This window comes from Schistocerca gregaria, chromosome 7 (assembly GCF_023897955.1).
Source record: "Schistocerca gregaria isolate iqSchGreg1 chromosome 7, iqSchGreg1.2, whole genome shotgun sequence".
Classification (NCBI taxonomy): domain Eukaryota; kingdom Metazoa; phylum Arthropoda; class Insecta; order Orthoptera; family Acrididae; genus Schistocerca; species Schistocerca gregaria.
Window position 1 is genome coordinate 378,128,904 of NC_064926.1, and position 115,734 is coordinate 378,244,637.

The 115,734-nt window shown below is 42.1% G+C and overlaps 1 protein-coding gene across 1 annotated transcript; it reads left to right on the forward strand.

Moving 5' to 3' along the window:
* Positions 1 to 2,663: 2,663 nt before the first annotated feature.
* LOC126282400 (putative inorganic phosphate cotransporter) lies at positions 2,664 to 88,471 on the forward strand. Its single transcript, XM_049982058.1, has 8 exons — positions 2,664 to 2,819; positions 11,048 to 11,251; positions 11,361 to 11,448; positions 22,005 to 22,249; positions 39,691 to 39,846; positions 39,935 to 40,064; positions 51,822 to 52,063; positions 88,316 to 88,471. Exons 1-8 carry the CDS (start codon positions 2,664 to 2,666, stop codon positions 88,469 to 88,471), a joined length of 1,377 nt encoding a protein of 458 aa, XP_049838015.1.
* Positions 88,472 to 115,734: the final 27,263 nt, after the last annotated feature.

A 115,734-nucleotide genomic window follows, 5' to 3' on the forward strand; every position in this document is an offset into this window, starting at 1 on the left:
AACTTCTTCGGCATTTTGAACGAGAAGGTGATGGCTTCCTTGCAAAAATCGCTACTGGGGACGAAACCTGGGGTTACTTCCACCAACCGAAAACGAAGAGAGCGAGCAAGGAATGGCGCCATTCCTCATCACCCAAACCAAGGAAGTTTCTAACAGAACCACCAGCAGGGAAGGTTATGCTGACTCTCTTTTGGGACGAAAAAGGCGTCATTTTGCAGCATTACATGCGTAGAGGGACCACTGTCACCAGTGCATCATACACAGATCTCTAAAAAGTCATCTGCGGCCTGCAATCAAATCAAAGCGACGTGGATTGCTGTCAGCAGGTGTCCTTTTGCATCATGACAATGCAAGGCCCGACACTGCTTGTACAACAATTGCAACAATCACAGAGCAGCATTTCGAGTGTCTTCCTCGTCCACCACACTCACCAGACCTTGCCCCAAGTGATTTCCATAAGTTTGGACCACTCAAAGACGCAGTGGGAGAAAAGAAGTTCCGTTCTGATGAAGAGGTACGCCACGCGGTGCATGAGTGGTTGCGCGGACTACCAAAAGAATTTTTTTCTAAAGGAATTTATGCACTTTGTAAGCGCTGGATGACTTGCATTGAGAGTGGGGAGTTTATGTTGAAAAGTGATACAACTCTGTACCACTTCTGCACAAAAAATAATATTTAAAAAAATATTTAAGGTTTTCATTTGACTCACCCTCGTACCCTCCTAATGAAGTATAAAATTATTCGAGCTGAATATTCTTCGTAAAAGGACAGAGGGAGCCAAAGAGCAACCGGGACAGCGCTTGTTGTTCAAAAAATCGTTCCATTTTCAGCTCGTCGTGGAACTTGGGTCCACTGAAAATTTCCTGTTGAGTAACTTGCGTCTACGCTACTAAGGGTTACTCCTCGTTCCGCTACTTAACCCGTGACTGAGTTCAAGCGTCTAATGAGAAGAGATGTGCGTTCACCTACGTCTTTTCTGGCGCCACTCTATCGCAACGCCCCGAAAGGAGGCATACTTAGACCTATAAGAGGCATGTCTGAAGGCTGCGCCGCGATTTGGTATCGCTTGACAGCCAGGTACATGGAGGATGCTTTTATTTTTCAAGTCGTCCCCATGTCTTGGCTGCGACAGGGGTGGCTATGTCATCCATTCACTGAACGCTCTTGCAGGCGAAGAACATCAGATCCCATCACCCACCGTGTCGAACCCATTTTTCATTACAAATACTTGCAAGCTGTACCGTAAATCCAGGGGTAGTGTGAAGCCAAAAGCAAGCAGTAAGGTACTAGATAAAAATTTATTCTTTTATAGCCAGTATTAAGAAGCGCCCATACTCTACCTACACCAAGAAATACAGCTGTATTACTGTCGTAAGATGAAAAGAGGTGCGGCTCACGTACTGATACTCTTAAATTTTTTCTGACTTGTCCAATTCCTTGCTTTTAGGGAGGCGCAAATTGATCAGAGCCGGAAGAAAAGATTGATCCCAATGGAGGTATCGTTTCAAAATGTTGTTGGATTTCGCCCATTGATACTCAACACTGTTAGTATTGGAGATGGTATTTCCATACTGACCACTCAGGTGACCTAAGATCTGTTTCCTGTCGTTCTTGCTAAGCAGGAAGATATTCCTACCTTTCTTTGTATTCCTGTTTACAGCTGTATTCAGCGATACTGTAACAGGCTTAGGATCATTGATTCTCTGTCCTAAGCGACTCGAAAAGTTCGGGTCTATTTGTCATCAGCAGATCTAAGATGTTACGTTCACGAGCTGCTTCTCTGATTAACTGCTCAAAGTAATTTTCGGAAAAGGTATTTAGAACAATTTCACATGATTTCTTGTCCTTCCTACACGCTCTAATCATTTGAGTCTCCCAGTCTATAGCTGGTAAGTTGAAATCTCCACCTGATACGGTTACATATCGAGGAAATTTACGCGACGTATTCTTCAAGCCTCACATCACAAGCTCCGCCGCTGCTACTCCTGAGGCAGATCATCTCTGTTTGTCGACAACAAACTCCCATATTTAGAAAAACATATCAACCAAAAATGAAACAAGTACTAGACCAGATCTATACTTCTTCAATATAGTTCAACATGACACAAATAGAGAATACTACAGATGCCACCGGCGTGCGATATTTCTCTCTTAGAGCCTCTAGAGAGGGGCCAGGCACACAATTTGGGATGGAGTGCACAACAAACATTCTTCAAGCTTGGAGCAGCGCCAACAAAGCCTTTTAACGTCTAGTTCGTCCTTGCTTCACCGACGTATCCCGATGGTGATTCTCACTAATCGCTCCACGGAACAGCACAAAAGTCGCAATTGCCGAAACAATCGATGTCTACAAATGGAATTCGAAAATTTTTTCCTATCTATTTCTTACAGATATAATTAATAATTTCATTTTTACCAAGATTTAATCTTATAAACATTTTGTTATTGTAATGAAAATCAATTCAAGCGATGAAAAACAGTTTGAAAATTTTAGTTACTACATCTTAAAATTTTTAAAAAGAACTGCAATGTTGCAACACTCTTTCGGAATAAAAGACATAAATGCTGATTGCATCATAAATATTGCAGACAACTTTTCCCTTAGACACACACCCATGTTACTTTTTTCAGCTCTGTTTCCACTTCGGTATGCCATAGCAGCGATGGGTATACTGGCAATCTTTGCCCAGTATGTATTAAAGGTGACTCTGTCGGTGGCTCTTGGTGGAATGGTCAAGCATGTAGCCCAGGAAAGCCCGGCGGCCGATGAAACTTGTCCTCTGCTGGGCACGGCAAACACTAATTTGACAAACACTGAGGTATGTGCAACTGCATAATTAATAAAATACCTTCCTGGTTTAAAAATGTGCAAGACAGATTTTATTGAGTTTTATGAATGATTACTTCTGTTCTTCGTTGTTGCATTTATTTTTTGTTTATGTGATATAAGGTGATATATTCGGTTTTTCTTGTTTTATGACTGAGGACAACTGTGTAAGTTGAAATGACATGTTTAATGTTTCAATATTAGCATAGAAATACACGCTTTTACACAGTTTACCATGTGAAAATGTTAAAACAGTTGTCAGGATAATGCATTTCATCGACATCGAAAGTGAAATAATCCTAAATGCAACAATATTAAATAACAACTCTGAGAAATGTAAATTATCCTAAACATGACAATATTAAAGTTTAACTCGATGTTTCTTCACAAAATTATTCTTACGAATTCGTTATGATGTTGCTCAGAACTACAATAAATCATCCGATTCGCGTTCATCGTTTGGTATTATTTTTAGGATGACAATCAAGTCTACGATGGATGGTTAGTTATGTGAAAAATTGAGCAAAAGATTACCCAAGGTCGCTCGAGTTGACACAAGCTGGTGAAACAAGAAGTTTACGCCTCTGCACGCGGTATTTACCTTAAGCTGCGATGAGCTGTCATCTGCTATGCCGCTCTCTCCTCTGAAATTCCTATCAAACTAAGTTCAGCATAAACTCTCCCTATGTTTCTTGTTATGCGAGAAAACCTGTACTCATCCCTAGTCTTAGAATATGGCTATATACACGCGCATGGCTGGAGCAACGTGCATGTTATAATGCCCTCTCAGTTCTTGCAAGAACAATTAACTAATTTGCTGGTTCGTTTCTCCACAGTTGGAGCTAAACGATGCCACAGCTAATTTCTAGCTGGATGTCAGCCACTGTGAACACATTGTTCACACAAATTACTCCTCTGCGTCGTACAGAACGTTATGCGCTCCATTCTGCACTAGACGCCAGTTCAAAGCAGAGTCCTCTGAAAATTTCCGTCTTGTATTTCTAATAGCTGAACAGTATCCCCACCTGGGTTCTTTCGTTCTACACGCCATGACTTTTTTCGGCCAATAGGAGCGTTCCTCTTATTTCGTGGAAACTTTCTCTACTGATCACAAGGGCTCTACCATTTAACTACGTCGAATCTTCGGCTCTTTACCCCTTCCGAGTGTGTTTCTGCCAAATGGATGCATTGTGTCCGCGCCAGATGTCAAATCACGTACATTGCCTCTCATGTGTGTACCACTTGTAGGATATGTGATCGAAAATGCGTCACTGTTGTTGTTAGTTGTTGTTGTTGTGGTCTTCAAAAAAATGGTTGAAATGGCTCTGAGCACTATGGGACTTAACATCTGAGGTCATCAGTCCCCTAGAACTTAGAACTACTTAAACCTAACTAACCTAAGAACGTCACATACACCCATGCCCGAGGCAGGATTCGAACCTGCGACCGTAGCAGTCGCGCGGTTCCGGACTGGAGCGCCCAGAACCGCTCGGCCACAGAAGCTGGCTGTGGTCTTCAGTCCTGAGACTGGTTTCATGCAGCTCTCCATGCTACTCTATCCTGTGCAAGCTTCTTCATCTCCCAGTACTTAGTGCAACTTACATCCATCTGAATCTACTTAGTGTATTCATCTCTTGGTCTCCCTCTATGAGTTTCACCCTCCACGCTGCCCTCCAATGCTAAATTGGTGATCCCTTGGTGCCTCAGAACATGTCCTACAAACCGGTCCCTTCTTCTTGTCAAGTTGTGCCACAAACTCTTCTTATCCCCAATTCTATTCAATACCTCCTCATTAGTTATGTGATCTACCCATCTAATCTTCAGCATTCTTCTGTAGTACCACATTTCGAAAGCTTCTATTCTCTTCTTGTCCAAACTAGTTATCGTCCATGTTTCACTTCCATACTTGGCTACACTTCATACAAATACTTTCAGAAACGACTTCCTGACACTTAAATCTATACTCGAGTTAACAAATTTCTCTTCTTCAGAAACGCTTTCCTTGCCATTGCCAGTCTACATTTTATATCCTCTCTACTTCGACCATCATCAGTTATTTTGCTCCCCAAATAGAAAAACTCATCTAATACTTTGTCTCATTTCCTAATTTAATTCCCTCAGTACCACCCGACTTAACTCGACTACATTACATTATTCTCGTTTTGCTTTTGTTGATGTTCATCTTTTATCTTCCTTTCAAGACACTGTCCATTCCGTTCAACTGCTCTTCCAAGTCCTTTGCTGTCTCTGACAGAATTACATTGTCATCGGCGAACCTCAAAGTTTTTATTTCTTCTCCATGGACTTCAATACCTACTCCGAATTTTTCTTTTGTTTTATTTACTGCTTCCTCAATATACAGCTTGAATAACATCGGGGAGAGGCTATAACCCTGTCTCACTCCCTTTCTAACCACTGCTTCCCTTTCATGCCATCTGGTTTCTGTACAAATTGTGAATAGCCTTTCGATCCCTGTATTTTACCCCTGCTATCTTCAGAATTTGAAAGAGAGTATTCCAGTCAACATTGTCCAAAACTTTCTCTAAGTCTACAAATTGTAGAAACGTAGGTTTGCCTTTCCTTATTCTTCTAAGATAAGTCGTAGAGACAGTATTGCCTCACGTGGTCCAATATTTCTACGGAATCATAACTGATCTTCCTCGAGGTTGTTTTCTACCAGTTTTTCCATTCAAAGAATTCGCGTTATTATTTTGCAGCTGTGACTTATTAAACTGATAGTTCGGTAATTTTCACGTTTGTCAACACTTGATTTCTTTGGAACTGGAATTATTATATTCTTCTTGAAGTCTGAGGGTATTTCACCTGTCTCATACATCTTGCTCATCAAATGAATTTGTCAGGAATGGCTCTCTCAAGGCTGTCAGTAGTTCTAATGGAATGTTGTCTACTCCCGGGGCCTTTTTTCGACTCAGGTCTTTCAGTGCTCTGTCAGACTCCTCACGCAGTATCGCGACTCCCATTTCATCTTCCTCTACTTCCTCTTCCATTTCCATAATATTGTCCTCCAGAACATCTCCCTTGTATACACCCTCTATATACTCCTTCCACTTTCTACTTTTCCTTCTTTGCTAAGAACTGCGTTTCCATCTGAGCTCTTGATATTCATGCAAGTGGTTCTCTTTTCTCCAAAGGTCTCTTTAATTTTCCGGTAGGCAGTATCTATCTTACCCCTAGTGAGATAAGCCTATACATCCTTAAATTTGTCCTCTAGCCATCCCTGCTTAGCCATTTTGCACTTCCTGTCGATCTCATTTTTTAGACGTTTGTATTCCTTTCTGCCTGCTTCATTTACTACATTTTTATATTTTCTCCTTTCATCAATTAAATTCAATATTTCTTCTGTTACCCATGGATTTCTACTAGCTATCGTCTTTTTACCTACTTGATCCTCTTCCTCTCTCACAGCTACCCATTTTTCTTCTACTGTATTTCTTTCCCCCATTCATTACAATTGTTCCCTTATGTTCTCCCCGAAACTCTGTATAACCTCTGATTTATTCAGTTTATCCAGGTCCCATCTCTTTAAATTCCCAGATTTTTGCAGTTTCTTCAGTTTTAACCTACAGTTCATACCCAATAGATTGTGGTCAGAATCCACATCTACCCCTGGAAATGTCTTACAATTTAAAACCTAGTTCCTAAATCTCTGTCTTACCATTACATAATCTGATACCTTCTAGTATCTCCAGGATTCTTCCATGTATACAACCTTCTTTTATGATTCTTGAACCAAGTGTTAGCTATGATTAAGTTATGCTCTGTGCAAAATTCTACCAGACGGCTTTCTCTTTCATTTCTTACCACCAATCCATATTCACCTACTGTGTTTCTTTCTCTCTCTTTTCCTACTCTCGAATTCCAGTCACCCATGACTGTTAAATTTTCGCCTCCCTTCACTACCTGAAAAATTTCTTGTGTCTCATCATACATTTCATCAATTTCTTCATCATCTGCAGAACTAGCTGGCATACAAACTTGTACTACTGTAGTAGGCGTGGGCTTCGTGTCTATCTTGGCCACAATAATGCGTTGACTATGCTGTTTGTAATAGCTTACCCCCTCTCCTATTTTTTATTCATTATTAAACCTACTCCTGCATTACCCGTACTTGATTTTATATTTATAACCCGGTATTCACCTGACCAAAAGTCTTGTTCCTCCTGCCACCGAACTTCAGTAATTCCCGCTATATATAACTTTAACCTATCCCTTTCCGTTTTTAGATTTCCTAACCTACCTGCCCGATTAAGGAATCTGACATTTCACGCTCCGATCCGTAGAACGCCAGTTTTCTTTCTCCAGATAACGACGTCCTCTTGAGTAGTCCCCGCCTGGAGATCCGAATGGGGGACTATTTTACCTCCGGAATATTTTACCCAAGAGGACGCCATCATCATTTAATCATACAGTAAAGCTGCATGCCCTCGGGAAAAATTACGGCTGTAGTTTCTCCTTGCTTTCAGCCGTTTGCAGTACCAGGACAGCATGGACGTTTTGGTTAGTGTTACAAGGCCAGATCAGTCGATCATCCAGACTGTTGCCCCTGCAACTACTGAAAAGGCTGCCGCCCCTCTTCAGGAACCACACGTTTGTCTGACCTCTCAACAGATACCCCTCCGTTGTGGTTGCACCTACGGTACGACCATTTGTATCGCCGAGGCACACAAGCCTCCCCACCAACGGCAAGGTCCATCGTTCATCGGGAGTGGGGGGGGGGGGGGGGGGGGAGGGGTGTCTTGTTAGTATCCATTTGGAATTCTGAAACGCAGTTTTTTAAAAGTTTTCTTTCTTGTCCTCCCTCAGATGGCCCGTTAGCTCGCTCTCCTCTTCTGAGTCACGTGTTCAGTCGTTTACCTGGTTTGGGAAGCCCCGTTGTATCTTTCATGGTGCGACCTTCCCTCTGATCTCACCCATCTGAATTCCAAACTAAAACGCCTCTCACTGCTTGTTGCACATTCTGCTCATAGACATGCATTATATAGGAATGGTGTGTTAATTACCATGGACTGAGTGTCATCCCTTTTTGCATTACATACTGATAGGAAAATTTACTCATAACCGCCGAATTAAGTTAGGTGTCATATTCACCTTCCCATTGCGATATATAATACTCCAATGTAAGGTGTGAATCTGACCTTCATATTCTGCCACCTTACAATGATTAATACGTGATTAATCAGCCGCAGATTCCTGATACGCTAATGTAGCCTTTTTCTGTTTAAATTCAATGTGCTAACTGTATGTTTCAAAGAAATATAGTTTTAAACACTGTCGTTTTTTACATCTTGAAATGGAAGACGAAATGAATGTAAGACTGAGCTGAAGGTATTCACTGCAGGAATTCTGTACCACCTGTTCCACAGCTTTAGTCTCGTTTACCACTTCACTTGTAGATGGATGGATGTGGTGGAGGATTGAGGTAATGATAGTCGTTTTAGTGATTATTTTAAACTGTATAATATATCTGTACAACACAATGTTTCTAGAAACGAAGAGAATGGTGATCTATACATAGCTTAGGACTAACACTAAAGGTAAATGAACACAAGTAAAAAATTTAAAAAAATTGTAATTAATTTCTATGAGGGGAGGGGTGTAAATATATGTAGGATCTTTAATGGCATAAAGCAGTTCACAGAGTTGAAGTAAGACAAATGATCTACCTCTGAAAAGTTGCCTTAGTTAAGTTAAACAAATTGGTAAAAGATATTTAACTTTAAATTCAATCTGTAGAATGTGTGTAGACAATACCAAAGAACTTTCATCACAAGAAAACCAGTAGTTTTAAAATGCAATTGCAGATGGAATCTAGGTGCATCATCGACCGAGGAGATAAAAAATAACAATTGTAGCCCAAATAAACCAAAACTAATGTCACATACCAAATTACTGCAAATGAATCGAGATCTTGTAATGTAGACTTATGTTACACGATAAAAGAATCATATCCAAAGGCCATAAATACAGCTAAATATCTAGCAATTACAATTAGGAACAACATGAATTGGAAGGAACACGTAGAAAATGTTGTGAGGAAAGCGGACCAAAAACTGTGATTTATTGGCAGTACATTTAGAAGATGTTACAGATCTTCTAAAGAGGCAGTCTCCACTAAACTTGTCCGTCCTCTTTTGAAGCACTGCTGCGCGTTATGGGATCCTTGCCTGACGGGATTAATGGAGTACATCGAGAAAGTTCAAAGAAGAGCAGCACGTTTTGTATTATAAAGAAATAGGTGAGAGAGTCTTAGGTAAATAATACAGGATTTGGGGTGGTCAATACTAAAACCAAAGCGTTTTTTCGTTGCGGCGGGATTTTCTCTCGAAAGTTCAATCATCAGCATTCTCCTCTGAATGTGAAAGTAGTTTGTTGACGTCGACCTACAAACAGAGAAACGATCATAATAACAAAATAAGGGAAATAAAAGCTCGCACGGAAGGATATAGGTGTTCGTTTGTTTTCCAGAGTTTTTTCGAGAGTAAAATAATAGAGAATTATTCTATTAACCCTCTCAGACACTTAAGTGTGATTTGCACAGTGTCCGTGCAGATGTAGATATCATTTAATGACATCGGAATCTCAAGAGAACACAATTATTATGCTTAGAAAAATGGAGTATCAAATGAGAAAAGGAAAAATTAAAAGGAAACAGATGGACAACTTCAGAGAGTGTAATATAATATTCTTAAAGCATTGAGGAGGGGAATTTTCTCTTGGAAAATAGGGGAAACATTGTGCATCTTATTAGTGGGAGCTGCGAAAAGAGATAATTAATCCTAACAAAACCGATTTCAGTGTGATACACGATTTCGCGCGATGATGTTAATGAAAAGATCAGTGCTGTTTTAATTTTTGATGATAATGCCGCTGGGCGTTTCCATAGTGTCGTGTTGTCCATGTTGTTGGTAACAGTTAACTAGTCACATATTGCTCTGGGTCGATGAAAATGTCAGAAAACATCGCGTCACTCTTGAGATGTAGGGGACCGAGTTGGATAAGGTAGGAGTGTATAGACTGAGGACTGGAGCTTAAGAAATGCATTTTGCGAGAGTTTTGGTTTGTGATTTAGTACTTGGTGCCGACAGAACGGAGGCAAGATTCAGCTATGGATAGGGGAAAGGAAACGCAGTTACCGGTTGGGGTTACAAGATCTGACAAATAATATATGCGGAACGTACTTTTTGGGTGGGTACAAAGCGTTGAGCGCTGAAGCACTGAAATGTCTTGCTACAAATGGAAAAACGACTAAGTGGTGATGAGCAACAAGGAGAGAGGAAGTCCTTTAGACTATTTTCTGAGAGGAAAAGAAGTTATACTGATATTCAAAGAAACAGTGAAATGACATCGATCAAGCTATGGGGTAGCTGGTGAACGAGATTATACAATTGTTCATAGGTGGAATATTTGGAATGTGAACCACATTAAGTGCTAGCAGGAATTTTCAATAAGGAGGAGGAGCTGTTCAGTGTATGTGTTGGTGTAGGATGGATTTACGGACACCGGTAAATACAGACCAGATGATACACAATCAGGAGATATGGAATAAAAGAAACTATGATATAGACAATTTTCACAGCCCAGAGTGGATGGTAAGGATTACAGTAGTGTAATATGTTTATTTTAATCACATTAATTTCACATTTTAGCACATACGCAAGTACTGACTGGTCTGATAGAATGTTACGGGGGAAAGGGTTGGCGATGGGTAGCAAAAAGCCAAAATTGAACTTCCCAACACCTTAGTATTTTTGTATCAATGCTGATGAGAAAGATGTTCAGCACTCGGAATATCATCATTATCCTCGTGTGAACATCCTGATTTAGATTTCCCGTGATTTACTTACATCAAACGAAGTAAATACTGACAGGGTTCCTTCAAGATTATCACGGTCCATTCCTTATGATCTTAGTTGACACCACTTTTGTAAGGAATTCTATCGCCACAGACAGAATGTTGACTTATAAACTATAAGTTTTCTTCTCTTATTGTTTCATCTGCGTTTCTGCTTCATTTTAACTCATTATCAAGCTTCGACCATGAAACTAACAGATAGTGGTGGTAAGTTTTAAAGTTCACAATACCACAGCCGACTTTTGTATGGAACCATATGTCATCATAAAAAAATACATTGGAACTGTGGCTCGTATCTTTCCCCTGCCGCAGTTGACGGATTGTGTGTCATGTTTTGTGTGTTTCAGGAAGGAGAATTTGACTGGGATGATGAGATGCAAGGTTACATATTGTCCTCCTACTACTACGGGTATGCAGGAGTGAACATAATCGCAGGTTACCTGGCTGCCCGGTACAGCGCTCGCTGGGTTTTCAGCATAGGACTGCTCGCTGCCGGTGTATTCACGGTCGTGGGTCCAGTCTGTGCCGATGCTGGCGCCGTGGTCTTCATGGTAACACGCTTACTCGTAGGGATATTTTCAGTAAGTACTGTCCGGATGCGACTCCTGTTCAACATTTCGTCATATCTAAAATGCTAAGCCCATTACAATTTCTTTTCAGGGTGTTATCGTACCAGCAATGCACGTACTGTTTGGAATATGGTTCCCTGAAAACGAGCGACAGAGACTGGCAGGACCAATTTTCTCAGGTAAAGTCCGCTAGCAATTCAGTGAGAAAAATATTCATAATTTTTCATTGCAGCTGGAGATCGAAATTTTACTTTAAATTTTGATTTTCTAAACGCACTGAAAACATTCTTCAAAGAAGGCTTTCTTCCACGAGATAACTTAATACAACATAGTGGTTTTGTCCATAGGTAATTGCTCCACTTCGTCTCATAATTGTCACATGAGTTAGAATGAGCCCCAAACGAATTTAGTTTGAGCTAATAAATTTGATATGAAAGAGGTACTGTCGTTGTACATGGCTTTAGCCCAAAAAACGGTCCCATATGACATAAATCACTCAGTGAATTGCCAAAGTGATGATGGAAGAAATCACACGTCAACATCACAAAATATTTAAAACTAGCACCCATACACCCACATCGAAGCAAGTGTAACAGAAGTTGAATCGAATCCTCAGTAAGTAAATCGAATTAGTATAGTAGTTAAATTTCACCGACTACTAAAGTTAATTTAATTATTTTGGAAGAGGTCGATTGAAAAATAGTCGTCACTACATACGACAGATTATTGTTGTACTGCAAAGATTGCAATCTAGTACTGTAATAGATAATGTATTTGTGCAGCAAGAGGATGTAAAACTAAACACGTTTTCCCTGTGATAAATGGATTATCAGACCATGATGCACAACTGGTTAACTTACAAAACTTAGCAGGGTATACGGTTCAGAAACCATTAAGTAAAAGTTTAGGGCTGGTCAACCTGGTATCTATAGAGCACTTCAAAGAAAGTTTAAGAAATGTTAATTGGGAAGAGGTATATAATGAGTGAAATGCCAATGATAAATGCAAAATACTTCTTAATAAACTTATACCCCTTTTTGAACACTGTTACCCCAAAAATTACTAAATGTAACACCAAACAGTTTTCAAAGAAACCTTGGATTACTACAGGTATTAAAATATCTTCAGAAAGGAAAAGAACATTGTTTGAGGCAGCAAAATTTACTCAAGACCCAAAAGTAATTTTGCACTATGAAAAATATTGTAATATGCTGAGAAACTTTGTCAGAAAATCAAAAAAACATGTTTATTAGAGATGAAATTAACTCGAGCAATAAAATCAAATCAGTACGAAATGTTGTTAGAAGAGAGACTGGAAAAGCAACCACTGGGGTAGGTAATATTACTAGTAAAGAGAATGAGACCATCTTATCCGACAGTACACAAGCAGATAATGTATTTAAGAACCATTTATTAAGTGTAGGCGAAAAAAGCGGCGAGAATAGGTGAAACGAAAAAGCCAAGGAAAAAATGAAAGACCCAGTTTCGAGAAATCCTAGTCAGATTAATTTGTCAATTAACAACCTCTTGTGAAATAAGGAAAGTCATTAAAGCTTTGAAAAATAAATGTTCTATTGGAGTAGATGACATCTCTAACAAGATATTAAAACCATGTGGACCGGTTACAGCTTATGCTCCGAGTCACATCTGTAATGCATCTCTATTTTCCAAGACATATTAAAGTATGCCATTTTCAAGCCTCTCTGCAAAAAAGAGGACACCACAGATGTCAATAATTACTGGCCAGTATTCTGTCTCACAGCATTATCAAAAATTGTCGAGAAAGTAATGTACTCAAGAGTGGTTAGCCATCTCAGCAGTAATGGGATACTTAGTAAATCACAGTTTGGATTTCAGAAATCTTGTTCCACTGGGACAACGATATACAATTTCACTGCCCACATAATAGAGTCTTTAAATTGTATAAACCCCAATAGGAATTTTCTGTGACTTATCCAGAACATTTGATTGTGTGAACCATAACATTATCTTACAGAAATTTTCTTCTGTGATATAAATGGAACAAGATATGAGTGGTTTAAGTCATACCTACAGAACAGTAAGCAAAAAGTTTCTTTATATGGTTTAAGTGGTTTAAGGAAGTTTACCACTTCGTCGAACTGGGATGAAATTACGTTAAGTGTTCCACAGGGTTTGATTGTAGGTCCCCTCTGTTCTTAATATAGGCGAATGACCTCCGTTCTTATCTGAAACAAGAAGCTAAACTGACACTGTCTGCTGATGATACAGGCATCATTATTAAGCCAGTAAAAGAAACACCAATAGAAAATGATACATATAATGTCTTTAGGAAACGTACTGATTGGTTTTCGGCGAATGAGTTTACTCTGAACTTTGGAACACCACATTACATCCAATTTTCTACTGCCAGGAGTACAGTTCCTTCAATAAATATAACACATCAACAGAAGTCAGTAGCCAGGGTAGAGCTTACTACGTTTTTGGGTGTACATATAGGGATCTCCTAAATCTACTAGGTTCAGCAACTTCTGCAATCAGAATAATTGCTAATTTTGAGGCTGTAGAAATTAGCAAGCTAACATACTTTGCATACTTTCACTCTCTGATGTCATATGGAATAGTATCTTGGGGTAACTCAACACTTACCCTAAAAGTATTCACTGCTCAAAAGAAAGAGCTTAGAATAATGTGTGGGGCTCATAGTCGCACATCTTATAGGTATCTCTTTAAAAGGTTAGGAATCCTTACAACACCCTCACAGTACGTTTACTCAGTAATGGAATTTGTTCTCAACAATATGGATAAATTTAAAAACAATAGTGACATTCATGAGTATAATGCCAAAAGAAAGAAAAACTTATAATATCCTCTACTTAACATATGTGTGGCACACAAAGGGGTAAAATATGCTGCTGTAAAACATTTCGATAAATTACCAGATGAAATAAAGTGTGTGACAGACAGGAGTAACATTTTTAAAATTAAGTTGAAATCATACCTCCTTGACACCTCCTTCTATACCATAGATGAATTATTTGTAGGAATAAATAAATCTGGAGTTATAATATATGCATTTTGTGGAATTTAAGGTAAAGGTGTAGGTAATAAAATTTTTAAGTTTAAAAATAAAGTATTCATGTGTGCATTTCATATGCACTTGACACATTCCACGTCATAACAGTTACCATGAGATTGATCAATAGAACACGTAACTAACTAACTAATCCAAAAATAAGAAAACAGAATTTCAGTATAAATTCTAGTTATTTACTACTTATGATTAACATCAGCATGCTAGCACTGCTCAGGAGAGTTCAGCACAGCTATAGATATGTGGATGACACCATCGTGGTTTGGCGGAATGGTGAAGAAAACCGACATGTATACCAAGGAGGTGAAAAAAAAAACAGATGCTTACCAGTCCTAGAGACTGTGATGCAGAAGAACTCTGATGAAACCCTAGGGTATTCCAACCACCATCCAGTGAAATGCATATCTGTGCTCACCATTCCAGTACACAGATCCCGAACTGTATGCATCGAGGGAAGTCTGTCTACCGAATTACAGCATGTACGCTAACCAAGCAAGAAGAAGAAGGGAAACATTCCAGAAGAAGAAACCAAATGCGTTTCATTCTGTACACACGGTCACCCATAGCCAAGATTGTCAGAATAATGGAGAAGCAGAATATAAAATCCTTCTCTGTTCAACTGCTAAAATCAAGAATACGCTTGGGTCAGTCAAAGACCAATTACAGCTACAGCATCGGACGTTTACAGCATCATCTGCGAGTGTGGCCTGCCGTACATTCGCCAAACGTAGCGATGCATCTCGCGGTGAAGTTCAGAACATATGAGGAGCATTTGCTCAGCCAAAGAGTACCGCATCAACGAAAGCTATATTTTTCTGAACAGAATAAGGTGCTGTGCCGTGTCAAAGGGTTCTGGAATTCAATCATCAAAGAGACAGTGAAACTTAGCGTACATGACTATCTTGTCAACAGTAACATCGGTTTCCAGCTGAGCTCCACATGGGATGTGGCTTTGGCAAAATCACGTCAGAAACGCTCTGATGTCAAAACGATGGAGGCGTCATGGGAACACACGTGCAGCACAAGCAATCGACCAGTATAGACTTCAATTTCAGAGAGAGCATGCAAAAGTTAACTTAGTGTGGCTTGAGTGGAATTCTGAACCATCTCCTCTCAATTATACACTGACGAAAAAAAGCAGCAACACCAAAAATATAGAGTAATGAAATTTGGGGAATACATCTGTCTTGGCATCAGGTTAATCGGAGCACGATAAAATCCATTGCGGATATGAAATTCTGGTACGTTAATAAACGATTTAACCGCCAGAATGTTGACATAAAGAAGTGAATGCACTGTGTAGTAGAGGTGCCACATGTCAATGGCTCTTGCACCTGATCGGTAAATTCAGGGACAGTTAATGCTGTTTGTGGATGACGCTGGCGCTGTCATCCGGCCATGTCCCGTATCTGCTCGATTGGAGACAGATCTGGTGATCGAGCAGGCCAAGACAACATGACGACACTCTATAGAGCATGATGGGTTACAACAGAGGTGTGTTGGCGAGCACTGTCCTGTTAGAAAACACTCCCAGGAATGCTGTTCCTGAATGGCAGCACAAAAGGTCGAATCACCAGACTGAGGTACAAATTTTGAGCCAGTGTGCGTGGGATAACCTCGAAAGTGCTCCTGCTATCATACGAAATAGCACCCCAGTCCATAACTCCAGATATATGTCCAGTGTGTCTAGCACACAGACAGGTTGGCTGCAGGCCCTCGACTGACCATGTGCTAACCAACACAGGGCCATCACTGGAACCAAGGCAGAACCAGCTTTCATCAGGAAATACAACTGATCTCCACTCTGTCTTCCGAAGAGCTGTCGCTTGACACCACAGAAATCGCGAATGGAGAGGTGTGGGGACTGTGGAATGCACGCTACAGGGAATCTCGCACTTTGGTGCCAACTGCTGCTCAGATTGGTGCTGCTGAGCAGCAGTGGTGCGTTAGAGCCATAACCGAACACAATGGTTTCGCTCTCGGTAGTGTCACGTGGCCGTCGGAGTCCAGTCATCTTGCAGCAGTACATTCTCGTGTCCACCGCTGCTAGTAGTCATTTACAGCGGTTATATTCCTGCCAAGTCTTTCTGCGATATCGCAGAAGGAGTATCCAACTACTCGTAGCCCTATTGCACGACCTGGTTCAAACTCAGTGAGGTGCTGATAATGTCATCTCTGTCGCCTTAAAGGCATTCTTCAGTAGTATAAACTCACCAAGTTCAATCTCGAAAGTAACTTAACTAACGCTCACGACCGTTACAGCGTATGTCTAAAACTCATTTGCATTCTCACAGTGCCGGTACTGGCGCCACTCTTATGTAACCGGCGCGAAGTTTAAATAGACATCATCTTTCATGTATAGAAACACGTCTAACAACTTTCGTTTATGTTGTACAGCTCCTTCTTCGTTTAGCGTTTTTTCTTCCGTCGAACATAAATGTTTTAGTTTAGATGACTGTCTAAACTTTGGAGATGTTTGCGAGAAAAGATAAAGACAATTTCTAGATTGCTCATTCGACATTCTCTTTAACTCGTTTTTCAACACGAGAACAGCATGTCACTTATGCTTCGAATGCATGAGCCATCTTCACGTTACATTAAGCATAGTTCCTATCCCGTCTTGGCTCTCGATCAACGTCGCCAAACTTGACGGGTAGGGCCTCTCCACTGTTAACTTTAATGTGGCTTTCGGAGCTCATTAGTACTCACCTATTGAAACAGGTGAAAAGAGAAATAGAGAGAGAGAGAGAGAGAGAGAGAGAGAGAGAGAGAGAGAGAGAGGGGGGGAGATAATAGAGGGTTAATAATTGTGGGAACTCATCTAAGCCTGTCTGACTTGTTTGCTTGATGTGCAATGTGATACGTCCACTAAACCTGCTGGGCGGAACAGGTGATTAGGATTGTGGAAAAGGCTAAAAAAGGTGTCGGTCAGTTTCACTTCAGAATTGTAATTTATTGTAATTTAATAACACCTTTAAACCAAAATGGCACATAGCCGAACCTTTACAGCAACGAGTTTCAAAATCCAATTCTTTCACGGCTGAAGGCCTCCAAACAAGAAATGGTAAACGCCACAAGATAAATTTCAAATGACTGAAGACATGCAGTTAAATTTACAAAATATATAGCATAGCTTCACAGCTAGGTGGAAAGCCTCAAGGCAAAAGAGCAAACGTATACAAGGTGCAATACAAATGGCTGAAGCCCGCGATTAAATATCAAAATTTTAACATATTTTACCATAATCTTTTAAGGCAGAAGGCCGCAATGTTTTAGCTTAAGGGGAAATTTTGAAAATAAGGCTTTAAGTGGCTGAAGGCCCACAGTTGATTTTCCAAAAATTCAAAAATACTTTAACTTTTAAGTTTTCAATGGCCGAATGCACACTAAATGAAAAGGAACGCGACGACAATAACTGAATTTAAGAATAAAGTTTTAAGCGGCTGAAGGCCCACAATTGATTTACATAAAACACACAAAGCATTGGCTGTAATAGATTACCAGCAAACCATAAAACACCCATGAAAAGGACAGTATAGACATCGGCACTCAGACGCCTCTGGGGGGAGGTGGGGGGGGGGGGGGAGCCTCGAAACATTAACTCTCACTTAGGTGAGAGAGGTGGTGGGCCCAACTACACACTTGATCTGTCAGTAACCCAACCAAGAAACAGTCACAGACCGACCAAACAACTTGCTTGTCACCAATCAGTACATAAAAACTCAAAGACCAAACTATTGTGGGCGTGATTATCCACAATGAAATATTTATTAAGCTGTCAAAACTACACACCATGTTGGACAGCGACAACAGGTTAGGAAAGAACGCTGCCTGAAATTACGTTAGTGGCCAGGGCAGGTAACCGGAACACTAACGGCCACAAGGCTGAAAATTCCGCTGGTGCACTTGAATTTGAAATCAGGTAATATAGTTAACTTCACGAAAAGGGAACACTGCCTGAATTTACGTCAGTGGCCAGGGCAGGTAACCAGAACACTAATGGCCACAAGGCAGAAAATTCCGCTAGTGCACTTCATTTGTAGTGATCCAATATAGTTAATTCCACTGCACGGCTGCTCGATTTCACCACTACAAACACTCGGTGTTGCTCACAGGAAAAGCTCCACAACAACGAACCACCGAAACAAACGACATAATACGAACGGAGGTGGCTTGGGTACTTAACACACCACTCAACCTTGACGTCCTGCGTGGGTGAGCCACGAAGCTCGTAGCGATCGGACAGCTCCACACGCGCTCCGACTGCACAGGGACCACCAGTGGACCGAGCCGGCTGCACCACACGGAGGTATCCACCCTGGTCCGCACCAACCGACCGACTGCCTCAGACCCCCTTGCTGGAAACTACACTCCTGGAAATGGAAAAAAGAACACATTGACACCGGTGTGTCAGACCCACCATACTTGCTCCGGACACTGCGAGAGGGCTGTACAAGCAATGATCACACGCACGGCACAGCGGACACACCAGGAACCGCGGTGTTGGCCGTCGAATGGCGCTAGCTGCGCAGCATTTGTGCACCGCCGCCGTCAGTGTCAGCCAGTTTGCCGTGGCATACGGAGTTCCATCGCAGTCTTTAACACTGGTAGCATGCCGCGACAGCGTGGACGTGAACCGTATGTGCAGTTGACGGACTTTGAGCGAGAGCGTATAGTGGGCATGCGGGAGGCCGGGTGGACGTACCGCCGAATTGCTCAACACGTGGGGCGTGAGGTCTCCACAGTACATCGATGTTGTCGCCAGTGGTCGGCGGAAGGTGCACGTGCCCGTCGACCTGGGACCGGACCGCAGCGACGCACGGATGCACGCCAAGACCGTAGGATCCTACGCACTGCCGTAGGGGACCGCACCGCCACTTCCCAGCAAATTAGGGACGCTGTTGCTCCTGGGGTATCGGCGAGGACCATTCGCAACCGTCTCCATGAAGCTGGGCTACGGTCCCGCACACCGTTAGGCCGTCTTCCGCTCACGCCCCAACATCGTGCAGCCCGCCTCCAGTGGTGTCGCGACAGGCGTGAATGGAGGGACGAATGGAGACGTGTCGTCTTCAGCGATGAGAGTCGCTTCTGCCTTGGTGCCAATGATGGTCGTATGCGTGTTTGGCGCCGTGCAGGTGAGCGCCACAATCAGGACTGCATACGACCGAGGCACACAGGGCCAACACCCGGCATCATGGTGTGGGGAGCGATCTCCTTCACTGGCCGTACACCTCTGGTGATCGTCGAGGGGACACTGAATAGTGCACGGTACATCCAAACCGTCATCGAACCCATCGTTCTACCATTCCTAGACCGGCAATGGAACTTGCTGTTCCAACAGGACAATGCACGTCCGCATGTATCCCGTGCCACCTAACGTGCTCTAGAAGGTGTAAGTCAACTACCCTGGCCAGCAAGATCTCCGGATCTGTCCCCCATTGAGCACATTTGGGACTGGATGAAGCGTCGTGTCACGCGGTCTGCACGTCCAGCACGAACGCTGGTCCAACTGAGGCGCCAGGTGGAAATGGCATGGCAAGCCGTTCCACAGGACTACATCCAGCATCTCTACGATAGTCTCCATGGGAGAATAGCAGCCTGCATTGCTGCGAAAGGTGGATATACACTGTACTAGTGCCGACATTGTGCATGCTCTGTTGCCTGTGTCTATGTGCCTGTGGTTCTGTCAGTGTGATCATGTGATGTATCTGACCCCAGGAATGTGTCAATAAAGTTTCCCCTTCCTGGGACAATGAGTTCACGGTGTTCTTATTTCAATTTCCAGGAGTGTATATGCACGAGACCAAAGATGGCACACGGTGCAAATATCGACACACATCGCTGCTGTCACACTTAGAAGGAGGAAGAACCATGGCATATCCGCAACAACGGCGGGAAACCAAACACAGACAGACCGCCAAGTTCACTGGTTCGTGTGTCTGTGTTCGGTTTTAAAATGGAAGCTGAAACCAGTCCAGGTCAGATTACACGTAGTAACCAGCGTTTTTACAGCCAAATTGAATCCCGAGAGGTGTGTGAGAATAATGCAGTGCATCATAGCATAGTACCAGGCTCATCCACTCGTTTTCGTGAAGGTCGAGTAATTACTTAGGAGAAACCAAGAAGTGGAAGGCCCTCAACTGCAACAGGCTACACCTCTTAGGTTATTGTTAATGACATTTTAAGAGACGATCGACGAGTAACAGGCCAGAAAATTGCATATAAGGCCAGAATGTCAGTTTACAGAAACATAACTGAAAAGTTAAAGTTGAAAAAAGTTGCTGCCCGATGGGTTTCGTATGATTTGAGTGAAGAGCAGAAAGCAGGTCGCGAAAGATTCGCAAAAGGATTGCGTCAGCGTTACCGGAGAGATGAAGAACAGTTTCCGAAAAGGATTGTTGCACTTGGTGAAACCTGCATACGAGATTTTGAGCCGGAACTAAAGGCTCAGTCGTCTCACTGGAGAAGCTGCGACTCTACTAGCCCGCAAATATTCCACCGTCAGCAATCCGACGATCGTCTTTCCAAATGACCTGAATGGAGTCATAGCTACAACTAGAGTGCAAGAGTCGCGTGCTACAAGCTATTTTTGCAAAACGTTTTGAGGCCGAAAATTCGTCAAAGAATGTACTTGCAGCAGATGTCATTTTGCACGGTGATGCAGTCTGCATATTGCCACCTCAGTGAGAGAAACGCTCGACAAATATGGATCGGAAATACTTCCCCGGCCACCATGCAGTCTTGATACGAGTCCACCAGGCATTGACTGGTTTCGGAAATTGGAGGAACAACTCCGTGGGAAACTTTTTCATACAGTGAGGTGGTCCGATCAATCAGGCAGCTCAACGATGAAAGTGCCCTACCCGGCACAGAGAAGTTGCCAAGGCTGAACGGAGTGTCCTAGCTGTTCTAGGCGCTTCAGTCTGGAACAGCGCGACCGCTACGGTCGCAGGTTCGAATCCTGCCTCGGGAACGGATGTGTGTCAAGTCCTTAGGTTAGTTAAGTTTAAGTAGTTCTAAGTTCTAGAGGACTGATGACCTCAGATGTTAAGTCCCATAGTGCTCAGAGCCATTTGAACCATTTTCCAAAACGTTGGGAAGCTTTCATAAGTAAGAATAGAGATTATATTGAAGACGTGTAAAGGTATTATGTAAACTTTTGTTTTGTACAGTCCTCTCTCTGTGCACTTGTCCATAGCAAATGGATTACTTTTTTAAATTAATTACTTCCTACTTGCTGAAATACACTTTAAACAATTACAGTTTTAGTCGAAAAAGGAAACTCACACAAGGGAATGACGGAGTTATCCAGCTGTTTTTTGAAATTTAATCAGTTTTCATTGTTCTTACACAAACAACACTTTTTATGTATAAACATGTGTTTATAGCAGCGCGTAGTGGCCGCTTGGTTAGAGGCTCCATGTCACGGAATGCGCGGCCTTTCCGGCCTGAGGTGCGTGTCCTTCCTCGGGCATCGATATGTGTGTTGTTATTAGCATAAGTTAGTGTGAGTTAGTTTATGTAGAATGTAAGTCTAGGGACTGATGACAGCAATTTGGTCCCTCAGGAATTCACGCACATTTGAACATTTTTTGAACATGTGTTCTTAATTGCATATATGGGATATAACGGATATCTAATTTCTTTCGTTTCGTTTTGCAGCTTCATACTTGGGCACCGTAATATCAATGGCATCGTCTGGAACCATTGTGAAGAATCTGGGCTGGTCCTCTGTATTCTACATTTTCGGCGGCATAGCAATAGCTCTAGTGATTCCATGTTTTTACTTTATCTACGATGAGCCTGAGGCACACCCTAGGATTACAGAGAAAGAAAAGGACTTTCTTATGACACACACTGGTAGAGATCTGAAAGAAAGCAAAGAGAACAAGGATCTTGAAAAGGAGGTAAGTAGCCTGATGTCAAAGATATGGTATTGAGAGCCGCCACATGTTGTCCCAGGTTGTAAATTAAGCAAGTATTTGCGTTTCTCAGGATGTTGGTGGAAGACATTATGATCTTTAGGTTAGCAATGGCTCAGTGACTGTGAAGGGATAACCAGAACCGCAAAATACGCTGATAGACATGACATAGCGATGCGGGGGTAATATCGTAAAAGGGCAGTGCAGTGGTGGAGCTGTCTTTTGTATTTAGGTGACATACGTGAAAAGATTTCCGACGAAATTACTGTCGCACGACGGGATTTTACAGATTTTGAACTCTTTCGCAATTGTGCAAGGCTAAAGAGGCAGCATGGCTCAATGTTACTGCAGAGGACTTCCAACGGCTTGTTAAGTACATGCCACACCACGTTCCTGAACTATGCAGGACAGATAGTGGTCGAACACGATATTAGGAGGTATCTTATGACTTTGGTCAACTCGGATTATAGTATAAAAAAATTCCATTTGCTGTATTGCTGTTTGATCCTCAGTTATAAAACTGAACAGGAGCTGACACACATTTACGTCTTCTGTTAGAAGAATTTTGATGTTTGTTGGTAGAGCTGCATTAGTTTTGTATTTTTATGATGAATTCTTTGGCAGCTGAAGAAAATATAATTAACATCTGTCTCACTGCCGCATTCACATGAGAATGAGGTCATGTTCAGGCGGTAGAAATGTTGCCGGAATCTCCCGTGATTGAATCGAAATTGACACTATTTTCTTTGTTGGACGTTGCAAAAAATAAGTGAAACCGAAGGCGACAATATTGACATCGGGCTACCAATTGATAAATTTGAAGAAATATAGCGTCTGAAGTGCTAAAAAATTAAATTTTGAAATGTTAACTTGGGAAGAATTGGTTTTGATCTTCTGTGATGGAAATGACTCAAGAAAAAAATACATACAAGTAATAAATAAAGAAGGCTGAGAGGACGGGTCGTGAGTGGTGCTTCGGTAGCTCAGTTGGTAGAGTACTTGGCAAAGGTTCCGAGTTCGAGTCTCGGTCCGACACACAGTTTTCTTCTGCCAGGAAGTTTCATATCAGCGCACGCTCCGCTGCAGAGTAAAAATTTCATTCAAGTAATAAACACATTATGGTTAATAAGTAATGCTTACTCTTTTCGTTTATATCATACTGTCTGCACGTTCAAGTCTACCTTCATTTACAAAATAGTTGATAAATTAACCCCGGACATTATCCGCTGATGAAGTGGGTCGTCCGTTACGTTTTTAGCATGTACACCTTATGAAATTAAATTAAAAGTTGTCTTCGGGCTTAAATCCAGGTCTCATTCTGGCATAGTTGTAAAGTAGTGTAAGTATTACAATGGGTTCGGCACCATCCACTCTGACACCTCATGGGCTAAGCAATATTCTTCAGTTTTTACACGCTTTACACTCAGTATGGCTATGTGCTAAAGTTAGATGACAGATAAATTGTTTGTTCACAAGTTAGCAGCTTTTCACAGTAGGGTTCGATTAAAATTTCCTTGATCCAAAATGCTTTGTCAGTGACGATCACGTAAGGAAGTGCTATGTCCTGGTTTTCTGTTAAAGATGTTTGTTTCGGTTTATTCTATGATTTTTCATTTACTTTTTTATGTAGAATGGAGTCTCTGAAAATTCCTGAGTCACTGTCTTTTCCACAAGAGCTAGTGTCTACCGAGATAAGGCGATTGTCAGCGTCACAGAGCGTCAACAGAACTAGAGAAAAAAGAAGTTCCTAACTGAATTGTCCATCCAACGAATGGATCACAATCAACAATTTCACATACCCTCACTTCATGAGACACTGCAGAGAGGTTCGAATTTAATCTAGGAGATTGGTGCCAAGTCTTACAGCCTCACTTCCCCTCTGCCGGCCAAGTATTGGCGGTGAAAACTATTTCTACCTCTCGGGATGGAACCAGTTACCTCCTAAACTCGCCCTCTTGCACTAAAATGCGCTAGCTACGTGCTACTGAGACGTAATTATTATTTCAAAGCCTATAGACGATGGCTCAAGTCTAGATGATGCCTCAAAATGGTTCAGATGGCTCTGATCACTATGGAACTTAAGTTCTGCGGTCATCAGTCCCCTAAAACTTAGAACTACGTACTTAAACCTGACTAACCTAAGGACATCACACACATCCATGCCCGAGGCAGGATTCGAACCTGCGACAGTAGCGGTCGCGCGTTTCCAGACTGTAGCGCCTAGAACCGCTCGGCCACCCCGGCTGGCGACGATGGCTCTTGCTGCTACAAAGTATAAGCACGTGACCAAGTCCTTATAAGAAATTCTATCAACGTGTGGTTTTCAACCGGAAATATGCCAACGATAGGAGCCGCACTGCCTGGATCTTCACAAACATACTTGTGTACATCCTGGAAAAGGCTACGCTATCATCTTCGCCCAAGGTCTAATCCCAGTCGCCGTAACACCATCTAAGTTCCTGGTATGAACGAAGAAAATCGAGTACTTGGGCGTCACGATAGAAACTCGTCTCATGTGCTGCAGTCAAGTCGATGATATTTGCTACTGCGCATGGGACTCTTGCGCCAGCTATACCGGATTCTCAGTCCATTATCGACTCGACATGGCACTGGACTATGGTCACATCATTTACAAGATGCTCTTGCGCCCGCTCACCGATTTGTAGCTGTTGTCTGAGGCAACTCTACCGAACAGCATGTCGGTCTCTTCCAGCGTGTTCAGAACTGGACACATAAGAGGGAGCTGGAATTACCACCAGGCTCATAAGAGGGAGCTGCAATTACCACCAGACTCATAAGAGGGAGCTGCAATTACCACCAGACTCTTCCGCGGAGGTGGCTCACGAAGTGAACAAACTGAATGTCGTGAGCCTTCTCCGAGAAGACAAGGCTCGTAGGACAGATCTGTGCACTGGGACGTAAAGATCATCTTAGCATTAGTACCAACTGTTGAGACCCACTGCGCTCTTAAAGTGCCAGCAAGTGACAGATAGAAGAAAAGACAAAAATGAGAAGCAAAACGACAGCCATGCGTAAAGTGGAATAGAGGACGAACCAAAGGTAGGTCGTATTGAACGAAGACATCGAAATAATTCTTGGGGGGGGGGGGGGGGGGAGGGTGTTAGTTTTGTTACCGGTAGGATCGAACAGCCTGTAAGTGTTACGGAGATGCTTCGGGAACTCGAATTGGAATCTCTGGAAAGAAGGCGGCGTTCTTTTCGACGAGCACTATTGCGAAAATTTAAAGAACCGACATGTGAGGCTAACTGCCCAACGATTCTACTGCCGCCAATTACATTTCGCGTAAGGACCACGAAGATAAGATGCGATAAATTACGACTGATACTGAGGCATGTAGACAATAGTTTGTGCCTCGTTTTATTTGCCAGTGGACCAGGAAAGAAAAAGACTGGCAGTGGTGGTGGATATTCTCTGCCATGCAAAATACTATGGTTAATGCAGTATGTATTTAGATGTTGATGTAATACGTGCTGTGTCTGATCAGGCATCTGCAACCACCTTACCGTAAGTCCTTTAAGTGTGGCAAGGTGTAAGATAGGATAACTCAGGTGGTCACAACCAGGCATTCACATAACGTTGCAATGAATTCTCATTCTACAGTGGCAGGGTGTAACACATCAAGCCTTGACGCAAAATGGAGCTCAACATTCATTATTTCGATCTTCTCCTGAAATCCAATATTTGGGTAATGCTGAAGACGCGTTCAAGGTCGCTGCTACAGAACTGACCGACTTGCGGCGGGGCGCTTTTAATCCCTTGTCGATCTCAGTGCCGCAGACACTGTTTGTATGTATTACGCCCTACGTGCTCGAGAATCTGTTTCACATGTCCATATCTGCACCAACGACTTTTCTAGTCTACTATCGAAGCTAGATGGTAAAACCGGAAAGTTCCTGGAGAAGTTTCTTGTGATATACTGCTGCTTGATGTTGAAGAAGAAGCAGGTTTCAGAAGTGTATGTTTCTGAAGCGTCAGATCATGATTTCAAGAAATGTCATTGAATAAAGTGATATCTCGGCAAACTGCTATCAAGTTCACTGACTCTAGTCTTCAGCTGGATACATCGATAATCAGAGTGATTTACGGCATCTTGTATTCCCCACCCCCTTCTCCCGTCCCCTCCCCCTCCCTGCGCCCACCCCGGCCCCCTCCCATACTGCTCAACAGAGACTTTCTTAACATCACTGTGGCAGTAAGGAAAGGGTATCCCATGTCACTGTTCTTTTTGTTTTCCTTAGAATGGATTTTGTTATACGACGAGTAAAGTATAGTTCTAAATAAGCTTTCATAAGAAAAATAGAACTATACATGATGAGTTGCGTAGTACGTAATGAAGGAGTCGGTACATGTTCCTCGTCGAGAGTAGTAGAGATGTCCTAGAGCTCGAGGGATGCACGACATCATGATTAGTTTTGGTAATACATATGCCACTTTCAAAAGACGTTTTTGAGATCCATAGCGATTGGCCAAGCTAACTGCGAGAGCAGAAAGATTAGAAAAATTAGTACATCCAGAAGGACTACGTCGACTTTGATCCGATGACGGCGTATGCCAGGGTGGGGGGGGGGGGGGGGGGCGATGGTAGGTGTACTGATAATGGTTTCAACGTCGTCGGGCAACAGAGAGTGTAGAGGCGTAGCTATCACAGCGCCATCTGTGTCTACCCTTTAATAAGAAATGCTCACAGCCAGAAGACTACTACATCCGTCTGATGGCCTCCTTCCTCTCCCGCCGCCCCTCCTATGTTACCGTCCATAATGCCAATTCCCACACCTTCTACCCCTCTCCTTCCCCTCTTGTACACGGCAGATATGCCCCCCTCCCTCCAGCACACCTCTTGCAGTATGCCGATGACACCGCACTCCTCGCCCTCGCTCCTACCCTCCAACAGTCCCAACGCCTTCTCCAGAATCACCTTGACCTTTTTGCCGCATGGTGTAAGCAGTGGCTCCAGAAAATCAATCCTACCAAGACTCAGGCAATCATCACAGGTCGTATCCCTCGCTCTTTCCGCCCTCCTGTCCGCATCTCCCCCACCCTCACCTACCTTGGCCTCATCATTGACCATCACATCACCTGGATCCCTCATCTCTGCTCTATCCAATCCAAAGCCCACAATCGCCTCTGACTCCTCAAACTGCTCTCTGGCTGGACATGGGGGTTGCACCCCTCTACCATCCTCCACATCTACAATCCCCCTGATTGCTCCTCTCCTCTCCCATCCCCACCCCCTGCCATGCCTCCATTTCTACGCCCTTCATGCCCTTTCCCAAGGTGGCTTCCATCAACTCCCCCTCCTGGATGATGCCCTCTCTCCCTCCATTTATCCCTCCTTTCCTCCGTCCTTTCCCTGGGCTCCTTCTTACCCCCCCCCCCCTTTCCATCCTGTTTTCTTCCCACCTAACCTCTCCCTACCTCCCTTCCCGCCCCCCCCCCCCCCTGAGTCCTTTTGTATTCACCTCCTCTGCCTTCCCCACTCCCTGTCACGTCTGCTCAGCAGCCCCCACCCCTCTTATGGGTCCTCATCCTCCATTGGCTCCTTCCCCCCTCCCCCCTTCGTTTTTCCTCTCCTTCTGCCCCTTTTTATTTTCCCATCATCTGTCTAGTTTCCCCCCACCTGCTCTCAGCAGTGGTATGTCATATATGCCAACTTTTTAGTGCAGTGTTCAAGTGAATGTTCAGTGTTGTTCGTCTTTCCAAAGTGATGCGAACAGAAACCATGCTGTCGCTGGGTGTGAATTTTAGGTCTTTTGCGATCAGAAACCAGACTGTCGCCGAGTTTTTTAATTGTCTATTATTTCACCTGTCTGCTTCATATGTATTTTATTAGCATCATCATCCCTTTGTTCTCTGTTTTAAGTTCCACGATTTTTTCGCCATGTTACCATTTAAGTCACCGATTTTATCGCCTGTTTTTTATTATTTATTATCTTCATCTTTTTCGAACAAAGTCTGTCGGCTGACGGGCGGCATACTAAGCTGCTGCCAGCCCAGCCCCTTCGGGGGGAATCGAAACTCAATAATATATAAAAAAGGGAACATTGCTATGGATGGGCGCTCGTGCTTCTTACAGCCAAATGAGAGAGTTTGGAAGGACTCAGATTGTAGCATTCCATGTGGTCAGATTGCCCTTTCGAAAATGTGCCGCACAAGTTGAACGTTCTGCACCAGTTGTGCAGTTATCACATGCACATGTCTCACAGCTGCAGACGTGGTTCCCGACGTCCACGCCGCACAGACGCACTCCAGGGTCGTCGTGTTGTAATGACAGCAGTGGCAGATCGTAAGGTCATCACAGCACAGGTAAGAGGGCTTGTGAGCCCAGACCTCTTCACACGAACTGTTGCGAACCGGTTATTAGCAGTGGGACTATGGTAGCGCACACCTCTACCCCGTCTTCCACTCACGTAACACCAGCGACGTGCACGGCTCGACTGGTGCCATCAGAGGATCGCTTTGAAGATGGAATGACGCGCAGTGCTCTTCAGCGATAAAAGCAGATTCTGCGATCGTTTGCATGTAAGACGTAACCTGATGAGCACCGTCTTATGGAGTGCATTCGTCCAATACAAACTGGTCCCATCTCAGGCTTTATGGTCTCGGGTGCGACAAGCTAAAACTCTGATTCACCTGTGGTGTTTCTGGAGGGAACACTAACCAGCGACTGGTACGTGTAGAATGTTGTTAGACCCGTTCTTTTGCCGTTAGTGCGACAGGAAGGCGATGTGTTGTTCCAGCAGGATAAAGCTCACCCACACACTGCCCGTGAAACAACACGTGCTCTTCAAGAGGTGTAGCAAGTTCCCTGGCCAGCAGAATCTCCGGACTTGTCTCCAATGGTGCATCTGTGGGATATGACAGAACCAAAAGTGACCCATGTGACTCGTCAATGAACAATTCTTGCAGAACTACGAGAACAGGTCGAGCAGGCGTGGAATAATGTATCCTACGACGTTGTCGCTATCTGTACGATCGACTGGATGTCAGAGTCAGGACCTGCGTTGCCGCCCGTGGAGGCTACACCACGCACTAGTATGGGTGTGTCAGCATGGGTCGATACCTGGTATTTCAGAGCCGCTTAAGTTATTGATCTGTAAATAAGTCATTGGTGTACTACGTATGCAAGCTGCAACAATTAATCTTGCGTGAACTGGGAACATCTAAAAGGGTGTACTGTTTTATTCCGGCAGTGTATGTTTCTGTGTGTAGGATCATTATTTATGAAAAATTCACTATAGGGACGGGGCAGTAGAGGGAATAATGGCGCTGCGTGATATTGTGGTAGCCCGTTACCCTTGTTTAATATGTCCACAACAACGTGACAACTTGTTGAAGAAATTAAATCGTCTACAGAAATGTGTAAGCGTAGGACAGATTGCTATGAGTAACGGGCAGTTGATAATAATGTGTTGTGCGTAGCGTACAGAAGTTTTGATTCTACTTACACATCATTGATCAATTATTTCACTGGCAGAAGTTAATACTGTTAAGGAATTGTGTTAGTTCGGCTTAATCAATAAGCAGGATCTGAATTGTCTCCGTACATTCCAGCACTATCCCCAAATGTTGATGCAAGTCACTGTGTAAACGCAACTCCAAGCTATAGTTATTTATTTCTTTATTTTCATTTATGGACTTCCCCTCATTAAGTCCTTCGGCGAGAATAACGCTAAATTATTTCACCATTTACATTTAATGTAACAGTCAATTCTAACAATTTCTCCTCTATGATTGTCATATGGATCTTCTAATAACCTAGAGGCGTCTTTAGTATGATACCATCAGGCAACAAATTAAGAGAAAACTGAACCAACTGCGAGTACACCACACTGGTGAATGAGCTTTTCAGTTTTCAGTATGCTTAAGACAGAAAAACTAAAATAATTATGACAGCTATTAAAAAGGAGTGCAACCAAATTAATTCCTCCTGTTCTTAATTTATGGTGTTCTGGTTGCTGTCGGTGCATCTACGTGGTACTCGTAACTATGGTTCAACCCCAAACCCAAGTACAGCAATGGGACTGAAACTCGTTGGTTTATATTTTTGGTAACTCAGCCTTCAGTCAGTTGAGCGGCTGCCTATTACTCTTTTCTTTAAGCACAAACATTGCTCCTGACAAGCAAGCACACTCGCGAAACACTTCGGCTGTGGAACCGTTTTCTTTCTTCCGCGAGTATAATCGACACTTGGCAGCTTTTCGGAATGTGTCTGGCAGCCCTGTGATAACATCGGGGAGAGGCTTCTTTCATCCTGAAGTGGCAAAAAATTCAGTTAAATGTTATGGGTGATTTTAATCTAAGGTGTGCCATCAAATTATCAAACTGGTTTTGATTTCAGGAACCACAATTGATTTTCTCTTTTAGGCAAAGAATTATTTGTCAAAGCCATCACTAGGGGAAATGAGGCAATGTAAAATGTGAAAAATTTTTCACTGGCTCTGTGATAACATGGCTGCATTCTAACGTGAAAACTGCCATAGCTATCGGTGCCAATCGTGTGACAGAGCATCTTTATACATATTCTGTAACAGAGCTACAAATATCCAGATCAAATATTACTAAGGAATTTCTCACAACTTTCAGCAACCAGAAGATCTAAGGGCGAGAAGAGTATGATTTTGGAGAATTGCTAATTGGTAAAGCTTCTAGTTCTTTGCTTCTTTTCACATAAGTTTAAGTTTTTTTGTGAATACAAGTCACATTGATGAAATTGTGGTACTGGGATTTATCAATCTATTCCACACGCCACATTTCCATTCTTCTGAAATATTCATGTAATACTGTACCAGAATCACACACGACTTCAGTTAGACATAGGGTATTTTGAGGTAAAAAGTGCATAAAATGTTACTAAATTGTGCTCGTGTTACGCATATGTTATATTTAATTACGATATAGCTTTTTCCAGAGGGCATGAAGCTTTACTGTATGGTTAAATGATGATGGCGTCCTCTTGGGTAAAATATTCCGGAGGAAAAATAGTCCCCCATTCGTATCTCCGGGCGGGGACTACTCAAGAGGACGTCATTATCAGGAAAAAGAAAAATGGCTTACCACGGATCGGAGCGTGGAATGTCAGGTCCCTTAATCGGGCTGGTAGGTTAGAAAATTTAAAAATGGAAATGGATAAGTTAAAGTTAGATATAGTGGGAATTAGTGAAGTTCGGTGGCAGGAGGAACAAGACTTTTGGTCAGGTGAATACAGGGTTATAAATACAAAATCAAATAGGGGTAATACAGGAGTAGGTTCAATAATGAATAAGAAAATAGGAGTGCGGGTATGCTACTACAAACAGCATAGTGAACGCATTATTGTGGCCAAGATAGACACAAAGCCCACGCCTACTACAGTAGTACAAGTTTATATGCCAACTAGCTCTGCAGATGATGAAGAAATTGATGAAATGTATGATGAGATAAAAGAAATTATTCAGGTAGTGAAGGGAGACGAAAGTTTAATAGTCATGGGTGACTGGAATTCGATAGTAGGAAAAGGGAGAGAAGGAAACATAGTAGATGCATGTGGATTGGGGCTAAGAAATGACAGAGGAAGCAGTCTGGTGGAGTTTTGCACAGAGCATAACTTAATCATAGCTAACACTTGGTTCAAGAATCATGAAAGAAGGTTGTATACATGGAAAAATCCTGGAGAGAGTAGAAGGTATCAGATAGGTTATATAATGGTAAGACAGAGATTTAGGAACCAGGTTTTAAATTGTAAGACATTTCCAGGGGCAGATGTGGGTTCTGACCACAATCTATTGGTTATGACCTGTAGATTAAAACTGAAGAAACTGCAAAAAGGTGAGAATTTAAGGAGATGGGACCTCGATAAACTGACTAAACCAGAGGTGGTACAGAGTTTCAGGGAGAGCATAAGGAAATAATTGACAGGAATGGGGGAAAGAAGTACAGTAGAAGAAGAATGGGTGGCTCTGAGGGATGAAGTAGTGAAGGCAGCAGAGGATCAAGTAGGTAAAAAGACGAGGGATAGTAGAAATCCTTGGGTAAGAGAAGCAATATTGAATTTAATTGATGCAAAGAGAAACTATACAAATGCAGAAAATGAAGCAGGCAAAAAGGAATACAAACGTCTCAAAAATGAGATCGACAGGAAGTGCAAAATGGCTAAGCAGGGATGACTGGAGGACAAATGTAAGGATGTAGAGGCTTATCTCACTAAGGGTAAAATAGATACTGCCTACAGGAAAATTAAAGAGACCTTTGGAGAAAAGAGAACCACTTGTGTGAATATCAAGAGCTCAGATGGAAACCCAGTTCTAAGCAAAGAAGGGAAAGCAGAAAGGTGGAAGGAATATATAGAGGGTCTATACAAAGGCGATGTAGTTGAGGACAATATTATGGAAATGGAAGAGGAAGTAGATAAAGATGAAATGGGAGATACGATACTGCGTGAAGAGTTTGACAGAGCACTAAAAGATCTGAGTCAAAACAAGGCCCCGGGAGTAGACAACATTACATTAGAACTACTGATAGCCTTGGGAGAGCCAGTCTTGACAAAACTCTACCATCTGGTGAGCAAGGTGTATGAGACAGGCGAAATACCCTCAGACTTCAAGAAGAATATAATAATTCCAACCCCAAAGAAAGCAGGCGTTGACCGATTTGAAAATTACCGAACTATCAGTTTAATAAGTCACAGCTGCAAAATCCTAACACGAATTCTTTACAGACGAATGGAAAAACTGATAGAAGCCGACGTCAGGGAAGATCAGTTCGGATTCTGTAGAAATATTGGAACACGTGAGGCAATACTGACCTTGCGACTTACGTTAGAAGAAAGATTAAGGAAAGGCAAACCTCCGTTCCTAGCATTTGTAGACTTAGAGAAAGCTTTTGACAATGTAGACTGGAATATTCTCATTCAAAATTTAAAGGTGGCAGGGGAGCGAAAGGCTATTTACAATTTGTACAGAATCCAGATGGCAGTTATAAGAGTTGAGGGGTATGAAAGGGAAGCAGTGGTTGGGAAGGGAGTGAGACAGGGTTGTAGCCTCTCCCCGATGTTATTCAATCTGTATATTGAGCAAGCAGTAAAGGAAAGAAAAGAAAAATTCGGAGTAGGTATTAAAATCCATGGAGAAGAAATAAAAACTTTGAGGTTCGCTGATGACATGGTAATTCTATCAGAGGCAGCAAAGAACTTGGATGAGCAGTTGAACGGGATGGACAGTGTCTTGAAAGGAGGATATAAGATGAACATCAACAAAAGCAAAACGAGGATAATGGAATGTAGTCGAATTAAGTCGGGTGATGCTGAGGGAATTAGGTTAGCAAATGAGACAATTAAAGTAGTAAAAGAGTTTTGCTATTTGGGGAGCAAAATAACTAATGATGGTCGGAGTAGAGAAGATATAAAATGTAGACTGGCAATGGCAAGGAAAGCGTTTCTGAAGAAGAGAAATTTGTTAACATCGAGTATAGATTTAAGTGTCAGGAAGTCGTTTCTGAAAGTATTTGTATGGAGTGTAGCCATGTATGGAAGTGAAACATGGACGATAACTAGTTTGGACAAGAAGAGAATAGAAGCTTTCGAAATGTGGTGCTACAGAAGAATTCTGAAAATTAGATTGGTAGATCACATAACTAATGAGGAAGTATTGAATAGAATTGGGGAGTAGAGAAGTTTGTAGCACAACTTGACTAGAAGAAGGGATCGGTTGGTGGGACATGTTCTGAGGCATCAAGGGATCACAAATTTAGCATTGGAGGGCAGCATGGAGGGTAAAAATCGTAGAGGGAGACCAAGAGATGAATACACTAAGCAGATTCGGAATGATGTAGGATGCAGTAAGTACTTGGAGATGAAGAAGCTTGCACAGGATAAGGTAGCATGGAAAGCTGCATCAAACCAGTCTCAGGACCGAAGACCACAACAACAACAACAACAACAACATAACTTCGTCATCAGATTATCTTGACAATTTGTAATAATTTACATTAATGCAGTGCATATTTTATGGCATTTTTGGATGGCTTATTTAACTCAATAGAGCAACAAAAAGGGAAACATTAATCACCAACGTTCTATTCTGTCACATTATCTAAAACAGTCTGACAATCTCTGGTAGCTATTCGATTCCATGCCAGTAGGAACCTACTAGTTACAGATGTCATGAAGCTAAGTTTGAAGCGCACTTTCGTCGTAAAGGAATGCTCTTAATGGGTGTTCGATGCGTGGGACAGATAAATATTGGAGGGCATATGTTTGGATGAATAAGAGTAGTGAGTGACAGCTTCCCAACCAAGCTCTTTGTACCACCGGGCGCATAAGATTAGATTTGTTGGACTCACACTGATGTTTGGTTCAGATGTTTATGCTAGGACTCAGCCATTAATTGTATTTTATAAAGATAACACATAATGGTTCAAAGTAGCACCCAGCCATCCTGTTTTAGGTTTTCCATAGTTTCCATGAACCACTTAAACGGAATTCCAGGATCTATCCTTCGAAAGGACTCTGTCTCTACTGGCCTTATTGTCGACGGGTTAAGCCCAGAATTGCTTTCTTTCCTTTCTCCCCAACATTGCCCACTGAATGGAAGTGTTACACGAAGATTGAGTGGCTACAGCTCAACACATTGGACAATTGTCTCGCATGGTGGTATGGATCGTTTCATGAACCATAAAAATTTCCTATATAAAAATCCGTTGGTCTTTCCAAATGTGCTAAATAATTCGTGTCAAAGTGATCCTACTTTAACGAAAAAAACTATAATCTGAGGTGATTTCTTCTGCAGAAATCATCCTATACATGGCACAAACGTTTCGAGCTGCCGCCCCAGCCTTCACCACTTCTAACCTTTCAAACAATGTAATCCTGAAATCAGTAAGTCACTGCAAGAACTCAGTACTAGAATCTCTGTACACTGGTCGAAACCTTCGTGACAACACACCAAAGTAAAGCGGCAGGAACTTACGCACCACTTTTTCAGGTAAATTTTGTCCGCATTGGTTGATTACATACTTCAGTATACCTTACGCTATATGCTGCCTGATCAGTGGTCAGAACGCTGTTCATACAAGACGGTTTTGAATTGGTTATCGAAGACATTTCGTGCTGAACATCAAGGTACAATAATAAATAGTTTTATATACACAGTAGATCAAAGGCGAAAATGTGTTGCAATCACCTTGGCGGATTCCAGCTGGTATCAGGTGGCTATTGGCCCCTGTATATTACGAGAAATCAGTCTCCAGCCACCTATAGGCACCGAAGTAAATCACTGGTGGAGGTGGAAACCAGGAGGTCGAACCCAGATGCCCCGCAGCTCCAGACCGGTTGCCTTAACGGCCTCAGTGCTCCGAAGGGCTCGCCGTCCATCACACATTGTCTTCCTGTCACGCGCAACTAGCGCCCCTCTCTATCAGCCCAACTGCTCGTAGCAGCTGCTAATCCAGCAGAGGTTCGGAAGATTCAGTGCATCCGCACTGAAAGTACTAAGAGCCGTACGCACTAATATACTGACGGAAGAAACACCTCAGCACCAAGAACGAGTTCTGCGACATAAACGAAAGTTGGTAGGCGTATTTCTATATCTGAAAGATGGTGTCTATTTAAATTTCTCGCCAGTCGCACAAGAGCGGCGCTGGTACCGGAACCATGAGGTTCCAGATCAAGTTTCCTTTAAATAAACGCTGTCACGGTAGTGAGCGTTAGTTATCTTTGAGAGTGGACGTAGTGAGCTTATGTTAGTCAAGTCCTTTGAGACAACAAAGACGACATTATCAACAGCTCACTGAGTTTGAACGAGGTCGTGTAATAGGATTATGAGGATCTGGATGTTCATTCTGTGATACTGCAGAAAGACTTAGCGGGAACGTAGCCACTGACGTGATTGCTGGCAGCTGTGGTCACGACAACGTAAGGTCGCAAGGAAACCGGGCTGTTGACGGCCACGTGACGTTACCGAGAGGGAAGGCTATGGTATTCCGCGGTTGGTTTTGGGGCAACTGGCACCACAGTGACACAACAGTTGTAAATCGGGTACTTCAAAGAATGCTCCGTGCCAGATGCCGTGTAGCATGCATTCCACAGTGGTGGACTGCAGTGGTGTCACGTGAGAGCTTATTGGAGAGCAGCGTGGAGGTCTGTTGTGTTTTTTGGTGAAAGCAAGTTCTGCTTCGGCGCCAGTGATGGCCGTGTGTTAGTTAGATGGAGGTCAGTTGAGGGGCTGCAACCAACCAGCCTGTGTGCAACGCACGCTGGGTCTAAACAAAAAAAGAAGAGGTTCAAAGGACTCTGAGCACTATGGGACTCAGCTTCTGAGGTCATCAGTCCTCTAGAACTTAGAACTACTTAAACCTAACTAACCTAAGGACACCACACCTATCCATCCCCGAGGCAGGATTCCAACCTGCGGCTGTAGCGGTATCGCGGTTCCAGACTGTAGCGCCTAGAACCGAACGGCCACTCCGACCGACACACTGGACCTACACCTGGAGCTACAGTCTAGGGTGCGATTCGGATGAGAGCAGGAGCACTCTCATTAATATCGCACGCATTCTGACAGCAAATTTGTAAATATATTTGGTGATTCAACCCTATGTGCTGTCATTAATGAACAGCATCCCAGGTGGTGTTTTCCAATACGTTAACGCTGTATCGCATACTGCTGTTATTACCTAACGGGCTCTAGAGTGTCAAAATGTTGGTTTGGCCTGTGCGATCACCAGATCTGCCTCCAATCGAGCACAAATGGAACATCATCGGACGACAACTTCAGTTTCAACCGCAAACAGCATTAACCGTCCCTATATTGACCGACGAGGAGTAACAGGCATGGTACTCCATCCTATAATCTGACATCTGGCACTTGTGCAACACATGGCAGGCACGTCCGCATACATTTGCAAAGGCTTGTCTCGCGCTTACATTAACCTGTGATCTTGCAATATTATTTACTTAAATATGTTACTCTGGAGATTTCATTACTCTGCATTTATTATTTTTTGTTGTGATTTTTTCTCCGTCAGTGCATGTATGGAGATACGGGACGTCTGTTTTGTCGATCATGTCTGGCAGAACCAACACTACATATCGTTATCTGCATAAGGTGGCTGATCGCCGGTGTCCACTACATCAAGAGGAAACACTCCAGCATCTGTACTGATCGGCACAAACAGTTATGAGATCTTCCACAGAAATGTTTTTGTAGGTTTTGCTGTGATTGGTGGGTTAGAAAGTGAAGTAAAATATCTCCGATGTTACATCAGAATGAAACTTTAAGCAAACAGACAAAATAAAGGAAGGAGTGGCCTAGATCTTTGATTTTGCATTTATACTGCACACTTTTACAGCTAGTTTAAATATATTATTCTAGCTCTAATGTAATTGTACTCTGTGTATTTCAACCACAAAGTAAGTTGAGTCGTACGTCGTTTGGACTTACGAGTGAAATTTTTAGGGCCAGTGAGAAAGAGGAAATAGCACGGTGACTGATATTTACACTTTATATTTTACCTTTCCATGCACAATTTCCACAAAGAAAGGCACATTTGGAACCAGTTAGTTTATAGGGGCACCAATTAAAACTTCCCCTTTGTATGTAAAGAATGACAGTGCTCTTACGTTATTTGATTTTCAAACAGCTGAGCAAAACTGAACGTACTCAGACAGTTTTCTCTTTACTTTTTCTGATCATCACTTAACTGACACACAATATTTTTAGCGCAACGCAATCTTACTTTCAATAATCCCCACAAGAGAATGGCCCTGACTAATGAAACCTATACCTTTCATGAATCACTTACCTCACAAAAATCTTCGTTACTCCAACTACTGCAGTACGCGAGCGCCAATACTGCCAGCTAAGTAAAAGATTCTAACTACTGAAGGCACGAACTGCTGATAGGCATAGTTAGCAAATGAAAGATTTTTATAGAGAACAAACAATGTATTTACCTTAATAATAATGTTCAAAAGTCATGATATATAGAGTCTTACAAATTGGCTTTTTTTGACGGACGCTCGTCCAGATCGTCCGCTCAAAGTAACCTCTCAAAACTCTGGCATCTCTCTCCCCTCATCCACCACTGCTGGCGGCTCACCTCCAACTGTCCAACGCTACGCGCTGTTCACATCCAACTGTCCAACACTGCACAAACGAATATTCCAACAATGAGTCCAACCAGCCACAGACTGCACACAGCGCAGTCAGCGTTCCCAACATAAAAAATTGAACAGCCTACTTACACGATGACTTCACTGATGAGACCACGACAAATATCAACACAACAGCCAGGAAAGCTCGAGTAGAAGGCAACACTACTTGGCCGGCCGGAGTGGTCGAGCGGTTCTAGGCGCCTCAGTCTGGAACCGCGCGACTGCTACTGTCGCAGGTTTGAATCCTGCCTCGGGCATGGATGTGTGTGATGTCCTTAGGTTAGTTAGGTTTACGTAGTTCTGAGTTCTAGGGGACTGACGACCTCAGATGTTAAGTCCCAAAGTGCTCAGAGCCATTTGAACCATTTGAACCAACACTTCTTGTAGGGACCCTCGCTTCCTACAATGTTGCCACTTTGTGCAGATGGCCGTTATGTGATTCTGTTTCAGTGTTTACAAAATGAAGTCTAAAGTACGCTTTGTATAGCTGACGTACCTAGAGACAGGTATTGTGGTCGAGCAAGATTACTGCAGAGCCAGGAAACGAGTGGCTGAAGAAGATCGAATTCACCTCCCGTCAGTCAAGACTATCATACAGTGTTGCACGACTTTGGTTACGAGAAAATCATAATCCAGCAGGATGAGGACATCAGAGGTCTGGTGGATTAACAGTAGCTTTTTATGGCCAAAGTATAGCTCCGATTCGCAGTTCATGCGATTATTTTTTACAGGCAGGAACTGCCGTCCTTCACCTCTGATAACACCAAGTGAAGAACGTCAGGTTGCACCATAGTTCTAAATTCACATTAAACATGATATATGTCTCTTCACTGCGACTGGAGTAGAGTCGGTTTAGGTTGGGCCATGACACAAAGAAGTCATAGCAAACAGAAACTCTCTCCCTAGTAAGCCTCCTTACTCTATAAATTTTATTTTTTAATGTAAAATTACAGGACACTTATTTCAATTAAACTTGAATGATTCAAAAGGTTGGTGCCGTGCTGGGATTTCACCCTCTTTCACCCTCTTGACCCTCACTTAGTTGCTTTCCTCAAGATTCCTAACTCCTCAACGTCTCCACGAACGGTTCATATATAAATTCGAATCTTGGTCTGGTTCAATATGTATATTGAGTTATTTTATGTGGACATAAATTGGGAAGGTTGAGGGAGGAAGGTTCTTTCTATAAGGAAAGTTTTAGGAGTTTAGGAATTTGTAATCTAGCAGACGGACATTGTAATCTTCGGGGATAAAACTGTATGTGTTATTAATTCAACAGGATGAACTCATTCGAAACCCGTGGCCTCTTATCCTCACCTGTCCTGCAATGTGGGCGCACAATATGCTTTCAATTGGAGGGGCGTGGGTCAACTACACTCTGCTGTCTGAGTTGCCAACCTACATGCAAAATATACTTCACTTCGACATCGACGAGGTGAGTATCTCTATACCTCAGGCGGAAAACAAACACACTATCAGTTTTCGTGACGAGTATGTATCACACTTTTCCACATTTGTTTCAGGCTGGCCTCATCTCAGCTCTGCCTTATCTATTTTGTTGGATGAGCTGCAGTGTCTACAGCTTCCTGACAGAGAAATTAACACAGAGAGGCGTGCACCTTATGACTGTATTCAGAATATGGAACGCAGTATGTAAGTAGATCTTGTTAAACAAGGTGTTTCACAAATCCTATCACAGGCTTCTGGAAATTGTAGAGGGGGCTTAGTAGATAAAGTTTTAAGAAGAAATGGATGTCCGCGCAATAGCGCGCCTTACTAACAGCTGTAAAATAACAGGTCAGGATTGTTGAGTAAAAAGTTCTTGGTTTATTTACCACGTGTAATTCGGATAAAAATCTCAAGATTTCGATGACCGCCTTCTTATCATTGTTCGGAGCTAAGTCTCTGTGTCGTAAAAATGTGGGAGGCTCCCACTTTATGTGCAGAGGACGGCGTGTGATTGGCTGTATTACGTCGTAGTGGCATTAACGGAAATGCCGCATACTGAAGTGGAGCACTCTACGTTCATAGATTGTACAGGTTGTTCAGAAGAACCCGTTACAAAGTTCCAGGACTTGTAGAAGGTAAGAGTACAGTGAGTACACAATATTTTGAATTGCATCCCATGTCCGGGAGCGAACCGTTTACGTTCTACGACGGTTTCAGTCCAGATGTGTAACGCGTCCACTTCTCCTGAGGGAAAGAGAAAGAAGAAAACCAGCAGAAGACATCCCTGATTTCGATTTCTAGATGTACTCTGCCCCCCTCCTTCCCCCGAAATGTCGCACCAGCAGCTACATTAAAAAATTAAAAAACAATGGACAAAGTGTTCTAGACTAATCTAGTTTAAGACTGTTTATTTTTAAGTAACATTTCTCTATGTATGTATGTATGTATGTATGTATGTATGTATTAACGCTTGGAAATGAACGGAACATGTTCGAAACGCGTTGCATTATGTTAGATTAAGCATAAAATAAAATAAAAAGAGACTGGTAGCAGAAACTTGAAATAAATAACAAAATTTATAGTTTAATGCGAAGGCCAGACATGTTATAACATAAATAGAACAGAACATAATACCATTTTCGCTTTTATTAGAAATCTGCGTTGAACAATTAGGTGGAAATTTCCTGACTTTTGCGTTTCGTTTTTCCTTAACTCTTTCAATTGTGTTACGCCATAATGTTTGGAATATTTGTAATCGATACTGCGTGTTAGTTTGTGATCTGAAAAGGTGCCTCGGGATTTGAAATTGCTAATTTGGTAACAGAAAAGAGTTGCTCGCGTACATTTGTCGAACCAGACATTCACTATATCCGAACAGCACGTGCATATAACCTCGGAAATCCGTTTTGGGGAACATCTTGCAGAAATCAGGCAGGTCTTCCTTGTGGTTGTAAGTGTCCTTCAATAAAACGTCACATTGTAGGTTTAAGAGTTCCATTTGGTACGTGGTAGGAACATTGTTGACTGACACTGAATACGGGTTGCAAAAAGTGGAAACATACTGGACAATGTTTCTCCATCTTCAAACCTGGACTCAAATTGTATACGAAGGTACTGTAGGATCTACACATTCGGTTAGACTAATATCTGGAATACTTCCATACGACAACTTCAACAAATCTAAGTGTTTCCAGCCGCCAGTTGGTTCGTCCACAGGCCCAATACCATTTTAACTGCTTTGACTATATGGTACATATCTGTTATGATGAGGACCTTCCCTTGGACTGAGGTATTTAAATCGTTCAATTGAACTGTTAATTTTGCGAGGAAAGGTAAGTGAGAAACATACGTTTTTCTTGCATATGAGGAACATGCTGGTTTTGATTAGTCATGAAAAATTTTATTTCGTCTCTTAATTCTAAGAATGGTTACAACCTCACTCTCCCTCCGGTTAACCAGGCCACATTACAATGATAATGGAATCACCATACTGACTGCCACATTCTTCAAGAAAAGTCCCAAACTATTTATATATAATGCCTCTTGACCATATAGAATTTGTTAATTGCACCACAGTAACATTTTTAACTTGAATGGTCTTATTGCAGAGATTATCTTGATGAAGATTACAGTGGGTTTCAATGACATCACGTTTTGCACAAGGAACATGTTTTACATGTTCTTTCATCCACGTTATTAATCCCACATTGACTTTTACCATAGACGGAGCCCAATCTGTTGCTGCAGAAACAAGCTCTTTCAACGCCTTTGAAAATGTTTAACTATGTGGTGGTGCCCTTAAGGGAAACTAAATCCGACAATTCGTCTGTCATGTTCAACTTGTCATCGATGTCTCGAATGTTAGCTAACTATACAGTATCTGGTATGTCATCACTCTCATCGACAACTAAGAAGTAATGTACAAATTTAATTCATTTCTTGAATGCGTCTCATAATAGTCTTAGGAGACAAACTTACTTTTTCAAAGTCTTCTACCAACCGCTGACACATTTATTCAGCAACCGTCACAATCACTTCTTTCGCAAAGTCTCCTTCAGTAATCGGCCTTACTTTTCTGGCTATATGAAGAGCTACTCCTAGATCAGACGGGCAGACACTTCGCTGCTTTGATAGTTCTTCACGTCAGCGTGTCGCTAATTAATATTACTGCGCCATGTTCTTCTTCTCGACATTTCTCGTATTCACTTACCAAGCACACAGAATTATGTAAATTAGTTTTATTGTTACTTTGCACTTTTTTATTACGATTTTTCGGTAAGAAAGAAAAACTGGTTGCTCCGTTTTACTTGTGCTTGCCATGTTATTCACAGCGCCTTTGCCATAGGCAACATTGCAGTACACAGCTCTCGCCTGACGTCAAACAAACTGGCAGCCTTGCTCTTCATTCCGACGTTACACCGACTGTTTTAGGTTGCAACACACTTCCCTACTCTTCATGCTAATTCGACGTTTGTTACGTGACGCCTTCATGGTCTTGGAAATTTGAGAGCAGTAAAGTTTTGATACTGGCTTCCCCGTATGCCAAAATACTTTCTTTACTCCGGCCTACACAAGGAGAAATTAGCATCGAGTTAAAATAAGAGAAAACAAAGCCCATACGGAAATATTTATTTCCTCTTCGCACTGTTCGAGAATGGAAAGGTAGAGAATTAGTCTGTGGTTGTGTATAATCTGTACCAAATTCGTAGCTGTGAACTGCAAGATAAATATATAGATGTAGATGCAAACACAGAACACAATTCAACGATGTTTTAAGTGGTCAAACCTGAGACCCGAAAAAATTTTAATGGCCGTGTCAAAAATTCTCAAATTGCGGTACTGTAATTCAAAACGGTTTTCGGTGAGTGCAGCGTAAAAGTTGTACAAAGGAGAAAATTTATTAGTGATTACACGAAAGAAAGAAAAGGTAATAGAAACGCAAATGTGGAAACTTGCATAAACGCGAACGTTAGACAATCAGGTAAAAGCTGCGTCGCTAGCAGCTACGCAACCACAATTTTCATTCTCATTTCATACGGACCACAAGAGGCATTAGGCGAAAAGAGAATTTATATCTGAAATTGAAATAACTTATTACAGAATTATCTGATGTCTTAAAAAATGCTGATACTAAAGGAACAACGTCTCGTAATACTACATGTAAAATTCTGAACAAACCTCTACATAACAGATAGTAAATAGTAACTGATGGAGCTGCAATAAATTACATAGCAAGAAGTAGTCAGCATCGTTAGAAAGTTATCTAACAAAGAAGTGACATGCCTTGAGAGCTGTATTACGTTTCATGATATTTCAAACCATATTTTATTAACTAGTGAATTATAATGGACAGTTCCTTAGCTATCATTAACTAATCCGCCCAGACTGTGCAGAATTCGATACTGGTACACAAGATTAGTGACACTGAAATTCTGTCTTATTTCAGTTTTATCATGCCTGCCACATGGAATTTTATGGAAAATATCGCCACGTCTATTGTGGGAAAACAATTGCACGACGTCGAAATTGAGTGATGTCTCCTAGTCTGTACGGTACTGGCATGTGTGAGAGCATAGTAAAGACTCTATCGTGGAACAAAAAGATAGCCGCGTACCATCTCGGTAAGTCCGCATGTTGAGCATTTCGTCATGAAAACGATCATGGAGCTCCACCCGACTTCTGCTTAGCCAATTGTGACTGAAGCTACAGAAAATAACTATGCATTTTTCCAGAAACACCTTTGTGTTCTTGCAACTGGTAATAATGAAAACAACTTTACACAACATTAGAGTATTTAGTCCTCCCGCGTATCTTCGATGTAAACGAAAAAATAAAGATATTATGTGTCATTTGCATCAGTTAATTACAGGTCTATGACTCTGGCTGTGGCTTCAAAGGACCGGTTTTTTGAGCCGCTGATAATACTGACGCATCTCTCACGACCATTTCTACACTATCTCAATGGACGCTATATTGGCATCATATTGCTCACAGTGGTATTGTTGTACCCGTAAAAAGGTGACTCACCAGGTTATTGAACGTGGTGACGATTCAAAATAACAGACTGTGGTTAAATGTGCACACAATGGAAGATTCATTCGTTTGAGATCTAACTGCATGTTTGTACGTTACTGAATTTGACACCAACTTCAACTAGCAAGACATGATTTGTCTACAGCAGAAGAAAAATACGCTGAGATGACAGAAGTCATGGGATAGCGATATGCACTTATACAGGTGGCGGCAGTATAGCGTTCGCACGGTATAAATGAGCAGTGCGTTGGCAGTACTGCCATTTGTGCACGGGTGATTCATGTGAAAAGGTTTCCAACGTGATTATGACCGCACGACGGGAAGTAGCAGACTGTAAGTGCCGAATGGTCATTGGGACTAGAGACAAGGAACACTCTGTTTCGGAAATGATGAGAGAATCCAGTACTCCTAAATCCAGAGTGTGCCGAGAATACCAATTTTAACGCCTTAAGTCTCACAACGTAGAACGCAGTGGCTGACGGTCTCCATTTATCGACCGAGAGAAGCAACGTTCGATTAGAGATGTCAGTGCTAACAGACAAACAACACTGTGTGAAATAACCGCAAAAATCAATGTAGGTGTTACTCGAACGTATCCATAAGGATAGCGGGGTGAAATATGGCGTCCGTGTACTACGGCAGCAGACGACATCGCTTGCAGCTTCTGTCCTGGTATCGTAGGGGACTGAAAAACCGTGGCCTGATCAGATGAATCCCGACTTCATTTGGTAAGAACAGATGATAAGGTTCGAGTGTGGCGCAGACTCAACGAAGCCATGGACCAGAGTCGTCAACAAGGCGTTGTGGGAACTAGTAGTGGCTCCATTATGGGTTGTGTTTACATAGAATGGACTGGGTCTTTTGGTCCATCTGAACTGATCATTGACGCGAAATGGCTATGTTTGTCTACTTGGAGATCATTTACAGCCATTCATGTTCCCAAACAACGAAGGAATTTTTGTGGATGACAATGCATCATGTCCCAATTTTTCGCGATTGGTTTGAAGAACATTCTGAACCGTTCCAGCGAGTGATTTGGTCACCCAGATCACCCAGCTTGAATCTCACCCAACATTTATGGGACGCAATCGAGATGTCAGTTCGTGCACAAAGTCCTGCACCGGCAACACTTTCGCTGCTAAGGACGACTGTAAGGGCAGCAGAGCTCAATATTTCTGCAGGGGACTTCCAACGGCTTGTTGAGAACATGCCACGTCGAGCTGCTGCACTCGCCGGGCAAAAAGACGTCCAACACGATATTAGGAGGTAACCCACAACTTTTGTCCCTCAGTGTACGCTATAAAGTTGGCGGCGACAGTTGTAAACCTGAGTTATACGCTACAGGCTATTAAAATTGATACACCGCGAAGACGACGTGCTACAGACGCGAAATTTAACCAACAGGAAGAAGACGCTGTGATTATCAAATGCTTAGGTTTTCAGAGCATTCACACAAGGTTGGCCCCGGTGGCGACACCTACAACGTGCTGACACGAGGAAAGTTTCCAACCGATTTCTCATACACAAACATCAGTTGACCGCCTTTGCCTGGTGAATCGTTGTTGTGAAGCCTCGAATAAGGAGAAGAAATGCGTACCATCTCGATTCCGACTTTGAAAAAGGTCGGATTGAAGCCTATAGCGAATGCGGTTTATCGTATCGCGACATTGCTGTTCGCGTTGGTCGAGATCCAATTACTGTTATCAGAATATGGAATCGGTGGGTTCAGGAGGGTAACAAGGAATGCCGTGTTGGATCCCAACGGCCTCGTACCACTAGCAGTCGAGATGACAGGCATCTTATCCTCACGGCTGTATCGGATCGTGCAGGCACGTATCGTTCCCTGAGTTAGTAGATGGGGACGTTTGCAAAACAACAACCATCTGCACGAACAGTTCGACGACGTTTGCAGCAGCATGGACTATCAGCTCGGAGACCATGGCTGCGGTTACCCTTGACGCTGCAACACAGACAGGAGCGCCTGCGATGGTGTACTCAACGACGAACCTGGGTGCACGAATGGCAAAACGTCATGTTTGCGGATGAATCGCGGTTCTGTTTACAGCATCATAATGGTCGCATCCGTGTTTGGCGACATCGCGGTGAACGCACATTGGAAGCGTGTATTCGTCATCGCCATACTGGCGTATCACCCGGCATAATGGTATGAGATTCCATTCGTTACATGTGTCGGTCACCTTAAGTTCGCACTGACGGCACATTGATCAGTGGACGTTACATTTCAGATCTGTTACGACCCGTTGCTCTATCCTGCATTCGATCCCTTCAAAACCTTACATTTCAGCAGGATAATGCACGACCGCATGTTGCAGGTCCTTTACGGGCCTTTCTGGATAGAGAAGACGTTCGACTGCTGCCCTGGCCTGCACATCTCAAGATCTCTCACCAATTGAAAACGTCTGGTTGTAGGGAAGCAGCCTACTTACGCCGTATAAAATTCACAGCAGTCTTTCCATTGTGTGCCATCCAGTCCACTGTAACTAGCTCTGACGTCATAAATGTTGCGCAATACTTTAAAAATCAAGTATAGAACCTGAAGCGTCGATAGCATGTCAGGAGTAATACTATACCATTATGAGTTGAATATCAGTTCAATAACTTTAACCACTTTCGAAATTTAGACGGTTTTCTGTAAAAATCATTGGCGCAACAGAAAAGAGCTAGAACCTTAAAAATTTATATTTAGATTCCTTTTGCATAACAATTTAGTAGAAACAGTATTCTGGATCTCACAAATTAAAATTTTAGTTGAAATTCACGATTTTCTGGTTTTTGTCTCAAAAATTAAGGAAGCAAGATAGATTAAGTAGGTGAATAAATAAAGCTAGGATGTTTAAATTTAAGTAGAAGGGAGATACGCTACAATCATAAAGATGTGAAAAGTTTCGACTGAATAACAATAAAACTATAGCGATAGCGTATCTCCAAAGGGCAGGTTCAGAGCTCGTCTACTGGCTGTAGTGTAATTTAATTAATTCTCTCGTCCAAAATATTGGACTTAGCCACGTCAAACCTTTATTATGATTACTTACTTGTGTGCTGATTGCACATTTAAATTGGGAGCTTCATTGGCCATCAGCAAAGGAAGCAATAATTTATTTAATAACTTAAAGTGGTGCATTACTAGCCCAGCGGCTAGTCGGGACAGCGAATTTAATCAAGCGTTCCCTTAGCCGTGCGCACCGCGACTTTATACCCTCCTGGAAATGGAAAAAAGAACACATTGACACCGGTGTGTCAGACCCACCATACTTGCTCCGGACACTGCGAGAGGGCTGTACAAGCAATGATCACACGCACGGCACAGCGGACACACCAGGAACCGCGGTGTTGGCCGTCGAATGACGCTAGCTGCGCAGCATTTGTGCACCGCCGCCGTCAGTGTCAGCCAGTTTGCCGTGGCATACGGAGCTCCATCGCAGTCTTTAACACTGGTTGCATACCGCGACAGCGTGGACGTAAACCGTATGTGCAGTTGACGGACTTTGAGCGAGGGCGTATAGTGGGCATGCGGGAGGCCGGGTGGACGTACCGCCGAATTGCTCAACACGTGGGGCGTGAGGTCTCCACAGTACATCGATGTTGTCGCCAGTGGTCGGCGGAAGGTGCACGTGCCCGTCGACCTGGGACCGGACCGCAGCGACGCACGGATGCACGCCAAGACCGTAGGATGAGGGACACTGTTGCTCCTGGGGTATCGGCGACGACCATTCGCAACCGTCTCCATGAAGCTGGGCTACGGTCCCGCACACCGTTAGGCCGTCTTCCGCTCACGCCCCAACATCGTGCAGCCCGCCTCCAGTGGTGTCGCGACAGGCGTGAATGGAGGGACGAATGGAGATGTGTCGTCTTCAGCGATGAGAGTCGTTTCTGCCTTGGTGCCAATGATGGTCGTATGCGTGTTTGGCGCCGTGCAGGTGAGCGCCACAATCAGGACTGCATACGACCGAGGCACACACTGCCAACACGAGGCATCATGGTGTGGGGAGCGATCTCCTACACTGGCCGTACATCTCTGGTGATCGTCGAAAGGACACTGAATAGTGCACGGTACATCCAAACCGTCATCGAACCCATCGTTCTACCATTCCTAGATCGGCAAGGGAACTTGCTGTTCCAACAGGACAATTCACGTCCGCATGTATCCCGTGCCACCCAACGTGCTCTAGAAGGTGTAAGTCAACTACCCTGGCCAGCAAGATCTCCGGATCTGTCCCCCATTGAGCACATTTGGGACTGGATGAAGCGTTGTCTCACGCGGTCTGCACGTCCAGCACGAACGCTGGTCCAACTGAGGCCCCAGGTGGAAATGGCATGGCAAGCCGTTCCACAGGACTACATCCAGCATCTCTACGATCGTCTCCATGGGAGAATAGCAGCCTGCATTGCTGCGAAAGGTGGATATACACTGTACTAGTGCCGACATTGTGCATGCTCTGTTGCCTGTGTCTATGTGCCTGTGGTTCTGTCAGTGTGATCATGTGATGTATCTGACCCCAGGAATGTGTCAATAAAGTTTCCCCTTCCTGGGACAATGAATTCACGGTGTTCTTATTTCAATTTCCAGGAGTGTATATAAGAACACTGTGCGAGAAAAAAAAGGGCCCCAGTTCTCTCCAGACGCTGATCAGCGCACCATCTGTGCCGGGAGCCGTGTCGCGTCGGTATCATTGCTATAAACAGCGTCGGATGCCGTAATAAGTTACTCGGGATACGTTTAACCATGAAGTCGTTTTCGAGTGAAGTGCTTATTCTGGGATGACTTTAATGATCTATCTTCAGTTTGCGTATGTCGTATTTTCACGTGCCGCCGCGGGACAGACATTCTACCGTTATTTGCGTGGCGTTGGATGAACATTATCATCAAATTATGGCGAGCATTCAGTTAAGCATTTAATTTGAACAATTATAGTTGCATCAGCGCATTAGACTCTGAACTGCTCTGGTAGTTGGATTGTGTGGATTCTTTTTGGTCTGTGACTTTCAGAATATAGTGAACGTTTTTGAAAGAATCGTTTTTTGATTATGAATCCCAGTCACTCTCCTAATTCCTCAGAGCTATAAACTGTGGCTATAAGTGTGTTTCTCAGTTGAAGTGAGCACTAGGAATTCTAATTACAGGCTTCACGTTTTGTTAATCGCTTTCTGGTTGCCAATATTGTAGTTAGAGAGCCAGTGTTGAGAACGGCAAACAACAGCATTAAATAAATCATAGGAGCATTTCATTAACAATTATTTCCACCCGCCGCCCCACATATGGTGCATCGGTGGGAAAGACATTCCACATTTAATATACAAATTTCCATACGCCGCCCCACATGGTCATAGGTGGCCGAGCAACTAGCTCGTCACAATACGCCAGTAACTACTCTTGATGAACTGTGGTATCGAAGCTGCTTGGGCAGCTGTACCTGTACACGCAATCCAAGCTCAGGCTCAATGCCCAGACGTATCAAGGCCGTTATTACTGCCAGTTGTGGTTGTTCTGGGTACTGATTTCTCAGGATCTTTGCACCCAAATTGCGTGAAAATATTGCATGATACTTTGCATTCCGCACCCTCGGCAGGCATCCTCAATTTTATAAATGGCACCTGTACTATAGAAGACGCCGGCGGCCATTTGCAGCAACAAGCATCAATACTCAAACTAAAGTTTTATTCGGTGGTTTTGATCAAGTTAGAAATTAGAATATTATTATAATGAAGATTTAATACCACCTTACAGAGTTTATTAAATGAAATATGCCCATGAGTGGGACATAGACAGGTGATTAACTGAGACACGCATACCAAATATTCTGTGAAATGATAAGGGAACATGGTGTGGCTGGGAGAAGTCACTGTAACATATTTGTATAATAACACAATCACATTTATTCATAAACATTACCATCTCAAATATTCCCTCTCACTTATCACGGAATGCTGGCGTGATACAAATAGTATAATATCTAAGTAAATTTAGTTAAACATCCGTCTAACATGTGCCGTGAATCGACAATTACTACCGCCTGCACATTTCTATCATCATTTAGCCACACATACCTGTACACACACTAACATTCACTCTATTCGTTTTATCTAACGGATAAAAGAGGAAGGTTCCCATACACCAAGTGGGACAACATTGGGAGAGGGCACATGGTTCCAACTGTAACTTTAATTCGGGCAAGTCCCGTCTTCACGTTTAACTAACTCCGCGAGTTTTACCGGATATTATGAAGGAACAATTAAATCACACGCGTGAATTTACGTAGAAGATCCAGCTCGATCACGAAATGTGATTACGTCGAGCTGAAGCTTCTCACCAAGAAATGCACGGGGTCTGCGGACCACATGTTACCAATCACTCCACAATCAGTTGTCAATAAACACATTTAAATAAAATACACTTTGCACATATACTTCACAATCACACTGAAATGCAAATTGAGCAATTCTGAGTATTACTAGGCAATGAGCGCCTGTTCACTCCCAAGTGCAGTGAACACAAATTCCCATGAAATTAATTGGCAAAAGAAATCATCTTCCTATCTCTCCTAACTGAGATGATTCTAGGAAATACCATAGTGGCTTTCCTCAGCAGGGAAGCTGCTTCCAAGTTCAAGTGAACATGGAATGCTAAATCTTCGCTAACTATCGGAGCGATAGAGCAGAGCGTGCTTACTCACCCAGGTCTTCCCAGCAACAACCCCGATACGGTCTCCCTCGTCCGGGTCCACACATCGTGGCCGCAAGGACTCAGAGATACCGTACATGGTTATTTGCCAACCTAACGAGCGCTAATGACGCGCGTGGAGCTTATGCCTCTCTGGTCCAGTGCAGTCGCGCTCTACTAGATTCGAGGTTGGCTACACTTCCACTATGCCTATAGCACACCCACCGCCGACATCTCACGCATACCTCATCATACGTTCGCATTCACACTTTGCAGACAATTACCATATCTAATGTTAAAATGACCGTCTATATTTAACTAAACCTATCTTACTAATTATCATCAGGCTCTTCCCTGAGTGTCGGAAGGGCACTCAGGTGTCTTTAGTTGTGGGGTCGAGCCATGTAGCGGCTTACATGGAGCCGTTACATATTATAATCACATGTCAGTTCTAGTATAATGTATTTGTCCAATGAATACCCGTTTATCTTCTGCATTTCTTCTTGCTGTAGCAATTTAAATGGTCACTAGTGTAAATAGAAAGTAAAATAAAGCAAGCAAACATGTGTTACGTTTAGCACAGTTCCCATCTCTAACATTTTAAAACTCATGTAATCCTGAATGGTCCAGGTCATTACTCCGACGTATGTTTGTTTTCGCCTGCCACATGTTGTACAAAGCACGACAGAATGTTCTGTACAACATGAAAGAGTAGAAGAGCTTAAACAGTGTGTTTAAAATGTTGGCAGCTTGCATCGGGCCTGCGATCTGCCTCCTGGCGGTGACCCTCATCAACTGCGACATACCGTCCATTGTCACGCTGTTCGTCTTCACCATGGTGTTTCGCTGCGCCATATACGGCGGCCAGTACGTCAACCACATCTACCTGTTCCCAAGGGCCTACGGAAGTGCGGCTGGCTTTAACATGACTCTGGGGAACTCCACTGGGATCGTCACTCCGATAGTCACCAGTGCGTTTGTAGCAGGCCGGGTAAGTACTTACAAACTGGCTAACAGAAAGTCCTAAACTGATTAAAAAACACCTAAAAGCTCGTAATGTTTCTTTGAACTGAGTTCGGTACATTAAAAACGTGACTTTAGTAAAATGCCCAGGAAATATAGACATTTTTAAACAAAATGTTGTTCCAAGAGAGGTGTTGGTATGTATAATCTCACAGAGTGAAAAAAAAATACTGTTAACCAAACGCCTGTTCATAAGAAACAAGAAAACAATCTAAGTCAAAAAAAGTACTGACATACCACTAAGGAATTACCGATTAGGACGGAAATCAGTAGATATGATATACATGTATAGACAAAAAAATTATAACAATTTCAGAAAAACTATGAGTAGATGATTTATTGAGGAGAAACAGTTTCATATACTGAGCAAGTCGGTAACGCGTAGATCCATCTCTGTTTCTTATGCAACCAGTGATTCGACTTGGCATTCACTGAGCTGGTTTATGGATGTCTTGAAGGATACCGTGCCGAATTCTGTCCCAATGGTGCGTTAGATCGTCAAAATCGCGAGAGGGTTGAAGGGCTGTGTCCATAATGCTCTGCACATTCTCGACTGGGAAGAGATCCGGCGACAGTGCCGACCAAGGCACTGTTTGACAAGTACGAAGACAAACAATAGAAAATGTCGCTGTCTGTGCGAGGGCATTATCTGCTGAAACTTAAGCCCAGGATGGCTTGCCACGAAGGGCAGCACAATTGGGCGTAGAATATCGTCGACCTTCTGCTGTGAAAAGAAATGGCACCCCAGACCATCACTTCCAGTTGTCGAGTCGTATGGGAAGCAACAGTCAAACTGTCATCTCACCATTGTCCAGGGCGTCTCCAGAAACGTCTTCACCCTTTAATCTCATTGACTGGAGTGCGATTATACTTAGTGATGAGTCCCACTCCGAACTGTCAGTGACCATCGATGACAGTTTTTTGTGTTAGAGTGTATAGTGGTCACATCGAAGTTGATCCAGAAAATCAATTCTTGTAGTCTCGGCAATGGTGACTTGTTTTCCAGGCTGTAAATTCTTGGAAAGAATTCAAAATACCCCGTTTCTTCTGATGGTAGTTGCATTCATTTTTACCGAAAAGTCCGCTAAAATTGGTATTCATTAAAAGTTCATTCTCAGGCAAGTACTCTTGGGAACGAATATAAGAGGACATGTGCAATCCAAATGCTGTACTGATTTCAAAAATGACTGGGGGGGGGGGGGGGGGAGCTGGGGATGCATTTTAACTTCTTCGCTAAAGTAGCAGATCTTAATCTTTTGGACTTGCACATTTTGTGTTTGCCGTGTCTGCAGTAAAATTTATTGGAAATAAGGTCCACGTCTTATGCAAAACACATTATCTAAGCGATCCTCGCAAGGCAGCAGTCGAGCTGTGCACGTCGATACTGTGATGTGGATGGAAGACAGGCTAGAGATGTGAGTGCTAGCCATAGTCCTACAGATAATAACCGGCTCGCAATGGTTGATGTTGATGCGTGTGGGCTCACGAGCCCTCGTATCTGTGCTGTGGTAGCTGTACGATCTGCCACTGCTGCCCTTACAATACGACGATCCTGCAGGGCGTCTGTGCTGCGTGCATGTCCAGAACGTCGTCTGCGGGTGTGAGTAAGTTCATGCGACTACTGAAACCAGCGTCATTGCACAACTGACGCAGCACGTCCAACTTGTGTGGAAATTCTCCGAAAGGACAATCCCACTACTCGGAAGGCTACAACTTGACCCCTTCCAAACTTGCTCAGTTGGCTGCAGGAAGCACGAGTGCATTTCCGTGGCATGATCGTCTGCTTACTTTACACAAACGTGTGAAGTAAGCAGCACTACGCTGAGCATTGATTGTGAGCATTACCTACTATTTCGTAGACACAGATGGCACTCTGGCAGCTATGCTACTAAGCTATCTGTCGGCGGCTGACGTTGAAATCATTATTATCAGTACATTACTAATCCCCAGTTGGTACATAACGTCATCGGATCAAAATCGAGTCATCTTTCCAGGTTCACTAACTTTTTTTCCGGCAGTGTACTTTTTAAGTGCTAACTATTCTAAGAAAATTTTCTGCAATAAGAATTTAAGACTGTAGAATTTTCCAGTCCAAGAAACTTTTCTTAGGTCAGTTATCACTGAAAAATATGTTCACATTTTACAGACTTGAATAAAGATAACATACTGATGATGGCACAGAGGTTCGTCCTGTATTCGAGTGCCATGAAAAACCACTCTTTTGTATAACAGGCGGACCTTATTTACAGTAAGCCACTGATCCTTAATATGCACTTCAAGTAAAGTACGATAAACAACAAATATGCGACTCCCATAATGGATCACAGAATATACAATTCCACAATATTTGAAAATCAGACAAAAGAAAACTCCATACATATCAGAATACTTTAAGCAATGTTAAATCAGCGCATATGTAATGAAGGCAAGTGATATATCGATACTATATCTCAAGCATGAAACAACGGAAGTTTAGTGTCTACTCAACTCAAATACCCAGCGTCCGTAAGCCAACTCCGACAAGAGCCAAGAAACAGGAAACACCAGTCGCTCTTTTTTTTCTGTCTTCCTCTACAGTTTTTGCCCTCTACAACTCTCTCTAGTACCATGGAAGTCATTCCCTCATGTCTTAGCAGATGTCCTATCATCCTGTCCCTTCTCCTTATCAGTGTTTTCCACATATTCCTTTCCTCTCCGATTCTGCGTAGAACCTCCTCATTCCTTACGTTATCAGTCCACCTAATTTTCAACATTCGTCTATAGCACCACATCTCAAATGCTTCGATTCTCTTCTGTTCCGGTTTTCTCACAGTCCATGTTTCACTACCATAGAATGCTGTACTCCAGACGTACATCCTCAGACATTTCTTCCTCAAATTGAGGCCGGTATTTGTTAGTAGTAGACCTCTCTTGGCCAGAAATGCCTTTTTTGCCATAGCGAGTCTGCTTTTGATGTCCTCCTTGCTCCGTCCGTCAATGGTTATTTTACTGCCTAGGTAGCAGAATTCCTTAACTTCATTGACTTCGTGACCATCAATCCTGATGTTAAGTTTCTCGCTTTTCTCATTTCTACTTCTTCTCATTACCTTCGTCTTTCTCCGATTTACTCTCAAACCATACTCTGTACTCATTAGACTGTTCATTCCGTTCAGCAGATCATTTAATTCTTCTTCACTTTCACTCAGGATAGCAATGTCATCAGCGAATCGTATCATTGATATCCTTTCACCTTGTATTTTAATTCCACTCCTGAACCTTTCTTTTATTTCCATAATTGCTTCCTCGATGTACAGATTGAAGAGTAGGGGCGAAAGGCTACAGCCTTGTCTTACTCCCTTCTTAATACGAGCACTTCGTTCTTGATCGTCCACTCTTATTATTCCCTCTTGGTTGTTGTACATATTGTATATGACCCGTCTCTCCCTATAGCTTACCCCTACTTTTTTCAGAATCTTGAAGAGTTTGCACCATTTTATATTGTCGAATGCTTTTCCAGGTCGACAAATCCTATGAACGTGTCTTGATTTTTCTCTAGCCTTGCTTCCATTATTAGCCGTAACGTCAGAATTGCCTCTCTCGTGCCTTTACTTTTCTAAAGCCAAACTGATCGTCACCTAGCGCATTCTGAATTTTCTTTTCCATTCTTCTGTATATTAATCTTGTAAGCAGCTTCGATGCATGAGCTGTTAAGCTGATTGTGCGATAATTGTCGCACTTGTCAGCTCTTGCCGTCTTCGGAATTGTGTGGATGATGCTTTTCCGAAAGTCATATATTCTACACACCAACGTGAATAGTCGTTTTATTGCCACTTCCTAGTAAGGCGCAAACAGAAGTAGAATGAAAGCTTTGTCTCCTTGAAAGTAACGTCCTGATATATACCTTCACTTTACCAACTGAAGACAGTAGTATACTCAGCAGTCAATAGCGTGGGTCTTTGCAACAGCCGAGTTACTCATAATTCACGTAAAACGTGTAACTTAAATGGTGACTTTTATATCTAAACTCAGCCATCATGCCTGAGGATGACGCAATGCCGATCAGCTAGTTCACATTTGGCATCATGGAACAGAACTGAATGGATCGTCAAAATATTCCCCAATTTATTACAGGTGGCGACACTCACACGTACCATCAACAGAACGGAGTGTATCAGGTCTGGACACGACAAAACGAATCATAAAGGGTTCTCGCGAAGAAAGTATGGTTGTACTTCGAGGCTAGCGAGGGAACGTTGATTCCGTCTAATGATACTGGAAGTTAAGATACTTTCGCAGTATTAATTCATTTTATAGCAGTGGTTTTTGTGGGTTTGTGTTCCTTTATCTTTCGTAAACTGTTCGCTTTCTTCTGTTTTTCGTGAACTTTGCAAGGACTAAATGCAGGCTTGTAAATTTCTCCTGTGAATTTTTGTCCACAAATAGATTCACTACCTGAAAGCGAAAAATGCTTTAGTATGGCAATACCTGGAGAAGGAAAATGGGAACCCTGAGCATAGATAAGAACTTAAATAAAGAAAACAATTTTCGTTAAAAATAAATATAAGAGTGAAAAATTCATATCCAGTGATGGAGTAATATGGAATCGGTTTGGTGCTGATAAGGTGAACAAAACATAATGGGTAACGTAAGGAAGCGCTATGTATTGTCTTCCAAGTAATGGTCGAAATACTTCCTAACGTTCTGTAAAATTATATTTATTTGATCACGAACCAGCTTTCGTGTTCTGGGCCATTTTCAAGTGACAACTGAATGACGCAAACACAGACAGATGTGATGTGCGACTTATTGACATGTTATTTGTACAGAAGGTACTGAAATGACAATATGTTTACAAAGTAAATAATTAAAGTTTTTCTCACATAGAAATAATTACACCAACTGAAAAGGGCGTAAACAAAGTTTTTATATGGAGATTCATTTAACAGTTGACGAGAAATAAGATGAATGTACAGTCTGAGTCTAGTATTTATAACGAAAACTCCATTTAACGAAGGAGAAAATGGAAATTGAATCTGATCCTTTGATGCTATGCTGGCATTTTCAGCCATGTGTTTGTTGGTTTCCAGTGTTTCCAGTGGGATCATCTTTCTGCTTTTCTTTACAGAATGTGAAACTTCACATCCCGCATCATATGAGTGGTGATCTGCTGAAAGATGGTCGGCGAAGGTTGAATCTTTCATCCTTAATAGCCAGCTTCTCTCATGTTCACGTAGTGTGATTGCTACAGCTCTGCCTGACTGACCAGTATACACTTTGGCACACTGCTCGCCACTCTGAGCTAAGGGATGTAGTTCGTCATTGATACTGATATGTTGCTGGTAATATAAAATGCAGGTCTGTAGGTGCTAGACTTTAACTTGTTTTTAAGATTGTCTGTAATGTTGCCAACATATGAGATTCTGTACGATAAAATTTTGTTAATCCCCTTTATAGTTAATGTAATTACCTCTATGTGCCAAAAAATTTAATTTTATCCTTTGTAAACACTGTGTCATTATTTATATTCTGTGCAAATAATATCTGAGTAAGTTTCGTGTCACATTTACGTGTGACTGCAACTTAAGGTTGTCACCTGAAGATGGCCTGATAAGCCGAAAGCCGGTTCATGACGAAATAAATATAATTTTGCGGAACATTAGGAACTGTTTTCTTTTCAACATTGTTATCACGTTCTGCCAAGTACAGACGGAAGATTCAATTAATGTTTAAAGTGTTTGTATACGTAGTTTCTCTTCAGCAAATAAATGTCAGTGTTGCGAGACTTCGATTATTTTAGTATTTTAGTAGTTCAAATGAGACTGAACTGCATCCAGAAGGATTTTAATGAGATATTTTGAAATGTTCGGAAGGCATTTTTTCCAGTCTTTATCTGCTCATTAGAGCGGAAAATTTGCCATACATCGTTTGTCGAGATCATCCGTTATTAATTCCGTTTCGAACATTAACACCCTCTATCAGTGTTAGTTCTTTGGTTCTCACAATATATTCCAACTTTTTGCAACGCTGATTGTATGCTACAATCTCACTTTCACCTTTCGGTTCTGGGCTAAGGGAAGTGACATTGTGTTGTCATTCCATCTAGTGTGAGCACATTACCATTTGACGGTGACGTTGCCGTCCAGCTCGTTCCATTGACATCCAGTCAGAATCGAGGCAGCCTTCAGGATCCTTGGAGCCATTATTTCTAATTCAGGTAGCTCATCGGTTGGCCTCATACTACTGAATGCGTCCTCTACCAACTCTCCTACAGAGGAAAATGTTCTGCAGCACCGGGAATCAACTTGGGTGTCGCTGGACAAATAAACTGAGACCCTGTTTTGAGTGATTGAGGTAAGTGCGTCAAGAGTCATAAATTTTCGTTCCACCTCCCAGCTTGTATTCATGTTGTTGCAAAAATTCACGTTCTTCTTAGACTGGTTTTAGTAATAAAACCGTATTTTTTTGATTTTGGGGTTCCGGCTCTGCTATACAAACTTTCTGATAAACATTTACTGATGGGGAAAAAGCTGGATCTCCTTCGGCGCCAGTGAGAGAGCACTGAAATTTCGGGAGTACATTATCTTGGTAACATATTTCAGTGTTTATCAATGCAGTATCATAACTTAATGCAAGCGCGAGATAAGCCATTGCAAATAGGAAAGGTAGTACATTAATAACAGATGTAACCGCCAGAATGTTGAGTGCAGGAGTGAAAACGTGCATGCCTTATGTTTTAGAGGAGCCACATATCAGTTTGTGGGATGGAGTTCCGTGCCTGTTGAACTTGGTCGGTCAGTACAAGAACGTTAATACCGGCTGTGGATGACGCTGGACATGTAGTCCGATGATGTCCCATATGAGCTCGATTGGACACAGAACTCGTGATCGGCAGGCCAAGGCAACACGTATGTTGGTTACAACAGCGTTATGTGGACGAGCGTTATCCTGTTGGAAGACACCCTTGGAATTCAGTTCATGAATGGCAGTAAAATAGGTCGAATCATCAGATTGACGAACAAACTCGCAGTCAGAATGCGTGGGATGACCATGAGAGTACTCCTGCTGCATTACAACAGCTCCAGGTGTAGGCTACCCTGCCCTCCCATAAGCTTTCGCGTGACACCACTGAAATCGCAAATGGCGGTGATTTAGAGTCAGTGCAATACACGCTATAGGGCGTCTGGCTCGGAGCTGTCCTTGAAGTAACCATTTTGTAGCAGTTCGCTGTGTCACTGTGGTGCCAACTGCTGCTCAAATTGCTGCTGTAGATGCAGGACGATACCCAAAACTGTCCCTGGAATAGCATGGTCGTCCCTCTCGCTAATGTCACGTGGCTGTCCGGAACCCGGTCTTCTTGCGACCGTACAGTGTCGTGACCTCAGCTACCAGCAATTACGTACAGTGGCTACAGTCCTAACAAGTCTTTCTGCAGTATCGCAGAAGGAACATCTAGCTTCTCTTAGCCTTGTTACACAATGACGTTCAAACCCAGTGACATGTTGATAGTGGCGTGTTTGTCGTCTTAAAGGCATTGTTGACTAACATCAGCTTACCGCTAACATCAACTTACCACGTCTAATCTCAAAGCCAACTAACGCTCACAACCGTTCCAGCGTGTAGTTAAAGCAAGCTTCATTTCGATCCTCACAATGGCGCTCCTAGCACCCCTCCTATGCGACTGGCGTGAAATCTGAATAGACATCATCTTTCAGGTGTAGAAACACGCTTACCAACTTTCCTTTAAGTCGCACAATTCCTTCTTTGGAGCTGCGACTTCTTTTTCCGTCAGTTAATGTTTTTGAAAATTTTTATATTTTGTAATAATTCAATATTAGTATCGATTTTTATCGGCGTCATTTTCTATGACAGTACATTAACCATACCAGAGTGTCAGTGCTTCCACGGAAAAACGCGCCATTCCAAACAACAACAACACGAACTTTGCTCGCTATTGCAATGTACAATACCAACTGATTTTCTCATACATTATTGATCAGCTTCTAACTCTAGGAGCAGTGGTACGGGTTGCTTCTATACGTCAACTCTGCATGTACATCTATACTCCTCAAACCACTGTGCGGCAGAGGGTACTTCTCAATGTTCGTCATATCTGGGTTTCTTCCCGTACCACCCACGTATGGAGCACGGAAAGAATGCCAGCTTAAATTCCTCGATGTTTGTGCTAGAAGTAGTGTAGTGTTGTCTCCAGAATCCATATAGGAGCGCTACTCAAGAGAGGATGTGTGCGGAAGTATTTGTCAGGACACTTAGAAAATGTAACAGATCTACTAACGAGACTGCCTACATTACGCTTGTCCGTCCTCATTTAGAATACTGCTGCGCGGTGTGGACTCCTTACCAGATAGGACTGACGGAGTACATCGAAAAAGTTCAAAGAAGGGCAGCACGTTTTGTCTTATCGCGAAATATGGGAGAGAGTGTCACTGAAATGATACAGTATTTGGGCTGGATATAATTAAAAGAAAGGCGTTTTTCGTTGTGACGGAATATTCTCACGAAATTCCAATCACCAATTTTCTCTTCGAATGCGAAAATATTTTGTCACCGGCCTACATAAGGAGGAAAGATCACAACCATAAAACAAGGGAAATCTGAGCTCGTACGGAAAGATAAAGGTGTTCGTTCTTTCCGCGCGCTATACGAGATTGGAATAATAGAGAATTGTGAAGGTGGTCCTCTGAACCCTCTGCCAGACACTTAAAAGTGATTTGCTGAGTATCCATGTAGATGTAGGTGTGGAAGGTGATCAAAAATTTCATTTTTCGATTTTGTTTGCATTCAGAAGTAAAATTTTTTGTCATCTACTTCCCAAAGTTTCATCTTCGAAATCGTATGGAAAGTGATGAAAAGGAAATGTGCATTGTTTGAAGTTTTCCATCCATGCTCCTTTTCGCAATTGTCCATGGGAAAACAATTTCTACACCGACAAGAAAAGCATTCCAGAATGTAAAATGAATACCATGTATCCCATGTTTAGGTTCCTGTAAATCCTGTCCTACTAAGTTAGTGTGTTTATGGCAAAACTCGAAACTGAAAATCCAAATGAGTCTCTGAATGCGCTTATCTGGAAACTTTGCCCAAGACAATATTTTCATTACGTACAGCTGTAAAACTATCAACATACGATGCTGTAATTATTTTTAATTATTGAAACATGGGGAGAGGGAAAGTCTTATAGTGTTTGGACTTCAGGGCTGGTGCATTCACTCAAACCATTCTTGACAAAATTGAACGTCGTGTGTATAGAACCGAAATGTCTATTCAGGACCTAGAAAAGGAAGCAAGACAAAAGAAAAAAAAATTACAAGAGAAGTCATGAGGATAAAGAAGGTACTGAGTACAGTTTTGGAGCATTCTGATAACGTATAACCGAAGAAAATATGTTTAATCCTTAAATTCATTTTCCCAGAAACAACATTTTGTGCCAGTTATGTACCTTTTTCTTGGGTCATCTGCGATAGACTGCAATACTTCGGTATTTTGATGTTACGTCACCACGCATTTCTCACAGTGCAACAAACGCAGAGCAAAATTTTCATATGTTTTGTTTAAGCTGAGATGTGTTCATAAAGGCGCTGAAAGTGCGATACCGATTCCTACAAAATAGATGTAAGCTGTTATAACACGATTTTTAAAAAGATGTTCAAAATTGCTTACATCTATTTGTTTATATGGATGTAGACTTTATACTGTTCAACATTGGCAGTTATTGATTTAATAGGTTATGAGGAAAAGAAACGTTAATAATTATAAGCTGATAGTCACAGTAATTTGTAAATTCCAATAAAAATTTCAATCTACATTATAATATTGCTGACAACATCACAAAATTTTCCATTTTTATCTTTAATATTTTTAGAATACTTTTTGATAACCTCAGAGTATGCGTTTCATGCACGTTCCCACTTAATACTAATTCTTGAAACTTCGTAAGTATCCTTTCGCGAGACAGTTGGCGTCCATCTTCAAGCGTCTGCCATTCCACGTTTCCCAGTGTCTTCAGGGCGCTCTCTGATGTGTCAAATAGTCTTGTTTTCAGTTGTACTGTCCTCCTTTGTGTTGTTTAATATCCCTTGTTAGGCCTAATTGGTAAGGGTTCCACATACTTGAGCAATGTTCTACGACAGATCGACGAGTATGTTGTAATGGTCTCAAGGCAGATCAATTGCCTTCTTCCAGTATCCTACCACAAGGCCGAAGCTCGCGACATTTTAAATAGGACTGAGTCTACGTTATCATTCCATTTCGTATCTGTTGTGTCCCAGATAGAAACTACCAAATGGAAAGTCGGAATTAATTACAACTTAGAAGATTTATTCTGAAAAAAAGGTGAAATATAACTCAGCGTCATCACTCGTGTCCAGATCCGTAGCCAAAATTCATCTCCCGTAAACACTGTCACTGTAACAGCGTCGCGACTCAGAGGAGATCTGATCCTTACTCCAGGAGGCCCACCAGACGACTCCCCTTCCGGGCCTCTACGACGCGACTTAATCAGGTGGGGCTGCATCCTGATTGACTCCGTCGACGCCATCGGCATGACTGCTGCATCTCTTGGGCGCCGCCACTCTGAGCACTTTGAAGTATGCCGCACTGCTGACACTGGAGTGTTGGCACACGCTCCTCGGGCGTGCGGTGGCCTCGTCTTACGTGCGGCGACCGCGCTCTATGACCCTACGGCACAACAATATCCATAATAGTTGTTATACCCATTATTTCACTAATACCAATTGCAGCTCAGTGACATATATGCTATAGGATACGATTTTCATTTTTTCGTATGGCAATACAGACACATAAGAAAGAAACAGACAAATCACTAATATAACAAACGTTAATAATTGCAAACAAACATTACTAATACAACAAAGTTTAAGGATTACAAATAAACATCCAGTCTATTAATATAATCTATAAACTCTGGAGTTGAGAGCAGGAAGTCGTCGGGGCTCTCATTATAGGCTCTTCTGGAACACTCTTCAACAATGTGGCTGATGGTCTGATTTTCTCCGCAGTCACACTGATGGGATGGTATTTTACTCATTTATACAGGGAGTAAGCACATCTGTCATGACGAGTTCGAATCCTATTTGGAGTGGACCACCTTTTGCGTGGTAGGTCAAAACCAGGTGGCTTTTGTGTGATGCAAGGCATGTTATTTTTTTGCCATGCGTTCTATTTTTCAGACCATGCGTTTATGATACTGAAACCTTCTTGTACACAAGTCCTTGCTGTTCTTGTTGGCGGGTTCCTAGATCGAAGCCTATTAGTGTTTGCAGCTTCAATGTCTTGGTGGATTGGCATGCTTCGATTTCCCACGATGTTTTTGTATTCACGTACAAGGGCGTCAGTACGTCGCAGATGTGGCGGCTGAATGTGGCTTAATATTGGGAGCCACAGCGTTGGAGAGGATTTAATTACTCCAGTAGTCATCCTTAGAATGTTATGCAACTGGACATCCACCTTTCTTACATGAGGGCTGCTTAGCCAGATCGGAGCACAGTATTCGGCAGCCGAGAATACAACTGCTAAAGCAGAGGTGCGGAGAGTGGAGGCCGTTGCTCCCCAGGTGGTACCACAGAGCTTTTGAATAATGTTGTTTCTTGTCTTTAATTTTTCGGCAATCTTTGTTAGGTGCTCTTTAAAAGATAGTGTTTTGTCCAGCGTCATGCCCAAGTACTTCGCAGTTTTATTGTGCCTGGAAATGGTGTTTTCAAATCTAATGTTGAGTTCCTTTTCAGCGAGTTTGCTGTTGAGATGGAAGCAACTAACCTCTGTTTTGGAAGCATTTGGTTGAAGTCTCCACTTACGGAAATACTCGCCCATTGTCTTCAGGTGTTTCGTTAGGATGACCTCAGATGCTTCAGTTGTGCTACGTCTTGTAGCGAGGTCCCAATCGTCAGCATAGCCGAACTTTCTTGATTGTGTTTCCGGCAGGTCTGCAATATAGAGGCTAAACAGCAGTCGTGGGAGCACTGATGCTTGTGGTAAGCCATTCTTTAGTTTTTTGATGGAGCTGTAGTCAGTACCCACACTTATTTGGAACACCATATCAATGAGCATGCTGTCTATTAATCGTCCTGTGGATTTGAAAAGAATTACTTTTGTACATGATGCCTTCTCTCCATACAGTGTAGGAAGCTGGTGAGATGGTCAATAAAGGGCACTGATGTTTTCAATTTTCTCTGGAATCCCACCTCAATGTAAGTAGTGAGTGATAACACCTGGTCAGTACAACTTCTTTCTGGCCGAAAGCCTGCCTGTTCAACTGGGATTACCCTGATCAATTCTAGGCTAATTATGTTACATATAAGCCTCTCTAGTAATTTGTAAATTACAGACAGCAGGGCAATTGGTCTGTAGCTTTTTGGGTTGTCAGTTGGCTTTCCAGGCTTTAGAATAGCTAATACCTTAGAGCGTTTGAGTTCTTGTGGGATATTGCCAGTTTGCATGATGTTTGTGAAAAATCGATCCAGGCATACTTTTGTATACTTGCCACAGTTTATTATGAATTCAGGGTGAACGTTGTCTAAACCTGGTGCCTTTGTTGGTTTGACATCTTTCGGAGCTTTTTCTATGTCTTCGCTAGAGAAAGAGCGAGAGTGTTCAGTTTCTGTGGCTTCATTTTTTATGATTTTGAGTTCCCGCTTAACTTGGATTGTATGTGTTTTATCCTTTGGTGTCCTAGACGTGTTCACCAGATGCGCAGCTATGGCACTTGGTCTCACAGCTGCTTTATGTCGTTGTGCTGGTGGGCCGCTCCCTAGTTTTCTCAGCAGTGACCATGCTTGCCTGCTAGATGTTTGGAAATTGAGGCTTTCTACAGTTTCCGCCCATTTTTGTCTTCTGGCAGCATCCAAGCTGTGAAGCAGTTCATCCGCTATTACCTGATCCCCGGATTCAAGGAAGCTCTGGTATAGCTCTTCGCTGGTTTGGGACCATCCAGTGATGTACTCTTTCCGGTACCCTCTTGGTATGTGCTTCTTGGCGGTGCTTATCATGACACCAACAAATCTTTGGTAATTTTTGCTAGTAGGTGGTATCCAGCATGGCCTCGCGTAGAGTTCTGCCCGACTTTCCGCACAGTCAACACCGTCTCATTATAATAGCGGTAGGAACTCAAATTCCCCTAATTACCTCTATTCCTCGCCCACGATGGAATTTTAAAAAAGCCAATTGGACTGGGTTCTCCACAGATCTGGACAAATGTTTGGGATGGATACCACCTGCTTGCAGTGAGAAGCCTATCTTTGCATAAATTTAGAATCTTATCAAGATATGACTGATTATTTGTGCCACTTTTTTTAGATTGTTCTCCGTTATAAATACCTACAACATCTGAAAAAAGTCTAAGGTGTTTGTCAATATCATTTACAGATAACATAAACATGAAGCATTTGAAACTACTTCTACTTCTTTCGATGACTGACCATCCAAGATAATATCATCTGTCTTCCCTACAGACAAATCTTAAACCCAGTCAAAAATTTCTTTTTTTACCCCATACGATCATACTTTCCTTCATATGGTGTTTGGAAGTCACAAAATACTAAATCTGGCTAACTGTTTTGAACTGCAGTTTTCATTGTGACATCTGAGAAAAACCCCAGCCGTGTTTCGCATGAGCTCTTGAAAAGCGAGATGAGGTTCCCTTTAAAGTTTCCGATTATATCTAAGGATGAGACTGATAGTGGATAGAAGGATCTTATTATGCCCACACTTAATAGTGAGTTTTGCTCAAACAATCTCACATGCAGCTTCAGTTTTTATCTCGGTGGATTTCATTTGTGTTTCCTCGTATATTGCGACACCACCTTCTTTTGATATGCACTTACCGTGAGGCTGGGCGCAGTTCTTTCTAGGTCTGCAGTTATTTAAGTGTAGCTGGGAGCATCCTCTTCGTACACCCTCTGAGAGGGATCCTGATCACCACAGTTTAAAGAATAGTTGTCGAATGGATTGGAAAGAAGAATTGGATATATTGCCACCGTAATTAGAAATCAGCACTTTTTCTCAATGTTTTTTAATTGTAATGTGTACGGTGGCTGCTCAGTTTAAAGCTTAGATTACCAGCGCGAAGTAACGCACAATATGCCGCGCTTTGAACTAGCTGTACCCTATAATACAGAAGTTAATGACGCACGTAATTAATTAACAAACGCAATCTGACTTTAGCGCAAAGCTGAAAAATGTATGAGTAGCTCACACTTTGAAAATGCAATGGAAATTAGCAGTCATCGCGATTTTAAACTCAACATAAGTGAACATGAAGCATCATTCCTAAGATTACACCAACAGTGAATGTATTTTAGCAACACGACTTCTAATCGGCGTGATTGCAACAGTCAAATATGAAACGTTGAACATTTTCCATCTACAGAAGCAAGTACATCGTCTCGCAAGTGATATCACACACGTACATGCTCTACCGTAAATTACATGCGCAGAGCGATAAGTAATATTCAGAATGGATGCTATTGTTGTTGTGAAAATACCATGTGGTAATCGTAGAATGAATCAAACAATATAGCAAACGTGACGTATAACCTTGTGCGGTGTCACACTGGCTGCACTGTGTCAGCTTCGTCACTCAGCAACACAGCGTCACTCCGTACGTAGTTGAATCGTTAATCCAGATGAACGCAATAATACAAGATATGTCAGTGCACAGCGACATATGTCACATAAACTGTAAAAAAGTAGTTACCATCTGTATAAAATTCCGTACAAGAAAAAAAAAAGCATTTAACGAGCAGAAATCATAGGAAAGGCAACTGTGTTGACTGCGAAATTCTTCCGAGTAAGTGACTGAAGTCGGATTTTGTAGCAGGCCTCCAAGCTTCCAATTTCATAAAGATAGTCGATTAGAAAGGCAAGTGTAACGTGAGCCCATACGTTTATTCACAATAAGTTCGCTACGTGAATCAATAAAAATGTAATCATGGGTTGCAAAACCCTCACTAGTGAAATAACTTTGCAGACAGATAATCCTTCGGATAACGCCAATAATGTGAACTATCTGACCCAAGTTTCAATTCGGCGACCAGCCGCATCTAACACATTTGTAACCAAGACCAGGGCCGCGATATGGTTGACTCACTGAACCGGGAACCAAACTCATGGAACAGGTTAGCAAATGGGAAGTTGCGGCACACAAAGTTAATACCAGACTTTGTCGCTAGGGTCCTGACGTCAACTGATAACACATGTAGTGTTGCATTATGAAACAATATGTGTATAACGTGTGCAGTGAGAAATGAAAGCACAGTTTAGCGCTGGATTTTTACATTATTAAATAACTTATTCTTACAACAGTGTTGTATACTAGGGATAAACCGAATGAGGAAGCGAATTTTCAGTCTGCAGTTTGCCTATATGAAAGCTGGTGGCCACACGTTGTCTTTCTCGTTGTCTTTGCACTTGTTATAACTCAACCCACTAGCGTTTCTGTAGCCGAACACAGATGTCGGTTTTTTAGTAGGGCTGAGTTAAACTTCTGCGATTTAATACAGAGATAAATAGCCTTTTCTTTCATGCGAGTTTTAAAACAGGTAGATGCTGCGAGTCACCAGTGCTTTGAGTTCGGTTTCTTTGGACGTTTGTCAGCCCTCTTCCTGCGTGTTCCTGTAGTCTTTCCGAAGGGGTATTGTTAAAAGTAGGGATAAGTGCGGCTTTTGCCACCGGCGATTTGCACAGTGGCTCCAGTATTTCATTGTGTCCGCTAGATGTCCTGCTGTGAAGCTTTCGACCTGTATGGGACGGTCACTGCCGTCGTAAAATTCTCTTTCTCTCAGAACTATATCTCACAGCTCGAGTCTGGGAAATTACTTGTGTATGATTACTAGTGTGAGTGTTAGTGGTTTCTAACCACAAAATTTCAGCTCGTTTATTTGATCTGCATATCAATAAAATTCGTACAAGTTAATGTAATTATGTTGTGTGACATATCGATTTAACCGGCATTTTTTCAGGAATTCAGTGTAAGGTGTGTTATTTGTTTGACACATTACACGTTGATGTGATGCACTATAAGTGCACTCCAAGGAAACTGCCAGAGAGCTAGTAAATGAGAGCAACTGTGCCTATATGTATCGAATATTGACTGGTAAAGTCTGCTTCTTCTCCAGTCAGCAGAGAACACAGTGTTCAGTGCGTCTAATATGTCAATAAATAGAAGATTTCAATTTATTTACATGATACATTTCAACATTACTGACCCGACGTATCACTTCTGCTTTCATCGACAGAGATGCATTAAATATAGTATTGTTTCTAATGATCTATGCATCACCTACATGTAGAATTCTGTACCTTACATCATTTACCACAACTATGTCTGAAGCAGGATGCTACTGCACCACCACAAGACCATTAGAAGACACCAACATAACAGAGATAATTCCAGCTCCCTCAGGTGCTTTAAATTTTTAATCTCGTTCGTGGATTTGCTCCTGAAGACGTAAACAGAGAATTAAGGGCTACAGAAATATTTAAATTGTTTAGTATCTTTACTGTGTATATCCTACAGTAAACTGACAAATATTTGCAGCATTATTCCCATGTGTATTTACATTAATAACTCAGTGGATAACGTTGGAAGCTTCATTCGCAGATGATACGTTTGGCTATAACATGTTAGAAATGCCAGAAGGCTGGAGCGACCTGCAGGGAAGATCTGCAGATGATCTGATTGATGTGGGGACTGGCAGTTGACACTGGAAGTAAAGAAACGTAACGTATTGCGTATGTATAGGCAGAGAACGCTACTAATTCACGATTACATAAACTAGACAGCAGTTTTAAGAGTCGATGGACAAGAAAGAGAAGCAGTGGTTGAGAAGGGAGTGAGACAAGGTCGTATAATATGCACAACGTTATTCAATTTGTACACTGAGCAAGCAGTACAGGAGAGCAAAGAAAAAATTTGGAATAGGAATTGCAGATCAAAGAGAAGAAACATAAACTTTGAGGTTTGCTGTTGACAGTGTAATTCTGCCACAGACAGCAAATGACTCGGAAAAGCAGTTGAACGGAATGGGCAGCGTCTTGAGAGGATGATATAAGATGAACATCAACATAAGCAAAGCAAAGATAATGGAATGTAGTAGAACTAAACCAGGTGACTCTGAAGGAATTAGGTTAGGAAATGACATAGTAGAAGTACTCGTACTACGTGATTTTTGCTATTTGGCAGCAAAGTACCTGATGATGGCCGAAGCACAATTTCTTCTAGAGAATTATTTATGATGTAGATTCTTCTAACCCAATGTCATAGATAATTTCTCTCCTTGCTCTTGTTTCCAGTATTAACTGTTGTCTTCCAATAGGAGGAAAGATCATCCAATGTATAAGATTTGCTGATGACATGCAATTGCAAGAAAAGCTTTTATAGAGAAGATAAATATGTTTACATCGAATATAGATTTAAATGTTAGGACATATTTTCTGAAAGTATTTGTCTGGAGTGTAGCCATGTTTGGAAGTAAAACATCGACGATAAAGAGCATAGACAAGAAGAGAATAGAGAATTTTGATATGTGGTGCTACAGAATAATGCTGAATATTAGATGGGTAGACCATGTAACTATAAGGAGGTACAGAATTGCAGAGTTGCAGAATGGCACAACTTGACTAAAAGCGATCGTTGATAGGACACATTCTGAAACATCAGGAGGTCACCAATTTCGTATTTGAGGAAAGCGCGCGCGCGCTGGCGTGTGTGTGTGTGTGTGTGTGTGTGTGTGTGTGTGTGTGTTTAAAAAAGGGGGGATTGGTAGAAATCGTAGAGGGAGACCAAGAGATGAATACAATAAGCAAATTCTGAAGGACAGAGGTTACAGTAGTTATTTGCAGAGGACGAGGCTTGCACTGGGTATAGTAGCTTGGAGAGCTGCATCAAACCAGTCTTCGGACTGAAGATCACAATAACAACAACGATGATGTTATTGGCGGCAAGTCACTAGACACAGTAACAAGTGTAAGATTCTTAGGAGTAACCATCTGGGGCGTCCTAAAGTGGAATGACAACTTAAACAAATGGTACGAAAAGCAGATGTCAGGCTGACATTCATTTGGAGAATATTAACGAAATGTAATTCATTCATGAAGGAAGTGACTTATAAAACAATAGTTCAACCAATTCTTGCATATTCCTCATCAATCTGAGACCCTCACCCGGCTGGGTTAATACAAGACATAAGGAAATTAAAAAAAAAAGCGGCTCATTTCTTCCCGGAATTATTTAGTCGGCACAAGTGCATTACGGAAATACTCAATAAACCAAAATGATAGACGCTACATGAGAGGCGCTGTGCATCATGGACAGATTTACTACTAAAATTCCGCGAGGTGTTCCGTGAAGAGTAGGGAACATACTACTTTCTACCAAATACATATCGCGAAATGAACACAACAAAGACCGAGAAATTAGAGCTGTTAAATAAACTTGCCGACAGTCGTTCTTCCCACATGCCAATCGCAAACTGAACAGGCAAAAGTGAAGGAGGGCGAGTTTATGATACCACGAGTACCCTCCAACAAATACCGTCAAGTGGTATGTGGAGTATATATATTTAAAATTGAGCATTATAAATGTACTATAATGCTCAATAGTATCCGAGTGACCTCATGGCGCTTCGCCTGATTTGTATGCAACCTACATAACGCAACTGTCTTGGAGGTTCTCTGCTCTCTTTCCTGTGCAGTCGTATGAATATACGAAATGGTTTTTACAGGAGGCTGCAAGAGATAAATGCTCTGTATGGCTATCAATCGAGATTCAGGTTAATACATGATAATACAAATATCAGAAAACACGTTGTTAGAATAGTTGAGTCATTACGCTTGTAACTCAAATTTATTACAATTAATGACATTTCAAGAAGCAACTTTCATCGCGAAATTATACGACGAAAGTTTTGTGTCTGACTGGGATCCAGTGCTCCAATCTACCAACTATTGTTCCTGTTAACTAACCACGAAAGATCTTAAATATGTTTTTAACCACAAGAAACAAAGTGTGCTCACCTTTAAACTTGAAATGACATGGTATAAAGTTTTGTGTTGGACGGAGTTTCGAACATGTCACCTTTCTATCTAATTGTTAACTAAGCACAATCAAATACTAGAAATCATAATTTTTCACCACTAGAGAGATGATTGAAACAGAAAAGACGGGACGAAAAACTTTTGCCTTCCGGGATTCGAACCCAGCACATATTGTCGTTGATTTCTAGTCACGAGTAGATGTTAAGAATCTGTTTATTTCGCCAGCAGCGTGATGTTTACACGTCTGAACTAGAAATAACACGACATCTAGTTCTGTGCTGATTGGAAATCGAACCTATGCACATCGTCATTGCTGGCTACACATAAAAAGACGCTGACTATCGGTTTCTTTTTCACCAGTAACTAGGAGTGACATTTTTGAACCTGTGAACCTGAAATGATATATCAAAAGGTGTGTCTGTCTGGGAACCGAAACCGGCACGGATCAATATTGTTGAAAACGCGCGAGAGGCGTTAAGAATCTTAGTCTTTTGTCGTCTGTGGGTCGGTGTGGGCGTACTATAGCCGGAAAGAGCAAGATGGAAACTCTTGTGCCAGACCATATTTCGAACCCAGACACGCGCCTTTCGGGGATACGTTGAGGCTTCTGGAATAGTGGAGAAACAATGAAATGGTGATAATGTATCATGTCAAAGGGGGCCAACCTTACGAAAGGGAAGGTATGAGTTCGAATCCCAGCCAAGGACCAATATTTTCCTCATATCAAGATCAAATACAATAATAAATACGTACCCTGTAACCTTCCATGACAACTGGCTCGTTAATTAGAAAAAAATCTCATCTAAGGAACGTTACTGCTGACAGAGTTTCAACCTGACGTGACTTCCGCCGCTGTCATGGCCCAACATGCACCGACTCTCCTCCGATAGGAAGCGAAGGGACGTCTTGGTTAACTTAATTTTGGAACCACGGTGCAACTCTACACTGTTCAACTGGCTTTACCAGAAGTGAAGAGGGACTGTTTGCGCTTGTTAGAATGGCTACGTGATGTGACGCAGATCCCCGACCTTAAGCTCAAGTAACTAGAATCATTCCAACAGACCACATACCTACACCGGTATTGGTTCAGAGTGGAGTCATAAACAAAGATGCTCCACATTGAAAGCGAATTGTGATATCCTGTTCGAAACATTCATTTCCTTATTGTTCACATCGGTATTCTCTAGATGCCTTCGCTACTCAGCGCCTGGTTTTTACTTGATTTTATAGACACTGAACAAAATCACATAACAGCCAGCTAGACGAACTGGCAACATTGTAGGAAGTAGAAATTTCTGCAGGAAGTGTTGCTTTCACTTGCGATTCAGTGCTGATGGTGTATTTACGGTCTACTCATAAATATGGAGCAGGGTAAACGCAGAGATCAGATACCGAGCACATTGTCATCTTTACACTTTTAGGCCGCATTTGGTCTCACATAATTGTAGATTGTTGTGTGCGGATGCGAACCGAGTTGGTGACACTTCGCTCTCAGCTTCAGGCTGTGATGTCTTAGGTTACACAACTTGAGGCTGCAGTGAATGGGCACCACCGTTGTAGGCCGGGCGTGGGGATCCAATGGATCACCGGTGGCCAACCCAGTTACTGCTCGCACTGAGGCTGACCCCTCACCTGTGTTCGAGGGGGAGGTCGCCCTGGGGCGAAACAGGCGGCGAAAGACTTCCCAGGCGGCCGCACGTAAGGCCTCCCCGGCTTGTCTGACAAACAGGTTCCAGGTGCTGTCTGTGTCTGACACTGTAACTGAGCCACACGCTTTCACTTGCTCTGTTTCAGAGGAAACCACTCAGCCTGCAAGATCCGGGCAATGGCAGAGGGTGGGACTATTGGTAGTTGGGAGCTCCAACGTTAGGGGCCCCTTAGGGACTTGGCTCACAAGGAGGGTAAGAAAACTCCGTGTGCATACCGGGTGCAGTCATTTCAGATGTGGAAAGGGTCCTCCCTGTTGCCATGAAGAGCACAGAGTACAGCCAAGTGCAGGTGGTTGCTCACGTCGGTACCAATGATGTGTGTCGCTTTCGATCAGAAGAGATTCTCTCTAGTTTCGAGCGGCTAAGAGAAATGGTAAAGTCTTCACTTAAAACTTCCGGGCTGATAGGCGTTGGTCAAAGTATAAAACTCTCTCTTGACGTTTCGTCTCCGACTGCGGGAGACATCCTCGGAGGTGCAGTGGCGAAATGCAGTTTACAGGTTAGAAAACGGGGCGTGAAAGAGAAAAAAAACTATGATATTTGTGATATTTTGTTTTTTTAGGATTTAGTAGACGGCTTCAGGCAGCGGAGGCAGTTGGAAAAATTTGTGTCGTGTGTGGAATAAGTCAACAGAAAAAAAATTGTTCACTCATTGCAAGCAGAATCCCGTCGACCTTAATTATTAACCACAACGAAGACCTACGGGCTTTGTTGAATGACCTCATTGTGGTTTACCAATATGGTGAAACATTTGCACTCAGTGGACAATGCTCAGTGAAAATGAAATAAAGGTTAAACACCCCCTCATCCATAAGGTCATTAGAGAAAAAGTAGAAGCTTCTGTTGGAAAGGTTTGTGAATGAAATAGACTTTGCCTGTTCATCGGAAAGACCCGAGTATTTGTCTTAATCGATTTAAGGGAATAACGGAAAACATAACTCAGGATGGATCGACGGAGATTTGAACCACTGTGCGTTAACTTCACAGGGTGCAAGATCGCAATTTCTTAATTTTTTCTCCTTCAGGTCTAGGAGGTATTAAATCGAAATTGCGATGATACTTAAGATGGTGAAGTTAAGATTTCCTTAATGATTTTCGATTTGGAAGTTTATAACTCGGTGAAAGAAGACGAAGAAGGAGCATAAAATGGCTTGGTCTCTAAGGTGATTAGAAACTAGAGGTAGAGAACCGTTATATGCGCAAAGCAGCCAAGTTACCATTTACCTAGCGAGCCGATGCTGTTAGACATGCGCTCTCACTGTGGAATTATTCATTAATAGAGACAATTAATTTAAATATGAGATTAGTTATGGACTCTTCGCGGATTGACCTTTTGAAATCAAGTAATGACTGACACCCCAGTGTTACACCTTAAGTGAGAATCAGTCAGGTTATTTATCGGAGTTAACAACGAAAGAAAAGTGAATTTAGCATACAATTCAGAGGCAGATCAGGAGCTAAACTGACGATCACATAGTTACCAAGAGTGCTCTAAAATGCTGTCAATTCTCCATTAGACTAGCGACATGGAGAATACATCTGCTTAGCCTATGAGCTGAGCCTGCAAGCTATTGGGAATCTTGTCTTCTGAAGACGCGGGGAAGCTATCTGCTGCCACGTAACTGTTAGCCGAAATATCTGAATCATACCCCAATGAGTTTTATTCGCATTTCTGTAACTTGATTTTGATCTAAAGCATAGTTACGAATAATATCCCAATTCACTAACTATAAATCGAATATCATAAATAAAAAGCAAAGGGAAGTATTTGGATGGCGCTACTCTTCAGTAGCTGCCGCAATTATTTTTTTCAGTCAACCTAAGAAACCCCTTATTTTCTGGCTTACCGGTCGTTATACTGTGAAAATTATGAGGAGATGATTCTTTATTCGTTTGAACATCATGAACTTAAATACAATTTTGCTTAAGAATCCTGTTATTAACATATAAGGAAAGCTACGAGTGACATGTTTCAAATCAAGGAAGTGAAGTGGGCTCAAATCCCGCTAAGAAATTGACACGACGAGAGCGTGCAGAGCAAATTCGATTAGTGCCTCTGAAGCGAAGGAAGAAGTAGCTCTCATCAGTACATGTTACTGGGAACACAAAACGCTGACATTATTGTCTATATCGTCTGAAATATGATTTTACTAAACGAAACTGCCATTCAGACTGTGATAATCAAAATAATGAATATTAACATCTACTCGTTACGGTTACAGTATAACTACTGATATTACTCTGTCTGTCGAAGCGAAATTCGTTTGGTGCATGGCCGTGCCAATATGTAGTATTCTTCAGACGGAAGGAAATCAAAATGTCAGTAAGAGGTCAATCAAGATCAGCGTGGGATGAAGTTTCTACGGCGCACTTCGCAACTGTTAGTTCCTGATTGTTTCATGCTAGCGAAGCCTCAAGGCTATCCAAAATTTCACATCAAAATTAACATAGTCTAATTGTAAAAACAGTCTACTACGTTAAGTAGTACTCTACTTGTGACTGAATATGACTAAGTCGGTGACCCTAATTTTAAGTCCATTTCATCTGCTGATGACATGCATTGTGAGTCGAAAGTGCTCTGAAAAGAGTGTTCCCTGCCCTAAGAAAGTCTCAAAGACAGTGTTGTATCGGCTGATAACCAAAAAAGGTCAAAACCGCTCATTGTTGTACGGGATTACACCTTCTTAGCAACTTGTTGTTCACTACCGTAATTCGTCACTTTCTATAATCACTGTCTTAATTCCGAGGGCTGCTTCTAGAATATTTTTCGGCACAAGCGATTTATCATTTGGAGCTCGTCCTTTCCCTCGTTCTCTCTCACACATTGTCACCTGTATAAATTTTAGCTACTAAAGGCAATATGATCAGTACAAAAGTGTTATCTTTGGGCGCTTGCAGCCGCTATTGACTTTGATATGTCCTGTATAGAAATCATACTGCTTGGCACCCTAGCGGGAGCAAGGCCCTAAAACCCGCCCTGTGAATTCCACAGGTAACTTGTGTAACAAATCTTATCGTCTGGTACACAGGAGGCATGATGGCAACTATACGTATTTTGTGTGCTACAATTTGACAATTAATCACTTCACTGCCACCTATCTTTCACCGTCCGAAGTTCTACTGAAAGTTAGCACGTCTGCATGAAAATTACCAAGAGTATAATACATTTTTGTAGACGCATTCCCATCTACACTTCACTTTCGATGCACCACTCCGCCTTCACAAGTTAGCGTCCCTTTACAAAAGCTCAAAACAATCGCCGAAAGCAGAGATACTTGCTGCTCCTCAATGCTTTATCATACGAGACAAAGGACTAATGTATTCTGTATTCTACTGTAATAGCTCATTCTAAAACTTTCTACGCAGGAACTTCCGCCTTTGACAATTTTGTAGTACAATTACATTTTCATCTGAAAACAGGGAAAGAAATTAGATTCGTGTGAGGTGATTTTACATAAGAATTATGAAAATTAAGCGTCTTAGAGGACAAGACCTGAGCAGGTTCGTAGAAAATAGTAATTTAAAACAGGGCGGAAGAACGCATATTAAGACAGTTGGAGTAAACATCGATGGTACGAGTCCTACTAGAGAGAGCGGTAGAGGGCAAAAGCTGTAGTACAAGACAGATATTGAAACACAAGCATCATAGATCTGAAAAAGTAAAATGGAAATGTTGGCACAGGAGAGAGTCATTCAGAGGACCGGTGGAAAAAAACACTTTATTAGAGAATTATGTATATCTTGTTGCTGTTCTTGCAGTTGTGATCTTCAGTCCAAAGACTGGTTTGATGCACTTCTCTATGCTAATCCAACATCTACATTATCTCTAAATAACTACTGTAACCCTCATCCACTTGGACCTTCCTGCCTTTTTCGAACCTTCGTCTTTCTCAACTGTTCTTAAATACTTCCTCTCCACCTACACACACAATGTCATCCATTACCAAATCGCGATTGCTTGATGCCTCAGGACGTGTGCCATCAGAGAATCCCTACTTTCAGTCAAGTTGCAAAATAAATTTCTTGCCTTCCATTCCTCACTATCCGGTCAACCCTTCTAACCTTTAGGATTCTGATGATACACTGCATTTCAAAATCTTCTATTTTCTTCTTTCCTTAAATATTTGCAGGCCACTTTTCAGTTCTGTTCGAGGTTACACTGTAGGCAAATACCTTCCATGAAGACTTTACAACATTTAAATATTTATTGGATGTAGCTAGTTTTTCCTTCCCAGTAATTTTTATTGCTATTGCACCCCGCCTTTTCCGTCCTCTCTACGTCGACCATTATTTTGCTGCCTAAATAACAAAACTCATCTACTACTTTCAGTGTCCCGCTTCCTTAATCAATTGGGAGTGGAATAGTAGAGAGATAGTATGATTGTGTTTCGATGAACCCTCTGCCAAGCACTTAAATGTGAATTGCAGAGTAGTCATGTAGATGTAGATCTGGTCCAATTAGACTGCGTTTCATTTCCATTGCTCTACTTTTGTTGATGTTTATCATATAATCTCTTTTCATGACACTACCCATTCCGTTCAACTTCTCCTCTACGTCTTACCGTTATCAACAGAATCACAGTGCCATCGGCAAAACACCATGTTTTTATTTTCTCTATGAACTTCAATTTATTTTCAAAATTTCACCTTGGTAACCTAGACTTTTTCCTCAACGCACAGACTGAATAACGTCGGTACTCGACTAAAACACTCTCTCACTGCCTTCTCAACAACTGCCATCCTGTATGTTCTCCAACCACAATCTGGTGTTTCTATACACGTTGTAAATAACCTTTCGCTCCCTGTATTTTATCTCATCTATCTTCAGAATTTTAGAGTATATTTCTGTCAATATTGTAAAATGTTTTCTCAAAACCTGTGAGTACTAGAAACGTAAGCTTGTCATTCTTCACCCTATTTTTTAAGAAAGAGTCAGTATTGTCTCACGTGTTCTACTTTTCTTCGGAATCCAAACTGATCACCACTGAGCCCGACTTCCACAAACCTTTTTGTTGATACTTCTGTAAATACTCGCCAGTATTTCGCGCTCTTGACTCGGTAGTTCGGTAATAATCTCATCTGTCAGCAACTGTTACTTTTCTCATTGGAATTATTACGTCCTTCTTTAACTCAGAGGGTATTTTCTCTAAGTCATATGTCTTGTATACCCGATGGAATAGTCTGTCTTGGTAGTTTCTACCGAGGATGTCAATAAACGAACGTCGTCTATTCCAAATGCTTAGTTTCGACTTGAGTCATTCAATGCCACGTCAATTTAGCTCACTATCTCATGTGTTATTAAGGACTTTGTTGATCCACTACTAAATCTGCTGTTAGGATTAAGCCTTGCGGCCCCAATTCTTAACCAAAGGTATTTAGTTTCTAAAGGAATTTATGTTCGTCTAAACGAATAATAGACAGTGTAAATAATTTGTTTACCAACCATATTGCGGCTACTGTGTAGTGTGTGGGGTCATGGGGTGTCAATGCAATTAGCACATAATTGTCGTTTTTTCCCTGTCAGAAATTGAATATGAGTTATAACTTCCCAACAAACAACTGCTGTTGAACTGTGATCAGCAGAGGAGCTTTCCAGTTTGCATCACGCGTAAGCCAGAAAAAAATTACGACCACTGCTGAAGACTTGGGCCACACAAATAAGTTCCCCTAATTTTAATTTGAGGTGTTTGGGCTGTCGTTGGTGTATCGGAGAACTTTTCATAACTAAGATCTAGCTTCGACCGTTACAGTAATGGAAATAAAATTCATACCCGTTCTGTGTCTTTCAAAAAAAAGTAGGAGACGTTCAGGACGCAGCTAAGCTGTGGAAACATTTTTCGTGCCACTAACTAGAGACGTGATAACATCCTAATTGCGAACTTTGATTTAGTTCCTGGAGTGACAGAAAAGTATCCTGCTGTATTCGCATTTAGTTTCCTGTCATTTTGATTAAATGTTCTGAATAATTTTCTCTTAAGAGATGACACAGAATTACAAAATATGTGTTTTTGAGTCCAGGAATTCGTTCCAAGCTGAAAAAACTACAACTTCTCTCAGCTTTTACATTCCAAATAATCCATCTTGTACATCACCGCGACAAAGAGAGAGAGATAGAGAGCTCCACGTGACGATTGTCCGTTAACATAGAGATAGTGTTCACCCTTGAAAGGGAAGACTGTGGTAGATGTCGGTCGAAATCTTTCTGGAAAAAATAACTTTTAGTTCTTCTGTCACAAAGTTAATCTAATGCACACAGACTACCAGTAAAAGAATCTGCAGATAACTTCTCCTTCACAGTTTTCTTTCTAGCTTGATTCAGTACACTTAAGATCTAAAAGTGAAAAATCTATAGATTTGCACACTGTCTATTTTGCTTCTGCAGAGATAATTTTTATTTTATTATGAATAAACAGCTGAACTGACTTATCTGGGGCACTGATTAATTTGTTAACTGCATTTCGTTACATGTCTGCCCATACGGCTACATATCCGTATTTTCTTGATAATTCTGTAACGCCACTTCAGTATGACCACGGATTGCACGTTATCACAGACGGTGTTTATACGAAAAGTGCATGATATCTTGTCAGTTCGTAAAGATTTGTGAGCGTTTATGTTGTGAGCACTTTGTTATGTTATAGAAGAGGTTACCATAGCAAATTGCAATCAGTTTGTATTAGTAAAGCGTATACTTTACAGCGTTTTTTCCGTTAGTTTGTTGAACACAAGAGATAAAAATAAGATATACGTTAATCATCAGCAATATAGTCTCCCACATTGTCTAACATCATCGAACTTGCACTGCACTCATCCCCTTGTTTCATGTCCTTCACAGCTCTTTGAGATCTGTGTTTTGGATACTGAAAAGATTTCCTAACACTCTTTGCTTTTCTGATTTGTAACTGTATGTCATTCGCACCGTATGAAAAATCTTTGTGGTTTCTAATCAGTGTTACGCTGTCTTTTCATTTGAGTTATTATATGTAATAGCTGGTGCCAATGAAGGCATTTTTACAGAAAACTGCTTTAAGTGAATAACATTAAAAAGAACATTATTTAATCATAATGTTAACAGTGTCAGGTGGAGCTAAAAAGTCAAACACTTCTGGTGAATGAGATGCATGTTTGCATACATGTAAGACATAAAAAAAACTGAAATACAGGTAGGTACAACAGCTACTGAAGAAAAAGACCATCCAAATAATTCCCCTTACTCTTTACTTATAACTTTCAGCTACAGTCGTGATTCTGCATGTTATTTGTCACTATGCTTTATATCAAAATCATAGTTACAGAAATGCCAATAACACACATTGGACTACGTTTCAGATATTTCAGCTACCGTCCGCAGCTCGTGGTCGTGTGGTAACGTTCTCGCTTCCCGCGCCCTGGTTCCCGGGTTCGATTCCCGGTGGGGTCAGGGATTTTCTCTGCCTCGTGATGACTGGGTGTTGTGTGATGTCCTTAGGTTAGTTAGGTTTAAGTAGTTCTAACTTCCAGGGGACTGATGACCATAGATGTTAAGTCCCATAGTGCTCAGAGCCATTTGAACCATTTTTTTTCCAGCTACCAATAATGCGGCACCAGGCAGCTTCCCCTCACGTTCAAAAGGCGAAACCCTCTAGTGCTAGCCAACTCACAACATTAACCGAGCCAACGTATTCTTCCTGTCACTAGTCTGATTGAGGATTACCAACAATGTGAAATACTCTTGGCAAATCAGTTTAATTCCTGGTCTCGTCCAGAATTTCCCTGCTAAAGTCATTTGATATTTAATTCTCATTTGGGATAAATAACCTGAATGATTCTGACGTAAGGTATAACACTGGTGTGTCAAATGTATTATTTGATTCCAGAAAAGTCATTCCATGAGGAATCTATAACTTTTCTCATAAATATATAAAAAAAGTGTCTCTACTAATGAAGAATACCAGAGTGAGAGCGTGCGTCTAGCAGCACCTAAATGGTAACGTGGATGCTTTGCGCATAGAACGCTGCATTACCTTTAAGTTCTAATTTCCCTAGAGACCACACCAATTTGTGATCCTTTTACATCTTTTACGGAGCTATAAGTTTCCAGATCGAAAGCCATTAACGAAACCTTAACTTCAGATGTTACGTATCATCATAATTTCGATTTAGTGACCCCGTAGATCTGAAGGTAGATGGGTAGACCACATAACTGATGAGCAGGTACTGAATAGAATTGGGGAGAAGAAAAATTTATGGTATAACCCGACTAGAAGAAGGGATCGGTTGGTAGGACACATTCTTAGGCGTCAAGGGATCTCCAGTTTAGTACTAGAGGGAAACGTGGGGAGTAAAAACTGTAGAGGAAGGCCAAGAGATGAATACAGTAAGGAGATTCAGAAGTCTGTAGAGTGCAGTTGTTACTCGGAGATAAAGAGGCTTGCACACGATAGTGTAGAATACGAAGCTGCATCAAACCACACTTTTGACTGAAGACCACAAAAACAATAACAGATATGAAGCTGAAAATTTTAAGAAATTGCGATCTTTGTACTCTTGTTAAAATTTACATATTTTTGCTTATAGCGATGCACGTCTTAATTTTTATAAATGCACTATTCAACTGATCATGTATGGCATTCAATAATTTGGTAACTGGTTCTTTCTAGATCTACTCTCACAGCAAGGTGTATGTGTTGTTGTGATAATTACGAAACGCTTCTTGGGTAGGACACAGGACTTGACATAGACACAGACCATCTAGGGTCAAAAGGGCGTAATAAATTCGTAATGAGTGATGTTGGACATGCTCGTGTCACATATACTTTTCGTTTTATCAAATTAGCCCTTAGTCATAAGTGGTTTTATTAAATTACTCTTTCGTCGTAAGTGTGTCTTGGTAAGTAATAATCCATTTATATCAGAACAGACCATATTTGATGGTGTTTCTCGTTGGTTTATGGAATGTAAAAGTAAAACATAAGAGCGAAAAGAATCATCAACACTATATTCCTCCTGCCCCATTAACTAAAATAGTCTGCCGATAGTCAGGCAGTTTCTGCATTTCCGCCTGTAGAGAGCTACTGCTTTGGAGATAAAGATGTCGATATTCGACGTATAAAGGTCGTTTTCGTCCACAAAGAAATGTTCATGATGGTCGTTTGATAAGAAGCGAGACAGATAAACACATCAAAGCTCTAAATCTGAATGTTCCGTAGGGACTGCTTTCCATCAAAACTCCTCGACAGTTTCTCTTGTGAAATCAGCATACACTTTCCTTGGTCCCTTTTCGTATGTTGCGACTACATGGTATCTCAATTGTTGACAACAGATGTCCTACAGCAATAGTCCCTCCCATGTGATGCAGTTCTTAACACAAAACATCGTCTTTGTAGCACTAGATGCATAACGTAAAATTTTGAGGACTCACACTGATTAAGCTTCTGTTTTTTGTAAGGGTCAACCGTTAATTTGATCTTATGAGGTTAATACGCAGTGAATTGCCGTTATTTCCTTAAATTGATTATCTCTCTCTTTTTTTTTTTTTTTAGTTCGTCTGTCCGTCTGTCTGTTTCTTAAGACTCTTTTTCTGAGGAATGGGTAGCGGTATAAAGTTGGAAATTATGGCAGATAATAATGTTTACAATCTTTGGCAGTGTAAAAAGTTTAAGACTCTGAGTCAATGCAATCAGAATATACGGCCATATGTGTCACATATTTTGACAACCGTAAATTGTCATGAAATTCGGTGGATGAAGGTGTGGATGGTCTCGCTGTAAGATGTGTGCTTGCAAGACGATTAGTCACGGGAACGAGACCCGTTCGGATCATGGATGTTTCAGTCTCCCTTTCATCCTTGTCTTAAGCTCTCAACAATATGAGATGTTGCCCGAGACAACAAGTGGTTCGGATACCACGTTAAACAACACGTCCCCTTGGATGTCTTGGGCACGCTAGGGACACGAAAGGAGCAGAAGTGGCGTCCAACTGAAAGACCTGCACTAGGCCGTTGAGACACAAAGAATTATTAAAAATTATTATCTATTAACAGAAAACAAGTTTTGACGAAAGCTTCAGAGCTTGGCTCCTACATACATTTGTCCGGTTGTTTAGGTAAACTTCACTCTCGTGGATTATATGCAGCAATACTCTTCACATAATATGCTCCTTGAGTAAAATCATTACCCCCTTACCTGTGTAGTTATATGAGACAAAGTGCGGTATAAGAACTTAAAGATGAGAGGTGATCGACATCTGACCTCTGCGATTACTCTGCGGCGCATTTATTAGTAGATCATAAATACACACGTCAGCACAGAATAACAAGTGGAAACCGACATTTCCTGCACAAATTTCCGCATCCTACCTCGTTGCCAGTTCTTGCAGCTGATTTATATGAATTTGTTTCAATGTGTACAAAATCAAATCAACAGCATGCATTAGGCGGCGACGGCAGGTAGTGAATACCTGTGTGAGCGAATAGGAAAGTGAATATTTCGAAATAGGAATCACAATTCTCTTTCACTGTCGATCTTCCTTATTTACGACACGGCCATGAACCAATGCCCAGTGTAGGTTGGTGGTCTGTTGGAATGATTACAGTTACGTGTGCTGAAGGTCTGGCTTCGATTTTCACATCAGGCTACCATTTTTAACAAGCGCAAACAGCTCCTCTTCATGTCTGGTAACTATAGGGAGGCACCGTGGTTCTGAATCCACTTTAGACGTGACATCCCTTCGTTACCTGTCGCAAGAGAGTCAATGCATGTTGGGCAGAAGTGACGCCAGGTTGAAACTGTGTCGCCAGTAAGACTCCATAGACGAGAGTTTTCCTGTTATTAACAAGTCAGACATCATGTAAGGTCACAGGGCACGCACTTCGTTTCGTATTTGAGGTTGAGACGTGGAAAATATTGGTGCCGGACTGAGATTCGAACTCAGAACTCCCCTTTTACCAGTTTTGGCACATTTAAGATGATACATCTCCACTGTTTCATTGTTTCTTCCTTATTCCAGAATCCTCAACGTATCCACTAAAGACACGTGTCTGGGTTCGAAACCAGGTCTGGAACGACAGTATCCATAGTGCCACTTAAAGCCACTCACACCAAACCACAGGCGACAAATGATTATGACTTTTAACGCCCCTCGTGCGTTTTTAATAATATTCATTGGTGCCAATTTCGACTCCCAGTTAGACACAGAACTTTTCGTTGTATCATTTTAGTTCACAGGTTTAAATAAACCACTCCTAGCTACTGGTGAAAAAAAAAACCGGTAGTCAATGCGTCTTCATGCGTAGCCAACAACGACGATGTGTTTATGGTTAGACTCCAATTATGCACAGAACTTGATGTTATGTTACTTCTAGTTCGTGTGCACATCTAGCTACTGTCGAAATAAACCGATTTTTAACGCCTGCTCGTGATGAGAAGTCAACTTCGATACGTGATGTGTACGAATCCCTATAGGGTAAAAATTTTTCGTTTCGTCTTTTCAGTTTCAATAATCTCGCTATTGGTGAAAAATAACGATTCCTAACATTTTTTGTGCTTGGTTACCATTCTATTAGGTGCTTTGTTCGAATCCCCTCTCAAAAAAATTCTTGCTTGTCATTAAAAGCATATATATAATCTTTCGTGGTTAGTTAACAGGAACAATAGTTTCTAGCTTGGAGCACTGGCTCTCATCCGGTACAAAAATTTTCATCTTTGAAATGTCATTAATTTTCATAAAATTGAGTTTGTAAGCGTAATGGCTAATCTTTTCTGATAACGTGTTTTCTGATATTTGCATTATCATGGTACTAATTTGCATCTGGATTGATAGCCAAACAGAGCCGTTATCTGTTGCGCCCTCTTGTAACCATTTTGTATAGTCATACGACTGTACCGGAAAGAGAGCAGAGAATGTGCAAGGCAGTTAAAATATGTGTTTTGCATACAAATCAGACGAAACGCAAATCACCTCGCTCGGATACTTCTGAGCATTATGATAGATGTACACTAAGTGATCAAAAGTATCCAGAGACCTGGCTCAAAAAGACTAAGAAGTTCGTGGCGCCCTCCATCGGTAATGCTGGAATCCAGTATGGTGTTAGCCCACCCTTAGCCTTGAAGACAGCTTCCACTCTCGCAGGCATACTTTCAATCAGGTGCTGGAAGGTTTCTTGGGGAATAGCAGCCCATTCTTTACGGAGTGCTGCACTGAAGAGATGTATCGATGTCGGTGGGCGAGGTCTGGCACGAAGTCGGCGTTCCAAAACATCCCAAAGGTGTTCTGTAGGATTCAGTTTAAGACTCTGTGCAGGCCAATCCAATACAGGGATGTTATCGTCGTGTAACCACTCCGACACATGCCATGCATTATGAACAGATGCTCGATGGTGTTCAAAGATGCAGTTGCCATCACCGAATGGCTCTTCAACGGTGGAAGGCAATAAGGTGCTAAAAACATCAATGTAGGCCTGTGAAACACACTGCCTTAGCAGTGTGTTTCGTCGCATCTGAAGATGTCGGCCAGTTGCGCTGACGAAATATTGTGGAGTTTTCACTATGACATCCGATGTCTCGCCCGAGAACCATGTATACAATCCTGATGCAGTTTTGAATTCCTGTGTGATGGTCTGTATAGATGTCTGCCTACGAAAAACGTGTGAATTCCCGGAGACCAATCTGAGAATTTTATATATTGACTATGACGAAAATGTTGATAATTTATATCTTCCTTTGTCTCTTTCTGAAAGGTGCGTAAATGGAAATTGTTAACTGGACACATTGCAAAAGTCGTTAACACCTCAACACGAAAGCAAGGTAATCATAGGTCATGGTGATTACTATAGGACGGAGCTCCAACACTGTTTTCACTCCAGATGTACGACTTCCTTGATGAACAATTTTTAGGCCGCTGGATTGGACACTACGCAGCAAAATCTGCATTTAAATGGCCTCCACAAGGAAAAGGACGTTACCACGCTAGACAGTTCATTACGGGGAAAACTCCATTCCCTAATGGCTCGACATCCATATAGGATCAACGAAGCACTGCACAAATGTTCTGGGGAAGCCTTTGGAAGCATAACTCAATAGAAGCTCCACAAGATATCAAGGAGGACACGCAAACACACAGATCTTTGTGTAAAGCAATACAGTGCGACACAGACCCGCTGGATACAAAATTTTTATATGTAAGTACTCCAAGATAATCTGCCTGATCAAAAAAGTGTAGCACCCAGAAAGAGAGGAAGAAACGGAATGAAACATGCATTGATTGGGTTGGTGAGCGTGTCATAAAGTTAATGGGCTCTCTCCTATGGCAAGCTCGCCCACAACTGTTGTAACTGGTTCTTGATGTCCTGCACACTGGCAGTGGGACGTAGTAGACGTCCGAGATGGTGTCACACTTTTTCAATTGGGGACGGATTTGGGATCTTGTTGGCCACAGTAGTATCTCAAAGTCGTGCAGACACTTCATAGTTTCACGTGACAAGAGTGGACGAGTATTGTTCTGTTGATAAATGGCACCACAATACTGTCACCTGAGATGTGACACATAACAACACAGGACGTCCATGAGGTATGTTTATGTTGTTGTGCTGTACACTCAATAAGTACTAGGTGTGACCGGAAGTCATACCCATTGCCTGCTCACATAACGACGCCAACAATAAGACCGCAGTGCCCCTCTGTGTGCAACGTAAACTGATCAGTCATAACATTATGACCACCTACCTAATAACCGATATGTCCAGATTTGGCACGGGTAACAGCGACTAATCGCCATGGCATGGGGAAGCATTGAGGCCTTGGTAAGTCGCTGGAGGTGGTTCCCACCACATCTACACGCAGAGGCGTAGATCAGGACGCCACTTTGAATCACATCCCAGATGTGTGGATCGCGTTTAGATCTGGCGAACAGGGGGCCACAACATTAATTGGAAGTAGCCGCTGTGTTTGTTAGAACCACTCCATGACACTCCTTGATTTGTGACATGGGGCATCATCTTGTTGAAAAATGCCCCTGCCTTCGGGTAACATGGCCGTCATGAAGGGCTGCACATGATCTGCAACCAGTGTACGATACTGCTTGGCTATCTTGGTGCCTTCCACAAGCTCCACTGGACGCATTGATACCCATTGAATGTTCCCCAGAGCTTAAAGAGAAGTCGCCGTCAGCTTGTCCCCGTCCTGCAGTACAGATGTCAAGGAGCTGTTTCGACAGAGTCGCGGCCTCCCATCTACATGATGAAAGCGGCATTGGGATTCACCAGACCATGTAATTCTCTGTCACTGGACCAACATCCTGTACGGATGGTCACATGCCTATTTCAGTCGTAGTTGCCGATGTTGTGTTGTCAACATTGGCACATGCCGGGGCTGTCGGCTACGGAGGCCGGTCGTTAGGCTCGTTCGGTGTACTGTGTGTTCAGACACGCTTGTACTGTGCCCAGCATTGAAGTTTGATGTCAGTTCCTCCACAGTTCGCCGCCCGGCCGTTTTACAAGTCTGCACAGCCTATGACAACTCTGGACGTGTTTTCGCCTTCGTTTCGGCACTGTTCGAAGACACTTACCACAGTACTCCTGGAACAGACGACAAATCGTGCACTTTCCGAATTGCTCGGTCCGCACTTCTGAGCCATGACAATCTGCCCTCGGTAAAACTCACCAAGATTACGTATCCTCCACACTCTATACATGGACCCAAATCCTCGACTTTTCAACGGACCACTATTGTACTGCCCCTCGCCCATTATTCTCATTACTCATTTCACCGATAACCTTATGATTTCGGGCTTGGTGTTCTCTGAAGATATCACTGCCTGTCCTGGCCTCAGTTGTATATGTGTGGACACGATTTCGATCCAGCAGCCACCGTGAATTAAGACGCATAAGAATTACAGACTCTGGCTGCCAGTGGGCTTTATATTTAAATCGTGCAGTTCCGATGGGCACTGTATCCGGATGGAGCAGTGATCAGCACACCTGCATTGTAAGCAGGAGACCTCGGTTCGAATCCCAGTCCAGGACTAATTTTCGTCTCTGCCCATACATTTAAATCAATACTATCTCGTAGCCAGTCTCTATATTTTACATTGTGTCTTATTATATATTAGATGAAGTGAAACATTACCTCTTTTCTGTAATTATTTTGTTTTCTGTTAGATGTTGCTGAGTTTATATTGTCCGTACCACTGAATTTTCGTGTAGTTTTTCCACTTTTTTGCATTTAACATTTGCTTTTCATTTTTCAATTCAATTCTTGCAGCGCAGTTGTATTTATTATCTACACCACATACATTCTTTTTCCTCTTTTGTGATTGTTACTGTCTTAACGATTGTACACCACCTTCTTTGAATACCAACTGCTTTGGATTGTACTTATGCTGTTCAGTTTCAGAAGTTATCTTATGCAACTGCGATTAGCACGTTTACCTGAGATGCATTATTTTATCAAGAAACAGTAATGAACATTTGTTTTGTAATTCTGTTACAGCAAACAATACAGCAGTGGAAATACGTCTTCTACCTGGCCATGACATTATCAGTGGTACCGTACTTCCTGTTCCTCATTTTTGGATCTGTTGACGATCAGGAAGTTAAATGGGAAGAGCGCAGAGAGAAGAAGATGAAACAGAAGCTGGGCTCATAAGTATAATTTCGAATTGTGCCGACACTGTGTGATGCATACGAAGTAGCAAGACACAGCCGAAAGCAATAAGAAACTGATTATACTTCTGTCCACATGCATGTATTGGGAGGAATTCAATCACGTCATAAGGACCCTTTCATTGCTGGGACATTGAATATGGATCAGTACACATGGAAAACAACAATTTTTATCAGTCTTTGTTGCTGTTTTATGGTTTTGTGAGTCAGAACTCTGTTCCTGTAGATGTTACCAGCAGATGAACAGCTCAAGAAGGATGTAATAAACAGTGGCAGAAGAGAATGTGTGCAACTGACACACCAGTACGTCCGGCCTGTTTGTTAATACTAGAAAAATGTTCCAGAATTGCCGTTAAAATATAATATTATGTTCTTTTAATATATATGTGATAACTAAATGATTTTAGTGATTTTCAACGCTTCAATATACCAGTTTTTAGTTCAGGTTGAATGTCAAAAGCTTCACTAAAATCTCAGTTTTGATTGTCTACCTACTAGTGCTCATAGCTGCATCCCTCCTTTTTGTTTTATTGAATGACATTGGAACCAGTGGCAGCAGGTTCAAGGAGGGCACAGCAGTTGCCTATACACTACCGTAATCCATTTCATCAGCAAACAATAATTTAATTATGACTTGCGAGAGTAGGCTGTTTTACTATGGTTGGTAAATAATTAAGAGTGTGTGCTACACAGCGTATTATTCATTTGAGAAGTTAGCATTTCTATAAATCTTCAAAGTAAGAACTATATTTTCTATCGCAGATCAGCTGACGCACAAGAGATGATATTTATTTTTTAGTTGTAAAAATAATGAATTGTTTATATGAATACAAATTATCATAATTTATCATTTTATCATCTTCACATTCATGGAGTTTTCTGTGCGTTATACACTTGAATAATTGATTGTTCTTCAAGGATAAATTGTATATAATATTGTGCATAACGCAATGGTTCAAAGTGACACTTCAGCTGAAACAATAACATTCAATCTTGCAAACAGCAAAAAAGTCTCAAAAAACATAAATACAACGGCCGTAGTAGGATGAGTGAGTGTGTTTGTGACAGTCATTTTTGGAGTTTGAATAAATATCCTGACAAAACTATGAAAATACACATTTTTATCCAATACCTCGAAGAACTGAGTATACAAGATGTTATTGAGGTCAAGAACAGACGCTCCAGACTTTGGAGAACTGGGTATGTCACCATACTAGATGTTGCTGAGGTCAAAACATATACTTTCGCTTATAAAGGAGGGAACTGTAGTGTTAAGAAGTACGCAAAATATAAATTCTTAACGAGCCATTCAGCTATTTTCTACAGACTTTCATTTGCTTCTTTGGGAACTGTTTCTTCTCCTTCTATCAGTTAAAGGAAAATGCAACCTTGCTCCTCTTTAACTGGATCTGTTGACTGTGTTATCGTTTCAAAGTTGTCAGTAAAAGAATTGTCAATTGTCCTGTGCTCAATAATGCAACTTTAATCAGTAATGCCACCTACTTCCTAATGTAACAGTCGCCCACCCTCCTCCCATCTGATATTTCTTAGCTAATAGGACTTCAAAGAGTTAAAAAAATTTCATTCAATTTTGGCAGATTGGTACAGCAACCATTCTGAAGGATATTAAAAACAGTCTTGGCTGCATAGTTACTTTAAACCAGCAATGCGTTTCTCTCTTTTGGGGAGTTTTCAGATTGTCTACAAAACAAGAAAACAATTTATTAGGAACAAATAAAGGAAGGTACAAGGTCCTACTTTTCACGTCTACACAGGTGAAGCAAACGAAATGTAATAGAAACTTACGCAAAAGTAGCTGGGTATGTAACACATTTAGTATAAAGTCATATAGATTGCAAAGTGGACGCAAAAGTAACTGGATATGTAACCCACCCATCATAAAATGATGAAAAATGGAAAGGGGACCGAATCAAATTAAAAGAATTAAATTAAAAGAAGGATTGTTTTATAGACGTCTGATGATGCCCGAAAAGGCCTAAACAAGTTACTGATGTTAAATAAGTTTGCAGCCAAGACTCCTTTTACTCTGAAGTACTTCAGTTAATTTTACTGTTGCTCAGCCAAGAGTCTGTCAACGATTCCTCTTGTATCAGTTAAGTCGTTATCAGCTGCGTGGCTATTTAAGTGGTAGATGGTACGAACACTATCGATTCTGCAACTGATGTAGTTCAAATGTTTACATATATTACAGGCAAAGCAAACGAAAGTCTGTAGAAAACAGTTGAATGGCTCGTTAAGAATTTATGCTTCTTAGCACTACAGTTACCTCCTTTATAAGCGAAAGTATATGTTTTGACCTCAGCAACCTCTAGTATGGTGACATACCCAGTTCTCCGAAGTCTGGAGCGTCTACGCACGCTGTTTCAGCCACCAGTGTGTACTCGTTGTCTGACGCCAGACGTCCGCCTACTGCTCCGCCTGCCTGTGTTTTGCGGCTCCTCCTCGACTCCAACCGCCAAACCAGCTGATTTCAAGAGGGGCGACGTCCTCCAGCCTCCGACATCCGCATTCACTCTGTGTTCCCCGCACAAACTCAATCCCTCAAGCAATGGTTGGGAACGACTGACCAGTTAATCTCTTGGATATCAAAACTATTTACCATTCGTAATTCTGGTAACAATAACGACACCACGTACTCCACACTTCTCGAATTCACTGGAGAATAGCGATGCCGGAATGCCAATCTCCAGACTCGACAATATCTAGAAACATACACATGCATACGAACAGTTACTAATATAACTATTAAACTGAAGGAAAAGCAGAAAGTCCACCAGAGTTTTGAAAATAGTAGCATTTAAAGGCTTGCTTTACTTATTGAGACATCAAAGCAATAAAATGAGTTTTATTTAGGAAGAACTGTTTCATAGAAACTGGAACCCCTCAGATTTTAGACCAGTGGCGAAGTATTTGATGAATAAACTGATGCACTAAATGTTAACTCACTGTGCATTAGCCTGTTTCTTCCTAATCTGATGGATTTTACTCACTTATGGTGATCTCGATGATTCAGTACCCTCAATGACAGCGTCTACTGCACTTTCCCGCAAACTCCTTCATTTTCGATGTCCATTTACTCATTTTCCTGGAACGTTGCTTTAGGACGAGTTTGGGATATTCACCAGCAGATCAGTACTGAGGTCTTCTGTTTGTAATCATTCTAAAATGCATTCGATGTCCAGTCAAAACCTACATTATCTCATCAGGACAATCCATCATAGATACACAAAACAATACCTATTGAATGAAACGGTGAAGTCATCCATACGATTACGTTGTACTGCTCAAAACAGCACGTAAAAAGAGCTACTTTGCTTTGTGTCGAAGCTTTTAACCGTTAATACGACAGTAACAGATATAACTGTTATCTCCTCATACACTGGACCCATTATACTTCTTTGTAATAATACAGTCCTGACCGTCTGGATACGTAGAATTTCCACTCGGCCTCATGGTAAACATGACAATTTTCCCAAGCACTATATTCAGACGATATCACAACACTTTTCCACAATATTTCGCCAGGAAAGTTCCAACTCTACAATCCGTTGGGAATTACCTCATCAACAGGCTGAAGTTCACTCTCTGCGTCAAGCTCTTAAAGGGGTACATGCTTGACACGATGTAGGAGATTGCAAGGTGCAATTCGCGTAGTAGGAACCAGTGTAAACAGTGTAACTACAAAACAATAACGATTAAGGAACGATTCAACGAGCGCCAGGACATTAGATACCAAATGTAACAGAAAGAAAATATATAATGCACTAATTTGTAAATTTTTCGTACTACTCCTGGCAGCATGGAATAAAATGGCGTAATAATTATTGCCTGATTAGAACTATGACAGAGTTTGGTATACCAAAGAAGTTGGTCAAACTGATAGAGGTATGCCTAAATGAGACAAAACTTAAGGTTAAGGTAGGCAATCACATGACAGAAAGCTTCCAAGTTGTAACAGGATTACGCCAAGGAGATGGGTTATCACCTGTCCTCTTCAACCTGGCACTTGAGAAGGTAATTCGGGATTTCAACAAAGAAAACATCAAGGGCATTCAAATTGGTAATGAACACATTACATATCTGGCCTATGCAGACGACATTGCACTATTAGCATGCACACAAGAAGATCTGAAGAGAAGTATCCAGACCTTAGAGTTATTGGCAGCTAGGATCGGTCTACAAATTAGCTGTGAAAAGACAGAGTATATGACCATAGGAAGAGAGATTATTTTTTACAGAATTAACATCAACTGAAGCAGAGATAAAAGCACGACTGCAGGCGGGAAACAGATACTATCACTCTCTAGACCCTATATTAAAATGTAGATGTGTCTCTCAACAACTAAAGCTACGGTTGTATAAGACATTAATAATGCCAGTAGTACTTTATGGTTCTCAAACCTGGAGCACTCGAAAACAAGACCTTAAGCGACTGCTAACATTTGAAAGGAAAGTCCTCAGGAAAATATTGGACCAGTTAGAGATCAGACTACTGGAGAATGGAGAAGACGCCATAATACTGAATTAGAAGAGCTGTACAAGGAGCCTAACATCTTGGGAGTGATGAGAAGCAAAAGACTGCAATGGGCTGGACATGTTGTTAGAATGGAGACAACAAGATGGCCCAAAATCACAATGGACTGGATCCCGTCAGGCAGTAGACCAGTGGGAAGACCTAGAAAGAGGTGGATCGATGGAGTGAGAGAAGACCTGTTGCAGCTGGGAGTCACGGAAAACTGGAGACAGATAGCAGAAGACAGAGACGGATGGAGAGCTCTAACTGTGGTGGCGCGCGGTCCTCTGGGCCTGATCGCCTGAATGAATGATGAATAAATGGTAATTCTCAAATCCGACCATTAAACATAAATCAGATATTTTAGAAAATGACTCTATTTCTATGGTAGTCTCAAAATACAATTTAGACTGATTGCTCTTACGCTTGTATTTAAGTGCAAACTGAATCGGTCTGCAGTTTGTTATTCTGGCGTACAAAATAACATTACTACTTTATTTTTACCGTAAAGAAAATTTAAAATGTGGTAAACAACAAACATTTTTCACCTGATTGACACATAGCTAAACTTTATATCAGTAATGCGTCTGCATAAAAATAAATAGTTTGTAATCTTCAATAAAGCTTCAAAAAAGCGCAGTATAATTAACATCTCATCTTTGTTACTCTTTTAATGTTAATATTTTACAATACAATTCATTATTAATAAGTCATGGAGTGGTGCATGTTATTATGGTTTTTCTCTTATATATTATGTTTGCCCATTAGTCCTGTCGTTTTTCTTAAGTGAAAATTCTGCGTAAAAATAAAATGTTTTGGCAGTGCGTTCTGTGTCATTTGAAAGAGAATTATCTGCTCTAAAAAACAGAGTTTTTAGTGTTTTAAGTTGATATACTTTGCGGTCTTCTCAGGTCGTTAAAATCGAGTGGCAGGTCTACATAAAAAGCATTTGTCACACCTTCTGCTTTTTGCTTGTAATCTATGTACCAAAGCCACATAAGTTGCTCGAGAAGTTTGTGAAGTAGATGCTTCTTGGAACGGCTGAAAATTGATTTAAGCAATTCAAAAGAAAGCGATTCCGACCTCAAAGACATGCGTAATCCACCTAGAATTGCTAAACCTGAACCAAGGACTGAAGGCGGAAATTTGTTCCAATAAATGCAACGACTCAACAAAGCTATCCAGCAAAGGACTGGAAAAATAATGAAAATACTTTCGTGTCAAACTCACTATCAGCATTATTTGCCTGTATTCCCTTTAATCTGGAGCTATAGTAACCTTCTTACCCCCTTTACTTCGTTGCAGCTGATCTCCGACAAATTTTTAAGACAGTTCACTCTGAGACTACATTTACACAAGTACAGTTACTTACTGACAGTATAGACTACGTTTGGACCTGCTTATTGACAGTGTTACTGCCTAGAAAGGAACATGTACTTATTGTACTTATTGCGGTTCTAGGCGCTACAGTCTGGAACCGCGCGACCGCTACGGTCGGAGGTTCGAATCCTGCCTCGGACGTAGATGTGCTTGATGTCCTTAGTTACTTAGGTTTAAGTAGTTCTAAGTTCTAGGGGACTGATGACCTTAGAAGTTAAGTCCCCTAGTGCTCAGAGCCATTTGAACCATTTTGGTACTTATTGTGATATAGTTTATTCGGGGCAATAATTCTTTAAGAATAAAACTAACATTACGTAAGGTTATATGAAAATAATTTGGAACCTTATGACACTGTAAAATGTTGGTAGGTCATTTTGTGGGTCGATGGTTTGTGGATAAACGTTTTCTGTATTTAGCATTTTTTACAATGGTTGGGGTTCCACATTAAACTGCTCTTCTTCCCCTCCCCGCTTCCCCCCCACCCCCCCACCAAACATTTAGTGTGAATAGTTAATTCTCTGACTGCTGGAAGGCAAGGAAAAGTACACCTAATAGAACCATTTGTGGTAAGTCAGTATGCTGCTTAAATCAAAATCTTTATTGATAACCACTTTATTTAACACTGTTGCAGCATGACATGATATTTATAGTTGTTCTGTTCATCTTATGTCTACGTTATCTTGAAGCAGTCTAACGTATAGAACGTTTGAGCTTTACATCTAAATCTCAATGATTTTTTTCAGTACATGTTTCTTTTCCATAGATATCTGCATAAAACGACTATTCAGTTTTTCCCCATTTTGTTTATAGAATGATTGTAATTATGCTTCATTTAGCGAATGAGAAAAATTTTCTATGGAAAAGTCTTTTGCAGTGTTGTGGCAGAGCAATGTCGTTTTTAGAGTGTCCAGATAAGAAGATATATGCGATTTCAGTCTTTCTCGGCGTATTGCACTGATGAATTCTTCTCAGGTTATCAGCCAAGTGGTGGCGCCGTTGCGACAAGACGGCGCCACCACTCGGCTGATAACGCGAGAAGAATTGACCAGATAAGAAGATGTTTCAGAGATCCAGCTAATTGGTGGAAAATGCGGTGAGGCCAATTTCAATGTTTCAAGTAAAATACACCGAAAAGCCAAAGAAAGAAGTACACCTGCATAATATAGTGTCAGAAGTTCCGCAACACGATGTGGCGTGGACTCGAACAACGTATGAAGTAGTGCTGGAGAAAATTGACACCATGAATCCTGCAGGGTTGCCCATATATCCGTAAGAGTACGAGGGGGTCGAGATCTCTTCTAAACAGCACATTGCAATGCATCCCAGATATACTCAATAATGTTCGTGACTGGGGAGTTTGGTGGCCAGCGGAAGTGTTTAAACTCAGAATATTGTTCCTGGAGCCACTCTGAACCACTTATGGACTTGTGGGGTGTCGCGTTGTCTAGCTAGAATCGCCCAAGTCTGTCGGAATGCACAATGGACATGAATGGATGCAGGAAATCAGACAGAATGCTTAAGTACGTTTCACCTGTCAGAGTCGTATCTGGACGTATCAGGGGCCCTATGTCACTCCAACTGCACACGCCCCACACCATTACAGAGCCTCCACCAGCTTGAACCGTACCTTGCTCACCTGCAGAGTCCATTGATTCATGAATTCGTGAGGTTGTCTCCATACCCTTCCACGTCCATCCGCTCGATACAATTTGAAACGGGACTCGTCAGACCAGGCAACATATTTCCATTCCTAAACAGTTCAATATCGGTGTTGACGGGCCCAGGCGAAGGGTAAAGCTTTATGTCGTGCAGTCATCAAGGCTACACGAGTGGACCTTCAGCTGCGAAATCCACCATCGATGAAGTTTAGTTGAATGGTTCGCACGCTGACACTTGTTGATGAACCAGCATTGGAATCTACAGCAATGTGCGGAAAGATTGCACTTCTGTCACGTTGAATGATTCTCTTGAGTTGTCGTTGGTCCCGTTCTTGCAGGATCTCTTTCCAGCCGCAGCGATGTCGGAGATTTGATGTTTTACCGCATTCCTGATATTCACAGTACACTTGTGAAATGGTTGTAAGGGAAAATCACCACTTCATCGCCACCTCGGAGATGCTGTGTCTCATCGCTCGTGCGCTGACTATAAAACCACGTTCAAACTCACTTCAATCTTGATAACCTGCCATTGCAGCAGCAGTAACCGATCTAACGAATACGCCAGACGCTTGTTGTCTTATGTAGGCGTTGGCGACAGCCGCGCCGGCTAAAGACCGTTTACATACCTCTGTATTTGAATATGCATGCCTTTACCAGTTTCTCTGGCGCTTCAGAGTAAAATGTTGTAAATTCTTCATTATTCAATTAGGTAGAGACAGGATACAATTTACCGGAACTGAAAATAGATGTGTGGAAGCCAGTCAGCGAAGGTAAATGAAACAACTAATAGCAGGCCTTCGTCGTACCAAGGCAGGTAGAACAGTGCCCAAAAGGATGCCAGGAATAGTAGAGCTGTAGCAGATATGTTAGGTTGGAGAGTGAGCATGTTGGCGTCGTAGTACAACCTTTTAACAATTTAGCTGATCAAAGGAAGTTTTCGTGAAAGACAGTATACATGTTGCTAGTCAAGTGTGAGTGCGGAGGAGTAATTTGGCGAACTTTCAGACACTGATTCCGAGTTCCCTACGTCATATGGAACATTTGCAATAGGGACAGTGTTTACTCACTAGTTAGGAAATCCTGTGAACTTGGGCGTAGCAGTAGTGTAACGCCTATAATAAAGTAAGGGTCTCGGTGAAATCGTATGGGATCAAAGCAACTTACTGATTCAATAAGCAAAAGCAGATCGTGGCAGTTTTTGCTAAAATGCCCCAATATGCTGTAGATTTCCTCATCTTATTTCAAGTAAAGAAAGATTTTGATGTGTATTCTGAAAACATGTCATTATGGTACTCGATAAAAGACGCATTCACAAAGCAGCGTGTAGGTGTCTAAATATACTGAATAGCATAGCGATGGTAGGCTAAGAATATCTCGTAACTCCATCTGTTGCGAAAACCTCGTGATTCCAGTTAGCAATAACTCAATTATCAAAGAGAAATTTGAAAGTGCATAGATTTCTCTACACTCTCAATAACAATGCTTCTACTCTATAAACCGGTTTTGCTTCCCCTGTAAAATTTAACAAAACGGAGTTACGAGGGTTAAATTGCCTACCATCAGTAGGTGTCAGATAGTTGTATAGCGTAGAGCAATTACGTGAGTGGAGGCTGAGTCAGTGGGAAAAACTGCTAATTCGCTTCACTATACAACAAGGACTGCTCGCTGTGTGGGAGCAAAACTATAATATTTTATTACCAAGTACTGGTCAGTGGCTGCATGCAAGGGTGAGGGATATCGCCTAATATCTTTCCTGTGTGTTCCACTATAATGTGTCCGATAAGCTCCCGTATCCGTCTTGACTTTGTACGATTTGGGTGATAAGTACTTGTTTTATTGATATCCTTTCTCAAATGAGCAGCTAAACTTCAAATACCAAGGTCGACAGTGTATGACAACATTTAAAAAAATTTGAAAACGAAAGGGCTTAGTCCGATGTTTGTCAATTAATTACCTGACAGCAGTATTAAGTAGCAGTCTGACGTGCTTCGTTGGCACAAGTTTCAAACGCCGTTTTGTGACGTACTTAGGAGTCACGTGTTATTTTTTTATTTTTTTATTGTTAGATTAACAGAATGAATGATCCTTAAGTGAATGCCAGTGACACCTGTAATAGCAAAATTCAGGTTTTGTTAGTCTCTTGCGTAAAATTTACTTGAGATATGAGGCAGAACTGATACAAAAGAGTCATCTAGGCAACAGCTGGTGCAACTGGCATGAGTAATGCTAAATTCTACTGGTGGAGTTTATTGAATACTTTTCTGTTGTATGAGAGGTACCAAATGTCAAAAATAAATTTACGTGAATGTAAATAATAATTTAAGTGTTACTAATACTTGTAGATGTTAACTGTAAACATTAATCTACTGTTGTATATACTGTGATCCACTGGTATAAACAAATGGAAGAAGAGAAAATTCAAAGTACTGTTTTTTTCTATAAACGGATTACGAACGGACAGACTGATCAGAGAGGCAAAACTATCAAAGGAATAAGGAATTTGGATTCTGGTGGGACACACAACACAACCGATCTTCAACAACATGGAGTGGATATTTGTGGCTAGTGGTTGGAAAAGTGATTACTTGTAGCAGACATTTTGGTTGGGAACAATTTTACAGATATACTACAAGAAGAACCAAATCAAGAAGTTTGTTTAAAGCCACAAAAAATTGGAGATAACTGGTAACAAAGTCGTCTGTTGGCATGGGAAAAATTACTATATGTTTCGTGTCATATATAACGAGTGTACGAACTTCTCAGCTATGGACTGATTCTTCAATAGAGAACTTTATTCATTTAATTCTTCTGTATAAAGTATCTGCGATCTCTGTCTCAATTTTTAGGGCAGTAAAAGAAACGGAGGCGACACCTGTGAATCGATCGCGGCCATGAAAGAAACGCAAAAATCTCACAGTCTAGCGATCAGGCAGACGGATCGCAATTTACTCTCTGCTGGAGCCCTGAAATCACGGTGGTAGATTTCAGTGTGTGCCACACCCATTCACTGGTCATACCAAGGACAAATTTAGGTCACTCATACGACAGAGGGCACAAGAATACCAAACGTCAAGACTGGTAGACCAAAAACGAGTAAGTGTGCCCTCAGCAAACGAGTAGTCCAAGACATTTGAAGTCACGCTGTCGGTACATTAAGAAGTTCACCACAGGCTCCCCAGTCTAAACTACTCACAAGTGCAGTCAGTCTCAGGACAGGTCCAAAGTACCAACAACACATGCCAGATCTTCGACAAGATGTGCTTACCAGACCAAAGTCTCACACCCGAGTGCTTGACACCTCTCCAGAAAAAAGAAAAAAAAAATCCGTTTTCCCGCAAAGTGCATGAACGACACCGATTTCACACGGTCTTGAGCCAATTACAGACCTGCAGAGGCGCTAAATTTCCTTTCTCGCACGACAGCACAAACTCATGTCGAATCAGGGCAAGAGTTAAGAAACCTATATCTCTGAAAAAATAAGAAACCGCCAATTACTGGCTTTTTCAAGTTTTTGCAGAGAGGAAAGATGATTTTTTCCAAAGTCATGTCTCTTCCCATGGCAACAAGTGAACAGATACAATCTCAGAAATCTTTATTTAAATCGCCTATGCCTTGGATGTTGCGTGTTAGTGGTTTTTTAACGTCCCGTCGACAACGAGGTCATTTGAGACGGAGTGCAAGCTCGGGTTAGGGAAGTATGGGGAAGGAAATCGGCCGTGCCCTTTCAAAGGAACCATCCCGGCATTTGCCTGAAACGTTTTAGGGAAATCATGGAAAACCTAAATCAGGATGGCTGGAGACGGGATTGAACCGTCGTCTTCCCGAACGCGAGTCCAGTGTGCTAACCACTGCGCCACCTCGTTCGGTCCTATGCCTTGGAGCTTGTTAGTCCTAGTTATGAGGTGTAATAAACTTCAAACGTTTCTCAGACTCTGAATTTTTCTTATACAATCGAGGGAACCTGGAGAAGTGGTTCACTGGCCTATTTGCACTATTGGTGAGCACGAAAACAGGTGAGTTTTTGTTACACATGGCTCTGTGCACTACACCTGGTTTTCGACTCCACGGTGTAAATGCATTTTCCTTCAGGCTGTCGCTCTAGCCCAGACTTCTGTTGGCGCTGCAGCACGTAGCGTGGCATTATTGTGCTGGAGACCTGTCTCAATGAGGGACTGCCATGCATGGCTGTGGACCTGTATGGCAAGATTTACTAAGGGATGGTCTAACTACCAATTGCTTTCAACTCCCAACATGCCGTTTCTACGAACTTATAATCATAAAAATACCTCATGCTTTTAGTGCCCTACCAGGCTCCATCAATGTCTGCTCAGGCCATTAACTTGTCTCACTCAAGTGGATCATATTGTAATGAAATCTTTAACAATTCATGCATATGCGAAACAACGTATGCAAAGAAGGTGATAGAGTAACTTGTCCTCTCTCAGTGTCTCTGGCATTTATAACTAACGAACATTAGAACTCACGTTTCGATAAGTGCCATTGTAATGGGACTGCTGATACAGAAAACACTGCTATTACTTGCTATTCCAACTGCAAAGCTACTACCAAATCTTATTGTCACAGAATGAGCATAGAAGTGGTTAAAAGGGAACATTTAATGAATTCTACCTTTTATTCATAAATGAATCATTGCACTTTTTCAATAATTAGCCAAGTTGCTTTGCTTTCATACTGTTGTGATACATGCCTGTAATCTGAAAGATCCCATAAATTAGAAAGACTGAAATTAATATCCTTTAATGTAACTTTGATGTTGAATAGTGGTAAACGTTGCACGCTACTGATTGTTTTACCAACGAAAGTAGATAATTATATTTTTGCTATGGACACTGTATTATTAAAGGAACTTTTTAGGACCAGTTATTAGCATCGAATGTTTAAGTTTGGTTAGTATTTTCCGTTGTTCTTCAGATGAAGTGGATGAATGTAATATTTATACCAGACATAATATTAATGTCTTATATCATACTGTTGACATTGGTCAACATTGTTTGTGATCTTAACATCATTTATAATCTTTAAATATACCTGAAGGTGGCAGGGGTAAAATACAGGGAGCGAAAGGCTATTTACAATTTGTGCAGAAACCATATGGCAGTCATAAGAGTCGAGGGGCATGAGAGGGAAGCAGTGGTTGGGAAAGGAGTGAGACATGGTTGTAGCCTCTCCCCGATGTTATTTAATCTGTATATTGTGCAAGCAGTAAAGGAAACAAAAGAAAAATTCGGAGTAGGTATTAAAATTCATGGAGAAGAAGTAAAAACTTTGAGGTTCGCCGATGACATTGTAATTCTGTCAGAGACAGCAAAGGACCCGGAAGAGCAATTCAACGGAATGGACAGTGTCTTGAAAGGAGGATATAAGATGAACATCAACAAAAGAAAAAGGAGGATAATGGGATGTAGTCAAATTAAATCGGGTGATGCTGAGGGAATTAGATTAGGAAATGAGACACTTAAAGTAGTAAAGGAGTTTTGCTATTTAGGAAGTAAAATAACTGATGATGGTCGAAGTAGAGAGGATATAAAATGTAGACTGGCAATGGCAAGGAAAGCGTTTCTGAAGTAGAGAAATTTGTTAACATCGAATATAGATTTATGTATCAGGAAGTCGTATCTGAAAGTATTTGTATGGAGTGTAGCCATGTATGGAAGTGAAACATGGACGATAACTAGTTTGGACAAGAAGAGAATAGAAGCTTTCGAAATGTGGTGCTACAGAAGAATGCTGAAGATAAGGTGGATAGATCACGTAACTGTTGTTGTTGTGGTCTTCAGTCCTGAGACTGGTTTGATGCAGCTCTCCATGCTACTCTATCTTGTGCAAGCTTCTTCATCTCCCAGTACCTACTGCAACCTACATCCTTCTGAATCTGTTTAGTGTAGTCATCTCTTGGTCTCCCTCTACGATTTTTACCCTCCACGCTGCCCTCTAATACTAAATTGCTGATCCCTTGATGCCTCACAACATGTCCTACCAAACGATCCCTTCTTCTTGTCAAGTTGTGCCACAAACTTCTCTTCTCTCCAATCCTATTCAATACTTCCTCATTAGTTGTGTGATCTACCCATCTAATCTTCAGCATTCTTCTGTAGCACCACATTTCGGAAGCCATGTAATTAATGAGGGGGTATTGAATAGGATTGGGGAGAAGAGAAGTTTGTGGCACAACTTGACTAGAAGAAGGGATCGGTTGGTAGGACAAGTCCTGAGGCATCAAGGGATCACAAATTTAGCATTTGAGGGCAGCGTGGAGGGTAAATCACAGAGCCTATGTGGGAAGATAAAAAATTATCTGCGCTTTTCGCACTGAAATGTATGTACAGAAAAAAGGTGGCTCGTTACACGTACAATTTTTCAACATATTCTCTTTCCTTTCAATGAGCGTGGTTCAGTGGTTCACAGACTTTTGTAGTCTGGCCAAGAAGAGCGTTTTCGTGTGGTTGCGAAGCCACTTTCACACTGTTTACGCATATCAAAATCTGAGAAATATTGACCACTCCGCAAAGCATCCTTCAGCCTTCCAAACAAATGAAAGTCGGAGAGAGGAAGATATAGGATATAGGGAAGATTCCCCCTCAGTTCAAAACCCAATTTCCTCATGGTTTCGAGGCGAGCGATGTGCAGGTGAACAATGACACACAATAGCAACACTTTTTTTGACAACGGATGTTGTCGTGTGCTGCGAACTATTGGCTTGATCTTGTTGTCTGACGCTGCACTGTACATTCCAGTAGAAGTCCATTTGCATACCAAAAAGTGATTCTAACTTTACCCTGACCAGTGGCTGTATCTCGAATCTTTTTGTCTCCTTGTTGTCTCCACTCTAGATTCTGGCGTCACCTGAAATCATCTCGTGATCTTGGGTTTTTTTTTTTACAGTGGCGGACGTTGATGGGTGTCCTGCTCCCATTTCACGTCTCACACTCGACATGCCAGTTTCAAACATTTGTATCCACAAATAAACACTTCTACTTGACACGTCATGTCCTTGTATTGTGCTGAAACTCTACGATGATATTCAGCCCCTTTCAGCCCTTCCTACCAAAGAAAAACAATCAATTCACGCTGTTCCTGTTTGTTGGAAACTACTAGCAGTGTGGACATGTTTACACTGCCACTAACAGAATGGAACTGAAGTGACCAGTATCCAAAGGAGTGTACATGATTACAGAGTCACTAGCTGTAAAAGTGCATGTCCAGAGGACAGTGTGAGAATTTGAAAGGTGTGCTATGACGAAAATGTAGATAATTTTTTAACTTCCTATGTCTCTTTTTGAAAGGTGTGTAACTGAAAATTGTTAATCCGATACGTTGCAAAAGGGGTTAACACCTCAGATCGAAACCAAGGGAATCACGTATCATGTGTGATTACTGTAGGATGGAGCTCCAGCATACTTTTCACTTCAGGTGCTCGAGTGCTTTGATGAACAATTTTGAGGCGGCTGGCTTGGGCATGATACAGCAAAATCTAAAGCTGCATTGAACTGGTCAACACAAGGCCCAGACCTGACCACTCTAGAAAGCTGATTATGAGGAATAATCCATTCCCTTGTTTCTAAACATCTGTATAGGATCAACGAACCATTGAGCAATAGTTCTGAGGAATCCATTCCAAGCGTAACTCCTAAGAAGCCCCACAAGATGTCAAGGAGACACAGACATGCATTGATCTTTGTGCAAGGCATTATGATGTGACACAGACCTGCTGGATATATAATTTTTTATATGTAATATTTCAAGATACTCTGCATGACCAAAAAAGTGAGGCACCCAGAACGAAGAGAAGAAACGAAATGAAGCAGTACTGGTTTGGTTGGTAAGAGTGGTGGGGCAAGGTCGGTATGAGGCCGTTTTGTCAGTGCTGGCTCGCTGTCTACATCAGGTGCAAGCATACATTCAGGGGCAAACCTATTGTTCTGCTAAGTGAATGTTGGCCCCCTGGGAGTTGATTTATGACCCCCTGCGCGTAACCTGCCCTTCTAAGTAACTTCCCATCCCTTCCCCTCCCTCTCCACCTGCCCCCATACATCCACCCCTCCTCCTCCCTCTCACCGCCACAAGCAGACTTTTGATATAAAATTAATTGATTAATTAAATTGATCCATTAATTAACCCTCCCACTCTGGGAAATACCCCAGCCCTCTCCTCCCTTTCCCGCGCCCCTTTCTCCCCCGTTTGGCAGGAAATGGGATCAGTCTGTGCTGGAGAGGAAGGATCTCGAGAAACAAAATCCAAATCAAAACCACTAATGTATTGATGCATATTCTGTATTTAAGTTTGTGGGAGACAGAGCTCTCCAACGTGATTAGAGATCACGTCTACACAGCCTACCCCTCCAGCCTATGATGTAATAGCTGTAATTGCTGAGGAATGGAATTATGTGCGGTATAGTAGCCACCGTTTGGGGCCTTCCACGTGTGTGTCTATCGTTAGGAAGCCTCCAAGAAGGTCAAAGATACCCAACGTCCTAATTACAGGCCAAGTTATTAAACACCATTGACCATGGACGAGATATCAACCTCCTTTCATCTCCCAGCCCCCAAACAAAACATCAAGTAGCGGCATTCTGTTGACTGTCTCTGTTTCCAACAAGAGGCCACACTCTTGTTATCTGTGTAAACCAACGTCTCCAAACACACAGACGGAGGTTTTTATCTCTTCTCAGAATATTCTCTTCCTATTGGCTAATCCTGGAGACCAACGAAGAGTTACCACTATTTCGATATAAAAAAAGTGATATAATCCATTAGCTACCCTATCAAATTGATTGTTTAACATTTTACAGGAGTGAAATAGATCGATTAAAACACTCCATTACACTAACGTGCCGAGAAACACGCTGATGTTGCCCTCTGAGAGGATTTCGAATTTCGACCGCACATATGTGTAATGGACAAGGGTATTGGACTACAATTTCGAATTTGATGACATTAACATGAAAACCAAAAATGGCTTTAACCTTAGGAGTCAACGAAAGTGGTAAAATCATAAACGAATGAAAAAAAAATGAACGGTCACCAGACTAACCAAGGTCACCAGACTAACCAAGGCACATTAATTTGGAAATATAGATTTGAGAAAATTGAATATTAGCTATTGAAGTTAATTTTGTTGAGATTTCCCTTTGGATAGCAAACAGGATACATATTGTCACAGTGCACACTGTCCTATGTGTAGCAGCACTTACCAGTAACAAAACCACCAGTAAATTATAGGGGACAACTTTGAACCACGGTCACACTAATGTCAGCCACACTCAAAAATATTACTTAATCAAATACTGAAATGTCACTGCATGAACTACAGAACTATATTTGGACATGAGGGGCTTGTATCGTGACTGACGGGAAACACAAATAAAGATGAATAACATCATAGATATACTGTTTATGCTCCTCTACATATATCAGTTTTCCTTAGTAACAGTAATAGTTCATTTTTTCTTAATAGGTGGAGAATATGATGGGGACCCATAAACTAGTATAGTTTCACTAGTCAAAGCTCTTTGATTACTACGATATTAAAGACCAACTCTAAAAGCTAATCATTCACTTCACTTGGAGTAGTTCATAAATTACTTTGCAAGACAAAAATACACCTTCTTTAAAATTGTGTATGATTTTTCTTCTAACAATATTATCGTAAATTTTTCATTACAGGTTTATATGTACTTGAACTTTAATTACCTGTGAAGCAGGTATTCTTGACAATAATTTTTACACCATCTTGCACTGTTATCCTACAAAACTATATCTTATAATAAACTAAAGATACTTTCGCAAAAGTCTGTCCAACTTCACTTTGGTGGTTTTAGCTTTAACTTTTACCACCCCTGTTACTTTAAACAAAAAATCACTTTTAAACACATGAATGCAAGAATTGTTCTTTTAAATCAAGATACCCGGTTTTAGTGGAACTTAGGTGAGGACCCAGCATAGGTTCGTTATCGAGATTGAAAACATGCTTTCGGACACGAATTTATGTTTTAGGCGATTATTACTGTAACAACACACATATAAACTAGTTCATGCCAATATACATTACTTAACTTAGTGTATGAAGTTTCTGAAACACTGGCGAAGATTGGTGGTAGGCGCAATGGCGGCCAACTGTACTTACGGCTCTTGATGTGCGAATGCTCTATAAATTCTCTTCTTGGTGTCGGATTTTCAAAATATTAGTCATTCTATTATGCTGTGATTACCAAGTAATAGCCAGATCCACATCTGAGGCAAATCTCTTCTAATACAGATTCCAATTGCCTCTTAGCACCGTAGAAGTGTATTGTGCTAAGGCTAGACACATACTGCGTGTCGTTTACACAAAGGAGCCGCTCAGTTCAACCGCCGAACCTACCTTTTACATCGCGCCATGCCACTTTCTCTGCGGTGGACTTCCCTACAGCGTCTACATGTTGCAAATACAGGAGTGCTAAGCATGAACTCTTTTTTACATATTCTTATTATAATACTTTAAAATTTCAACACATTCTTATGGTTTTTTTTCATATATACATTACAAAAGCCTAATTTTCTTGCTATACATGAAGGGTTTTAACAACACAGTTACATAAAATAAACCTACTCCTAACCGATATAAATGTTACAAATCAGCGCCATCTTACGATTATCCTTCTTCGTAATAAAACATATTTTCAATGTTTGCGTTCACACATAAACATTATGCAAATCAAGTAATGAAATTTCCGTCACAAATAGATGGTAGCGCTAAATACTTCCGAGGTCTTGTATGCACAGACGTTTGAGAAGACAAAAACCCTCCTCCATCCCAACATTTCCACTAAACATATCTGGTGTAAACAATCCTACCGATCACACAGTCTTAATCGCGAGGTGCGTGTCATCCACTGACTGCAAGATAGCCCCATACGCGCTGGCCAGGAGATACCAAACACCCGCGCTGCCATGACTGCAGCTGCATGGCCTTCCACACGCCCGCCGTACCGAACGCTCAGAGGTTGGACCGACTGTCACCAGCCAGTCAACCGATCAGTTTACATGGATGGGGTAAATCGTCCAGCGCAAACAGCTGTTGTATTGAATCTTCTCACACAACGCAAGTCCACTTTTGTCGGCACTCAGCCAGCACACTGGTCACTTTGCGAGCTGTCCACTGGTGTGGGCGAAATCAGACAGGTCAGCGCATTCTTTGTACCTAACCGACTGTCATAGGCTGAGCTAATCCACAGCTTCCGGTCGCTGAAGCCTTGTGACAACTCCTGTTGCCAGTTGCTGTGCACTGTCAAACAAACAGCTGTGGCTTGGATGTACACAGTATCTCTGTCCAATTCCGCCCCTACATAGACTCTTTAGTTTAAAAAACCCACTTTACCCAGTCTGTGACAGCAATGTTATTCAGCATACAACTCGAATTTCTCATGAGGAATTTAAATTTCTTCCTTTTATATGAGTTTTTTTCGAAGACAGAAGAAATCGGAGGTTCCACGCGTTTTCACATCAGTAAGGTATCGTTACTTGTGAAAATACTGTACCAGTATGGCGTAGGATACATTTGCTCTAAGTATTCCCTCATCAAGTAAAAAATTCTGTGCTAATCAGCTTCATATCTGTTACGTCCTGCATCACAGGACTACAATATTAAACTAATTCCTGGCTGATGACGAAGTGCTAAGCACTACTATCAAATGACACTTAAACCAATGGAAATTTTATGAATAAAAGGTACTCATGGCTTCCAGTTGTTGGCGAAGATAGTGTAGTGCGGGTTCCAGGGCCGCCACGAATAAGATTCCTGATAAAGAAAATCCCTGTCGCAGCGACCTTCCAAGAGTGATGTGTTCGGCCTAGTGGCTCTTGAACTTTATCTGGGAGTGCGTCCCTTGGATTAAACGTAGGAACACCCTTGCTGATGCATGCAAGGGGTCCATGCGTCCAAGCGAAGGAAACCGTGATCAACACGATCAAAGGCGTGATCAAAATCGACGGGACAAGGGCGCCACAGAGGCAGCAGTCTGCCGCCAGCGCTGTGACGTCGCGATCAGCGCCAAGTGCCCTGTGGATGTTGTTGTCGCCGCCTAAACTTGTCTAGTTTGGATGGATCATCTGTCCAATTGTGGCCTGAAGACTTGTACGAAGGATACGGGCGAAAAGTTTGTCATCCGTGTTCAGGAGTGTAAGAGTGCAATAGTCGTGACAGCAATGTGAACCACTTGTTTTGGAACCGATATCATAACGCTTTCAAGGAAATCTGCAGGGATGGTAAAATCGTCACAGAGGAGGTCTTGAAACAACTGAATACACTGTGGGCCCATGAGGGGATAGAAAGCACTGTAGAATTCATTCGGTAAGCTGTCCACTCCCAGTGATTTGTTTGGGGCACCATATGGCATATCTCACAGTATGCCTTCATACTCACAAATTGTGTATGAGTCCTTGGCATAAAACATTCTGTAACAGTGGACGAATGATAATGCTGCAGCGATGGCACATTGCTTGTAGGTGCGTCAAACCTGCAGCTGTCTCTACTAATGTTATAAGGTGGCGTTGCTTCAGCGTCTCTTTCGGTTGACGTGATATACGGACACTATTTCAGTGGAGATTGTATCCTGCATCCTCGCCCAGACTCGGGCTCCATCAAGCTGTTCCATCGTGAGACAGTTTAGGCAAGATTTAGACGATTAATCATTGTCTGTCCGTCATGTGATGACGGCTATGTCATTAGTTCCCTTAGCGCTGCGTAATAAAATTCCTACACCGCACTAAGCAAGCACTCTCTGTCATGGCCATATCTCTTGAGCATCCGTCAGAGGGTCGGCTTGGCGCGTTCGAACCACCAATGTAAGGTGGAAGGATGTGCATGCCGACTCCAGGGGCAGCAGTTCCACATAGCAGCGAACTCCCACTGACGTGAGTGCTCATACAGATAGGAAACGTTCAGCGTCCATGGACCATGGTTTCGGCGTGTGAGTTGTCGGAGGATTATGACTGAAGTGATGTATGCCAAATGATCGGTGAAGCCTATTGACCACAGTTCTGCGTCCCTTGTTCAGGCTTGGAGTCCTCAGGAGATGTATGTCCGGCTGAGGCAGCTGGCGGAGTTGTCGATGAAGTATATATAGCCGTAATGGTCCCCATAAAGAGGACGCCACTTGTCTTGAAGCACCAGATCTCGCGCGAGTGCCTTTAGTGCTGGTCAGGTAGACTAGTACGGTATTGGGATCCAGGACACTAAAATCTCTGCCTATGATGCAGCAGTCCTTATTCCCGCGCAGGAGTGGAGCAATTTCATCAGAATAAAAAGTGATACATTCACTGTGGCGAGATGTCCCTGAGGGTGAGTTAACATTGACAATACGGAGTGTCGCCACTGTAGTGGCCAGGCTTCATGCAGATGGCAGATACTGTATGTGACATCTGATGCATTGATACCATCCCATAAGAGGATGGCAGTTCTGCCAGCACCATCAATAGATGGAATGCTGTAGGCTGTGTACCCATAAATGTCCAGTTGCAGCTCTGGGTGCACTTCTTGAAGGAGCGTGATATCCAGGTCCACCACCTTGAGCATGTCATGGAACTTGTGTGTTTCGATGGGAGAGTGTATGCCGTTGACATTGACTATGCACATGGTAGGACTGGGGCATCTTAAGACAGAGCATATAGATGCAAATAGCGGCTTCTCGGTGTTAATGGAGACACTAGACCCACCCAGCCTTGTGGTGGGCATCTTTAAGATGCAGGTGTCAGACCCTCCCCTTTTTGGGGCGCGTGCCCCATGTGGTGGATAAGCGTCAAGGGTGGTGTCTGTTGTGTCTTCTGCCTCTATTTGAGCAGCTCAGTCACAAAGCAGGGAAGGGTTCGGTGACAGTGTGTCGCCTAGTCTTCATCCTGAGGAGCATCTGTCATGGGGTCGTCTGGGGTGGACGAGGCTGCCATCTGGTCCTCAGTGTCGGATGCCTGCCTTGGTACTGATAAAGCCCATTGGCAACCACGAGTCAGTGTCTCGTCATCCGTCGAGAGAGACGTTTCATATGACGCTTCAGAGACCATTGCACCTGCGACCGCGTGTCCACCCCATCGAAGGGCTGAGGTCAGCACCTTCGGTTGTGAGGCCGACATCTGGAAACTATGCCTCTGATACGATGATAGTGGTGGTGGTGGCAGACATCGTGTGATTCAAGAGCGTCTCTTCGCGTGACGTTGTCGCCAGAACGTCGTCGGCGTCTGAGTTCGCGTTTGCGTGAGGCTATTTCACGGGCGCAGTGTCTGTGTACGCCCGTCACACCGCTTCCACGTATTTCAGCGGCGAAACGGTCTGCACCTCTATTTGTACTGGTTCCACACGTAGCACCTGGACGAAGCGGCGCTGTAGGCAGTTTGATTGGACGTGGCCCTTTTGTCCACAGCTAGACCATGTCCGCAATGTCCGCCATAAATAATGATGGCTCGGCAACTGCCGATGAACGTACGATGTGTTTGCGAAGTACGATGCTTACCTGTCGGACACCATTGAGAACGTGATACTTTTCAAAGGTGTTCCACTTCTCTTCCATGTAGCTTGGGATCGTGCCATACGGTCGTAACGCGTCAGTGGCGAGCGAGGCAGGGACTTGGAACCGCAGATCGAAGATTTGCGCCATCGCACCCCCATACCTGCATGGTCCACGTATACCGAACTGACGTTACCGTCAAAATGGTAAAAGCGGCAGCCGCTGATGGAACGTCGTACTAGTTTAACACAAGCCTCTTTGTTCTTCATCTGCAGCTAGACTGTACAGGAAATGATAGACAAATAGATGCTTATCAGCTCGTGGGGATCGACGTGCATGTCATCTCTCAAAAACCGTTCGATTTTGTAAGCTTTTGGCCGCATGTAGGATTCGTCGACCGTGTGTTTCACCGTCGCCTGATAGTAAGAGAACACCACATCTAGTCACAGCTATAAATCTCAACTACGATTGCGGTAGCTCGCGCACGGGAGTAAACAAACACACGCGCGAAGCGCTGCTCGGCGCGCCGCACGTCTGCGCCGTGACGCGGCTGAAGGCCGACTGACTGTTACACAAGCACGACTCACGACCCGTCTTCACAGCTTTACTTCTGCCATTACCTCGTCTCCTACCTTCCAAACTTCACAGAAGCTCTCCGACAAACGTTGTAAAAGGCCTCATGCTCCCATGCAAAGACGTGTCGCCGTTGTTATCCGTGCCAAAGGTGGACATACCGGCAATGTGGTAGGTGGTCATATTGCTCTGGCTGATCAATGTAACTGACGTCGATTTACGGTAGAATTTTAGGACATCTACTGTTCGAACATTATGAATTACCTCTAAGACAACAATCTATTGACAAATGGCAATATGGTCTTAGGAAGTAACGTTCTTCTAAAACACAACTAGCACTTTACTCGCACGAAGTAATAGGTGGTATCGAATGATTGTTTCCATACTCCTACCGGTACTCGCAAGTGGTTTCTAATGAAGATGCCTGTTTATGAAGTATCGTAGCAGTTATGCGACTCGATTCGTGGTTTCCTATCAGAAAGTTACACATTACTATATATATATATATATATATTACTATACTATATTACTATATATATATGGTGTTACAGAAAGGTACGGCCAAACTTTCAGGAAACATTCGTCACACACAAATAAAGAAAATATGTTATGTGGACATGGGTCCGGAAACGCTTAATTTCCATGTTAGAGCTCATTTTAGTTTCGTCAGTACGTACTTTACTTCCTCGATTCTCCGCCAGTTGGCCCAATTGAAGGAAGGTTTGGCTGTACCTTTTTGTAACACCCTGTAGATGCAAGCCGGCCGCGGTGGTCTCGCGGTTCTAGGCGCGCAGTCGGGAACCGTGCGACTGCTACGGTCGCAGGTTCGAATCCTGCCTCGGGCATGGATGTGCGTGATGTCCTTAGGTTAGTTAGGTTTAAGTAGTTCTAAGTTCTAGGGGACTGATGACCACAGCAGTTGAGTCCCATAGTGCTCAGAGCCATTTGAACCATTTTGTAGATGCAACCAAACTTAGCTCAAGCTCTACTACTTTAGTCACATACGTTCATATAAATGTAACTTGAGTGGGATCATTCAAAGTATTCGTGAATGAAGATGTTTACACGTCACCATGGGTAACCAGGATGGCGAGTAAGAATAGTGACTAAGTGGCACAATATAATCAAGCACGCAATAATCGGACATTTACGATAATTTCTCGCAGGTCAAAAAGTAAGTTAAGGATCACTCGACCGAGGGCTGCCCCATCAAGTAGGCATTATGGCGAGATACTAAGAATCAGGAACCAACGGATGCTACTCACCAGATGCAACTGCATCCAGTTTTTGGAACCGGCAGACAGGAACCCAACGCGACACCACAGTGGACACAGACTTCTTGCAAATTCAAATGCAGAAATCAAGTCGGGTTCGGTGCATTGTACAGATATAGCTATTTAAAAGAGCAATCTTCACGGCTCCAGCCGACATTCAGTCCCACCCAACCAGCAGTGACCAAAAACGCAGCTCTTTGCAGTGAGCGAGGACACTGTCGGACACGGCATCACGGCGTTTACTTCAGCCGCTGTCAAACACACCGTTCAACCGCCCGTCACTATGACACCGCCTCCTGGCCGCGACAGCCTGTGCAGGCCAAAAAGTTATCGAGAAGCTACTGCGGCCAGAGAGGCTAATAACGAGCAGGAACTATCGAGGTCAGAATGGTTATGGCTCACCAGACATTTGAACATCTTCTTCCGTGCGGATGTACAAACAGTGCCCGAACTCTTACGGGAATCGGCAGTAAAGCCGCGAATAATGAGTATATGGGCAGTGGCACTATGAATACAGAGCGGGACAATAGGTTGGGAATGTGGGTCTCACGGGAGGCGTGCCAGAGATTCGAGTCCCAGTCGGGGCACACATTTTCACTCTCACCGTTGACTTATATCAACGCCTGTATGCATCTAGGGGTATTAATTTCATTGTAAGAAGTGATATATGACATTCTCCAAAAAAAGGTACTAAAGGACCTTGTATCGTGTGTGCACGTATATATATAGGGTGTCCCAGCTATCTTGTCCACCCAAAACATCTCTGGAACAATAACAGCTATTGGAAAACGACTTTCACCGGCATCAGTGTAGGTCTGGGGCCCATGAATGATTTGAAAAATTCTAAAACGAAACCATATGTGTTTTTTAACACAAACTGATGCTATCTTAAATGGACCTCCTATATTTTTTCTTCAGCAATCCATAGCGTGACAAAGCACATACACAATGGCGTTGATTGCATCGCAATATTCCCATTACATCCCGAGATATTGAGACGCGAAATTGAAACACCCGACATGCGCTGCTAGAGAACGTCCTGAGGCTCAGGCGTGAACCCCATGCTGCCCGTAATCGCGATGTGATTGACTTGTGTAATCACACCTCCATACTTATCAAGAGGTCCGAAACGAATAATACGGTCTGCTGCCATCAACTCTCATAAGTACATAATGGTTTCCCTCTTGCACGTTTTACGTATCTACGTACACAATATGAACCAGTACCGATCGGTGTACATCCATCAGGTTGTCTTATTTATCCTGCACACCCAAAATAGGGTTTATCTAATGCGTTATATGACCCATTGTGCCTGTCGCGCAGGGCCTGGCTCTACCTAGTCAAGTGTCCAACGTAGTTCCCACTACTGCCACAGTTACCACTTCCCCTTGTTTATGATTTGCGACCCATACAAAATCCTGTACTCCACCATCCTCCGAGCATCCCATTTGTTGTTGCTTTGGCGAGCAGTACACCGCTTGCCAGTGTAGTCGTGCATCAGAGTAATCTAGTGACGGCACGGAGGTAGTACAAATTGTGAATAAACGTTGTGTCGTGGGACTTATACTGTACAGTATAATGTACACCCATGAAGATATGCTAGAAATGCTGCTGATCTATGGAGAATGTACGTTGACGGGAAATACGTTATAAGATTGCTTGTTTGTTGATAGTACTATTAGCGAGCATTATGATTATTAAGTTAATATGTCTGTTTTCTACCCTAGGTGGACGAAATGCTGTTCAGGCAGAACGACTGTACAGAAGACGATTCCCTGACAAGCCATCGCCTTCGCACCGGATGTTTGGTCGTCTCACATCTCGTCTACGTGAAACGGGAAGCTTAAATCCAAGACCTCGACATCGTCCTAGAACATGCACAGATGAACGTGCTGAAGTTGCTGTGCTCGCTACCATAGGTGTGAATCCTCAAATCAGCACACGTGAAATTGAACGTGAAGTTGGTGTGCCGAAATCAAGTGCACATTGTATTCTTAAATGTCATAAATTTCATCCTTACCATGTTCATTGACACCAGGATCTTCATGGAAATGACTTCCGCAATAGGGTAACATTTTGTCGGTGGGCTCAGAAAAAACTTCTGACTAATCCAAATTTTTTTTTCAGATGTTCTCTTTACCGACGAGGCATCATTCTCCAACAAAGGAATTGTCAATATGAGGAATATGCATTATTGGTCCGCAGACAATCCAAAATGGCTCCGTCAGGTAGAGCATCAACGTCCGTGGAAAGTTAATGTTTGGTGTGGGATTTTTGGAGATACCATTATCGGACCTTTCTTTATAAATGGCATCCAAAATGGCAGACAATACTCCAGATTTATACGACACAATCTTCCTGTTCTCTTGGACATCGTACCTCTGAACCGGAGAATGGTCACGTGATATCAGCATGACGGATGCCCTGCGCATAACACCTTACGAGCACAACGACCTCTGAACCGTAAGTTCCCTGGTAGGTGGTTTGGACGAGGTGGCCCAGTTAGGTGGCCTGCCCGATCTCCGGACCTTACACCTCTGGATTATTTTCTTTGGGGAGCAGTGAAGGATGATATCTAACAACATGAATCAACAACACCAGAGGACATGAAGCAACGCATTATTGATGCTTGTACAGCCATCAAAGAGGAAACAGTAGCACGAAGTAGGGCATCCTTCATCCGCAGAGTGACCCTATGTATGCAACCCAATGGGCATCACTTTGAGAATGAGATGTGAACGCTATGTTTAGTATGTGGTGCTGGTATCACAGTGGAAGTTTCTACAAAGGGCCATTTTACCCAGTGATGTTAAGAAACATTTGTTTGCAACAATTTGTCATTTAACGCATTAGGTAAACATAACATTGATAATTATGTGATAGTAAAACTAATTGGTTACACGTGTTTACATTCATCCTTTATGTCCTACCTGAACTTCCTAAATCAAAACATTTTTACCTAAACAACGGTAAAACTTTTAGTCCACTTGCTCGTTTCACTAAAACCATCAACATGAAATTTACTATTAAGAGTGAATCATTAGCTGTCACTTGCGCTAGATCTACAGTAAAGTAAAGTTTAAACGTTGAACGGCATTACCTTTTTAGTAACGAATTAACGATAAGCGAAGTTAACTTTCTGACTAACGTTGCGGTACACAGATATGTTACACAACCGCATCACCCCTAGCCTATGGGATAAATACCTGCTGGAATGTACGACGTTAATGCAGGATGGCAGCAGACCGTATTATTCGTTTCGGACCTCTTGATAAGTATGGAAGTGTGATTACGCATGTCAATCACATCGAGATTACGGGCAGCATGGGGTTC

Bases quoted from the DNA above. Each gene is read 5' to 3' on its own strand.
- LOC126282400 (XM_049982058.1), top strand. From the start codon at position 2,664: ATGGGTATACTGGCAATCTTTGCCCAGTATGTATTAAAGGTGACTCTG. The intron at 2,820-11,047 runs GTATGTGCAACT...TGTGTGTTTCAG, and splicing joins CTAATTTGACAAACACTGAG to GAAGGAGAATTTGACTGGGA. The intron at 22,250-39,690 runs GTAAGTAGCCTG...TTAATTCAACAG, and splicing joins ACAAGGATCTTGAAAAGGAG to GATGAACTCATTCGAAACCC.